This window comes from Drosophila tropicalis, unplaced genomic scaffold (genome assembly GCF_018151085.1).
Source record: "Drosophila tropicalis isolate 14030-0801.00 unplaced genomic scaffold, ASM1815108v1 contig_859, whole genome shotgun sequence".
Lineage (NCBI taxonomy): Eukaryota > Metazoa > Arthropoda > Insecta > Diptera > Drosophilidae > Drosophila > Drosophila tropicalis.
In genome coordinates this window covers 4,371,719-4,477,795 of record NW_027173353.1, presented here as the reverse complement: position 1 = coordinate 4,477,795, position 106,077 = coordinate 4,371,719, and the positions used below count along the sequence as shown (strand labels likewise).

The 106,077-nt window shown below is 36.2% G+C and overlaps 13 protein-coding genes and 1 pseudogene across 19 annotated transcripts; 6 read left to right on the top strand and 8 right to left on the bottom strand.

Moving 5' to 3' along the window:
* Positions 1-20,053: 20,053 nt before the first annotated feature.
* Fmr1 (synaptic functional regulator FMR1) lies at positions 20,054-28,273 on the bottom strand. 2 transcript variants are annotated; one of them, XM_068296106.1, is made up of 12 exons: positions 27,954-28,273; positions 27,075-27,187; positions 26,618-26,999; positions 25,569-25,618; positions 23,472-23,840; positions 23,234-23,399; positions 23,097-23,164; positions 22,662-22,971; positions 22,452-22,583; positions 21,869-22,397; positions 21,219-21,293; positions 20,054-21,160 (listed from the first exon to the last, which is right to left on the bottom strand). In XM_068296106.1, exons 3-12 carry the CDS (start codon positions 26,666-26,668, stop codon positions 20,787-20,789), a joined length of 2,124 nt encoding a protein of 707 aa, XP_068152207.1. In that variant the 5' UTR covers positions 26,669-26,999; positions 27,075-27,187; positions 27,954-28,273; the 3' UTR covers positions 20,054-20,786. The 2 variants fall into 2 exon arrangements, with proteins under 2 accessions (XP_068152207.1, XP_068152208.1); XM_068296107.1 differs by having other exon boundaries at positions 22,671-22,971; positions 27,954-28,272.
* Positions 28,274-30,927: 2,654 nt separating this feature from the next.
* CAH7 (Carbonic anhydrase 7) lies at positions 30,928-38,868 on the top strand. Its single transcript, XM_068296745.1, has 4 exons — positions 30,928-31,198; positions 37,438-37,509; positions 37,971-38,129; positions 38,208-38,868. Exons 1-4 carry the CDS (start codon positions 31,171-31,173, stop codon positions 38,864-38,866), a joined length of 918 nt encoding a protein of 305 aa, XP_068152846.1. The 5' UTR covers positions 30,928-31,170; the 3' UTR covers positions 38,867-38,868.
* A 6,663-nt stretch (positions 38,869-45,531) lies between these two features.
* Positions 45,532-46,565, top strand: TwdlW (TweedleW). Its single transcript, XM_068297187.1, has 2 exons — positions 45,532-45,546; positions 45,630-46,565. Exons 1-2 carry the CDS (start codon positions 45,532-45,534, stop codon positions 46,563-46,565), a joined length of 951 nt encoding a protein of 316 aa, XP_068153288.1.
* Positions 46,566-47,957: 1,392 nt separating this feature from the next.
* LOC137582096 (chymotrypsin-2) lies at positions 47,958-48,804 on the bottom strand. Its single transcript, XM_068296533.1, has 2 exons — positions 48,138-48,804; positions 47,958-48,079 (listed from the first exon to the last, which is right to left on the bottom strand). Exons 1-2 carry the CDS (start codon positions 48,802-48,804, stop codon positions 47,958-47,960), a joined length of 789 nt encoding a protein of 262 aa, XP_068152634.1.
* A 734-nt stretch (positions 48,805-49,538) lies between these two features.
* LOC137582592 (chymotrypsin-1) lies at positions 49,539-50,709 on the bottom strand. The gene has a single exon (XM_068297190.1). It carries the CDS (start codon positions 50,567-50,569, stop codon positions 49,739-49,741), a length of 831 nt encoding a protein of 276 aa, XP_068153291.1. The 5' UTR covers positions 50,570-50,709; the 3' UTR covers positions 49,539-49,738.
* Positions 50,710-51,698: 989 nt separating this feature from the next.
* Positions 51,699-53,272, bottom strand: LOC137582593 (chymotrypsin-2). The gene is made up of 3 exons (XM_068297191.1): positions 53,068-53,272; positions 51,907-52,530; positions 51,699-51,829 (listed from the first exon to the last, which is right to left on the bottom strand). The coding sequence occupies exons 1-3, from the start codon at positions 53,262-53,264 to the stop codon at positions 51,826-51,828; spliced, it is 825 nt and encodes a 274-aa protein (XP_068153292.1). The 5' UTR covers positions 53,265-53,272; the 3' UTR covers positions 51,699-51,825.
* A 172-nt stretch (positions 53,273-53,444) lies between these two features.
* On the bottom strand, positions 53,445-54,494 carry LOC137582591 (chymotrypsin-2). The gene is made up of 2 exons (XM_068297188.1): positions 53,671-54,494; positions 53,445-53,609 (listed from the first exon to the last, which is right to left on the bottom strand). Exons 1-2 carry the CDS (start codon positions 54,463-54,465, stop codon positions 53,538-53,540), a joined length of 867 nt encoding a protein of 288 aa, XP_068153289.1. The 5' UTR covers positions 54,466-54,494; the 3' UTR covers positions 53,445-53,537.
* Positions 54,495-54,988: 494 nt separating this feature from the next.
* LOC137582594 (chymotrypsin-1) lies at positions 54,989-56,013 on the top strand. The gene is made up of 2 exons (XM_068297192.1): positions 54,989-55,777; positions 55,838-56,013. Exons 1-2 carry the CDS (start codon positions 55,044-55,046, stop codon positions 55,908-55,910), a joined length of 807 nt encoding a protein of 268 aa, XP_068153293.1. The 5' UTR covers positions 54,989-55,043; the 3' UTR covers positions 55,911-56,013.
* Positions 56,014-57,400: 1,387 nt separating this feature from the next.
* LOC137582695 (chymotrypsin-2) lies at positions 57,401-58,313 on the top strand. Its single transcript, XM_068297336.1, has one exon. It carries the CDS (start codon positions 57,413-57,415, stop codon positions 58,283-58,285), a length of 873 nt encoding a protein of 290 aa, XP_068153437.1. The 5' UTR covers positions 57,401-57,412; the 3' UTR covers positions 58,286-58,313.
* On the top strand, positions 58,286-61,300 carry LOC137582698 (chymotrypsin-2). Its single transcript, XM_068297339.1, has 2 exons — positions 58,286-58,298; positions 58,372-61,300. Exon 2 carries the CDS (start codon positions 60,450-60,452, stop codon positions 61,275-61,277), a length of 828 nt encoding a protein of 275 aa, XP_068153440.1. The 5' UTR covers positions 58,286-58,298; positions 58,372-60,449; the 3' UTR covers positions 61,278-61,300.
* Positions 58,314-59,230, bottom strand: LOC137582701 (chymotrypsin-2). Its single transcript, XM_068297341.1, has one exon. The coding sequence runs from the start codon at positions 59,171-59,173 to the stop codon at positions 58,382-58,384; it is 792 nt and encodes a 263-aa protein (XP_068153442.1). The 5' UTR covers positions 59,174-59,230; the 3' UTR covers positions 58,314-58,381.
* LOC137582699 (chymotrypsin-2) lies at positions 59,235-60,226 on the bottom strand. Its single transcript, XM_068297340.1, has 2 exons — positions 59,499-60,226; positions 59,235-59,433 (listed from the first exon to the last, which is right to left on the bottom strand). Exons 1-2 carry the CDS (start codon positions 60,219-60,221, stop codon positions 59,338-59,340), a joined length of 819 nt encoding a protein of 272 aa, XP_068153441.1. The 5' UTR covers positions 60,222-60,226; the 3' UTR covers positions 59,235-59,337.
* Positions 61,301-63,404: 2,104 nt separating the features above from the next.
* Positions 63,405-64,353, bottom strand: LOC137582700 (protein lifeguard 1 pseudogene; annotated as a pseudogene).
* Positions 64,354-74,330: 9,977 nt separating this feature from the next.
* Positions 74,331-105,571, top strand: cher (filamin-A). 6 transcript variants are annotated; one of them, XM_068297316.1, is made up of 18 exons: positions 74,331-74,849; positions 76,647-77,013; positions 84,401-84,545; positions 84,623-84,958; positions 85,313-85,327; positions 85,953-86,044; positions 86,114-87,406; positions 87,475-87,861; positions 87,966-88,532; positions 88,829-89,633; positions 89,693-90,145; positions 90,216-90,351; positions 93,922-93,993; positions 94,708-94,798; positions 102,297-102,437; positions 102,501-102,670; positions 102,736-104,767; positions 104,844-105,571. In XM_068297316.1, the coding sequence occupies exons 1-18, from the start codon at positions 74,418-74,420 to the stop codon at positions 105,026-105,028; spliced, it is 7,719 nt and encodes a 2,572-aa protein (XP_068153417.1). In that variant the 5' UTR covers positions 74,331-74,417; the 3' UTR covers positions 105,029-105,571. The 6 variants fall into 6 exon arrangements, with proteins under 6 accessions (XP_068153417.1, XP_068153418.1, XP_068153420.1 ...); XM_068297317.1 differs by lacking the exon at positions 85,313-85,327 and having other exon boundaries at positions 74,332-74,849; XM_068297319.1 differs by lacking the exon at positions 87,966-88,532 and having other exon boundaries at positions 74,340-74,849.
* The last annotated feature ends 506 nt before the right edge of the window (positions 105,572-106,077 follow it).

Sequence of the window (106,077 nt, the reverse complement as noted above, 5' to 3'; positions counted from 1 at the left end):
GCAAATTTCAGTCAATGACGTCATTTACAGGCTCTAACTCATTATATATAGTTGATTAGTTTATTAATAACGTATACGCACTGTAGGCGAGTTATAGCAATAACATTCGAGTTAATATTCAAGCCGTTAATAGATATGCCAACTAAAAAGGATGACTTTTATTGTAACAATTTAACATGTATATCCTTTTATGCTCGCCCGCCCCATTTACTGTCCACTCTGAGCCCTGTTGAGGCCTTAGTTTAAATCATTTTGGTATAATTACTTTTCAAAGCCATTAATGAAGCTAATTTTTGCAGCTGTCAAATTTCACCTTTAAACTTCATTAAAACAATCGCAACAAATGCAACATAATTCACGACTAATACAGTTTATTCTAAAGCTTATAAGTATGTATAAATAAATTATCAAGCTTTAATTTGTTGGCTATATTATTTTCAACATAAATATTTCTTTCTAATCTCGAGTGAAATAAATTTGATTCCATGGGGAGAAATAAGTCGTATCGAATATATTATTGTACAGAAAAAAAACCCATTTTTTCGATTTGTTTAGGTAAATGTGGGGAAATCCCAAATGGAATTTTTTTATAGTTTAATATTGTTTATTTTGTTGTGCCATTCTAAAGTCTTCATATAATTAAAATATTTCAACTATAATTGGTTAAATTACAAATTCATGACATCATCAAACCAATTACGAAAATATTCTTAACTAATTAAGTTGCATTATTTAATTAGCTGTGCTTCTCTACGACTAGGACTAAATCTTTTGTTATATGAATTGTTGAGTATTTCAGTACTTCTTTGAATAAATAGTTAATTTGCCAATTTTAATAAAGGAACAAGAAGCAATAGGTTTAATTTTTAATGAATATTTCTTTATTATTCCTCTAATGTCGATGAAATTTTTGGTATTTTAGGCAATGAATAGAACAATTTCGTATAAAAAAACTTATCTCGGCTTTTAAATTTAATTTAAGGCAAAAAAAGTGAAATATTAATCAATGTTTTTTTGAAATGACTAACACAATTAGATGATGTCATTAAAACTAAAACGTTACCTATTTCTTTGATTAATCTCAATCATAAAAGATATATACAAAACAATTCTTTGTTTATGAAATAAACCAAATTTAAAAGGAGACGTTAATTTAATTTGTACAAGTATTTTCTTTGGCCCGAGGTGTCTTTTTGCCATTTTTTTTTTACTACCTAATTGACTTTTTATATTTCTCTTGTTAAAATGACATATTATTACTTTTTAACACTGAAAAATGTATTCTAAATATAAAATTCAGAAATTTTGAAAATTCGTTTCTAAATTTCTGAATTTTATATTTTGGTTGCTAAGCAAATGCATTTTGCTTATTAGCTTTTATAAATATCTTAAATATTAATGCATTTTCAAAGCAAAAATATTTGCTTTTCTATTTTGTTTAGACTAAAATCTTTTAGTTCAGATTTCTTAATTAAAAACAACGACCGCCGGAATGAAGGCTGCAAGTGTTTTTGTTAAGTGAGGCATGAGGCATTGCCTGATGTTGAAAGTGTGAACAGTTAGTAGGAGAAGGAAAAACCAGGGGAAATACTAATTGCACTTGTTCATTCCGTTATTGTGACTGTTTCTAGTTATTATTGTTTCATATTTGGAAATAGCAAACCTTCCTCAATACATATATATGTAAGTATGTTATCCACAATCGTTTTTATCCCCGACGGAACAACCTTTCACTATTGCTTCAACGGGGTAAAAAGCCACCTACGTCGGGGTTTGAACTCGAACAACAGAATTGTAGATTTTAGTAGGTTTCCACTGAACCACCGACTAGATCTAATACATATGTATGTATTTTAAGTTTAAAAACGCATTAAAATAAGCATTAAAAGTATTTGGCACATAAAATAACAAAAAATTGCAATACATGATGAAATTGGGTTAGCAGAGGGTGAGAAAGGGAAGAGATCATCGTGCTCTTTATATTCAAAGCAGTTAAAGGGAATCTAATTTTAATGGTTTTAAAGACATACAAAAACAGGTGTTCTTCATTGAGGACTTTCCCTAAAGGTGAAAATATTATTCTAATGAAGTCAGCCTTTAGAATTATTAACAAAAAGATTCAAATTCAAATTTTATTAAAAGATTTTGTGGATTCTTTTGTATATATTATAAAACTTAAGCGATCTTGGGTCCACGATTCAAATGTGAATAGTTTATGTTGGTTTTGCATTATATTTGTGCCAATTTTGTGCATTGGAATTTTAAACGGAAATCTTCTTGTTTGTTTGTTTATTTTTAGTGTGGCAAACTGCGTCAGCATGGAAATTTAATTAGCGACAGTTGAGTTGAGCCAGGCGGTTCGTCGTTTGCCTTTTGCACACACCCACAAAAGCCACCACTCTCTGCCCCAGTCCCCCAATCACCAAAAACCAAAAAAAAGGGCTTGCGAATAAATAAAAATAAAGAAGAAAATTGAGTAAACAGCATGTGGCATATAGTACATGCCTCACACACGCGCGCAAAGGGATATAAATCATGCAAGGCTAAAACGAAGCAAGAAGTAAAACATAGGGAAAAATTTTAGTGTTGATTTTTGCATGACGACAGCAAAAAGCAGCATACGAAAGAGACAGCGATATGGAAGTGCACCACTGAACCCACACACTGCAATTTCTGGATGAATCTCATGTGTGTGTGTGTGCGTGTGTGTGTGTGTGTGTGTGTGGAGAGCTGGCAAACAAATATGGCGCAGACCTGCGCACTGAGAGGGCAACTTGAACTTGAAAATGTTTTTGTTCCATTTCTCAAAATGCAGCAACAACAAAAAACCAAACGCTGACAGAGGCAGCAACAGTGCAGTCAGCCGGCAAACTGTTAAAAGGAGAGAGAGAGAGAGCAAGAGAGAGCAAAAAGAGAACAACATAAGAGCAAATGAAAGGCCATTATGATACCAGCAGGTATGTATGGAATTAAAATGTTTTGCACTGTTAGAAAAACAAAAATAAGCAACCGAATAATACAAAATAATCAACTTACATTTCACAACAATAAGAGAACGAAAAGAGAGTCAAACGCCGCGCGCGAGAGGGAGAGAGAGAGAGCGAGTGAACAAGCTTTGCTCTCTGAAAGCTTTTGCGTGGGCGGCTTAAAGCAGCGAAGCTGACGCCAGCCAACTGTTTGCTTTTGTTGTTGCTCTATTTCGGCGTCCAACTGCTGCCAGCTGCTTATATACACACACACACTCACACTCACACAAGCGTTTGTGTGTGAAAAATACTGTTGCATATTTATTTGGGATACAGGATGAGAGGGCCAACCCACCTGTGTGTGGGTTGCAGTTTGTAAGGATGCTGCCTGGCTAACTTCCTTGCTAGCTGAAAGTTATTTAGTGTCGAGCGGGCTCCCGATGAGGTCAGGCCATATAATAAAATAACAAAAAACAAAAGACAAAACAGGAAAATAAACTCAATTCGGAATTCATAAACGTTAAACTGATTATCTTCAGTTCTGAAACATTGATTAAACCAACTCTCTAAAAATAAAAAACAAAAAAAAAACTCTAAAAGCGGAACAAATTTTGACACACAAATTAATTGGCAAGCATATGGAAATAGAAAATTGTGTTAACCAGCCAACTGAATATTACATAAATAGACTTGGGGGGAAAAATGAAGAGAGACGGGTTTTTTGCGCCTTTGCGTATGCATTGTTTTCATTTTTATATGTGTACACTTGACCTTTCCACGCCCATGCACGGTAAAAGTGCGTGGGACTCGCACACACACACACACGCACACACACACAGTCTTAAATATATATATATGTGGCATGAAGAAGGCAGCTGTTGGAACCGAATACTAAATATATGAAAAAGCAATCGAACAAGCAAATAATAAAAGTGAAATGATAAAAGTGAGAAAAAATAATATTAAATATATTTATTTTTTAATAGATATTTCTGAAATTAAAAACATATGTTGATAGAAAAGAGATTTTTAAACACAATTTGTGATGAAATAGTTGAAAAGTTTTTCTAATTGTGAAATTATCAAAATACTAGATAAAAATTGGAAAATTGTGGAAAAAAGCTAAAGCTAGTGCAACCAAAAAAGGACAATAAAAACAATAATGCGAACAATCAACCACAATAAGAAGAAGTCAGCCAGCCGAAAAGAAGAAAAAAAAAAAAATGGTTCATGTCAATGCTAAAAGCTCGGCAAAGCTTTCTGTGTAGATTCCTCTGTGCAACTGCCCCTGGGATACACCCTGTGCTCGCTTTGAATATTGTGCAAACAAGTGAACACAGCTGGTGGTATCCAGTGGCCGTTTTTTGCATCCATGCAACACCAAAGACAAAAATATCCTTCGCCAGGACACGCATCCCAGAAAGGTGAGTCCTAAAAATTTCCATTAATTTTATGCCTTCTTATGTTAAAACCGATTTTCTTTGAAATCTTTATACAAATATCTAAATATTTTCCTTTGCAACTCCAATGTTAAAATATTTGTTTTCTAATTTAATTTTCGTGTTGGTTTATTTATCCATTATTCCATTTTTCCTTAGTCATATAAGCTTCAGTTTTCCTTTTTTTAAAAAAAATTCCCATATTGACAAAAAGAAAATTCAAATATGCTTAAGCAATAAGAAAAACAAAACCCAAAAATCGTTTAAGAAAAATCAGTGAGAAAATCAAACGGAAAAAATTGCATATGATTATTACACATAATTTATATATTCAGCATTTTCTTGTTCTACACACACACACACATTCTCACATATATACCTATTAATAGATTTATATATGATTAAATTATCTTTCAATATTTTCCTTTGCCAATTACAATTTTCAGTTCGATCAAGTTTTGGTTGCCATGCAATTGCTTTACCTACACTCACACACACACACACACACATGCCTCTTTGATAGCTCATCAATAAAGGGGGCGTGTCATGCGCCTCAAATTGCCATGCTCTAAATAATTTTACTTCTTGGCCAAAATGGCCCATAGTAATGAGTGAAATTCATTGTACCAACATCAAGAGAGTGGGGGAGTGGGAGTAGGTGTGGTGGTGGAATGCGGAGGGGGGTGAATCGACAAGTTTAGAAATCTCTCTGGCAAAAACAATTAAACAGATTTTCATGCTGCAAATTGATTTGATTTTAACATTAAACACGCCGTCTTGCGAATCGCGTGAGATGACTGCAGCAATTGCAGCAACACAAACAAAATGAAAAATGAAAACCATTTTCTATTTTCGTTAGCCATTTCGTTGCGCTTCTGGCTTTTTGGCTCACTGACAACGATTCGGGCCAGGCTAAGGCCCGAAACCAGGCAGCTGCAACGGCGGCAGCACCAAAGAATCAGTTTATTGGCTGGCTAGGTATCTCAGGGGTTCTAAATTGTTCTTTGGGTATTCTGGGTGTTTGTTTTTTTTTTCTCGGTTTTCTTTTGTTTTTGCAAAGGCAAAAGGCAATCCGTTGACATTATTTCGACATTTGTTGTTCGCAGTGGCATTGCGGCAACATTTTGTTGTCACTTTCTTGCATTTCGAATGACCGTCAATTATCCTTTGCCGACTGATTTCTTGCAAAGTGTTTTCTGCATAACACTTTTTCATTGTCTGCTTTCTGCCAACAGTTCTGCAGGTTGCGATGAGGTCAAGGAAAATGAAATTGATTTTTTTTTCTCTCGTTTACTCACACACACACACACACAGACTCGTTTATCGATATATACATACATATAGATTTTCAAAGTAGTTTTCTCTCCCTATTATGCAACGATACACACACTGTCATGTTTTTTGGTCAATTTGGCAGTTTGCTAACCAGATTCTAAGACCAATTTGCTTGTTAAATGTGTAAATCAGTTACTATATATACCTAGTATATAAGGTATATGCCTTTGTATGTGTGTATATGTAGGGGTAATTATAACCAACAGCTTTCTGTTCGTGTGCATTGTGGAATACACTAAACAGTTCAGCTGGTGATTCTAACCCGGATGACCTCATGCCAAGTCTGATGATGAAATAAGCTTAGCTAGGCGACTATCCATAAAATTATATACACATCTATCAATATATTAACTATCATTAAATCCAATTAAAAGAGAAAAAAATCTAAAAAAAAATCTTCGCTTTAGCTATTTTTTCCTCCATTGTTTGCTCTAGAAACTCTCAAAGAGTGAACAAAAAAATGCCACTTATGATCATAGGGTGATCTTTATAGAAAATCTATATATACAATAATACTTTTTTGACTTTTTATTCCATCACCACAAAAAAATTATTACTAGATTGAGTTTATTATTAACAAATGGATTGTGAGTAAAGTTTCTCATAAAGTTGTTGCATTTGATTGGTTATAATGATTTCACAATTCAATATCATTATTGGAAACTTTTAAATAATATAAATTATTCTGGAAATTTTATAGAATTCCAAGTCTATCTTCTAATTTAGCACAGGAACTGGGTAAAATGTGTTTTTTGTGGGGGAAAATCGAATTTGGATATGGAAAATCTGAAAGTTTTAAATATAAAAGCAATTAAGAGGTTAAAAACTAGTTTCTTTGAATGTTTCAAATGAAGGAAGTTTGGAATAGTTTCACTTGAAATGGATATTAGTCAATATAGAAACAGAGTGAAACAATCTCAGTTCGTTTCTATATATGAAAATGAAGCTGATCTAAGCGGGTTTTAAAATTAAACAACTTTATTTTATAGGTACATAGAAAATGTAAGTTTAATTAACTAAATAAATTCATTTCAATGAATTTTCGACATTTTTTTTTTTTTGTATCACGATAATGAATTGAGAACGAGAATGTATAGCAAGATTAACAATTTAGATAAAAAAAAAACATTTGTTGGCCTTCAGATTACAAAAACAAAACATAAATGAAAAAAACTTAGTTTTCAATTTAAGTTGACCTTAGAATAGGAAAAATTTGATCGATAATTTCGCATAATTGTGACGGCGCTTTGCCTGAGAGAAACTGTGACACATGGCAAACACACACAGATACACACACACCCACAGAATGGGGAGACACATCACCTTGAACATTTAACGCCCAATGCAAAATGCAACTGACATGAGAAATTTGCAAGAGTGAGATGGCATGAGAGAAATAGAGAGAGCTAGGAAATAGTGTAGGCAAGCGAGAGAGATAGATGGATGCCATAGTTTTAGCGTTTTTTTTGGTGGCATGAGTGAGTGAGTGAGTGAGTGAGGGAACTGCGCTATATTTGCGTCATGTTGAACAACAACAGCAACAACAACTGTTAGAATAGTTAAGTACAGCAACAACAACAACAATTGCATACTGCAAAGCTTCAGTGTCACTTGCTTCCTGCTTCAAAGATTGTACATCTGTGGTTGTGCTTGTGTGTGTGTGTTTGTGTAAGAGTGTTGGCGAGTGGGTGACAGAAAGCTCAATGGCAAAGCTTTTAGGCTCTCTTGCTGCTTATCCACTCTAGCGCTCTCTCTCCCTCTGTGACTGCTTTGCGTGTGACTTTTGTGTGCGCTCGCTTTTGAACGAGCCGAGCAGCTGACAGTTGCGCTTCAGCATTAGACCAAAGTAGTTTGACAGAAGAAAATAGTTTTTCCCCGAGACTCACACGCGAAACGAAATGAAAAGTTGCCGACACACCAGTGACTCAGTGTGTGTGTGTGAGTGAGAGAGTGTGGTGTGTGTGTGTGTGCGTGTGTTGTGGCAGCTGCATTTGCAGCTCGTACAGAAATAAATACTTTAAAATATTTCGCCCTGCATTTAGTATATTTCACCTTTGGGTGTCTTTGCCACAAACCCACATATACACACACACACACACAGTCGGACAACAAACACACTCACACTGACGACAAGTAGTCAAAGCGCGCTGCAAGTTTCATTCACGCCCGCGTGGCCATCAAATAGCAACAACAACAACGTACGATATTTTTTTTTGGTCGGTATCGGTTCGCGTAGCATTCGGCTAAAAAAGAAATTTGGCCTAAAATTGTAACAGTTTTTCCTTTTACAACAACAACAACAACGACAACGAACAAAAGGAAAACAAAAAGAAATGAAAAGAAAACTGCACAATTGCAGTCATGCTGCTGCCTCTCTGCCGCTCTGTTGGCGTCGACCGCGGTTGCTGCTGCTGCAGTTGCTGTTGGCGTTTTGGCATTTGGTTTGGTCTGGCCACAGTCAGTGTTAATTTCCTCATCGAGTTGGCAACACACACCGAAAATTGTGGACGTGGCACAAAAGAAGGCGGCAATGGAGAGTCACCCAAGAAGACGACACTTCAATTGAGAAGACAAAACAACGCATGGATTTTTCTTTATCTGTAACGACCTGCAACATGCTGCAACTTCAGATAAACAGCTGTTCTTCAATCATCTAAAGTGTTCCCTCAACTCTCTGTGTGTGTGTGTGTGTGTGTGTTTGAGTGTGGCTTGTTGGATCTTTTGTGTTAGCTTCTTGGTTGTTGTTGTTGTTACTTCTTTTCGGCTGCAGGTTGCATAAACAATTTTCGTAACATCCAACACATTGCATTGCATTGCATTATAATTTTTTTCTTCTTGCATTATGCAATTGCCACTAAATGTGTGGGGAGAGAAAGAGAAGGAGAAAGAGAGAGAATGTAACGGGGTTCACCCTGTTATTATAATAAACAACTAAACAATGCCCAGAGGCAATGGGAAATTGTTTATTAAATAGGCATCCCCCAGAGTAAATGTAAAGGCTTGATCCACCGGCCCTCTCAATCCAACCCTTACCACCTCTCCTCCCTCTCTTTCATACGCTTTTCCTTTAGTTATCTCTCTCGTTTTTACAAAAATTTAAATTTAGTTTCTTTTTTTTCTGCTGCTGCTGCTGCTGCATTTGTAACCTAAATTTTTAGCTATTTCTCAGTCGCTTTGAGTGTATTTGTGTGCGGGGCAATTCGTATTCATCTTATATAAGATGCAAAAAATAAAAGGCAACAACAACAAAAGTCATACAATGTCATGCACTTTAATTGCCTCAACTAATTACAAACAATTGCAACAACAACAACAACGACAACGACAACGAAATTTAATTTTCAAGTGAAATCTCAATTAAAGCAAAGCTTAAAATAAGCGGCAAAAGTTGAAAGATGAAATATTCAGGCAATTAAACAGACAGAGTGACAAGGAGAGAGAGAGAGAGTGAGAAAGAGATCCAGTCTGTTAAAGGTGAGGGGGGAGAAACGTGTGAGAGATTAGGTTTGTGTCCCACACATGCAACACATTCTCTCTCTCACTCACTCTTATGTACTACATGCTTGACCTTGCCTAGTTTTGCCAATACAAAGACTAAATACTTAGCAATGCATATTGTTGTTGCTTTAAAAATAACCAAGCACACATCCACACACTCTTACAAACACATATGTAGATATGCACCTGCAACTGTGTGTGTGTGTGTGTGTGTGTGAGTTGTAGTGGGCGTTAAATGCCTGTTATGAGGTCGATATTTCGTCTTGTCTGTCAAACTATGTCTCTTTCACACTCACCCATACACATCGCCAACCATCTCTTTCTATGCAAATTTATATGCATGTGTGTGAGTGTGGGAGGATGACTGAAAAATGCATTTGACACACATTTGTATGTATGTGTATATACATTTTGAAATATTTCATGAGGTTTTTGCTTTTTCGCCTTGCTAAAATTCCCTAAAATGATTCATTGATTCATAGACGTAGGCTCTCCTCCTCTCTTGACTTGCAAACGATTATTTTGGATCTTCTCAAGGCCATTTGCCAGGAGAAATGCTGCAAGGCTCGAATTGTGATGTAAGACATTAAAGAATTTCAATAAGGCAAAGTTTTTCCCTTTAAGCCAATCTAAATGAACCTTTTTTTCTAATACAACTCCAAATACATTCCAAGTGTCTTAGAGATTTCTAACCCTCTTGAACTACGCCTCTGAGCATTGATTTGTTAAACCTGTTTTCATAGTTTAAACTTTTTTCTGAACAAAAATTTATGCAAAAGTCGTTCATCATGCTGAATCAATAAATATTTCTTAACAATCTTCTCTCTTTGGGCCATTTGGAGAAGTTTTAAAATTGACGTAATATGCAAATCGCATAAAACTAAAATTAGTTAAAAGTTATTAAGTGATAAATCTATTAATATGGCAAACATAGAATATCTCAAAAAGTTGTCAATTTCTAAGTAATATTCTAAGTAATCGAAAGATAAATGGATATATATATAAATATTTAGGTACATTCAGTCATTTAACGATACAAAACAAGTTTGTTAGACTCTGAAATGAATTTTTTTTTTTTATATATATAAATTTCACTCATTTATACAGAAATTTGTATTTTATGCGTCTGTGTTTGCAGATTGTATAAATAAAATGCTGTTAGCTTTTGTGGAATTTGTACTTTTAATCAACAGCAACAAAAAAACATACAAATATGTATATATATGAAAAAAGTAAAAAGTTGACGACTGATATCACGGCAGTGAAAAAGTACACAGACAAATATATATACTATGACATCATCAACACCATAATCATCATTATTATATGATGGATCATTAGCCATATGCATATATACAAACTGACAACTATATAGTCAGTTCTTTCAACCAACTTACGCATTTAGGGACAGAAACAAAGACAGCCAGACAAAAGATACATATGTTTTCTATATATTTAGTATATTCATTTACTCAACTGATAAGTAGTGTCTGGTCTTCTAGACTTGTGAATTTTTTGTCTATATTCATATGTGTGTATGAATCACGTGTTTCCTTCTCCAGATAAGCAAAATAGACTAGGCAATAGTTTGGAATGTGCTGCTATTTGTATGACCGACTAATATTTCATTAGATTCTTTGGAAATTTCATATCAATCTGTTCGTTTTTACGTTTTTCCTTGGTTTGTTTGAGGTTTTGAATGGCAACCTTCAGCCCGGGCAGCAAGGTCATAGGTACATATGTATATATACAAATGCACGAGTATGTGCAACTGATGCTGCGGCACTTTCAAATGGAGGTCATGCCACACAGCTTATGTCCTTCTTCTCTGGCATACAACAAGAACAAGAACAAATTGGGTCAGTGTTATGACCTAGTTTACACTGTTATTTGGCTTACGATTTTCCCTACCCTCCCTATGGAGGGTTTCATTAGTTTTTCGACAGTTTTTGCCAACCTCTTGGTAATTACTATAAGGAATAAGGATGTTCGTGTCCTAGTCGCGATTGTGCTTTGGCTATTGATTTAATTTTACTATCTCTCTATGGCATATACACAGCGCATCTAGTATAAGCAACCTACATAACTTTGTAGCTATCAGATATTTGTATGCACACACATACATACATACATACATATACACCCATGCCTAGAGGTAGTAGCCTGGCTGCCGCTGTCATTGCAGTTGGTGAGCTTAGCCAAGAAGCCAAAAATAAAAATTCTCTTTGGCTCAAAGCCAAATGCACACAAAATGTGCACACAATAACATGGCTAAGGGGAGGTGAAGGCGAAACTGGGGGGGGGGGGCGAAAATGAACAGCCTAGTGACTCGGGAGGGAGGACGTCAATGGGACGATTGGTTGTGGTTAGATGCCGCAGGGCCGAAATTAAAAGTGAAATGTTGCCATACCAAAAAAGAAAAATACAAGGATACACATATATGTGTGTATGTATGAGTGTATACCGACCATATATACTTGCTGACATTTATTAGTTGGCCCACAAAATTAAGTCAAAAGTACGCTAAAATATAATTCATATATGATAAATGACAATTGTCAAAGATTCTCAGACAATTTATAGCCAAGTTTCATCTTGTTGTCGTTTCTCTCTTGATTTAAAAATCAATGCTCACTTTTGTGTCGTTTTCTTTCCACTTTTTGCCACTTATTACATCATGTTCATAAGACTTTCTCTCTTACACACACACACACACGACAAAATTACACTTTGGATACTACGATAGACTTGCATGAGGTCTTTCAATTTGGGTCAACCTAAGGCCTCCCGATGGGTTGTTGGTTTGTTAGGTTGATGGCTTCATAGGCTGCTCAATGCCTATCGTTTCAGTTATCCTCGTCCTAGTCATGTCTGTTTAAACTTTAACCAGTTCACCAGTTCAGAAAACTGTGTCAAGCCAACTTTATTTGAAATTAAAATTGTTATTAAACTTGTATTGACACATGACAAACATACATATATTTAACTTGTACAAATTTGAACTTATAAAGTTCTTGAAACTAATGAGAACAGTTTGGGTTTTAAAAAGTTCTTTAACTTCTGTTGAATCAGTTTTTCCCACAAGAAATTTGCCGATTTCGTGTTATCAATAGAATTCCATCAATTCCATGGAATTTCCATATAATGTTGACCGACTTTTTATCTCTCGTTCTCTTTTCAATTCTTGCGATAATTCGCTCTATCCCCTTCATACAGACATGCCATATGCTCTTTGATCGTATGTTTTGGCCTATCACGCCTCAAACGCATGACTCAGTGAAAAATATTTTGTATTCTTGTTTGAAATTTTTTTTTTATGTTTCTTTAATTTTAGATGAAGAAAACAGGGGAACGAAAAGAAATATATACATGTGTACATATATAAATTCAGCGAATTCTACGCAACAATTTGTTAATGCTCGTTCGTCATTAGTTTGGATCCGCCTCAGACCAAGTAGGGTCTGGAGGTAATACACACATATGTACATAGTTGCTAAGCAAAAAATAAAAAACCCAGGGCGACCGCCAATAACATCAGCATACAAAACAAAAAATCATTCATGAAAAGTTGAGCTTAGTTGTTGTTGTTGCTTTTAGATGTTGTCTGCAGATAAAAGGCAAACCCAAAAACCAATTCACATGGCGTATAGAAAGATTACGTATACGCAACGTTGCGTGTGCGTAGATAATACTAGTGCGTAGGGTGTGTATGTAGCTTTCTGTGTTTGTGTGTGTGTGTGTGTGTTTTGTGGTCTAGCTGATCATGCGACATGCTAAACGATCGTCTAGATAGAAATCTTTTGTTCTCTTTGTTAGATCACATTGGCAATTTGTAAAGTAATAACTTGATTCAGTTTGGTTTAGCAACTCTTTCAACTTTCAACTTCATTTCCGTTAGCGACAAGCGAAAACTTCTTTGAGAACTTTTTACGACACTTCTGGCAGAAGGCAAAAGGTTCTTTTACCTAGTTACTTATGTACATAGTGACGGCTTTTATGACCCAGATAAAAGTAAAACGTGTTGGTCAACAAATACAGAGAGCCCGCGAACAGAGGGATAGATAAAAGGGGACAGGGAGCAGGGTAAATAGAATGGTGCTAATGAAAAATGTTCAGCATTTGCCTAATGAAATTATAACAGACACACTCTAAGTGCCCGCTCTGCTATGAGTTTGGAGTGGAGCTTAAGTTATGGAATTGGTAGTCAACCTTTTCTTTCTTTCTCAATTTTTACGTTTTTTTTTTTTTTTTTCTAGTTTAGTTTAGTTTAGAAATTTCTGTTACGATTGCCACATCGAGCATATAACCCCATTTAACTCTTCATAAAAATAACAAAATGAAAAATGAATGGAAATGAAAAGAAGAAAAGCACATGGAATACAATTTTGTTGCCACTGCTGTTGTCGTTGTTGTTGTTGTAGAGTTTATATGTTTTTTTAGTTTTCTAGTTAACGCTTTTTAAGCTCATGAGCTAGCTTTTTTTTCTATTTTCTATGTTTTTTTTTTTTGTGTATATGTATGTAACTATATTGATACACCTCTAAACACGCACATGAAAAGAGAAAGAGAGAGAGAGACGACCATAAGCAACTGACATAAATGAACATTAATTTATTTAATTGCCCCACTGCCGCTCTTGTTATTGTAATAGTTTATTATATTTTTCGAAAATTAGAACACCGCTCACACACACACAAACGGCACGCGATTAAATGCCATATTCGAGAGTTTCATAAGTCTACCAAAAGAAAAATAAACTTAAAACCGACTGACAAATTACATTCACATTATAACTAACCAATTGGAGCACAATGCACTAGCTAGTCTAGCCTTTCTAATCAAAAATTGTGTCGAATTAGCTGATGGAGCATTAATCACACCCCAAAAAAAAAAAGCTCAACAACATTACTTTTGGATGATAGGAAATGAATTTTTAAGTTCGAATTGGTTTAATAGATCTCACATCAACTTTCTCTAACAAAACACTTTTTATTTTGTGTTATTATGGTTGAATGTTTTGGTTCGTCTTCTACTTCGATAGGATATCAAGAAAAAAGAGTTGTCAAACTAAATTTGAGTTTCCATCAACTTTTTAAAAGTATATTCAATTTGAATTTTGTATCTCTTCATGTGGAAATTGTTTCAATTTGGTGTCATTGATTGCTTTTTGACCGGTCTTAATAATCGGTTATTCTCTCAATGTTGCGGAAAGTGTTGTTGGCCTCGTTTACCAAATTAAAAGCGTATTTCAATGCATTTTGCCTTTTTATATATATATTGTATATATTTTGTCTGTTTTGTGTTTATGGGCCGCACCTCATAGCAAAAAAAAGCAGCCATGCAAGTCGAAATTGAAGGTTAGATTTGGTTGAGCCTATTTTCCAGATACATAGGTACATATCTATGTATATATCGTATCGGGGGTTCTGTCTTGCTCTAAAAACCACATACAAAACAAGAAGCCAAGTTCCAATGAACATTGTTTTTCTTGAATTCTCTGTGGAATCGTAAATATGTACTTTTATGGGGAAGTTATCAGTTTATAATCCTGTGCTTATCTTATCTAGCATTTGGCCAACGTTGACTTGGCATTTGTATTTGGGGTTAATAATCGGGTGCGTCGAAAAGTGCCTTATGGAGCTTGATTGATGACAATTGGAGGGGGTGGAGGGGCCAAACGCAAGACGTAGATAAAGACGAGGCATAAAGAAAACTTGCGCCTGACATGAATGCGACATACAAACGACTTTTATAACCAATCATCGATCGCTGATCACTGATCACTAAATATCAATCGTTTCACATCGACCTAGTTTTTCACCCCAAAGTTATAATTTGTCTAATTCTTATCACTAAAGCGACGTTGCGCACCTGCTTCTTCTTCTGGTTCACCTGGCACCAGCAATTGAAAGGGGGGTAGAGAGAGAGAGAGAGAGAGAGATATGTGTGGCAACCAGTTCATTGTACTTGTTGCATGTATATTTCCATTTCTGTTTGATATTTCCTACATTTGCCTTGTTGTTGTTGTTCTTCTTCTTCCACTTCTTCTTCTTTCTGTTGTATTTTCTTTTCTGTTCGGTTTTTTATTTTGTTTTGCAACCAACAATAATGAAATACAAAAATAGCCTGGCCAACAAACTACTGCCGCCTGCCACTTGCCAACTTGCCACGCCCACACAACTAGCTGACACGCCGCCTACGCGTCCAACGAACAAAAGAAAACTTAAACAAAAATAAAAAACAAAAAAGTTTAATAAAAAAAATCGATCTATATTTACATAGTTCCTTCAGTTTCGAGTTTAAGAGCAAGCATCCTTTTTGAAGGTTTTGGGCTGCGTGTCAGGAGTGCATTTGCACTGAAAATTTCTAAAAGCTTGTAAATGCACTATCTGGTACGACATTCCAGAACGTACAATCTTCTCGTATGCAAGAAAATGCTGAATAACATAAATAACATGAATCAATCGATCAATAATAAACCTCTATATATATATACATATGTACATGGGTCCATATATATTTAGAGACATGTACTCAAAACATAATGATATGCAATTTTTACGTGTTTAATGTGATTAGTTCTCAACAAAAACTGATTTCAATAATTAAAAACCCTTTAAGTTTAAGTAAGCTAATTCTAAGTTGTATATTGTAACCAAAGAACTTGAATCAAATAAAGAGAAACATATGAATAATAATAATGACAAAAAAAATATATATATTATCAATTTTATAATAATCTATCTGTGGTTTTATTTACACACTTTATCTCAAAGTTCTGGCCCAGCTAAAGGGGAACTTTTGACCTATATTTTCGTTAACTTTCTTAAGAAAGTTCGGGATGGAAAACAATAGAAGGACTAATCTTGTTGGGTATGGAATTCTGGGAGATTAGCTATTAAAATCTTTCATACAATTAATTTCGTTCAGAAATTCACAATTTCTTTACATATTAAAGACGATCCTACGATTACAACAGAAAAAATAACAAAATTTTAATTCTAGTTTTGATCTTTCAAGAATATAAGAAGCAGAATATTTTAGATACCATTCCTAAATCCTTGAAGTTCTAAAGTTTTGTATAGAATCCGATATTGAAAATATCGCCCAATAACAGTCGAAACAGAAATAGAAATTAGCTCTTAATTTATGAAGAAAATCATTCCGATCTTAAAAGTTCTCTATAGATTTTAGGTTGCTAATTTGATCCACAAATTTAAAGAGTTTCACAAAGATCAAGTTTAAATATATCGATATGTCTGGACCAAAATGGAAAGACTTTAACTAACCCTCCAAGACTTAAGAGTTCCTAGATGGAAATATCGATATTTTATTTGATCATTAATTATTTCCAATTGTTGAATCATTTACTAAATTAATTAAAGTTTAAAATTTATTTCCTATAATGTTCAACATTTAATTTATATTATTTGTTAAACTCGTTAGGCCTGCTTAATATAACCGATCGAGTTCTACCAGATTAAAGTATTTGTTAAAGCGGAAATGAAAAATAAATACCGAATAGTAAATAATTTTAATGTTTTAAGATTTTACTCCGGTTGTTTAATGATCTAGACTACATTTTATTTTTTAAATGTGCCCGCCATGCCAAAATGAGCAGTTCGACTGAACCTTAGGACTTCCGGCTCACTTTTTACTGAGACCTTGGCACATCCGGCTCACTTTTCGTTAAAAAAAAGTAGATGGCGCCACTGAAAACGTAACGATTTTATTTAAAATCTATTTTAAATAGCCTGAAAATTACTTTAATATCTAATAATTTATGTCCATTTCAGATGAAAAACAAAAAGTACAAAAATCAACAATGAAAAAGGTAAATTGCAACACATTTTTTTTCCCCTTGAGCATTTAAAATTAAAATTGCTGAAATTTAATGTTTAGTTTTGTGCGGTTTTCTAGAGCAAAGAATTGATTAAACATTCCATTGGCTATGCGCTTTGGCAGTGTGGTTAGCTGGTTGTGTAGCCAATTGAATTGCCAAAACAATAAACCACAGCCACTATCTTCACTGCCGCCGCGACAGGCCATGACAACAATCGGAACAAGCGACAAAATCCAGGTCATAAATGGAGATTAAAGTAAACCTAAGAAAAATATACTTTTGATAGTTAAAATGAGTCTCTTACCAAATAATAGGCATTTAAACCAATTCCAATTAATGATTCACTCTAAATAAATTAAATTTAATCAAGTGCAAGTAAACAAAGCTATTTAATCAGTGGTTCATTTAACCAAGAAGCCAATTAAGTGATAAAGGAAACAACTAAATTTACTTACTACGTTTAAGATCAAATTGATCAGTTGCATGTCTTTTTAATCTGATGTCAAGAATAACTAACTATAGAATTAATTGAAATTCCCAAGTGAAATTAATAACCTTTACTAACCAAATCCCCAGTGGAGTTAATAAATAACTAACCAAATCTTTGATGCATTCATAAATAATTCTACTTACACTTAAGAGTTGCGTCAAACCGGTCTCACACTGACATTAACCTTAATTGAAAGCGGTTTCAGTATGTGACCGGCCTTTTTACATGACTCTTTCAGCATTTAACACCAAAAAAAGCTGACTACCACCGATTTTCAAAATATCCAATCTAACAAGTAACTAAATCTAAGCTAAAGTTTGAAACTATAAACCCAATCTAGTCATCAGTGGCCGTCTTGATGGTAAGCAAAAACTTGTGGATAGAACCCTATACAGAAATTTAATTTATTATCTTTTCCTTATAACATTTGGAAATTTCAGGGTCTAATTAACATTATCTGGATGTCTATGTAGTTAAAATTCAGCCCTTGAGGAATGAAACAAAATATTGAATTAATAAATGCATTTTAACAAACATTTTTAAAAACTTAAAAGGTTTCTTTCTCTCCCGTTCTTAAAGGAAATTCAAGTATTCATTACATATGTACTTCCGAAGTCGGCAGGACTCAGGATTTATCAGTTGCCTGGATCAAAGAAGAATCTCTGCAAATCTGTAGTTCCAATTAAACAAGAACACATTGAAATAAGTAATCTATTGCCGAGTGGAGTCTTAAGTTGAAAACGTACAATCAATGGACATAATGAACCACACAGCTAATGGAAGATTCAACCCTGTAAATGAAAACACGACTTGAACGGAAATTGCTCTGGATCTAAATATAAGAGAAATTGAAAAGGACTATTAAAAATGTGATTCCAGAATGAGTCACGTATGATTAATCGATAAAACTATTCATTTATGATTAAAAAAATAACTCAGAGAAGTAAAATCCGATTAAATGAAGGTGTAACTCAACAGAGAGTGCTTGGCCAGAAACGATGCCAATTATTACTAATTAATAATTAGCAGATTCGTTTGCGATAAGAAATTCTAAGGCTAATGCTAAAGCTGGGCGGAAAATAAAAATAGAATTCCTTAATTTAGCAAATAAAATATCAAAAGAGGTTTTGTATTTTTTTTTAAGTTTTTTGTTTCCGTTTTTCTTGTTTCTTTTGTTTTTGTTTTATGTATACATATAAATTTTAAATTAATAAAATTTACTTGCTATAATTCTATTCTTTATAAGTTCATCTTCATATAAATAATAATTTTAAATCGCACATTGTTTTCCATTTTTTGTTTTACTCATTTAAATTTATATATTATGTTTTAATTTGAATTACTCAACATTATTTTATCGTTAACCCTTTTTTTCTTTTTCTTTTGTTTTCTTTAATAGATTTTATGTATAATGTTAAAAGGTGTTTATTTATATTTATTTTTTGTTTTTGCGTTTCCTACAATTTATTGACACTGTTCTTCAATTGAATGAGAAGATTCCTTTTTTTTTTGTTTTAAGTTGGTTGATTATCGTTTTATTTTGTTGGTGTTTTTGAACGGTTTTTGCTGCATTTTTGTTTTTTTGTAAACTTTTCTTTTGTATTATTACAATATATATGTATACAAACAAATATATATTTTTTTGTTATATTATGCGCTTGGTGTTTTTGAACTAATTTAAATTATTTTAAGTTTTCTATTATATTTGCATTCTGTTACTGATGTTCTTGTTGTTGTTGTTGCTGCTGAAGGCTGTGGCATTATTTTTTTTTATTTTTTTAATGTTTTTTTTTTTTGTTTCTTTGTAATTTTTTAAATAATTTAAGAGTATTTAATAGAAGATACTAATGTTAGTATACGCATGATTTTTACTCGCATAGTTTTTTATTGGGTGTGGTGGGGGGGAGGGCGCAAAAGCAAAAGTGAGAAACAAAAATGAAATATTTGTATTTGCCAGAAATGGATGTGTTTAAATGTGTGGGTGTGTGTGTGTTCGAGCGAGCCTGTTTGATGTGTGTGTGTGTGTGTGTGTGTGATGAGTTAATAATAGTAATAAATACAACATTATACAAAATAAGAGAGGATTTTCCATGTAAATCAAACAAGTTTTTTTTTCGATTTTCTTGTTGCATTTTCCTTTGGCTACTTTTCATTTTCACTTTGCGGCCAAGGAAACTAAACATTTAATAATACAAAAAAAGTAGATTTTAATAAAAATATTAATTAATATATATAATATATATATATAAAAAAAACTGTCTCGACACTTGCATAGTTTGCACGAATTATACACAAAACAAACTAAACTAATCAAAAATTCGTTCATTTATAAAAAAAAAATAAACAAAAATCAAGACCAATAAAGAAAAAAGCAATTATATTGTAATTTTCCTATTCTTCTGTTTGTTCTAAAGTATTTAGAAGCCAAAAAAGGTTTATGAAAGGTTTTAGGTTTTGGATAAATTTGTTAACACATTTGAAATTGTTATTCGCTTCTTGTTCTGTTCTTGTTTTTTTTTGAGGCAAATAATTGCATTTTAATTAAATTTTATACATAATTTTATTTTGATTGTTATTGAAGTGTATGTGTTGATGTACTCGATGTAAGCATATTAAAAGCCTAGGCACAGGCATATATATATAAATAAGGAGGAGGATGTGTTTTCCAATTCCTTTTTGTGTATAATTCGAACGGTCTATCTGTCTCTGTATGTGTGTGTTTGTATATATATTTATATATGAGTGTTTGAGTATGTAGTGTGTATGTGTGTGTGTGTGTTGTTATTGTATGCTTTTACAGTTATTACATATTTCATGTATATTTTTTTATATATTTTTGCGGCTTTCTCTTCTTTTTTGTTTTTAGTTACTGAAATAGTTAATCCAACAATTTGTTTGTTTTGAATGCTGCCGATTCTTCTCTTTTTTGCTGTTGTTGTTGGTGTTACGTTCTTTCATTGATTTTTTTGTGTTATTTTTGTGGTTTTTTTTTTTTTTTTGTTTGTTGTAATGTGGCGGGGCGATATTTAACGATATTAACATTAAAATTTACGTTTGCCTGCTTCAGTTTTGTTTCATTTGTTTGTTTGTTGCAGTGTTGCAAGCAAACTAATTTCTGTTTTTGTTTCTCTCGGGTGTTGTTGTTGATGCTGTCGGTCGAACAATGTTTTCGTGTTGTTGTGTTTAGTTGCATTAATTGCTGTTGCTGCTGGTGTTTAGGAAGTGCCATTGACCAGACCCTCCTTTTTGATGTTCTCCGTCAGCTGCTGCTGCTGACCCGACTGCTGATCTGTGTGGTTGTTGCTACGATTCTTGTTATTGCGTCGCGGTTTCGACTGCTGTTGCGGCGCCTGCTGCTGCTGTGGCAGGGGTGGCGGCTGTTGCAGCTGTTGTGGCCCCGACTGTTGTTGCTGTGGTTTCTCACTATTGCGAACCGCATCCTTTGATTTAATTGCACCGCCAGCATTGTTCGCATTGCCGCTATTCTGTTTTTGGATATCGGTGGCATTCTGTGACGTCTTATTTGTTTGCGCCGGCGGCTGTGGCTGCTGCTGTTGTTGCTTGTTATTATTTAGCAACGCACCATTTGCTAATTAATTTAAATTTAATTAAAATAGGTCCACTTTTGTTGAAATCTTAAAGCTTACTGTTATTGGTGACTCCGTTGTTCTTTTGCCTTCTACGCCTTCTCGAACTGCCCTCGTACGAAGAGTTGCTATCCGCTGTGTTAAAATTAAAAAGTAAGAGAGTTGAATACCTCAATAATTAACTAACTATAATGTGATTAAGTAATCTCCCTTTCTAACTACTTCTGGCTGAATCTGCTGCCTCGCATCTGACTAATAAACAGAGATGTATTGAGTTCGAATTCGGTAAATATTTGGCTAAATGTTCCATAGTTAAATTTTAATAACACTTTTAGGATACTTCTGTTGTCGAAATATTAGCATTGTCAATAAAGGTAAGCATTAGATGGTTTCATCTGCCAATTTTGGCAAAGGAGATTGCGGAGGGCAACAATTTGCCAAAGCCATAAAACTATTATTACAACCAAATAAGTAGAATAAAGTTCTAATTATAATTAAGATAAGTAGTAAAAATGTATAGCCTTTGGAGATTTCAATAAAAAGAAATACAAAAAAATTTCAAACCGTTAAATTTAGTATGAAATAAATTGATTTTGTTTGACTTATCCCTTTTTCTATCTGCCAGTACTCCTTAAGTATCACAAACTATGACCAACAAAATGTCTTTCACTTGGTGGTAAGTATTGAAATTCTTAATTCCTTTCACTTACCTCTTTCCACACTGCTCACTTCACGCGTTTCCCGCATATCCTCATTGTGATTAAGGTGCTGATAGTCCCTGCCATTTTGTTGATCATTGCGTGGAGGTCGACGATTTGAGCCACCGCGTCTGTTGTTGCCACCACCACCTCCATTTCCTCCACCGCCGCCGTTGCCACCGCGATAGTTTCCAACACCGTCGCCGCCACTTCCACGATCACTGTAGCCACGCTGCTGATCGCGCTGATGATCGCCGCGGGAATTGTAGTCATCGTCATCGCGTCGATTGTTTTGATAACGCTGATTTAGACCATTTCCACCGCCACCACCACCACCGCCGCCACCACCACCACGTCCACGACGACCGCGCTGAGCACCGCCACCGCCACGCATAGAGCGAACTGACTCAATGTCGCTGCTGTAGCCGCGCTCAGAACGTCGCGAGACGGGGAAGTTTTGTGTGGAGCCCATTGAGGATTCTTGTATGGCTCGCAGTTGCTGATCGATTTCCAATTTCTCTTGGCGCAGCTTTTCCACTTCCTGGGAGAAACCGAAATTAGTTGAGATTTCTCTTAAGACACCATTATAGCTCACCTTTAGATGGGACAAATGGTATTCCAGCAGCACTTTGGCATTCGCAATGCTCTCAACAGTGCCAATGAACACAAACGGTACATGCGCCAACTCACGCGGTATATTCTGGTCTTGTTCATCATCGCCAGCGATCTGTTGCGTTGATTGGAAATTAAAAAAAATATACATATATACATAAGGAAATATTTTCCTTGAGCGCACAATACTCACAGCACTCACCTTGATTCGAAAGACACCGCTTTTGTCGACAATTTCCTGTATAATGCGACCATTCTTGCCAATCACTTTTCCCACCAATTCACGTGGCACTTGAAAGAACTCCTCGGCATATTCAAGCATTGCGCGTGCACTTTGCACTGATTCTTCAGTTTCGCCGCTAATTTTAAATGTGCATGATTTCTCCTCCAGCTCGATATTGGTGACGCCGACCAGCGTGCGTGCAGCTTGTATATTCGAGCCATGCGAACCAATTGCCAGACCCATGAGATCTTCGCGTACGCGAAATTCCTCAACATAGTTCCTACACAGATAACGAGAGAGAGTATTTAGTTATTCAAATTGTAATGTAATTTTATCACGTCTAATCATAATACTAGGTTTTTTTAGTAGAGTAGAGTAGCTACCATTTGAGGCTTTTCCACTTACCCACGATTCATTAGTTTGGTCGTTTCGAGCTGACGCGCAGCTTCTTCAGTCCTTTTCAAGAGCATAACCTGAAATTTCGAATGACAAACTTCTGTTATTTTGACACTGATTCCGTTAAGAATGACAAATTGATATACCTTTTGTGATAGATTACGAAAATGCATATCCTTGAGCATACTGGCACGTTTCTGAGTGTGCTCCCATTTGGAAATTACAATCAGGGCATCCAGATCGCGACTATAGTTACAAACACCCGCATCAATTCTGTGCTGAAATTCCGTATGTATTCCATCCTTTTGGGCTCTAAAGGACAAAATAAATGCACGAAGTGAAATGACTCTGCAAATTATTTATTTATCCAAGTGTCCAACTCACTCTTCACGCAATTCTTCGGGCACAGGCAGCGTAAACTGATAGAACGACTTCGGTGTTATTGGCGGATTCGGATTTTTGGCTCTCAATCTGCCCAGTTCACAGATTTCAGTATAGGGTGTCTCGAAACCAGTATAGGCCACCGCACAGATATCAGCTTTGAGCATTTTGATAACGGCCACCCACCAGCCGCAGGTTTCGCGCTCATTTGTGCGCGTAAATACCTCAACTTCCATGCCCTCCTCAAAATTGGGTGCTCCAGCTGGCGTTGAACCCGATGGTGATGCTCCTCCCGCCGCTGACGACGCCTCGACAGATCCTTTGGGTGGCAGGCGTACATTGATAAACGGATATTTCAAAACCTCGGGCACACTGCAATATATAACAAACAATGCAATACAATCAAAATGTTTGCTATATTGTAGAAAAAACAAATCTACCGACAGGTGTTTGCCAAAAAAACAATTGCAACTTCTTCTGCTATTGCTGCTTCTACTGAGGCATCTTACATTTGGCTAAATGCCAAGCAAACAAACAACAACAAGTGTGGGGGTGCCGCACAGTGTCCGCGGCATAAGACACAAATCGGAAATGCCATATAGACACACACAAACACACACATACATATTTAAAGAAAGAGAGAGAGGGAGTATAACCAAACACAGTGGACACACATACAGGATGGTCCAACTAATTTTAGACTCAGCTGCCGCTTAGCTCAACTCAAAGAAGAATCTCTAGCATACACATATGAGACATTGTGCCCCCTCTTCACGCCACACCAACAACCATTGGGGATAGAATACCAAATTAAATGAGACCAAAACCAAAACACTAAAAACTTTCGTTCCAAAAATGTCACAAAAATGCAGCAGGCCACAAAACAGCCAAAAGACCACCACCAAAATGAAGAAACTATCTACAAGAAGAATAAAATTAAAATTTTTCTATATTGAACTCATCGAATATTGTATACTTTTCTTTTTTTAGTTTTTTTGTCGAATTGGAAATAATTTGTAATTAAATTTCACTTGATTTAATGAAAATAAATTAATAATAATATCCAGTAAATCTTCTATAAAGATCATTGTTCTTTATCGTTCATGACATCTATCATCAATGCTAAAAATAAGTTATATATGTAAAATACTATACTTTTTACGACATTTAATTTTTTTTTTTTTTTATTGTGGCAGCAATTAAGACCAAACGTCTGATAATTAAAAAATACTAAAATAGCCTGCAACTTTGTCAAACTTGAACTGAATACTAATCAATATTCGAAAAACTATTCAATCTATTGACATCAGTTGCAAATTGATTGAACCAATTGACATGGCCATTTTGAAAAATTGGGAATGAAATGTTTTCTCATTTAGTATTTAAAAATAGTTTCCTTGGATGCTGACCAAGATGGCTAAATGCTGTTGTTGTTGTTGCCGCTGCTGCTACTGCTGCTTAGTGGCATTTGTCGTTCGCACTTGACAGCGCTTTGGCAGGAGCTGGCTACCCCTTGCCCCTCTCCACCGTTAGATAAAAAGAAAAAGCGAAAAGTGTGAAAGAGAGAGTCCGTCAGAAGCATATGTACACAGTTATTGGCTTTGAAAAGCTGTCAGGGTGGAGTGCGACAAGACACTATGTCGTCTTTGGTCAGTGAATCGTCAGTCAGTTAGCTGTTTTGCCTACATATGACGCCACCAAATAGGAGATATGTTAGTGCAGCAGCAGCAGAGAATTTTAACAAATTGCGCCAAATTAACGATAGACAGGCAGACAGAAAGACACACAGACAGACGACAGTCGAGAGCAGAGGCAAAGCATTAATGATGCGTGCCCAGCATCTCTAATTTCTAATTTTGATGCCAAAAAGCAAGAAACAAAAAACGACGAGTCGTCGGCATTTGAGACGTCACTAGGCATACCGAGATTATATTAATTGTTGCAAATTAGTTGGAAAATATGTATACAAAACACTTTACATGTTTTACTTTAAATCAAATTCGCACGTTTTTCCCTTATTCTTATTCTTTTAGCTTTTTTAATTTGTGTGTGTGTGTTTGTGTCTGCTGTTTTGTTTGTTTGTCCCGATAGATAACTTACCCGTCCACATCCACAAAGATGCCATCATCACCGACAGCTGTCACCTGGCCCTGTTGTCGTCGTTGCGGAAGGTGCAGAGCAGAGACCAACCATCACAGAGGGGAAAACGATGGAGAGAGCGAGCGGGGAGAAAATAGAGAAAGAAAGAGAGAAAAATGTGTGTCATTAATGTTGTATGCCTTATAATATTCTTCTTTTTAGCTACATATGTATATATAATTTATTTATTTTTATGATCATTCTAAAAAAAAATAAAAAATAGTAAAAAGAAAACAAAAAAAAAATGGCTCAGAAATTGAGAAATGCATGCAGCAAATGGGATGGGGGACAGACAAGCTATTGAAACCTTATCTAAAAGAAAAACAAATAATTATACGCTATTCAAGCTGATTCATCTGAAAAACATCAATGGAGCAGAGTGTGTTTCGCGAAGTGTCTTAACCCCTCCAACCCCATCACAAATAGCGATCGCCTTAAATTGCAAAAATCATTGAATGTCAACTTGATGCTTATGATATTCTACTTTTAAACAGAGGATGCGTTTCCTGGCGAAACGAAGAAATAAATCTATAGTATTATATAACCGACTACTAGTTAAAGAATGTTAATACAAATACATTATAAAATATGACAATCAAAGCAGTTGTAGATATATGTATGATTCGACATTTCAATTTAAAAATCACTTCTACGGCATAAATCTCAGCGCAATATTTATTGAAATAAAATTGTTTTTACCCGAAAAAGGGGAATCACCTAACCATGACATAAAATGAAGCTAAAAACTGACCAAAGCTACTGACTTTGAGAGTGCTTCTGCTGCTGCCGATGCACCCACACGTACAAGATTGACAGCGCAGTTGCAGCGACGCAGCCCTCTACGCGTGTCTGTGTTTGTGTGTGTGGATGATGTCGAGACTCCACTCAACAAAATGCTGCAGTTATTTATAGAAGAAATAAAGCTAAAATTCACGAAATTAGAACCTGGGGCGGCAGGCAGACAGACAGACAGTAAGACAACGACGCCAATCGCCCGCCCGCCCTCATACCTTATAGTAGGCGCCATTATCAAGTCTAACTTCGACCAACAAATCGTCCATAATGTCCAATGTGCTGGTAAATGTTATCCACTTGATTGATCAGATGAAGCTATTGCAGTTGCAATTCTTGATGTTGTTATGGTTGTGGGCCCCCGCCTGCTTCTTGGACCTTAGCCGCCGCACACTCGTCTCCTGCCGCGTGCTCGTCCTCCTCCTGTGCTTCGTCGTTGTGGGGTATGGTCGTTATCCTTCAAAAGTGTTGTCCAAACAAGCCAAATGCAGTTGAAAGAAAGTTTGCTTTGATTCTCTATAAAATTCACTTTTTCCGTTTTCTAGTTTTCAATATATATTTTTATATATGATGATTGATTGTTGTTGTTGTTGATTTTGCCTTTGGGAATGTGAAAATGATTAGATAAGCTATTGTTTTTTTTTTTTGAAAATTTTTAAAAACTTTTATACTCACAAAATTGAAATAAAGTGAAGTTTTCTCCTGAAGTTAGCCTTGGGTGAAATTCCTTTCGCTGCTGCTGATGCTGCTGCTGCTTACTTTGTAATCAGTCTTTTTGCTTGCTGTTCCTGTCAAGAAGTTGTGAGAAGAAAAATAAATAAATTAATATTTTTTATGTTCTATATTGACAGACAAGAAGAAGAATTCAAATATCAGTTTGAAGTTATTTTGGGCATAAATAAAAAAAAACACACACACACACATATATAAAACGCAGCAGCAACAGCGACGTTTACGTCAGCTGAGGCAGTGACAGCACCGGCTTCTTCTTCTTCTCAATTTTTGTCTTTCTTTCGTATGCCTTGCGAGCAGCGCTCTCTCTTACACACACACACAGGCACAAAAAAAGCAGCGGCCGCCGAAATGTTTTATTCGTTCGTTCACACTGCTGAGCACGCTTTTCCAATAAGAATTCCTCACACACACACACACACAAGCATACTCTGCCGCACCGTCTTACACACATACATACAAACACCCATGATCTGTGTGACAGGCACATGCCGTAGTTTTTTTTTACATATTAAATGTACACACACATTAAAACCATACGTTTTTAAACATATGTAATTCCTATATTAGTTATCCAAATGGATAAATAAGTGATTTGAATTTGAATCGTTTATTATAATTCGTGCCGTAGCCCTTTTTCTTCTTTCAGCTGCACACATATTCAAATTCGCCGCAGTCGCTGCCGCTGCCGGCGCTGCCGCTTTGCAAATTTCATTTTTCTTTTTCGTTTTTTTTTTCGGTTCTTTTCCGAAGATTTTGTGATTTTGGGAACCCATTTTACAACTGCAATAGATGAAATTTTGCAAATATTATTTAACTTACGGCTAACCGGCACTTGACTCCTTGCTCTGATGCACGCAAATCCTTTTAAAATTGGCAATAAACTTTTAGAAAATAAAAATATATCTCGCTCGCAGTGCTGCTTCGATTTGGTTTTCTCGCCGCAGTTTTTTTTTGCCGTAAATGTTTGCCCTCTCGCCGTAAATTTTTGCCGGCGATGACACTCGATAATTGGTTTAATTTAATAATTTTTGTCTTTTTGCTAATAGTGCGATTGCCAAATGCACAGAACGGTAAAAAAAAAAAACAAACAATAAAATTTAACGTATAAAACAAATAACTGAAATAATTCACCGACTAATAGAAAACATTTGACCGGCCGACTGAGATTGAAATATTTGCACTACGACTATTTTCAATTTATTAACAAATTTCATTCCGAACTTTGGTTTTGTTTTTGAATTTATTGAAATTAGGGTTTCTAGAACAATGTAATTTTTAATTTAATGGTTACCTCTAAACAAAATGCTTTAAATAGTCAATTTGTCGATTTGTCAATTTTTTCATGATCTATCGATTACTTTTGACTCGCTATCGATTATTTTTCGATACAAATGAGAACTAATCGATAAAATTCAGGCTGGCTACGTGGCGCCAGTGAGCAAACATTTTAAATTTACCCGCCAAGATTTATTAAATAACGTAAAATTCAATTTAACATCAATTGATGATTGCTCACTTTGCTGTCCGGCAGCCATTCATTTAATTAATTAAATTGTACCATCGATTAGCAAATCAAATCGAAATCACATGTTTATTGCTTTTCAATTGGTGTCTGATTGCCGTTCAATTTTAATTCGCAAAACATTTTGTCTGTCACACGCTGTTTATTTAAATTCTACTCTGGCCCTATTTGTCGCTTAATGTAATTGTAATAATAATTGGGGTCAGCGAGTGTGCACAATTTGTCACATGTGGGACCCCGCCCCGCCGGATTGCGTGCCACTTGGCCAGACCGAAAGAGAGAGAGCGAGAAAGCATTTTGTCATCGCGCTTGTCTATCTATTTGCTTTTCCGGCGGTTAACAAAATGCATTCGCCCCCCTAAAATTGATGCGAATGCCTGATAAAGCACTCAAAAAGGTGCAGCGATTTTCTATTTATAATTCTAGCATTTGATTTGCAATGAACATTTTTAAGTAAACTAAAAGGACCCTATTTCATTTGGCATGCAATTTAGCTATTTGTGCAACAAATTGCAACAATTTCATAGGCCAGCAATTTAATGAAGTCTATTAAACTGAACAAACATTCATTTTGACCATTTTAGAATAGTAACTGAAATTCAAATGTCTCTCTTTTTTGGGGTCTTTCTCACCGGGTGAATCCCCTACCCTTGGCTTTTTAACATACTTGGCACATACTTTGTGGGCAATAAATCTAGAAAGCCACTCGAAATTACATCAAATAAAACATTGCTATAAATAAAGAGATAGGGTCATAAGAGTTTTGTTGACTTTGTGGAGATTTAGTTGACTTCAAATATCATCAGAAATTTTCCCCAACTTGATAAGGTTCAAGACTTACATTAAATATTTAAAAATTGCATATTCAATGAAGCTTTGTTCGGTTTGCTTAACAATATTGATGGAGAATAAAGTAAGTATGTACCTACTTAACTATGTTTACTGAAATTTTTGAATATTTTGTACTTTTGCAAATTTAAAAAGTTGTTATACCCTTGCAGAGGGTGTTATAAAATTGGTTACCAGGTCCGTCCGTCCGTCCATCAGAGCAAATCAACTTCATGCATCCATTTGGAAAGCTATTGGAATGAAACTCGGTATTCGAATTACTTATAATCCAGGTAAAATAATGCATAAAAAGTCCTCGTTTTATTAAGTACCTCTTTAACGTCTTTAAATACTCATTGTTAATATAAATGAATGTCACTATTCGTCATTAGTAGTTGAACTCCATAAAAAACTGGTTTTTATCTAAAATTTCTTTATAATATGTAATTACATATAATGATATTTATGGTTTAATTACTTTCTATGTTTTATGTGAAACCAATTTATTTTATTTATTAGGTGGGTCAAATAAAATATTTCCCGCTAAATTTGTTGATCGAGATCTAATATGATATTCTCCACGTTGCAAGCTGCAATTGACAGCAAAAATCGATTTGCGGCGGAAATGCATTTTGATTTGCTCACTCACTAGCTCTCTGTCTCACTCTTTCTCGCTGTCTCTCTCTCTCTTTTTTGCCACAATAAACGCTGCTGACAGCAGGCAGAGAGGCCAAAAAGGCAGCTGCCGGCTGTGACATTGACTTTTGTTGCAGTTATTGCTGCCCCTTTTTTCTTTTTTTTGGGTTCCACTCACACACAGATTAACTGCCCTTTTTATGATGTTCACAACTGTCGATTATATGCCACGCCCCTTTGCCCAGCAGCCCTACTTACTCTACATAGTTTCGTCTCATGTGGCCGCTATTTGATTCAATTAGCATTTTGTGTATGCTGCTTGCCCCTTGTTAAATGATATGTGGGTGCAACAATTGGTCATTTTCGGTTGATTAAATTATGATTAATTCTCATAATTTTAATAAATTAATGCAAAATGTGCAAACGTAAGCAGAATGAACCAAATTGTGGCCATATCTTCCTGCCATAACCTATATATATTACCTACATATGTACATATATAGTTGACTATGTGAGGGGGTGAGGGGATTAGGGATGCTTAAAAGGGGGATTAGAAATCTTCTCCATTTTGTATCTTTTCATATTTGTTCGGTGGGAGAGCGAAAAACCGACAAAAAATAAATACAAACCTTGCCATAATTCAATTCAATTCGCATTGAGTTAGCTGCTGCCTGTGTGTGTGTGTTCGTGCCAGTATCTGTGGGTGTGTAAGTACGTCCGTGTGTCTGTGTGTGTGTTCGAGTACATGAATTGCTCGGATACCTCGGGGTTCGCTTTTCAGTTCTGTTTTCAGTTGCGTTTGGTTGGTTGTTGGTCACCGCTGCCGCTGACGCCCGTTGCGGTTTCCCATTCCCGTTATAAAAGACGCGTGCCTTGCCACAAACTGTTGGAGTTCTCTCTGAGACTTTGGAAAGTTCCGTGTTCCATTCTTGCCTCCTTCTGCCTAACAAGAAAAATAAAATTCTAAATAAATTCTAAGAATTTTCAAGTGCAAGTGCTAATTGTAAATAAATTTTAAATTAAAAACAAAAAAAAACAAGTGAAATAAAAATGCATTTTCCAATCTTCGTGACATTAGGTAAATTTCTGAATTTTTTTGTTTTTTTAGTTTTACCTGCTCCCATCCAATCCGAGTGCTTGTAAAATTTAAGAAAATTTTTCTAATTGTCGTTGCTATTAATTACAATTATTTTTTAGTTGCGTTGCAATTAAGCCGATCATTTTGCATTGATAAGTGGACAGTGGAAATTAGACAATGGGCTTTGCGATTAAGCTCTAGGCTATAGCAAAAAATTACATGTCGGTCTTCTTTCTACGATATGTATATATGCTAGCTATATTACCTATCTATCTACATATTCTATATGCAATTGTCGTTTCCCACAATGGGATGGAAGTGTGTGATTAGTTGGATGACAGTTCAATTTCAATTGCGGATATTTGCAATAAGTCTTTCAATTCAAATGAAATTTTACCAAATTTTTACAAAGTTTTTATAAAGACAGACGAAACAAAAACAAAATTTTTAATTTTTAGACCAAATTCATGGCCAAAGAAGTTTTTTTATGCTAAAATATAATTTAATGCCAAAAATTTCCGACGTTTTCATCAATTTTCTTATGTTAATCAAATAGAAATGCTAGCAAAGTGAAATACAAATGAACAACATATTTTATTTTGTTTAAAAGCAATTAAATTATGTTTTTTAGTTTTTGTTTTCATTATTTTATTCTTTTGGCAGTCGTTTCAGTTAATAAGTGATTGGCATAACAATAATTAAGTTAACAGGAATCAAACCTAATGTATTCTACTTTAAATATTTTACAATTTGTTTAAATTGAATTCAAAATTTTAAAATATACAAGAAATATTTAGTATTAGAAATCATTTAAAGGCAAATAAAACTAAATAACCAAACTGTAGAGTAGAAAAAAAAAAATAAGTAAAAGAAAATTCTGTTAATCAAATTCATTTAAGGTGTTTTTGTTTTAACTTTTCATATATGTATAATTATTGTAACCTTCAAATATTAAATATATACGAATCAAAAATAGGAATCTCTCTCATAATTTTCGGGTTTTTTGCCTCTATTTAGGCCCAAACAGTGAGTTTTTGAAATGGTCGTGTAATTTTGTCAATGAGTAGTTGACAAATTTTGATATCTTAAGGTTACCACTCCAAAAATTTTTCTAGATTTATTTAAAAACCCAAAACTAATATCTTTCAATTACTTAAAAGCAAACTAGTTGAAGATTTAACAATTTCTGCAACTGATCAAAATGCCGACAAAGACTGTAAAATTGTCTTCATTTCACTTTAAACAAGATTATATAAAATTTTGGTTAATTATTTTAATTAAAATCAGTTTTAAGCTACTTACACGAATGACAAAGTCTCTTTCTTAGTGGCGAACAATTAAAACCAGTTCGGACCACATTTAAACAGCTGAAATTTCTTTTAGTCCCATTACAATTATAAGGCAGTGAGGCTTACTTTTTTTTTTTTTGTTTTGGCTAATTAAGAAACCGCGACACATACATACATACATACACACTTGAAGGCAATCATTGAATCTATGACTACAATAAGCCAACCTATTCAAAGAGTCTACTTAGAACATTTGACAATGAATCATCAAATGATACTCAAACAAATAAATTGATTATTTGTTTGCAAATCCTCTGCAGTCCAATGATAAACCCAAAAACCTCACCGACTGACTCATCCAACGGGTGTATCTAAAATTTTGATAAGGGTCAACCCAAAGTGTAAGGTTATTGGGAAGAACATTGAACTATCTGCCAACTATTCATATCAATTTCAAAGAAAAAACAAGACTTCAAGTGGTCAGGTAATTGTACGTCATGTGGACAAATCTTCAGATAAGGTTCGAATTTTTCGACTGTAATGCATATTAAACGATTAAGTGGCAATTAGTTTTAGTACTTTGGCTATAAAAGTTTATGGATGTCTGAGGGAGATGAGATTAAGTCTAATCGAACACATACTAAAATGCTTGGAAACAGGCGCCATTATCGAATAAAATTGGTCCGATAATAAGACGACTCAGATTAGCAGTGATTTCAAGTGAAGATATATATACTGAAATACTCTTATTCGACATATATGTCAAAACAGCCGATTAAATTACATATAAATAAACTCTTTCGATTCTGTTACGTCAATTGATGATTCCCATTGATGAAAAGGGCAGAGAACATTCTGTTTTTCCAGCCAATCCCCTGACGCAAAGTCAATGAAGCGTCTACTTCAAATACAAAGGAATTGTAATTGTTGATTTTTGGCGTGTGAAATGAAATCGTTCCATTCTTCTGATAAATCCCTTTCCCTCAGAATGCTTCCGTTCTGATTGCAAGTATTTGCATACCACAATCTCAATTACAGTGTAATGAACTGAACTTACATCTTTGTCTGACAACTAAGTCCATCTCTCTCGGTCTCACTATCAGTTTGTTTATTAATTTATATTGTATGCCATTTAACTCCCTTTATTTTCATTTCACTGATATGACGGGCACTTGGAAAGTTGAACGGAAAATTTCTATCATAATCAATCATGATCATCCAAAAAAAGAGAGAAAAAAAATTAAATGAAACTTCATAAAATTAGAAATCATACACCATATAGTCTGCGATTTTGTTATTAATTAATAGCACCTTTTTATTGAAAGGGGGACTTTAGATATTTGCCCCATTATGTCGTTTTTGGGCTGGGTAAACCAACATCAACGCGTCAGCAACAGAATGCCAAAGTCTTCCTCTGATTAGAAGCAGCTAAAGAACAATTTCATTTTTTGCTGACACATTCCTCTCTCACAGTATGGGGGCAAGATAATAGAGAAGATATCAAATATCCGATATAAATGACAGAATATTGAGTTTATTTCAACTGTAAACAATAATAGAAGAGTCCACTTGCAAAAAATTGTCATGGTAAATCAAAAAGTTATAGCTAAAACTAAAAACTATTCAAGTTCATATTAGAAAACAGATTGTAGAAACTTGTTTATATCTTGGAGAACAGAAACTGAAGATTATAATCTTCTCCAAATTTCAATTTAAGTAGTCTTAAATAAGATAGATTGAAAATTTGCACTTGAATCAATTTAAAGTCCTCTTAAAAATAAAGATAAATATTTTCCTTTTATTATAGGATAATAAATTTGAAAGAAAAGAACGTATAATAAATTTAATAATTGGATAAACCCAACCCACAATTTATGGAGGCTCGCCTCACGATATTTGAAGTATCCATATAGTATATATTCATGTGATCCGCATTGTGCTGGCATTTTATCTTACCTCTCTGCTATAAGCAATTGACAATTTCAAATCAAATGTGGCTCACTCCCGAAATGTTCTCCTTTTATCAGTGTAATATGGCCTATTGTAAAAATCTTCATAAAGTTCAATATGGAAAAGAACTGAGTATCCCATAGCAAGTTAGTTAAATAAACGCATGTCTGAGAATCTGGTTGGTATCTGCGGGGTGTGTGGATGGAGGGGCGGGGCGGGGGCAATGGCAACAGTGATTTGACAGAAAAATGAAACAACTCAATTCGACATTATCTCGCCTGCTGTGCAATGCAAAATAATAAATTGAATTAAAGCTGACATGGCCAAAAATGCAATGCCAAAAAAACAGACACAACAGACATTATATGTTAAGTATATTCCAACTACACATAAACAGATATATGTATGTGTGTGTGTGTGTATAACAAGAATTTCACTATATGTCCAGCGATGCATTTCATTTTTCAAGTGCAATTTCGATTGCTTGTTTTGTGCCATTTTTCACATGATTATCCCAATTTTGTTTAACATGCTGTTAACTATTTTTTACGCAGATTAAAGGGAATAGTATTGAACAGTTTATACAGTTTTTTTTTTGTACTATGTTCTTTTTATTTGTTTTTCTCTTAAATTAAATAAACTTTACATGCAAACACTTAATTGCAGTTTAAATTGTTGCTCGACATTTGTTGCATGTGATTGCCATTATACAAAGTCGCATCGCTTTTGCAAATAGTTCAAGTTGATGAAAGCGGAAAATAATCAAAACTTGTAATCATTTAAGTGGTTTAGACAACACTCGAAAGATCTTTTGTTTGCCAATCTTATCTGATCGCTTTATATATTTACAATTTGACATAATAATTATAGAAATATATATACATTTAAAATATCATTATCACAATGAGTCAGTTTCTTACAAAGGTAATACCCTAATTAAAAGGGTATTAGAGAAATGGCAAAAGGACTTAGCTTCTATGTGCCAACAACTCGCTAAGAATTATAACCTAGGTAGGATAAAAGAGAACCTTTTACTGTAGACAGAGATAACTGGTACATAATACACAGAAAATGTCTTAAGTAAAGAGGACGAGAAAATAAGGACATACCTACATATACATTATGAGGAAAGTTAAACTTGAAAGGAGTTAAGTAATTTTGATGGTTTTTCAAATAGATACAAAGGTTTAGTAGACTTTAATATCATTCATAAGGTAAACTTGCCCCTTTAGGTATGCAATGGGCTCGAAAAGCAATTATTGTTTTTGAAAAATGTATAACTTTTTAGATGCCTTGTAACTTAGAAATTGTCCATTAACATTTTTTGCATCGAGGATTAGTTCTTATTTACAGGACATTCAAAAACTACTTAAAATGTCTTAAAAGACAAATTATTTGACTGTTTATTGCATACTTCAGGGAGCGAAATTCCCTTATTTTACTTACCCATTTCAGTTTTGATCTTTGTTTGAGTTGGAATTCAAAGTCAAAGCATTTTTAACCCCAAACTACGCCTATATTCTATTCTAAGTATATATATTATGATCGATTTTATGTGTGTTAGGTACTTACTTTAATATAGTGTATAAAACTTAAAATTAAAGTAACTACCTAACATAAATAGATTCAAACGTAATGCTTAACTTTTTAAAACACATCATGCTCAGGTTTATTTTTTATGGGTCTATGATTAAAAATTCGAAATGTCTATAGTTGATTAAATAATCAAAAAAAAAAAATTACGCCAAATAGATAGACAAAAATAGATTCGGTCTTGTGATTAATTTTCTATTGACATTAACCAAGTATTTAGTATAAGTCATAATCAGTTTCATCATTTATAATTAAACAAAAGCGAAATATCATATTAATAATAAATGATTGAATGTCTTTTTAATCAAAATGGAAAAATTCAATTCCAATTTTTTTTTTACACAAATGGAAATTCTTGATTAGATTTTCAAGTATCGAAAAACAACAACAACAACAACACATAAAAACTCATTAAACTAGACAAGGAAAAGTACATACAATTTTGGTAAATAAGCCAACATTTAGTCATGATCATAAATTAAATCATTTTGATTTTATAGTCGATTCCCTTAAAAAATTGAGAAAATTTAATTGCTCCCTACGTCAGCTGATCATGATTTTTCCTACATTCTTATGCCAAAAAGGCATTCCGTACATTTAGTACAAGTATTTTTTTGTCTTAAATTTTCCAAATTTCCTCAGCTGTTGTCGTCATTTTCTTTGCTCATAAATAAACGCTAAAGTTTAACTAAGCAAGAGAAAAACAAATGAGAGTCTACATATATTCTATGTGGTGTGGCTTTTTATGTGCCACTTTTATGAGCACTTTTAATGTTGATTTGACCATTTTGATTGCAAATTAAAGAGTTATGTTGATATTTCAGTATTTTTTAAATGCTTCACCCTATAAAAAAAAAACAACAACAAAACGAATTAAAACAATGTCAGAGGCATATTTAGTTGATATGTTGATCTGTGGCTGTCAAAATGCTTTTAGTCCAGTGGCAAATATGATTCTCTCACGTTTATTGGTTAGCCAAATGATTTTCTCTGCACATATGTTGCTATATGTATGTTTTCTTCTTCTTTGTCTTTGCTCTTGGCGACATCATAAATTTCCTGATTATTTTTAGCTAACAAGAGTCAAGTGCAAGGTGCTGCTATGGGGCTATTGACGTTGCCAAATAAGAAACCCATAAGAAGAGACGTATACACAAAACATTGTGTAGTTGTCTTGGCCCACTGACGGACTAACTGAACGACCGACAGACAGACATACATACAATTCCTCTCTTCCTCTTCTTCTTCTTGTGACTGTTTTCTTTTTTGGCCTTTTTGCATTTAATGGCAACTGTTGTTTTGCACTCTCTCAGTTTATATCTTAATAAACAGATAAAAAAAAACAAATTAATGCATAATAAATACCAAATTGCATATATTTAATTTCTTTTTTATTCTTAATTGCAGCCTGCTGCCTTTTGGCCCTGACTTCGGCCAATGAATGGGGCTATCCGGACTTGGACAGCAATCCGAATGAACGTAAGTGCGAAACTAATCGGTAAACTGCCTCTCATTGTGACCATTAAAGTTCATTTGCTAAAATTAGTTAATCAACGCCAACGACTAACTACGGATATACTTATATACTATGTATGTACAGATGTTCAACTGTCCGAGCAATATTTTTCCTAAATTGTGCCAAATTGTTGTGTATGCAAATACTTGAAACTTGGAATAGTGTAGACAGATCATTGGACAAATGATAAAACTACTGACCCAGCAAAATGTTCTTAGAGCACGCTCTCGAAATTCCGAGTATTCAATTCGAATTGAATTACGTTGAACATGAAATTGTGTTAAATAAATTACAGATTTATGTTTATTATTAATAAAACAATAGTCCCAAAATCTAAAGCATCTGAAAATTTTAAAGAATAATCAGACCCTCAACTATTCTATATTCCATATTTAAGTTTTGATTTCTTTTCCTCCAATTTTAGCTTTTCCCAAGTGGGGCGGTTTGTGTGATACGGGTAAAAAACAGAGCCCAATTAACCTAAATAGAAAGGGTTCGCTTAAAGGCATATTTGAAGAATTGAAATTTGAGAACTATGATGAGCATCAGAGTGCCTTACAAATGGTCAACAATGGCCACTCAAGTAAGTTAGAGCATATGAAAATGATACCCAATTGCCGGTTGGCTAATTTATGTATTTATTCTCTCAACTTCTCCACAGTTCAAATGTCGGGATTTGATCACGATCTGACTCTTAATGGCGGAGCCTTGTTGAGTGATTTTGTGGTGGAACAAATTCATCTGCATTGGTGGTCAGAGCATACAATAAATGATGAGCGTTATCCCTTGGAGGCTCACATAGTGCATCGCAATAAGATCTATCCGAATATAACTATGGCTGCCAACTTTCCTGATGGCATTGTGGTGATCGGAGTGCTCTATCATATGTCGAGTGTTGCGAATGAAGCAATCGGCAGCATTGTGAAAAGTTTGGGGGCTGTAAAGAGCTATGATAATATCAATCAGCCAACTAAGGTGGCTGACAGTTTGTCGGTGAATGATTTGATACCCAGAGTGTCGTCTTATTTCACCTATGGCGGTTCATTGACCACACCCACATGTGCCGAGGCTGTGACTTGGATTGTGTTGGCCGAATCATTCCCTGTTACAGAGGCTCAGGTTAATCAATTCAAGGAAATTGAATATGAAGAGGGCAAACAATTGCATAACAACTATCGCGAATTGCAGCGAGAGAATAGTCGTGCCGTTGTGCTGGTCGAGCAGCCAGATGCCAATCGTTCAGGAGCCGCAGGATTAGCAGGACTTAGTACACTGATGATGCTGCCAATACTGCTTCTGACCCGCAAAATTCTAAACTAAAAGGAATACAGGAATACACACACACAGCCATGCGGTTATACCAAAGAGTTTGCACTGAGTTTCTATTTAGTGTAGCATACAACGAATTTTTTTAATTTTTAATTCATGGAGAGCAAAAAACAAAAAAAAAAAAAACCAGACAATTTATACTCATTATTTATACATACAAAACATTTGTAATACAAGTGAAGGAAATCATAAATCAACTAGTCAATTTGTGTAAAATTCAACGAATGTGCCTTAAAGCTCACCTACACACATACACATACACACACAAAATATACATATGTACATTATAATTATCGTAATAAAAAAGAGAAAAGAAAAAAAAAACACAATAACTATTTGCCAAGCATTCTTTTAGCATTAACACGTTTGCGGTAACCAAGGCGTATACTTAACTTAAAAGTGCTGGGCCGACCAACGACAATGCGCGCTCGCCTTATTTCCGTTGAAAGTTCAAATTGACCAAACAACCTCCCCTCAAGTCCCAAGTATATTTCAATTTACAATCCACATTCATAAAAACAATAATATATCCAAAAATAAACGGTGAACCACAACCATATTCTGCATATAATCATCATCACCCGAGTTCGTATTGGTCACATTTTGATTCCCTGTATAAACTTAATAAACTGCCCAATTTTATGGCTCTATACCTCTATATAGTTCTAAAAAATCACTGATAAGCATTAGAGTCAACTGACCAACTGGTCAACTGAACTGATAATGATAATTGATATTGATATTGGACAGTCATTAAGAAACTTTATATCAAGTTTATAGCTCACTCTATATGTTTGGCAGTTTGATTTCTTTCTTTCACTTCTTGGACTCTTAATTATCAACGTCATCATCGTCAACGCCTTGGATGGGGCCATTTATGGAACTAAATGGACATATCGAGAATGTGCCTGACCAGTTGAGTTATTTGATTGATGATAGTAAAATGGCATTTTTAAATGCTTTGCAAGTAAACATGTTAATCAATTTATTGTTCTCTGCAAATACAATTGTAAATTGCCATTTTGTTTATTCTAGTCAAATTCGAAATGCACTTAAATTTGTTTGAGTGTTTTCTGTAACATATCTATGGCCTTTTGCCAAATGAATTGGTATTAAAAATCATAAACAAATGTTGTTTTTATATATCAACATATGTAAGTCTCTAGCTATCAATATACAGATCAAATGGAAGTATTTTTTTCCTCAACGAAAGTTGAAAGTCATGTGGTCATTCACTAAAACGGATAGTCACTTCGATTCCAGTGAGTCAATTGCTTAAATTTTAAGATAATTAGTCAAACATTTTATAGCAAACTCATTCATTAATACAAGAATAATAATAATGTGTGACGAATTTCCAAAATTTTATGAGACATTTTAAGATTTTGTTATAAATAGTAAAGCTATGACTGTACAGCCAAAAGTTTTTTCCCAACATATACTTATTAAGGCAAATCTTTTTTTTTTTTTATAGTGTGTGCACAGTGTAATCCCAACGCGACACTTTGAAATGTTAGTCAAATAAACACTCACTTATGATGAGAAGTGTTAAGTTTCAAGTATTATGTAATGGAAAACCCTTAAAGCCAATAACTTTAAAGAACAACCTTTCTTTTCACCTTTATGACGTTATTGTGATAAGATAAAGTAGTTTGATTTTGTAAATCTTTGTACTATCATTATGGACTTTGTGCTTTCACCACATGAAGGTAAAACATCATTTTCTAAATTAATTCGCAATGTTCTCAGTCGTTTTATCTGTTGTTATAGAAAAGTATTTTTAAAATCTTTGAATGTATCGGCAAATCGAAGCTTATCAATTTCAAGGTGCCAAAATCCCTTAGTGTGTATATAAAGTACCAAACCTGTCGATTATTTTAGCATTTAAAAGATAGACAATAAAAGTTTTGCATAGAAATTTGTATGGCAAGAAGGCATTTTAAATTATGTACTTTTAAATTGGCAAATTGACCCAATTCTAAAATTTATGTATACTTTTTGGCTTTTCTTTTGTCTTTGGGCAAACCATTTGCATACTTGTAGGCTGGATATTAAACGAAAACTATTTACTCTTATACATTCTGGGGAACAGAAATTGCTCTTTATAGAAACCGTACCAACAAAATAAATTGATAAAAACCAAGCAACTTTGTTTGTCAAGCTCTGCAATTTAGAGAGAAATAACAAAAAGGGTTTAAGCTTTTTTATTTGTGTAAAATGAATAAATATAAAAAATATGGTAGATTGCAGATCTAAATATAAAAGGGTCGTCGAATCAAATTTTAAACAGAATTCATTAACAGAATTCCATTAGCTGAAAAGTTAACATATTTGAATCAACAGAAATCTGTTAATCATGGCAAGCTTTTCGGCATTTTATTATATTCAATTATTTATTGCATACTTCTCAGTCACTACTATAAAAATAAATAACTAGGCTTGATATCATTATTCAATTTTTCATCATTAAAACAGTAGAAATTCCATTAATTAAAGACTAATTAATAATTGAATGTTAGAATATTTAGTTTTAAAAGCCTTTAGGAACTAAAAAATTTGCTATTTTTGTGAGATGACATTCTATATTGTTGGACCTAACCAGGTAAAAAGTATTGAATGGATCCAAGACAGTTTTTTTTCAATTTCAATAATGAAATTGAGCCATCAGGCATGACTAGTGAAAGCTAATAAATAAGTAAGATTCAACAGGAATGGGTGATGATCATAATATATATCTATATATATATAGACTGGCTGAAGCATAATGATTATTATGATCTCTGATTGGAACCAACATTTGTATTTGGTTTTAAAACTTTAATCAGTCGACTTAAAGTCATCTATTAACAGACACCCACTAAATAATGAACATTCTGTATTTTTATAATAATTTCTTCATAACTAAAAAGGAAAACTTTATTTATTTATAGCTTGTCTTGCATTTGAAATCTTTACAAATTATTTTGCGGGGTAAACTTCATGGTTTAAACTATATCATTTGCATTTCGGTTGTAAGAAAAAGTTTTGTCAAGGTTTTGTGGTTTTAACTTGTTAATTATAGATAGATTCGATGCGTCAGCTTTTTGGCTATTATAAGCAACTGTTAAATGCATCGTTTATAATAGATACTTAAACATATATACACACCGTATTTGAATCTATTATCGATATGAATTCATTTATCATAACTATTTTTGTCTTCATGTTCAAACTGTCAGCTTAAATCTGACAAACACAAAGACTATTTCGTTCCACATGGTTATTAGATGCTTTGACCCAACAATTTCTGGATTTGGCCAAATCTATTGTTAAGGTTTTGGCAAAGACAATGTGTCAGTCTTAGTAAGCCGTGCTATTATTAAAATAATTAATATTCAAATCGTTTTTAGACCAATAATCAAAAATGCATTAATAATTGGCTAGTAGGCCTCTTTTTTTCTATCTCTCTCTCTCTCTCTCGCTCTCCACCTGCTAGACAATGACCCAATGTCAAAATCCAAATCAAAATCTTGTGGTGTGAAGCGTTGGCCACACAATAAATTAAAATAATATAAAATGTATTTCTCAAAGTGATTTCGAAAAATCATAATCATATATCTGTATGTGTCTGTCTGTCAGGTGAACACATTCACTTTTAACCCATCTCTCGGCAAACTGAATTGCCTTAGAATACTCTTGCAAAAAAAGGTTACACTCATATGGTTGATAACTTTGCAAAATAAACACAGAGAATAAGAAAGAGGGAATGAAGATAAAGGAAAGAAAGAAAGTTAAAAATCGCTAGGGAAAGATCTTGTAGGTCTGGACCTTTGATCCACTATACTATAGTGTATAAAAACTTCGGCATTTACCTAGTTAATATGAAAGCCTGATTTATATTTAACTTAGAAAGAAATATGTTTAAAATTTAGCAACTAATTTGATTAGCATAAACTGTGCCAAAAAAGAGAAGGAAATTGTATGCAATATTTGCCAGTTTTGGAATTTCATTTTTCACCTTTTGTTTTTGTTTTGTTTAATTTATAATTAATTAAATAATTATTTGGTTTCGCATTTCAAATGGACATTAGTCGTACATTTCTTTGACAAGTCTTTGCATTTTTAATGCACTCACATAAACAAATTATTCATGCAAATCGCCAACGAAAACGGAACGGACAAAAGTTTAACACATTTTCATTAAAGTCATTTCTTCGCATTGGTTTTCGTCATGGGCCACGAAATTGGCGTGAGAAAGTGAGAAACCTGTTTGGAGAGCTTGATGGAGGGTCACATCTCGGGCCAACATTTCATTTTGAAGGTTATCCATGATTTGTAGACAAAAATCTTAGCCATAATGAGATGCATTTGCAGTGCATCATTATTCTTGCTCAAGTTGCCAAAAAGGAAGTTGGAGAGGTATGAAGAAAAACTTACGAAAAACTTTTTGTGTGGGAAGTTTTGTTGCATCGACAAGTGAGGGGAAATTACTTGGTTATCTACTTGGTACACATTCATCTAATCTTCTTCAACTTAAAAGGCAACCCAATTAGTTTTATCAACTAATTCCATATGCATCCAGAGGGCCCTTTCATTTCATTTCTTTGCTGGATTATGACAACTCATTTCCGTTTTGAACTTTTTATGATTTAATTTCGAACCATAATGAGATCGTCAACACAAAATAGATATGCTGTTGATCCAAATGCGATAACTGAATCAACTCATCCCTAAACAAAAACCGAATACTTTCAAATGTATTAAGTGATTTGCCTTCACTTTTTTAGTTTCATATCGCAATAGTTTAATGGTTTCAACTTGAAGCGACCAGCCATGGTTTCAATTTGGCACATTCAAAGTTGACAATATTCGAACGCCCAATATTTACGCCCAAGTCAAAAGAGCAAACACAAAAAACCTAGACCTTGGCCATCCCAACAAACTTATATGTAGTAGTTCCCATTTTCAATTTACATTTTTCATTTTTATAGTTGACGATCCGAACAATACAATGGGCTAGGAGACAAAAGTGCATACTTAATAAATACATTTTTGTAACCTCGCCTATATCTCATCAATAGACTTATATATATATATATATATATATATATACTTGCTATTTACATATATAGTATATCAATGTGTATCATTCAACCTGACTGCAAAAATATTATATAGAAATACATATATCTCGTATTGTTTGCCATTTTGGTTCACTATTATAGTTTTGTTTTTTTTTTTTGACACTTTTTAAACAAAAGAAAAAGAAAAACCAATTAAAAAATGCATAGTTTTGAATTATGAGATGTTTGGTAAAATGTTATTAATTAATTTATAAACAAAACAAAACATAAGTAAAATCAAAAACAATTTGAAGCAACATCAAGTCGTGCTTCAAAATACTCTAAAGAGATTTAAAAAATATGTTTTTTTCTTAAATTTTCTAATTTTACTTCTTAGACAAAATACTAATCTCGATTGTCCTGATTACCAATTATAATAAATGGCAACTAACTAAGTTAAATCTGCTATTATGTGAACAAAGTTTAACTAAAGTTTCAATCAGTTAATGCCTTTTTAATTATTATTTTTCTTGAGTTAGCTTTAACTAAAAGGTTTCGCAAACTAAAGTAACTCATACGCAGGGTGTGACAGAGAATGTTGTAATGCCAAGGATTCTTATTAAAATCATGACGATTTATACAGATGGAGTTGATCATTTTGAAGAAGGATTAATCTATATAAATACAATCAAGAAAATTAATTCTTAATCAGTTTTGTTTCTGACTCTCGAAGGTTAAATGTAAATATATTAGGTAGGTACTTTAGAAATATTTTTGTTACCATTTTATTATTTTCAAAAATAATACTTTCAAATATTTACAGAAGAACTAAATGTAGTAGAGACTAAATAGATGCTAAGATGCTTCTATTAAGTGAATTGATTCTAGTTCTAGGAAACTCATAAGTATTAGAAAGATCTCTCTCTATAAAAGATGCAACTGTCTTTAATGTAATTATAAAGTAACTTTATATAATTATGAGGAAATTCAAGTGATAATCTAATTTCAAGTCTAAATACTTAATGAAATTCACTCTCAAAGTTAACAAGCTTGGTTAATTCTAGTAAAAGAGCTGAAACTGAAAACTTCAGAAGTTTATCTTGAAAATATTTAAAATATAAACAAATATACTTACTTTCGCTTTTGTGGTTTAAACGTAGTTTAAGCATATGCATTTAGCCACCTCTTTCAACAAAAAAACACACACGAATGGGTTACATTTTCGTATTGGCCATTGTTAGGTCAAATCGAAAAACTAACAAAAGTTCATCTTCAGGCATAACAAAAGGCCACTTCCAACTTGCCACCCAACACTTATTGTATTTCTCCCATATTCGTCATCATGCATAACAAATTTGTTTTATTCTCTTTAGTTTTTGTTGTTGTTGTTTTATGGCCCAGCAAAACTGTTGCAACTATTTGTGTGGTGGTTGCTGCTGCTGTTTTATTATTTGTTTCCGATTATAAACTAGTTGGTGGGTCAAAATTTTCATATAAAAAGCTTGACCATCTCTTGGGCCATCATCACAAACAGACAAACCGAACACAAGTAAGGAGAACGACTAGCAAAAGGCAGCTAAACTAACTAGCCAAGTTAACAAACCAAGCAACAGCATGAAGATATTTGTGGTGCGTGGATTATCAATGTGGATTAAAGACAAACCAAAAAAAATGAGGATTATCAGTGATTAAAAAACTATTTATTATTACAGACAATTGTGATGGGCGCAATAGCGCTGGTTCAGGCCGACATAAGTCTCACCCAGGGAGGCTATAACTACAACCGGGTGTCGCAACAGCAACAGCAGGTGCCGCAGCTTCATCCACCAGTGGTGGCACATTTGTTGAATCAACAACTCCAGCAGCAGCAGCAACAATTAGCATCTCACCCTGTATTGCCACCTGTGCCTTTGCCTTACCTTCCTCCAGCTGGCCAATATCAACAACAGAGCCTGAATCAACCACGACCCACCATTGCCTCTGCTGCATTCCCAATGCCCGCTAACTTTCCGATTAACTTCCAAACTGCTCCCCTTCAGCACCAGCATCGCCGTGCACGTCCTCGTGTCAGAATTCCCAAGAAGCCAATTGTAACCAAGAATTTCTTCATTCACTCCGCTCCCGAGGAATCCGACGATGAAGTGCAGGATGAGTTGGCCCAGCTTGCTTCGCAGCCACGCAATCATTACAATGTTCTCTTTGTCAAGACTCCAGCACAGACGAATCGCGCTGCTGCCTTGAACTTGGCCAAGACACTGAAACAGGAGAAGACTGTGGTATATGTGCTGGCCAAGAAGACTACAGCTTCTGATTTGCAAGATGCCATTGCCGAGGCGCCACAGCATATCAACAAGCCGGAGGTGTTCTTCATTAAATACCGCACACCTGAGGAAGCCATCAATGCCCAGCGACAGATTCAATCGCAATACGATACTTTGGGAGGCACTTCTACCATTACGGATGAGGGTGTGGCACCAATTACCTCAGTGGTTGGTTCCCTCGATGCTCCCGAAGAGGATGAAGAAGTCGAGCAGCAGCAGCAGCAGCAACAGCAACAACAACATCAGATCACCGATGGCCATTTCGACGAGAATGTAGGAGGCTCGGGAGGCATTGCCAATCACTATTTGCCCGCCAATCAGTTTTAAATATTCTTCATAGCTCGCCACATTAACAAAATTTTAGTTAGTTAGCTGTCATAACACACACACACACACACACCAAACCACACCACAAACCACTTCCCTTCCCTTTCCTTCCCATGCGTTATCTAAGTCTTTAAGTGTTTTTGCATTAGATTTTAAGTTTTACAAAAAAAACAAAAGAAAAGAAATAACTACAAACTGAAATCTTTTATATATATTTTCATTTACTTATACTGGAAAATCGAAAAAGTGAGCGGTAAAACCTTTGTGAATGAGGCATCTACTGCAGCCAATCGTTTTAGTTCGTATGAAATCAAAAAAGAAAGATATTCTCGATGCCACATAGGGTATGCCATCGTTACAGCCAGGGCCAAAGCTAGTGAGGCCAACTAACTTGTTTCTATAGACCAACGGAGCACCCGATTCATGATTGCAATAGTTCGTACTATTGGCCACCATCAAACACAAATGGCCAACGTCAATTGGATTGCGAACATTTTTGCTGTATGCCAAAAAGCAATTATGATGCGACATAATATTCATATGGACAGTTCGCTTCTTTAACTGACTCCCCGAGGACTTCGATTCGCTCCAGCCAAAAGTGGACATCATCACGCTAGTATTTTCTATTAGAAAACCCACTTTGCATTCAATCAACTTGATTTTTTTGGTGAAGTGAATATTTTTCGTGGTGTGTATTAAAGCTATGTCATTGGCCTTCTTCGGTTTATCGTGATGCGGATGCATTAATATGTATTCTATATGATAGACATTAGTATGGTCTGTCTTTTTCAGATCATTTGAACCCAGCACAAGACGGTATTTGTTGACATCACCAAATTTTACGCACTGCGCTGTGGTCACAATGAAATTTTTCGATATGATGGCTCCGCTGCATAAATGTCTTCTACTGGGCGATTGTATGGACACTTGCCAGGGTGCCAACTCCGAGCTGTCATGGCCAAGACTCGACTTTAGACTTAGCCCACATAGAATAAACAGATAAATATTCATCGAATTTATCTTTGCTTGTTAACACGGTGAAACATCACTTACAACTATTTCAGAGCTCTACCAGCTGAACGAATGCATTTGGTATACCCTATTATATATTTGCGATCCCTATGACACGGATTTTCCATGCATTGGACAATGTATTGAACTAAATTGGATAAATTATTGTGAGCTCGTATTCCCTATCTTTTCATAAAGTCACCTTTCTTATTTTACTTTTATTTCTGAAAGAAGACTTCAGTTCATATTAATATATTGCATTTGGGGAGAAAGGACATTTATTGATTTTAAATAGTTTTCAAAGGATATTGTAAGCTTGCCACAAGGTAAAAGGTTTCTTTGGCGTCCGCTAAAGTACTCTACTATGAGGAATGTTCTTCTTTAGCAATGTCCATTATTTCCCTTCATCATATCCTCCTCATCCTCATCCTCTGCGGAAGTCTCATCTACACTCAAATGAGTGCGTATAAAGTCGTGATAGTATGAAATAGAGGCATGAGCATCTAAAAATTGTTTAATTAATAAAAGATACAACAAATTATAGCAAATTAGTAGTCATACCTGGATATCCTTTGGCACAAGGTAAACCCCAATTGACCAAAGCCACCAGTTTGCCATCGTGGACCAATGGGCCACCAGAATCGCCATGACAGGCTCCCCTGCCCTTGTCATTAAAGGTGCAAACATGTCCAATATCAACCCGACTGCTATTATCATGGGCAGCACGACACTGTTCGAAGGACACATAAGTCACCTCCAAGCTCTGAAGGCGTGAGGGCACTTCACCACCCAACGATAGAGTGCCCCAACCAGTTAGCAATAGCTTGGAACCTGGTACCAATGGCTCATGATCCAACTCGACCTTTTGGGTGGCATTGTCAAAAACAATTGAATCATTCAGATGCAACAGAGCAATGTCATTACGAAATTTTCTTGGCGCATAATTGCAATGCTCAACAATTTTGTCGGGATAGTAAAACTTTGAACTATTCTGATTTAGAATTTGGCTTCCGGTTAAAACACGAAAATCACTTGCTTTCCTGCCTCGTGTACAATGAGCGGCAGTGACAATCCAACGCTCATCGATAATCGCTCCACCACAAGAATGTTGGCCGCTTTTGGAGCCTTGCAGTGAGATTTGGTAGGGTGCCACTCCCATGGCGGCTTCTTCGCCGCCCACAATACGATTATTTGTATACTGGGGAGGATACAAAACCGGCAAATCCATTTCCGCCAAGGATAACGTTAGAATTGAAAGCAATGACACAAGCAACATCATGATTCTGATTTCTACAACTGAAACATGGATTGCCTTTGAAATGGTTCTTATAGTCAACATTTTGTTTTGATTTTGTACGCGAATCACGTTCTTACTGAATACCCAGCTGAGTGCTTGCATATTCATTAAGGTCTTTTAAGTTTTAAGAGCCATTTAATGGGTGCCCAGCTACCAGAAGTAGGTCAAGCAAGTACACATAAGAAAGCAAGCTTAGTAAGCTCAGCTCAAGATCTAGGGTATTTATGGTGTTTTTTGGTTTACTTCTTTCTAGATTTGCTTATCTCACCTGATAACTTGCTTGGGAAGGAGTTTCCATTTCAATTTAAACTTTGACCATTTCAGTTTGGCTAATCATTTGGGCTAGCGCCTCTTGAGTTCTATCTCATACTTTTACTTTTGCTACCGATGACTTCCACAATTTATTTGTAATATTGACTTATCATTTGTTTGTTGGCTGTTTCTAGACTACTCACTGGAATACAGAGGTGATTCATTGGAACTAATTATCAACTACCACTTCATAACTAATCAATCATACTTCGACATAACGGACTAATCTAAGCAGATTTAAGTGTTCGCGGGGGAATCTTTTTTAAGGAATAAACCCAACATAAACACTCAAAATTTGCTGGGAATTGAATCGAATCGAAACGAAGTCCTAAATACAAACAAGGTGATAAAAGTTTGCTTAAATTCTTTATGTTTTTGTTCATAAATATTTTACAACTAGACAGAAATAGGTGTATGATAAAATTTATAGTCTAATTTGATCGACTTGCAACCGCCTTTATATGGCAATTGATATATAGTATATATCGATAGATATACTTTTTTTTTGTTCAGTATGGCTTTTGGACCCCATGGGGTGATGAGGTATCCTGGCTTAACAGGCTGTTCCCTGAGCCGTCATCATTTCCTTGATCCAATCTTCGTAATATGCAACACTGGCAAACACATCTGGATAGCCAATGGCGCAGGCTTCGCCCCAGTTGACCACGCCGACCAGAGTGCCAGCTTCATCGACAAGGGGACCACCAGAATCACCATGACAAGATCCTTCACCCTCTTGGGTGAAAGTGCAGATATGTCCCTCGCCAAGCCAGTTAGCGTTGCGCACTGTAGACTCACATCTGGAGTGAGTGATGGAGGAAAGTTCGATTTTCTGCAATTGCGTGGCATAACGACCCCAGGTCTTTGTACTGCCCCATCCAGTGAGGGTGAGCTTATCGCCTGCACTCGGGAGACTGCCCTTGCTGGCCAATTTGATGGGCTGGGTGACTGAATCGTAGACAATTGGCTTGGCTGTGTGAATCAGGGCAATATCATTATGATAGGCTGGTTTATCGTGGCCACAATGGATTTTGGCTGCATCCACCAGATACTCAGCTCCTGGCTTGGTGTAGTCATTGCTGCCAGTCACAATTTTCAGATACTGTATTGGCCACTCCATGCAATGGGCAGCTGTGAGGATCCACTGGTCACCAATGATGCTGCCACCGCAGACATGTTCGCCAAAGGTACTCATAATGGACACCTGATATGGAGCAAAGGCCACTGGGGCATCCACTCCACCGATAATTCTCGTCTCGGGCTTGACAGTTCCCAAATGATGTTGCAATTGCTTGCGGCGTTGAATTTTTCCAATTCCGCGACCTTCACACTGGATTAATATACCAGCACTAAACAGGATACTTATTAAGATAAGAGAATTCATTTTGTCTATCCTCTTTGAACTTTTCCCTAATGACTACGTTGTGTTTGCTTTGCTTTCCAAATTAAATTTGCTTAGTTTTCGTCACTCAGACTGCCTTTTATAAAGGCTTTGCAAATTTTTTTGCCTTATCATGTCATGAATTTCTTTGAATACGGTTAAGATAAGGGCCACCACAATTCGGGGGAAGCTTTTGATAGTGACACCATAATTAACCAGAACACATTGTGGTAGTAGCCAGCTGATAACTAACGATAGACAGAGCCCGAACACACGCCAGAGGCGAGAATTACTCATACGTAACGTGGGAGAACTTTGAACGGTAGTCTCCCAGTTAAAGATCTGCAGACATTTGATAATGGTAATTGGTAATTCCACCCATGCCAATGGAACTTTACTCAGTGTACTCAATTAAATTCGAAATAATGAAATATGGATTTGCTTTTCTTCGAAATCCAAAGAAGTTTGTATGCTCTTACATCGTAAAACTTATTCTTCTATCATATAATTAACTAACAAGTCAATATCGAAAGCTTTTATAATTCCAATACTTTATTGGGCTTTAGTTTATTGCATAAAAAAGATAGCCTACACTTGTTAGAGCGAATAAATCATCTAACCATTTCATATTACCCAATTTGTTTTTAGAGTATTTCGTAAAAACAAAAAATTAAAGAACAACTTTCATTTTAACCACTTGCTAATCAGACTCGGTTACAAACAACTCAGAGATATCATCGCCCAGACGTCTGGGTTAATAATATTGATCAATATATTGACCCGTTTAATCCAAGTCCATAATAAAAAATGGGAATTTTTAAAAATTATTGGAACCATTAATTAATTAATTGCAAATTGTCGGACACAGTTCCAGTGAGAGGAAGTGGGTCATTTCGAAAGGGAAATCGGAGTTGGAAAACGAAATTTTATCAGTTCTCATAAGGATAAATATTTTCATTGGGAGAGGAAATTTCCTCTTAAGGATACGCCACTGTTGGGTAAGACAGTAGCCTAAATAAACATAAATAATGATTAGGCGCCTACATACCTCGGCCCGCTCCTGTGCTAATTATCTAAATACTTAGATATCACGTTTTCCACAAAAGCCATGCCAAACATTAAGACGCCAAGATAATGAAATTATTAGTCTAATTTTTCGATTGAAAGAAGTTCAAATTACAAAAACTTATCTATCAATTATGTTTTGATTGACCGAATGATGAAATTGTTTTTGAAAAACATGCTCACACTATGTAATCTCACCTGTCCAATGGAAATTATGAAAGAGAAAAAGAATGACATGAAAAAGATGAGGTCTTCTTTATCGATTTATTGCTTACTTAATGTTACAACCATTGATGGTGGCATAAATCCAATCGTAGAAGTACGGAATGTTAGCAAACACATCGGGAAAACCATAGCCACAGGGAACACCCCAGTTACCCAGACCAACCAATCTGCCCTTGCTGTCGACTATAGGACTTCCAGCATCACCATGGCAGGCGCCAGCTCCAACTCTGGCAACAGCACAAATATGTCCATTAGCTAGATCTTGAGTGCCACCGAAAGTGGCATTACAACTCTCTCTAGGCACATAGGTCATTTCCAATTGCTGCAGCTCCCACTCCATGTCGCCACCAATTGTCGTGGTACCCCAACCTGTTACCGTTAACTTCTCACCAGCCACCAGCTCCTCCAATCCGGCCAGGGTGATATTCTGTGTAACATCATCATAGGCAATCAGTGTTTTCAGTTTTATCAAGGCAATGTCATTGTGGTAAAGAGGTTGATCGAACTGACAATGAGTAACAATATCTTCTACATCATAAATCCAGCCTGCTCCGCCCCAATCGTTGTAGGTGGTAGTAACCACCATGATATTGCTCTTACGGAGACCAGCCAGACAACTTGCTGCCGTTGCTACCCATTGGTCGGCGATGATCGCACCGCTGCAGAAGTGATTTCTGCAAACAAAATGTTATTTATTTTTAATTACTTCAAAATGATTCGAAGAGAGCTATTCATACAGAAAAATCTTTCATTCATTTTGTTTTAACCACTGCACGAATTATAATTTAAATATAATATTTAAATCCATTAAATATTAAAATCAGAATCACAAATCACAGAAGAATAATAATCTTAAATGATTTTATTTTTAAGAAAAAAAAGCACTTGAGAATGAAAATATTTTGTAAGACTTCTTTGAAAACCAAATGACCAACTAGACTTAAATCCAAAACGTTTCTTTGGTTTATAGATCATTGTACGATATTAGATTAACAAAAATGTCCTTTAAAATAATTTAAAATCGAACAAGTATTATAAAAGTTAATATAAAGAAGTGGCTCTACATAAGTTAAACCATCGTTTCCTTAAAAACTTTAGAGAGATTCACTGGTTCACATTAATATTTTCCTTAATTCTTTTGCAATCTTTAAACTATCTTATTGGTAATTTAAAAATTTGTAAAACTTCAATTGATGTGACTATCTTATTACCCGTAGCTGTTCTGCAAGGAGACTTGATATGGTGCGGTGGCAACATCAGCGGTATCTCCACCCACAATTCGAGAACTGAAACGAGAAGCGGTGGCAGATGCAGGCAAGGCGCGTCTTCGAAGTGTTGCTTGAGTTAAGGATACCGACAAGAGGATAAGAAATCCAAGTAAACGGACTATTCCGATTTGGCAAGACATTATGCACGACAAGTTGAAAGTGGACTGATTTGAGGGTGAATCAAGTATACAGAAACTAAACTGATATATACGATATAAGAGTGGATACGATATACGATATCTGTGGAGGGCCATAAATATATCATTCTAATGACCATAGACTTTGCTAGGGCAATATCAATCACATTGAAAAACCTGAAGTGCTTGCCTCATAAATCCAAAAATTTTTATATATTTATTAAATCAGCACTACAAATCGAATAATTGATAATGTTGGCCAATGTCTGGGCATGACTAGGCACTGCCGCAGCCATTGATTGTGGTACGAATCCAATCACTGTAGAAGGCAGCTCGAGCATAGACGTCCTGAAAAAGAAATGAAAATGATTAAGCCTTATCAATTTCATTTATTTGATGGGATAGTTACCGGTCTTCCATAGCCACAGGGAACACCCCAATTGCCAAAGCCAACAACGCGATTCTGCTCATCAATCAAGGGTCCGCCAGCATCTCCATGACAAGCTCCGGTGCCAGCATTCAGTTTTACACAAACATGACCATAATCAACGTCCTCGGTATCACCCAAATCCGCTCGACACTGTTCCACTGGCAAGTAGGTGCCTTCGGCTTGCTGCAAGTAACGCTCATAAGTTCCAGTGGATGACGAACTACCCCAGCCAGCAAATTTCAGCTTATCACCCTCTTGCAGCTCATCGATATCAGCCAGAGTAGCATTTGCAATGTAATCATCAAACTCGAATTCTCCATAGATATGGATCAGGGCAATGTCATTGTGATAGAGCGGATTATCGAAATTACAATGGACATGAATGGCATCCGCATTGTAGTAGACGGCAGTGTAGTCCCACCAGTCCACAGTGCCGACCACAACCAGAACGTTTCGTGGTCTCAAACCGGAAACACAGCTGGCGGCAGTGATAACCCAATTCTCACTAATTATGACTCCGGAACAAAAGTGAAATGAATAGATATTCTGCAGGGTCACAATCCATGGCCATTCTCCCAAGGCAGCTGTTGTGCCACCAACCACACGACCCTGTGGCCCTTTTTTGGCCGTCATCTCATCCTCAGTGGGTCTCCGTTTGTTGAGAGCCGCCAAACCGGGCAACTGCTCATCACCACGCATGCGCAATGCATCTGTTGGGATGAGGAAGACTAACCCAATGGTCAGCAGAATTGTCGATCTGCACAAAGTTCTCATTGTTTCGATACTGATTTTCCTATGGTTGACCAACTTAAAATTACAGTTCTTAGTTGGCTCGTTATCAATCTTGCTTGTTTGGTTGGTTGGCTGGTTGGTCAAGCTGGATAACAGAGGCTACTAATATTTTATGGGTGTATGACGATAAGTACTCGCATTTCATTTGGTCGAGGCATTCATTTCGCCTTGCAGACACAGGCATTGTGAGCTGCTCAGCCTGTTGGAACCGTGCATTTATAGGCAACTGAGATTTCTTAATGGCTAGGTGCCCAGTCACCTTGTTGTGGATAAGTTTATGGTGCGCCCCTCCAATAAAGTGTCAAAGTGCCGCATATTAGTTTGGTTTTATCCTGAGAATTCATAAAGATAGCGCAGGGCATATAAAGATTGAGAGTGAGTGACCAGGAAAAGTACCGTGCGATAGCCATTGGGCAAAGCCCAGGGGAATGTGATATAATTGGTTTATATGGAATGCATATAAAAACGCCAAGTTGGGCCATTTAAATTTCCATTGCTGGTCATTAATTCGACGGTGTCTGTCCGTCGGTCGTCGTGTCGCCTCTCGTCTGTCCTCTATCATGCCTCGCCGTGGCATTATTTGGTGTCTAATTGTATTGTCTTTGGTGCTGGGCATTTTCATTGACGTCACACGGGCCAAGCGAGTGAATCGTAAACTGTCCGACAATCGCATTGTGGGTGGCCAAGAAGCGGAGGAAGGGGCAGCTCCATATCAGGTTTCGATACAAACGGCTTGGAGAACACATTTCTGCGGTGGCGTCATTTTATCTGATCGTTGGATTCTCACAGCCGGCCACTGTGCTAAGGATTTCAATATCGCTGACGTACGAGTGGCCGTGGGAACCAATGATCGCCTGAGTCCTGGCCAATTGCTATTTCCGGATGAAATTCGTGTCCATTGTATGTACGATGTGCCAGCTATATATAACAATGACATCGGCTTAATCCATTTAAATGAATCTATCATATTTAATGAGCGAACACAAATTGTGGAACTAAGCCATCAAGAGCCGCCTGCAGGCGCCACAGTTACCCTGACTGGGTGGGGAGCTCCGGAACTCAATTGGCCGACTATGGAACGATTGCAGACCATCAATTTGACTATTATCGATCACGAAGAGTGTCGCGAGGCTTGGGATTACCATGAGGGCATCGATATTGGCCATCTGTGCACATTGACGCGCGATGGCGAAGGCGCCTGTTCGGGCGACTCAGGAGGACCTTTAATGTGGGAGGGCAAACTAGTCGGTCTGGTCAACTGGGGACGCCCTTGTGGTGTGGGCATGCCAGATATGTAAGTTAATTAATTTTTTAATTAAGATCCATTTTGATCTAAAATTCATTCCTATTTCAGGTACGCAAATACTATTTACTACCGTGATTGGATTAGACGCACATTGAAAGAGTGCAACAATCGTGTGAATTAGGAGAGACAAGGATTAAATTTAGGCTTAAATTATCATGTAATCCATAACTGATTGTAAATAAATTCTTATAAAATCGAGATAATAATTTCCGATAAGAATTCAATTACTCAGCACAACGCATACTTTGCACTGGTCATTGCTTGGGTTTTTATTCGGGCAATTAATGTTTTTTACGATCCTATTTTGAAATAGATGTTTAAATTGGCCAAAAACATAAAGCATTAAAAAAGACTAGGGCTGATATATCATCATTTTTGATCGTTTTTGATTTGTTCCCTTTAAATATGAAATAGTATGGGATATATGTATCTACCTCAATATACGTATCTTTATTTCTATATCTTAGCTGACAGAATTTCTTATCTTTAATTTATCTAATACTTTTCCTTTTAATATCAGTTGAATGGCATTGAAAAGAAAACACAAAGAAAGAGAGAAAAATACTTTAAAAAGTAGTGAAAAAAATAAATAAAATCTTTCCTAAAACTTCTAAAATAATAGGACTAATCAATGATTAGTTGATTCAAATGTAAACTAAATAAAACTAACTAAATATAGTGCCTAAAAAAATTAATCTTTTATCAGCTTTTAAATGAAAAATTGATTTAAAAATAAAGGCAATTCTATGCTTTTTTATATATGCTATATTTGCATATAGTTTGCGTTTAAATATGATGTTTTAATATAATTTTAGAGACATCTGAAGTATGGATAGTTATCAAAATTAGCAGCGGATTCTTTTACTAATAAGGTGATTACCAAATCGGAAAAATCTGCTATGTAGGTTGTCATTAGGCTTTCCTATGTTTAATTAGCTTTCTTCTAATTAAGATAAAAATTAAACTAGTCCAGGTTTGGATCTTATTTTGAAATGTATCAAGTCTAATAAACTTGATTAATCTTTGAAGAAGATTATGTTATAGGTAGCTTCTTTATGCTTTTTGAGTTGAGTAGGTTATCTGTATTGGTATATCAACACTCTTTTTCATTTGCACAGTAAACAAAAGATACATATAAAATCCCAACTAAGATCTCGCAATTGCGATGCTTCAAGCACAAATGAAAGATGAAACCAGGATATGTTATCATAATAATGTTAAATTTTTGGTCTTACCAAAGTAAATCTTCAGTTTCATATCCAAGAATCGATATTAATTTTGATTTGTTTTGCTAAATTGCATCATCAAATTTTTGGATTTTTTGTCTTTCTGCTGCCCTGGAATCCACTATATTTATGTATGTAGGAATGTTTTTCTATCGGACTCCGCTGGCGTCTTGGTCTCCGGTCATATCCATTGGTGTTTTCCGGGCAATTGACTGTCACAAAATCGTAATCAGAGCACGTCTATATCAGTTTATGATTTAGATATCAACTTGACGGACTGCAATGTTGCGGATTTACGATATTCACTTACGATATTGCAATGATTTTTTTATGTATAAAAGGAAAATCACGATATCTAGATACATTTAATATCGAAAGTATCGTGTATATTGTCAGAATGCTGTCGCTCTCATTGACGGCAACTTTCTGCCTACTTCTCCTGTTGGTCAACTCCCAGCCTGGAGTCTCAAAACGTCTAGGACCTGAGCTTAGCCCAGAAAAGAAGGAACAATTTGCTGGTTCATTGAGCTCTGCCTCGAGTCGCGTTATTGGTGGCACAGATGCCGTGGATGGTGAGGCTCCATATCAAGTTTCGCTACAGGGTACTCTCTACAATGATCACATGTGCGGTGGGGCAATCATCAATAAGGATTGGGTCCTAACCGCCGCCCATTGTGTGTACGGCTACAATCCACCCTATCTGCAAGTGGCAACGGGATCTATACGTTGGGCTCAACCAGAAGCCAGGTATCAAGTGAAGGAATATTATGTACACTGCAATTACAATTTTCCCAATTATCACAATGATATTGCATTGATTCATCTGAACGAGTCGATTGTGTTCAATGAGTATACACAGCCAGCTCCCTTGCCCACGGAACCGCTCGTCGATGGTGCAGAATTGGTACTCACCGGCTGGGGTTCAACGGAGCTCTGGGGTGATACCCCCGATGTACTGCAAAGGGCCAACCTCACGTATGTTGAGTACAATAGATGTCAGGAAATAATGGGTGGCGATGACAACAACGGTATTTGCCACATTTGCACGCTAACAGACGAAGGCAGAGGCGCGTGCCATGGGGATTCTGGTGGGCCGCTTACATGGCAGGGTATCTTGGTGGGCCTGGTGAACTGGGGTTATCCCTGTGCGATTGGCTATCCAGATAGCTTTGCTTCGGTGTATTTCAATAAGGATTGGATTTCCCGTGTTACGTCGGGAACTTGCGATTCCACCTGCCATTGCTATGCCAGCAATTATCCCTCCCTATGATGACAAATAAATGGTAATACGATAAGTATTTAATCTTTGATTTTTGCTTTTTTATTGTATCCAGAACTAGAATAGTTAGTTTACAGCTCTTGTGGCCTACGTGGAACATTTGCTATTACCACTGATGACACTGCGTATCCAATCCAAGTAGTAATAGACATTGGCCTGCACATCGGGCAATCCTTGTCCGCAAGGACGACCCCAATTAACCAAACCAACCAGACAGCTGTTACTTACTAAAGGACCACCAGAGTCACCATGGCAGGCACCTTCGCCTGCCTCCGAGAATGTGCAAATGTGGCCTACACCCATGCTGGTGGTCTGGTTAAAGATTTCTTTGCACTCGTCCAGACGCACAAAGCCCAAGGCTAACTCTTGCAGATCTTCCTGGGGCCTACCGTAGGGTTCTTCAGCACCCCAGCCTGTAAGTACGATCTCGTCGCCTTCACGGACTGGTCTTCTGGGCAAATCAATTGGTTGCGTAAGCTCATTGAAGGTTATATTTTCGGTGAGCTTAAGTAGGGCAATATCGTTATGCATATAGGGTTGATCGTACATGCAATGTAGATGTATTTCAGAGGTTTGGTAGACAGCTCCCGGCTCAGCATAGCGATTTGTTCCTGTCACCACATTAATCTGAGCTGGCACATAGATCTCCACACAATGGCCGGCTGTAATTACCCACCGCTCATTTATAATGGCTCCACCACAACTGTGGGAGCCCACAACCTGCTGAAGTGAGACTTGATAGGGTGCAGAACCTATTGCTGCATCTTGTCCACCAATGATACGGCTTGAAGGCGCTTCATATGATTGCAGTGGACCCAGGACTCGTTTGCCCTGGGAGAGGTGGAGGATCGCCAGTAGACAAATGTAAAGAAATTTCATCTTTCTCAGCTAAAATGTGACTTGTATGAATGGTCACTGACTAATGACTGAATGATAATCATTTTTAATTGAACAAAAGTTTATTGAAAATATCGATTATGGGTAAATGATAAGGTAAACTTTATCAGGAGCAGTTTATAATATCATTCGATAGCCAATCAATCCTACCTTTCGGTAATGTGATAACTGCCACATTTAACATTTCCGCTGATAACACTACGTATCCAATCTAAGTAAAAATAGGCACCGGCATGCGCATCCTAGAGCAGAAAAAGGATATGCATATTGGTTGATTATTAATTTCAAGGAATGTCTAAGCACTTACGGGAACGCCGGTACCACAGGGCCAACCCCAGTTGACTAAGCCCACTAGCTGGTTATTGCTGATCAAGGGTCCACCCGAATCACCATGGCACGCTCCTTCGCCCTCCTTAGAGAATGTACAAATATGACCCACATCGCAATCCTCTGGATTACTCAATAACATCTGGCACCTGTCATGTGGCACATAACTTAAATAAAGAACTTGAAGATCGATGGGTGAACTGCCCCACAAAACAGTGGAGCCCCATCCAGTTAGGATAACTTCAGCTCCCGGCAACATGGGTTCAGTCGGTAAAGCAATTGGCTGAGTACGTTCATTCCACTCTATTGGTTCCGTCAAAACCAGCATAGCAATGTCATTGTGATACAGCGGCACATCGTATCTGCAATGTACATATATAGTCTGGATAAAATGCCTGGCTCCTGGTCGATTGTATTGATTGGTACCGGTTACAACCACCATCATTGCCGGATCAGCACCATCGACACAATGCCCGGCTGTGAGTACATGTTTCTGTCCAATAATGGCACCACCACAGGAGTGAGCTCCATTCAGGCCCTGCAGCGATATTTGATATGGGGCGAAACCTTCCTCGGCCACTTGACCACCAACTATACGCTGATCCTTATTGAAATTCCCAATTGTTGAGTTTTTAATACGTATGGCCAGGCTACAGGAGCTGCAGGCCAAAAGCAGCAGAAGCAGAAGCAGCTGGGAAGTCATTTTGTTTCAACACTTGTTTAGCTAATGAACCAATGGTTTTGCCCAAATGGATATTGGATGTCCAGTAATGGGGCTTTTATTGCAGTCAGATAAAGATCCAGTTTATTGGCAAATTTAATGCGATAGCCGTGGTCAAATTTCCCCATAAATTTGACCAGGCAGGTACACTTAACGATATGAATCGAGGCACGGAAAATCCAATTGCCAGTCTTTGTTTGGATATCAGTCATGATATTACGTTGTAGAAGAATCGGAATTCAAACTATTGTCCTGATACTGGCGGCTTTCGCACCACTATATTCGCATAGTGCAAGTTCGGATAACCTTCAGTTCATAGTTGGTGGCCAGAATGCTGATGAGGGCGACGCTCCCTACCAGATCTCATTGCAGACATTGCTGGGACGGCATCTGTGTGGCGGGGCCATCATCTCGGATCGTTGGCTTCTCACAGCTGCCCACTGTGTAAGTGGTTATCCTGCAGATCGTCTTCAAGTGGTCGCTGGAACATTGCAATATGCGATACCAGGAGCTATCTACTATCCCGAGTCCATTTACCTGCACTGCAACTACGACACGCCCAAGTATCACAATGATATAGCTCTGCTGCGAGTGAATCAGACCATTGTCTATGATGCTCTTACCCAGCCAGTCAACTTACCCATCGAACCATGGGCCGCGACAGGAGCACAACTCCTTTTCACAGGATGGGGCACACAATCAATATCGGGCAGTACTCCAGCCCGATTACAACGTGTCCAGCAGCAATATATCACCACTCAGACTTGTAGGTCTCTTCTATCCGACTACGAAGATGTCGAGCTGGGTCCTTGCCATGTCTGTGCATATCGACAATTAAATATTGGCGCCTGTCACGGAGACTCCGGCGGACCTCTTGTCCACGAGGGCATCCTGGTGGGCTTACTCAACTTCTTTGTACCCTGTGCCCAGGGCGTGCCAGATGTTTTCATGAATGTCATGTACTACAGAGATTGGATAAGGCGGGTTATGAGTGGCAATGCGAAATGTACTCAAGTCCAAGAACAAATTATTGGTTAAATAAAAATGTTAAAATACTCAAATTGCATAGTTTAGCTTGAATTACACACTATAAAAATTTAACTACTTTCATAAACTGATTGGACATATCAGAGAAATTCACTGTGGGTCAGATATTTTATTGGCCTTACTCATTTCTAATAGTAGAAGAAGAATTTATGGTTACTGATAAAAATCAATCATTTCATGATTACTTTAATAGTTGATCAAGTAATTTTATCATATTTAAACAGATACAAATTGAAGATAGGGAAATTTGGATAAAATGTTGACAGATTCTAGTGTTTTGTTTTCTGATTTACTTATAATCGTAGTCGTAAATTATTAGTTTGAGATTGGACTAAGTTTTATCTTAATTGTATTAACTTGCAAGTTTCTGAGCTATTATTTTTGTATTTACAAATAGAAAGATAAAATAAAAGATTGGTAAAACTTAATCATATGTTTGTATAGAGACATACAAATTAGTTAACAAATTAGCAAAGCAAAATGTTGACTTTATTAAATATTATTGTAGATTTGCTTCTATTACTACGTTGGTACAATGGTTCAATTGGCTGTCTTTAAGACAGTGTCAAAAGAGAATGAAACACCTGTTTTGCCATGTTATACTATCAAATTAGTTGTTTGTGTTAAACAATTACCCTTTGATTTGAGAAGGTAAATATTTTGTTTAACTTTTTATAATAAACACAATGAGGGAACTGGAAGATCATACAAATCGGGTTCCCGTCGCACCAATCATCATGACAATCCAATAAATTGGTTAGTTTACAATATAAAAAACAGCTTTGGCCATTGGCCAAAATAATTGATTGTAGATAACCTGAGTCACAATTTCTTGGTGTTTTTTTTTTTTTGTGGCTTTCTTATTTATGTCAATGACATGGATGGGTGTCCGTCCTCTTTGGCCACACGTGTCGATGCTCTAATTAGAATTAGGTAGACATCCAATGAGCAGTTCCCATTCGATCAGACAAGATCTCTTAGTCATATTCTCAGTGGTTGCTGTCAAAAAGACGAAATACTGTTCGAAAGACGTCTCGTCTCTCACACATCTATGGGGGCATGGAAATTCTGAAATATTTTTTGAATTTCAAAGAATTTTCTCGCTCTGTTTTTATTCAGCTATCTGCGCTCATACAGTGTGCGTTTTTGTGTGTGTTTATATATGTATATAGATGGTATCTTGGCATTTTCGAAAAAGTTTTTCAGTTGCTGCATTGACTTGGACGTGTGCGGATCTTTTTCGTTCGTTCGTTTGCATTTTGTGTGGAATACGCGTCGTATACGCATTATTTGCTACATATACATACATACATGTAGACGCGTGTGTCATACATACATATATGAAATAGAAATTTTCGCAACAACTAAAATAAAGAAAATTTTGCCATATTAAAAGTTAATATGCTAAAGTATGTGAGAAAGAAAATTTAACCTAATAAAGGCAATTGCGCCACAGAAATTCGACAAAATATTGAAGATACTAAGCAAAGAAATTGTGATGAATAATACAGGCCAAATCTTGCCATGAGTGTCTCCTTATATATGAACATACGAAAAGAAAATATATATAAACACATATACAGTCAAGTGTATATTCTGTGCAAACATATGGACAAGAAAACTGAAAATATTTCATGTGTCTAAATTGAATTTGGCTTTTATTCTTCGTTCGTGCTCTTGTCCCTTGTACAGAATTATGAGATATTCTTCTCTTGTTATTTTTCGTTTTCTTTGGTTTTGAAAAATTGCGTACAAAGCGTACAAATATTTTTAGTATAACTGACTCAAAATTGATGGTCCTGATTGGCCCCATAAGATAACGCGTGTTGAAAAGCATTATTGCTGGAGTGTCTGCCATTAATTGAATCACATGTGAGAACGTAAAATGAATTGGTTGCTGAAGTCCTCATCAGGCGCCAGATGTTTGCATCATTAGTGATCTTTATTTAGAACTACAACATATTTTGACGATGCAAACTATCAAGCACCTGAGACACATATTTAAGGCCAAATTACACAATTTTAGCTTGTATTAACGATAACATCGTAAAGAACAGTTTCTTCTACATCGGTTTCTAGGGAAATTCTTTCTGTAGTTGAATAATAGTTGCATAAAGTAATTTATTAAGAGCATTAATTGAGTATAATGTGATTTGTGCAACAATTCTCTATGATACTTATTCAGAACTACCAAGTATAGTGAGAATATCCATAAATATGTTAACAACGTCCAGATACAGATTCAAAGCCGCAAAAATATATTCTTCTGGACTTATTGAATACTTGTGCTTTCCACCCATCATTAGTTGAGTATCATAGATCAAATAAGCAGAGAACAGCAATGCACTAAGTGAGGCATAAATCAATGTGGATAATTTGGTATTTATAAAGATGGCCACAATGCCAAAGATTATCAATATAACTAAGCAGCAGAGTAGTATGCCTCCCGATGCAGTGAAATCATATTTAGTTTGCAAGGCAAACAGTGTCAATGCCAGGCAAACGATTGCAGTTATGCCCACAGCCAACAGGACCTCGTTTGGCCCATATCGGCAGGCAGATACTCCCATCAGGAATGATTGCGCCATGGTATATACGCTTAAGAATATGAAATTAGTTGGTGTCTCACGTCGCAAATTTTCACAACATATCAAAGCCAGCATGGTAATAAGCGTTATAATCAGGGCAAGCCAGAAGATCCAGAAATTGTGAATCACATACTCTTTCACATTGTCATTGAGCACAAACAGTGAAACAACTCCAAAGGTGGCCACCAATTGTCCCAACAAAATAAGATACACTTTGCGTAGGAAACCATGCCGAATGCTCTGATTGTTAAAGGACAAATTCTTGGGCTGATTGCTCGAATCGTTCTCTATATCACCGCCGTAGGATCTATAATCGGTTGATCCCAAAGCTGATAATGGGATACAATTATTATTACGACCATTAGCCGCCACGCCATATTCCATCGGCTGACTATTTAATTCCATTGCGAGCTATATTAATATTTTTTTAAATAGACGACTAAAATATAGAAATTTACTGAATAATCTGACTCTGACTAAAACTAGAGCAACTTTAACAATTAAAAGTTGGCGTAAAATCCAAAGTGTGTTGTGTTTTTAGTTTTTAGGGCATGAAATCGGCTACACTCAGCTGTTCCCATTTTATCCATTTTGCGTACCATTGTAGGATAGTCATATCACTTTCGAGTAGAACGATTTACTTACCCAATATGAGCATAATTACTATAGAAATCATTATTATGTAATCACAATGCAATAATAATTAGTTATCGCATGGGAAAAAGAATAAACCATTTAAAAAACGCTTTTACCGAATACCGACAAACAAATTTCGCTATGCAGCGTTAAAAACTAAAGTGTGCCCTTTAAGTTTCACCTTGTTTTATAGGCGCAGCACATGATATGAGAGGGAGATTGACTAGGAATGATAGTCTCTCCAAGCCACTCACTTTTTCTGACTATCACTCTCTCACTTAGTCACTGAGCACAATATTTTTCAGTGCCAATTGTCTAATACTAACAAAAGGTTCTTTCTGGGCACTTAACTGATCTTTTCTCAACTAAAACAACTCATAAATGTTATAAGTAAACCTGACTAGATATACCAAATTTGATTTGACTGCGTTTAAAGGTCACCTGTTCTTGAGAAATGTTGGTTAAAATGTACTAATTATCATCATCATAACAAAGAATTTTCTAAATTCATTAAAAACTCCGAAAATGAGAGACTAGAAAGACCAGATGACTGAAGCAGGCAATTTTATTAAAAGTGTCCTTTGTAGGGTATTAACAACGCTTTATTGGAGGCTAAAATAGGCTCTTCCAGTTGTAATATTTTCCTTTGTATGATGCTTTTGTTGTAGGCGCTGCTGTTGTTATTTCCGTTTCCGCTGACGAAGAAGTCATAGATGTTAATCCAGTGGTTTCCAATGAGTGTAATGAATACGATTGTGCTACTGCAGCAAGTACTATTACGCACAAAAGAACAATGTGCGTCTTCATCCTAAAATACTTTAATTATAATGACTGCCTTTTTAAGCATAACTTCTGCTTATATAGAAATTTTTGGCAAAAACTGACACAAATGTCACCAAGTTTGTGCAAAAATCATAACACAAAACACTTGTGCACGCGGAACTTTTGTATTTAAATAACCTCGCATGTTTTCATCTTATTCCATCTATTTATAATCTTAGGATACACTTTGTCTAGAGTCTAGACCAGCAACACAGTTTATTTGTTTGTGTGTTTGCCTTACTTTTATTATATTTAACTCCATTCTAAATGTTGTTTAATGTTTGTAAAAGAGAACATCACAAAATCCATTGGGAACAGAAGAGAACAAAATGTTTTAAAGCAAGATAAAAACTCTTTAATTTGTGACATATTGTGAGCTATCTTCAATGTAGTTAAACTTTTTATACACTTTCCCATATTAAATACTTTAAATAAAAGCGGCACAAATTGGAAATCTAAATATCTAATAGAACGTATGTATATATTTTTTCAGCTTTAAGACCGCAAGGACTGCAGGGATCATTATTGTTTCCTCCGCATGGTAGCTTTGGTGGTGCTTGTCCACAAGGACCAACATTATTTCCTCCGCATGGTGGTGCGGCAGTTGATGTTGCTACTATTGCTCCTGTTGTTGTTGTGTCAGCTTCTGCTGAAGTCGTTGCTTCTGTTACTGCTACCGTGTCTCCAATAACAGTCCAGCCAAACTCAAAATCACTAGAATAGCCTTCATCTTGAACTCTTGCCAATACTCTAATTATTTCTTCAGAAACTTCATCATTTTATACCGCTTAAGATTTTTGCATATTGACACAAATGTGTATTAGGTTTTCTTATTTAGCCAAACATTCATTTGAATAGGAAATCATAAAACAATAACCCACTTGTGCAATTATTTGAATTCATAAAGCAAAACTTTCCATTAGACGAAAGGTTATAAAAAAAGTTTTTAATAACAAATGGAGTAAAGACACACACCACAAAGAAATCTAATAAAATAACATAAAAAATCAGTTCGTGTAGGCTTCGAAAGGATGGTCACAGGATGTCATTTCAGGATGTCTAACATATTTAGTTTCAGTTTGTTTTTTAAGTCTAACAAGCTTTGAGCAGTGTCGGATTGTTTTCTTTACTTTTACCTCCTTAGTTTTCAATAAACTACAGATATGTGTATATATCCTGAAATCACTTAGTCAATGACTTTGAAGTGTCTATAATTAATTTTAATATTATTTAGTTATCAAGAAAATTGGCAATTGTTTTTCGTTCAAATGACTAAAGGCAAACGATTCAATAATCAGTTGATTGGCCGAGAACACATCTCAATTGCTAGAACTGATCTAAAAATGTATTGCCCCACTGGAAGGGATTACTTAATCGACACATTTAACATAAAACCCTTTGAGTTCAGGAAATCATTTGCTTTATTCGAATGTTTGGCTAGAAATAAGAATTTCTAATAAAAGAAGTATAATTTTTGGCCACAAGGATTAGCACCACATAAGGGTTTTGGTGGTCCACAGGGGCCTCCTCCGCATGGTGGCTTAGGTGCGCAAGGACCTACATTGTTTCCTCCACATGGTGGTGTAGCAGTTGTTGTTGATGTTGTTGTGGGTTCTGATGTTGTTGTTGTGGGACCTGATGTTGTTGTTGTCCAACCTGATGTTCCCGAAGTTCCAGTCGTTGTCGTGGCCCCAAAAATACCAACAATTAGTCCTGCTAAGCACAAAAGAGCCAGGGAAGTCTGCATCATGAATTCGTGCAATTATAATAATCATTTCTTGCAAATCACCATTCTTTTATACTAATCGCGAGCAAATTACGCATATTGACACAAATGTTTTATCACTCTTTTTATACCCTTGCAAAAGGGGTATATTACTTTTGGTCAGAAGTGTGCAACGTATAGAAGGAAGCATATAAAGTATATATATTCCCGATCAGCACGACGAGACGAGCTCAAATAGCCATGTCCTTCCGTGCGTCGCTTCCATACAAACGGCAAGGTGACAAACAGTGACTTTTCTCAATAACTTCGTAATTTTCTTCGGACACATTACACTTTTTCACAACAATTTTCCACTTTGACGGCTATGGGTAAGGAAAGAGTAACAAAAAAAAACTTGCTAGGGTATACAAACTTTGACGCGGTCGAAGTTAGCCCCGCCCATCTGGTTTGTCTAATGATTTCAAATTTAAGAAAAAATCATGAAAGAAAACACCTGTGCAAATTATTTTATTGGTATACCAAGCATCCAGAATTGAAAATTGTTTCCCCAAAGCAGACCATTCACTTGAGATATTTAACATGTACAGGACCAGTCCTTTCCATTCGTATTTTCCCTTTAAAGCTTCTTCCTTTGAGAAAATAAATCATAAAGAAAACAAATTTTGTATTGTTTAGATTGTCTAACGTATACGTAATCACTGTTATCTAAAATTGACTTTCACTGCTAGGCTAATAAGTACTTTTTATCGGCAAAAACCCCGGGCTAAACGTTTAACAGTTTCCACTGCATGAACTTGCAGAACCGATTCGGCTGAATTGCTATAGAGATGGCCAAGAATTTCTATGCAGTATGGAACAATTTCAAATGGTTATTTTCTTTGGAGAAGGATAAACCGAAGTCGACGCGATAAATAACTTATTTTTTTATTCTCTTATTAATCATATAACTTTGAGTGTTCAGAAAACAAAACTAAAACGTGACGTAGGCTCCGTAATCTTACTAAAGAAGGATAACATTTTTAAGGCAGCAGCAAACATCAACAAATATTTAAAGCCAAACAACGATATCTTCTTGCTAATCCGGGAATGTCATATATTTTATTGAGGGAAATTGTACCATATTTTTACCAATTCGACTGATTTACCCACGGTCAGGGCTTTATTTTGACTCCTATTACATATTCATCCGAAAATATATTAAATAAATAAAGCAAGCTTGAGATTAAGCTTTATTTTTTATTGGAAATAAAAATTTCTAATAAAACTACCACCACATAGGGGTTTTAGCACGTCCGCAGGGAACACCTCCACAGGGTTGTGGTGCAGCAGTTGTCGTTGATGTTGTTGTTGTTGTTGCTGTTCCTGATGTTCCTGGTGTGGCTTCTGTTAATGGTGCCAGACCTGTTGTTGCCGTTGCTCCGAAAACACTTGCAACCAGAACGATGATGAGAACGAAATGAGTTTGAAACTTCTGGGCCTAGTTTTGACCAACTCTGATTCATGGAAATACATTAAGTCTAATGTCTACTTACCACTTACTTGAATAGATATCGACTCATAGCTTCAACAGAAAGAATCCCAATATAATCCCAATCAGTCAGACCTTTGACTCTCACACTTTTAGCACTCTGCTAACATCTGAGATTTTTGAATTGGAAGCTGAGTGGTTTTACAATTTTATTTTATTTTGGCTTTGCTAATTTTTAGTAAAAGAAGTATAATTTCCTGCCACAAGGATTAGGACCTATGCAAGGTGGCTTTGGTAGAACAGGTCCGCAAGGACTAACACATGGTGGTGAAAATGGGGCAGTTGTAGTTGTTGTGGCTGATGATGATGTTGTTGTTGATTCTATAACGATTGGTCCCGAAGTTGCCGACGCTGATTGTCCCAAAATACCAGAAAGAACTCCTGTTATGCACAAAAGAACGAGGATTGCTTTCATCTTGAATTCTTTCAACTATAATGGTTGCTTCTTTTAAAAAACCATCAATTTATATACTGACAGACAAGATTTGCATATTGACACAAATGTGTTTATTATTTTGTCTAACATTATCTTCACAAGAACAAAACACAACAGCTGTGCAATTATTTTATTGTTCTTTTATTAATCTCATAATTTTGATTGTTAATGGAAAAATGTTTTAGTCTTTATTAGACAATTAGACGCCATTTTTAATTTGATAGAGGATTTGAAGAAATTTATAAAATAATAATTCAACAGAAGGATACATAAGTTACTCTGAATCTCAGATCTCTTAGTTCTCAGGGAAAGCCAGCATTGACACTGCAAAAGATTGAATAAAATTTGTTACAACTCAAATCCTTTCAAGATCAAGTTCAACTTCAAAATATACGTTTTTGTATTCACAGGGGGGAATCGAACAATATCAAAGCCATTCAGACCAGATTACAGGGATTATTGAATAAACAAGTCAAACTAGATTATTAGCTTTATTTTCGATTAAAAATAAGAATTTCTAATAAAAGAAGTATAATTTTTGTCCACAAGGATTAGCACCACATAAGGGTTTTGGTGGTCCACAAGGGCCTCCTCCGCATGGTGGCTTAGGTGCGCAAGGACCTACATTGTTTCCTCCACATGGTGGTGCAGCAGTTGTTGTTGTTGTTGTTGTAGTTGTGGTTGATGATGTTGTTGTTGTTCCTGACGATGATTGTCCAATAACACCAGCAATGAATCCTGCTAAGCACAAAAAAGCAATTGAAGCTTTCATCTTGAATTGTTGCAATTTTTATGATTTCCTGCTGAGAAACTCCCTTCTTATATACTACCCACCAGAAAATTAGGCATATTGACACAAATGTATAATTACTTTGTTCCAAGACACTTGTGCAATTATTCTGAACTCAGTAAATTAACTTGAGAAACCAACAAAGAAGTGGTTCTGGGAATTAAATTCTCTTGACTGACGTAATAAGAGAGACAAGCCATTCCGCTCACCTAAATCAGGAGCACAGAGAACTCCTCCAATGTTTGTATGCATATTGGACTGGACAGAAAGATACTGATTATATAATGATATAAAAAGACAATTTTTTAATTCAATTCATTTACATTGCATTATTTATAAAAGAAGTATAATTTTTTGCCACCACAGTTTCCGCCGAAAAGTTTCCTCCGCATGGTGGTGGTGATGTGGTAGTCGTTGTTGTTGTTGTTGATGATGATGATGTCGCTCCAAAAACACCGGCAAGAAGTCCCACAAAGCACAAAAGAACGAGGGCAACCTTCATCTTGGTTTATTGTAATTGTAATGATTGTCTTTGGAGAAATTTCATCCTTTTATACAAAAATCAATCAAATTCCCTAAATTGACACAAGTTTATTACTTAATTTTCTTATTGTGACAAATCTTGCACGTGTGTTGTTAGAAAGTTTGTTTAATTTGAATTAAACATTACTTCTTAAAGTTTCCTATGCTAATTTGAAAGCCAAAAGTAAATATTTGGTTTATCTATGAAGTAAATTAAGATATACATAAAACCCCGCCCTTTTTAACTATGTTCTTATGTACATATATTTTTGAGCCATGATATGTGTAGCTGATATTTGTCCCGCACAGTCCAGATTCGAATAAAAACTTTAAAATTTAAATTAACGTAGTTTCGACTCAATTTACTCAGCTGAATTAAGATTTTTTCAAGCTATTTATAATTTTCTATAATTTTCTTTATTAATGAGAAGAAATTATGCAAACTTTTGGTTTTCCGCTTTGTTTAGATCCCGCTGAGTTATTGTTAATTGTTGAAACATTTTTCAATATACGCAAACATTTTCATAGACATATAAATAGAAGCATATCTACACATAAACATTGTCTAAGAAAACTAAGTCTACACGTGAAAATTTCTTTCATGGTACACAATGTGAAAACAGCTGTTTAAAAAAAGTCATAAAAAGTAGCAAGAAAAATTTTTAAGAAATATAAATAAAATGTATTTAAGAAGCGCACACGCGTAACATTTGAAATAAAAGTTTAGCAAAACGACAAAATAAATATTGAATAGAATTTTTTAGAATTTTATGTTAACTTTCCACTTTTGGCTCAAATGTAAATGTAAAAACTGATTGTCAAATGGCAACACAGGTAAATAGGAATAGATTTTTTAATTACCTCATTTAAAAGGTCTAATTCGGCTTTTATTTATTCTCTGACTGTTTATTTAGAGAATTAGTTATATGAAAATTCGACGAGTTTCTCGACCCGGCAAATAAAATTGGAGAATTTATGAAAGCGTCTAATAATGAAGGGGAAAACTTAGTCATCCTTTGATATGCAAAATTTTACGCTTTATAAATTTCTTGATTTCATATTTTTATGAAGTCTCTCTAATGCTGTTGCCGCTGCTTGTCTTTCAATTTTGTTTTTTATTTTTCGTTGTTGTCCGATCCACTGAGTTGGCCTGTCTATTCGGCGTATTTCAAGAGCAAATTGTGTGAAATATGTTGCCAACGGGGCGGATGAGTCATGCGGCGAGGGAACACGGAATGGTTGGAAATGTGCATATGTACTTGAGGCGACCCCGTCAACCAAATGCAATTGCCAAACAAATGAACCATTGGTAGACACTTTTCATTTGTGGCTAACAATAATAGACAAAAAAAAAAAGAATTCTATAATTAAAACTACAACAACCAAATCAGCTGCGTGCAAATATCACAATTTGTGTGTTTGTATGTGTATTTTCGACGATGGGGAGAACAGTGGAGAGGAAAAGAGACTAAAACCTGCCAAACAGAGTCAAGAGTATGCTAAGACGTCAGCGTCGTCAAGCAATACCAAAAAGAAAAAAAATGAGCAACTCAATGTGAATCCTAAAAGCGAATAAATATTGAACAAATTATGTATTGAAGATGCTGGTGCACACCTCTGAGCAATGAAATAGAAGCGCATGATAGATGGTTTTAAAGGTTTTTCAATATTTAATATATAATATTTATTATGTTTGTAAGTAAATTATCTAAAATGTTGTTTCTGAACATTATTTTAAATGGACTCGATCAATTTAGATCAAACAGAAAATAAATAATGGAAAATTCAGAGAATTAAATTGGCAATAAACTTTACATCTATAATTTACAAAAAATCGACAGTTCTAATAATTATTAGAAATAATGCAAAATAAGTTTAATCCCTTTGTCCGTTAGTTAGTGAAGCACCTCACAATTGCAGATCGACTTGAAGGACGTAAGGCCGATTTACGGGTAATATTCTTTAAGATTTGACTAAATTTGGTACCAACAATGCCACTTGCTTGATGCACTTCCAGGTTAAAAAACACACCATAGTAAACACTATAAGCCCTTGGAATAGGTGTACCTATTCCGATATCCTCCGCTGTAGAAATTCTTGCAAAAAAAAAAAAAAAAAAAATACAAATAATAATAAAGAAATTGAGCGAAAAGCTGCGCGCGTTTCGCTGCATAAAAACTTTGAGCAAGCAGGCGCAGCCAACTCAGTCGAGTTGAAATATTGTCGCGGTCAAAAACATTCTTATTGCAACGACGACAAGACGACTACAGTGACGACAACAATAACTAAAAGTGGACAGAACATATTGCAACGCGTGAGCGATCAGATTGAAACGGAACGGAATATATGAACGATTTGTGCAAAATATTTGAAAATATTTAAAATTTGTTTATTTCGAATTGTGTCGAGAACAAAAAAAAAAAGTGCAAGCCCCCCACAACTGGCATTGTGTAATTAGTTAGGGGCACCTCAAGTGATTGATTAATCAGTATTATTTAACTGAAACTATTTCCATTTCAAAACATTCAAACAAAAAAATCAACAATTACCATGGCTACCAAAAAAGTGAGTTTCAGTTTGCAAATTGCAATGGTTGAAGTAATCTAGTTTATGTCATAGCATTCCCTATTCCGTCATATTCAAGAACAAATGTGTAAAAACAAAAAAAAATATTGGAGGACATATGGTTTTCATTACCTTTGCATTAAAACCAAAATATTTTGTCAAATTATTTTTAGATGCAAACGCAGCCAATTTTCATTTCACATTGGGTTTTTGTGTAAATGTTGTGTATAATTTTAGTTTGCAAATAAATTAAAATTAATTAAAATGGAAGCAAAAATTTATTTAGCATTTCATTAGGTGCTCTATGAATCATACATAGCTAGAGAGATCCACAAGGCAAAGCAAGGCAAGTGGCGCCTCACGTTCTCGTCGTCGTCACCATTTTTGGTTACATTTTTACAATTTACAATATTTCCATATTTGGATTGAGAAAATACATGATTCGTTTGCCTAAATCGGGGTGGGGGTCAACCGTATACTCCCTTGTGGAATGTTTCGAAGGATTTGCTCTGAATTTTAATTTCATTATCGATCATCGTTGATCAGGGGCTTCCAAATTTTCAACTCATTTGGCTCTAAACAAACAGATTCTTACCATATTGAGAAGGTCGTCTGAGTCTGTCAGCCTCATTTGTTTCGGTCATTCAGAGATGTCGTTGTTCATTTATGTCTGCCTTTCGAATTGGCAATTTCGAGGGCCCGTGCGATGGAGGAGGGAAAGCATTAAAAAAAAATAAAGCCATTTGCCAAAAACCTGCAAAATTGGCAAATATTTGACTACATTTTATTGGTTTTAGATCAGATGTGTACGAAGTTAAGTGCATGAATCATTTTACTTGATTGCTGGGGATATAATGGATTAAAAACTAAAATTTTAATACATTCCTACGAACATAAAAGGAAATAGAAGATTGCTTGAAGTAAATTTTTAAGTTCTTATCACAAAAATGGGTGTGAGAGGATGTTGGATCAGCGGCAACGACAAATGGTCCCTAAAATACTTTCCTTCCCGGGCTAAAAATTGTCAATTTAAGTCGAATTGGAGAAGATTTTTGTTGTCAAAATATCTTGATATACAACACACACTAAACCATCGATTAATTATTCTAAAAGTTATATTAAATTTAATATTAAATAGCGATGAGTGTACAATTCATGATTCGCTTATCAGAATTTTAATGATTCAAGCGGTTTCGTCATTTATTTTTACAAGTTTTTGGAATAATATAAATTTCTGGAATGTGGCATACTTTGCGGCGCCCGGCGTCAGTCAGTAATTGAAAGTTATGAGTAATAAATATATTAAAATAGCAAATTCATTTTACGTTCTCACTGTGAAAACTTAAGAACATGTTTCAATAAGTTTATTATTTTTCCAATAGTTTACTTCGGAAACTCCGAAAAACAATATCTTGATCGTTCATCTACTCCAAGAAGCAAAGCGAATTCATTAAGAAAGCTAAGCGAATTCAGTTAAATATCTAAGCGAATTCTGGCAACAAGCTAAGCGATTTCAAAATGGCAAAGCGAATTCAACAGTGCGCCGGCGAAATCATGGCAGAGAAAAGTAACGGTCGATCGGGCAACCACGACGACGCGGACGGAATAACTCCAAAACATAATACCGCGATCGCTAGAAATCAACACGTTAACGGCGCGGGTGACTTAGTGCAAAATAGTTATACAAACGGCCAAACATCGCAAGCGACCATATATCTTAACCATAGTAATAACAATCACAGAGGCCAATATAACCACCAACAACAACTGGGCAACAGTAAGCTGCCCAATAATAATAATAGTCCGCCAAATTCCGCCAACGCGTGTGTTTACAACAATAACAACAACAACAACAACAGCCACAGTGATCAGAATTTCAGCAATTTAAGTTTCTACGCACAACAACCGAAAGCGTCAACAAACACCGGCGACGTTTTCTATCATCAACAGGTGTGTCCTCCTACCCCGCCCCCGCCCCCGTTCATCGTCTACGTTGTCTTTTAATTGTTGCATTTCACATTGCGTTTTGTCGCTGCCGGCATTTCGCAATTAATGAAAATGTTAATGAACTTCACACGCTGCGCACTCAGCCTGAGCCCTAAGCGGACGCAGAGGCAGAAGCAGACCTGTCGCCTAGTTTGCCAACAACTTTAATTTCTTTTTGTGGCCCTTTTTCTGGCCGAGTGACAGCGAAGCGAAAGAATTGTGAAACGTGCGGAGGGAAAGGGAAAGAAAGACGCGACTTCGTCTCTCATACTCTATTTATGTTTGTTTTGTTACTAAAACCACACGCAGACACCGAAGAAGAAGAAGAAAAAAGAAGTTCTCTGGCACGCAAAAGTTGTCTGCATCAAAATAAACCCTTTCAACTAGTTGGCATATTTTGAATTATTACTTGCATTCTTTTTTTCACTCATACGAATTTTTTAATTAGTTTTCTTTAAAAAATTTCAAAGAGGATCATTAAATGTACATATACATATAATCTCATTGACAGAGGAGAAGTTTCACAAAAAGAGTATCAAAGTCTTCGGTTGTTATTAAATTGGCTTTAATTCTTGATTGCGACTTTTGTGCGTGTGTGTGAAGAGTGGACTGTCCGTTCAAGTTGATATTTGGATTGTCTGTGTGTGTGTGCGAAGAGAGTGTGTGTGCCTTGATTAAACTGGACTAAGTTGGCGTCTTCAGTGGACACGGACCACACCTTTCCTTACTTTGTTACAAATCCATTTCGATAGGCCTTGCAGCAGCAAAGCTGACAGTTTTTATACCCTTGCAGAGGGTATTATAAAATTGGTCAGATGTTTGTAACGCACAGAAGGAGACGTTTCCGACCCCATAAAGTATATATATTCTTGATCAGCATGAGAAGCTAAGTCGATATAGCCATGTCCGTCTGTCCGTCTGTCCGTCGGTGCGTACGCGTTTTACTCAGCCATCTTAAGAGCTATCGGGATGAAATTTTTTTGGGAGCTTTTTTTTACCCGGGTGAGATAAAGTATGAAAATCTTTGGGATCGGACTACTATATCATATAGCTCTGGAACAAAAATTTTTGCAAAAATTGGAGTATCCCCATGAAATTTACCAATATAATAGAATTTGATATAAAATCTCAGATCCCAAAATTTGACCCTGATCGGATAAATAGAACACAAGTTACAGTCTATATAAATCGGTTCAATCGCTGCCGGCAGCTCTGCTTGCTGCCTACTACGTCATCATCAAATCAACAGAGCACATGCATACACACACAGACGCAACGCTACATAAACTGTATGTGTATGCGTGCGTTGCTTTGCTTAGGGAATGAGGGAAGAAGAAGAACAAATTGTACATAGTATGAAGAGTAAAATTGTTTTGTTTGTATATTAATGAATTGAGTTGCAGAAAACAAATTTTGAACATGTGAAATTATTATTGTCAAGGACTGCAAGGGTATATAAACTTCGGCATAGCCGAATTTAACTTCTTTGATATTTTTTTCTCCTTTTTGCATAACAGTTAAGTGGTTTTTGAGGTATCAACCTACACACACACACACGCACACAAATGCATTTCATCCTACCACGCCCATTATAGGAATACACTTTCAAATTAGGGTATATTATTCATTTCAACCACTGTAAAATCAATCGAACAGAAGCCCAGGCGAGGGCATCAAAACTGCGGCCAAGCCGAAGTTAGGAAAGCAATTTCATTGCCAATACTGTGTGAGCTAACTTGTTCTAAACCCCTTCCCCCACAGCCCAACGAATATTATCCACAGCAGCAGCTCCAAAATCAACAGCAGTTGCCGGATCAATACGACGAGAATTTTGACGAAGACATGGAAGCTGAACGTGATCTTGCCGAGGATGCGCAATGGAAGAAAATCCAACAGAATACCTTTACACGTTGGGCCAACGAGCATCTAAAGACCATCGATCGTTCCATAAATAATTTGGAAACCGATCTATCTGATGGCCTTAGATTGATTGCCCTTGTTGAGGTTTTGTCGCAGAAACGTTTGCCCAAACATAATAAACGACCAACATTCCGTAGCCAGAAATTGGAAAATGTTTCAGTGGCCTTGAAATTCCTCCAGGATGAGGGCATCAAAATTGTTAATATTGGTGAGTTAATCCAATCATTTTTTTTTTTTTCTTGTTTCACATTCTAAGAACTGACAATTTGGGTTGGGTCTACCAGAAAATATGATAATGGTTAAGATGGGTTAAAGTATGGGAACTTGAAAAGTTTGTGCGGTTAAGCCGCATTATGACTCACTATCTTTAGCAGAACATTACGTGAATCATTTAACAATTTGCACTACTCAATTTTGCATACCAAATAGATATCTATTGAAAGAATTGTCTTGCCTTTTGTATTGGTTAAATGATGGCCAAGCGCCACCAAGGAGAGAGAGAAGTCGTCTTCCATTGCATTCCAAGCAAGCCCAGATCACAGATGGCAAATAAATGTTATTTCAATTGTACTCAATGATAAAATGATGTCATGCTTATGACTCTTGTTCAATGAGATTTTTACTTTCATTTATATTTATATATAGGTATATTATGCATAATTTAAAATCGCAACAATAATTTGCAATAGGAACTCGTACCTGCAACACCTGACATCACATGAATTTGTTGTGATGTCAGAGAATCTGCTAAAAAACAAAACCGAAACAAAAACAAAAAGCCAACTTCTGCTAATGAATTTGATAGCAAAAAATATCAGCCAAGCGTGGACAATTTTTTTGAAGGTTTTTATTTCATTAGATAGAGTAGAGAAATACCCCTTATACGGTTTCCGTTCCCGATCCATGCCTTAGCCATGGAATAGAATCAGTGTTCTATTGCACCGATAACATGCTAATTTGCATTGATTAAACTAAATGAACATGTGATACTAATAATATTTTAAATGACTCATTGCCAGTGACCAATCTCAAGTTCGGACGGTCATTGAGACAAAGTGTAATATTTCAAGCTAGTCTAGTGAATTTGTGTGTCTTGATTGACTCTTTCAAGTGACGCAATTGATAAGGTGTCCCGCTTTAGTTTTTTAGTGGGACTTTTGTTATCACTCAGAAGGCAGATAAGAGAGGGAAAGAAAGATGGATTGTTCAGTAGAACTTTACTATATACAAACAAACATACATAAAAACAAATACAAAAACAAAATACTCATTTGTCAATAATTCGACAGCTTTGTCAATAATGTTTAAGGTATACCCTACATCTGTATGTATACATTGTATATTGTATATATTATATGTCTTGAACCACATTTGTTTGTTAACATAAATTCCATTACTTTGTTAATAAACTTTTTTGCTTATGGCATTACCTTTTTTTGCCTTGAACCAACGTCTATTGGCTTATCAGTATTCAATACAATAACTTTCGCTTTGGTTTGGCTAACAAAATGTCATTAACCATTGACCGTTTGGCGAGATAAGAAAGTCATATCTCACTTTTATACAATTTTGGCAACATTTGCTAGAGGTATTTTCTTGGGTAATTTATGAGTTTTAAAACGCACCCAATTTCTTTCTAAATTGTGCAAATTTAGTTTGCAAAAATTCAATACAATGATTATGTCTAATTAATTTAACGACTTGTTGACAAAAAGAAAAAAACGCACCTCTTCCTGTCTGACGAAAACGAATTGATGTGTATATAAATGCGTTTTGGATCAAAAATGTATAGCGAAAGCTCACAAATTTAAAGAGAAAATAGTATTTTTTTCTTACTTTTTTCGATCGAAATGAGAAACTTGTTTTGCCGGCAGAGTTTCCACGATATTGTATACATATAAGAGTACCTACATATGTATGTGTGTATGTATTATAATCCACTGTTATAATTCCAAGGGCGTAGTTTGATTCTGTTCATTTCTAAATGTATGTATGCAGGTGGGGTGGTAAAGGAAAGAGTAGACACATCTACCATTTGGCACCAATTCCCAATTCAATTCTCACCTGTTGAGAACTTTGTGTTCACTTTTATTAGAGCATAACGGCCCTGGCGCCAGTGGCATTCAACAGTCCATTGATGTCGCTCTTCAAGTGGTTTATGTTTTGCGTATTTTGCATATTTGCTTAACTGAATAGATTCTCAATCACTGCACAGCTTTATTGAAGTGGTTATTGTGCCCTAGAGAAAATTAGTTAAGGGGATACAAAGTTTGATTTCATTACAGCCTTTTGGGGAATTTCAAAATCATAGGAACAAGTCTGTACAATCGTTTGGAAGATTATTACATCAATAGACATTAAGCAACTTTGTGAATATTTCTTCATTTTATTTTTAGAATATGATTATTATTTTTAAGAGTTTTTACAAGGACATTTAGAAGTTTGATGAAAATAGTAGATTTTTTGTTCAAAATGACGCCCAAAAGTTGAATTTTACTTGCAAACATTTGAAGAGTTCTTTTATAACTTGAATATTGTGGGCATTATAAAGTCAGATGAAAGACTATATCCTATTCCAATCATACATATGGTGTAATGGATATATGATAGACTGTTAATCGGGTCTCAATATATTGCATAACGTTTGACAATCTATTAATAACTTACTTTCTATTTTGCCCCATCAGAATTGATTTTTAATTAATTAATTAACAACTTAATTGTTATTTCGAAATATGTATCTTCAATCATCTTAATTTGATGTACCACAAAATAGATGTAGATACAGATAGATGAACGTTTGTACATACATATGTATGTTTGATGTAGAAATTGCTTTTTGCTACGCCCATGTTCAAAAATTTATTTCTTAGTTATTTCCTTTGCTTTGTGTCGATCTGTTGTTTTTTTTTATATTATTTTTTTTTTGTTGGGTCTTTTGTGCTGTCAATTGAATTAGCGCGAATTCGTATGAAATTGGTTGGTTTTTTTTTTTTTTTTTTTTTTTTTGAGCGACAAACCGAAATTTTGTCTACAACTTGCGTTTTGCGTTCTCAGCCGGCTTTCTGTAGATTACCATGTCCCTGGACTCGGCGTATCTACAAATGTTTGCGCTAAAAGATCTACAAAAACAAATAATAATAATAAAAAAAAACCACAATAAAATGCAAAATAAAGTAACAAAATTAAAAGTACGAAAACAGAGTGGAACAGAACCCTCTAATATACACAAACACGCACACATTCATACATGTGTTGTAGGAATGTTTGTTTGGACGAATGTGTATGTGTTCAGATAAAAGTCGTTCAGTTGACTCAATGACATCATCATCTCCGGCTTTTGCCTGAGTTTTACTTGGCGTCCACGCTAAACTTCAAAATATAACTTTAGGCTCCCTAAACATTTGCTTCAGGGTCTCACAGAGTCGGACGATTGTGACTTCAGTGAGAAAAACTTTGGTGGCGGCGTTAATGGTTTTATATAGACAAAAACCAATTTGTCACAGTCAATTGATTGCTATTGATGATGACGACAACAACGCAACACTGCAACCCAAAAGGGGCGACAATCAAAGCTCAAAAAAAACCATATTGATAAAAATCATTCAAAATAAAAGAAGAAATGAACAATCAAAATGTACATAATTCATATAATTGAGACTTCTTTATGTGTCATTTGACCCAGTTTTTAATGTTCAAACATTGGCTTGTTAATAATATTACTAAATAAAAGAAATGATTAACTGTCAATGGAGATAAATTGTTTCTAGAAGTATTTTATGAGTCACCTGGAGACCAAGTATTTAAGAAATAAAAGAAAACTCAATCGAAAAGTACATAATTTATATATCTTTATGAATTCAATTGACACAGTTTTGAATGTTTTCTCATTGTCCGGTAAATATTTTTTTAGATAAAAGAATAAATGGGAATGTTAACTCTTTAAAAGTGATAAATTTGTTTCTAGAAGTATTTATTGAGTTGATCAATCCCTTAAACAGATGAATCACCTAAGGCGACTAAATATAAATATAAAAAATAAATAATATTCATTTCTCATTATCGGCGAATTTCCGTTGACTTTGTGTTTTTTTTTTTTTTGCTTCATTTTGATGAATACCTGAGAAACCGTGTTTTGATGTTTCAATGCAGTCAGCACGTATTTAATGGTTACCGATGTTGGTCATCTATGACGCCATCAATTGGTCATAGTCGTCATGGCTATGACTATGTTTTTTTTGTTTTTGTTGTTGATTATATTAACCCGCACGATTAAAAATAGAAATGATCGAGGGAATGAAAAACCACTCAACATTGAAATCTAGTCAAAATGATAAGATTAAGCTCTATTATTGCAATACCACTTGGCATTATATTTCTATTTTGACTTGGCATTGTAGACATTTATTCAAATTAGCAGCCATGGACCGTTAGTTTAGAGAAAGAGAGAAGAAAAGACCCGTCTCAATTAACCCCAAACAAGTGAAAAATTACACACTTTGAGTGAATGACACCATAATGTGGGGCAGCAAAAGCAAGGCAACAAAACAAACGTTTCCCACATCAAAATCTGTCCAAAAAAAATGGAACTAAATAGCTTATGACAAATATGTATACCCTGTAGCACGTTTCAGGCTCAACTTTCTCAGGTAATCCCATAACAATCCTATTTGTGGCCAAGCTGGCACCATTTGATGTTGAGATGCTGTAAATGTGGCCCTCTGCTTCTAATTTAATTAGCCACGCAACAGTTAGATGAGGCTTTTGCACCATAGAAGACTGCATGATTAGCCTCAGCCGCCGTCACCGCCACCGCTTAGTCGAGAAACCGTGTGGAAAACTGGTTTTTCCGTTTGGAAAAATTTCTTCTTGGCCTAGACATGGCATTTTATCGCTTATGTATATATGTATGTATGTATGTCTCTGCCGGCTTTGGCTCTGGCTCTGGCTTTGGCTTTGACGTGATCTTGGTCTTTTGGTATGCGCGTGCCGCTCAAAGAACGTGTCTGGCAACAATTGACCCAGACCCAGCCGGTTGGCGGCCATGTACATACGCGCCTCAGAATCTTGGTTGCAGTCTCAGCAATTTGTCCCCTCCATCTTCCTTCCGTTCGCTGCAGCATTCGCATTCTCCTTCTTCTGCTATTATCATCATCATCATTCGCTTTGACTCAGTTTATTTGAAAATTAAATACTTCTTCTGTGTTGCGCTTAACATCATAATTCTTGGAGTCAGCTAGATAGAGAAAGACCAAAGAGATTGTTGTAATGGCAGCATATAAATCATGCCAAGTCATCATTCCACCAATTCGAATCAAATGCCATGCCACATAAATATGCACACCATATAAGAACGAGTTCTTTATGTTTAAACCATAAAAATTATCATTTGAAAAGTTTAACAACTATGCAATTATGATTTGTATCAAAATGAGATCTTCTGACTTATAAGCAAAACGAAATATCGCAGATTCCTTCTATTATAATTATGGCAAAAATGCAAGAAACCTTTTTAAAAGTTTAAATAAACTTTATCTTACCAAAAGGTTCTGGACTCTTACTCTGCTAATCTTATCTTGAAACAATTTTTGGCTGCCCTGAGATTCACATAATATTGATAAGCTTAATGTTTGCTTTTCTAGATTTTTATAAAATGACTAATATGTTTTTTTTATAGGAATTTGTTTTTCTCATGGAATTAAATTTAGGTTTCCCACTGATAAATATCTTGGGTTATTCATTTTCCCCCTGCACATTAATGCATATGTATGGGATCCCTTTTTTATTTTCCTCCTCAACTTGGAGGAGGAGTGGTTTGTTGGTGGAGTTTTCTGCCTAGTTAATATGCATTATCTTTTGTTCTCTCTCTTCCTCTTTTTGTCTATGGCTCCATCGCATCGTCTATTAGCATATTTCTAGATAATTTACACAACATTTTCTTCTTGTTCGCATTGCTGTGCCAAAAACAAACTTTGGCGGAGTTGACAACCTGTTCCCAGTTCAAGTTTGTCGAGATTGGCACGATGTTGGCTGCCTGCCTTGCCTAATTAGCCAAATCATTTCAACGCTATTTCTATTTATTTATACATAACTACAAACAAACAAACAGACAACACATATACACTTCTCTATATGCCGTTTTAATTGCTGCTTTCTTTTGACTGGGAGTGGATTGATGGAGAGATGGCTAAATCTATTTGTATTGAATGTATTTTTAATAAATATGTCAAGTGGCTGAGCATACTGATTGCCCACTTAATTCATTTGTCATCTCTTGGCATGATGGCATATAAAAATTTTTCCAAATCGAGGCAAATGTGCATTGAATATGGCTATGAAAAAAGTGGCCTAAGTGGGGCCTGTCAGTTAATAAGCCGGTTTCCAATTCCAAAACCAAACAATGCCAACTTGCATATGTACATAGAAGAAGCATGTTCATATTTTCTTTCTCCTTTTTATTTTTTTGTATTGTTTTGTTTTGTTTTGCGGGTGTTAAACGATTCATAGTGAGGTTGGTTGGGGGCATCAGCAAATGGTTTAACGCCTCGTTGCACAGCATAAATATTCTCTACTAGGAACTTTTCTCTCTCTCTCATTCTCTTCACATAGAATCTTATGTAGAAATCGACGAAATACTATACCAGTTAGTAAAATATTTAGTTCGCGCGAAGCTAAGGAGGAGAGTATTTCTTTATAATTTATATTCTCGATTAGCATCAACAAATGGCAGTCAGCGGGAACGAAAAGGGTTTCCCGCTCTACCATAAACCAGGTAGTAAATGTTTGTTAACTAGATTGTCGTCACCGAAAAGCACATAGAATATTTAATTACAATTGAAAAGCCGCCAACCTTTTGCACAGTTTGTGCAAACTTTCCCTGAAAATGTATTTTCAATTTGCTGGAATTTCATTGTTGTTGCCATGGTTCAATGAGTGCCAAATGTAAGAGAGGTGCGACAATAGTCGAATGATAAGCGTTAGCATAGTTGAGAACAGCCTTTCACTTTGTCAATGCTTATCAGAATCAAAGTTCAATAAACTCATACATGCAAACAAAACAAAAAAAGACCGTTAAGTTTAGTTAAGCGATAGCGATTTGATTCACAATTGATTAGCATAACAAAAAGATGAATCTTTTATTGACCGAATCTTTCTGGTCGGCTGTGTTCAAGTTTAAGGTCGTCCGGTTGGTTGGCAAGTTAATCGCGTGTGAGCGATGCTCTCGGCCCTGAACTTGACCAGGAGACAAGAAGTTGTTGTAACAGTTAACAGACATTTTTGTACATAATTGGCAGCTTGTCGCTGCAACTGGTTTTTAATGGCAAGTGTTGTCATTGACAGATCTCTGGACTGCCGTTGCCTGCCATTTGCCATTGCTGTTTAGTTGCAGATGCAGATGCTGATGCAGGCAGCAAGTTGTTATGGCAATTAATAGATACATTAACTATGTATATGACGATGGTAACGGTGTATGATCTTCATCTTCATCTTTTGAGCCTTTCGAGCTTCTGGCTTGGCATGAATCTTTTCCGAATTGCATTCTGGTTTGACAACAATTTTAGCAAGTAACATGAAACGATTTACGACTTTTACAGATTCGTCGGACATTGTGGACTGTAAGCTGAAACTGATACTGGGTCTGATATGGACACTTATTCTCCACTATTCGATATCGATGCCCATGTGGGATGGTGAGGATGAGAAGCAATTGAATGGCTCGGGTCCGACACCTAAACAGCGGTAAGTGAACCTTTTCTCGTTTTATTTCGGGCTGCAGCAGAAAACTTTCATTTTTTTTTTTTGCTTTTTTCTTGCAGTCTACTCAACTGGATACATACTAGAATACCCGATATGCCCATAAATAACTTTACTAATGACTGGACTACTGGCAAGGCTGTGGGTGCTTTAGTTGATGCCTGCGCCCCGGGTCTCTGTCCCGACTGGGAGCTCTGGGATCCCAAAGATGCTGTGCAAAATGCATCTGAGGCCATGGGTTTGGCTGATGATTGGCTTAATGTACGCCAGTTGATAAAGCCCGAGGAACTGGTCAATCCCAATGTAGACGAGCAATCCATGATGACCTATTTGTCGCAATATCCAAACTCGAAGCTCAAGACTGGAGCTCCATTGCGTCCCAAGACTAATCCAAATAGGTGAGTCTCTTGCAATTATTTTGTTTGGAACATAAATTTTGAATTTGTGTGAATGTATGTACATATATACCTTTAGTCCTTTTTCCGTCTAATACCATTCAATGGATATTCGAATTGAAATTCATATTTCTAATTTTTTCTATCTCCTCTCTGTCCTTTCTATCTCTCTCTCTCTCTATCTCTCTGTTATTATCGGTTTCTTTTTGTACACCTTTAATTTATTGGATATTAATTGTTTTCTCTCTTTTTTGTTCTCCCTTCTTTCCTGCTCCTGCTCTCACATAAATTTATGCCCAAAACAAAAAAAAAAAAAAAAAAATTCCTTATTAAAATTGTCTGAAATGCAAAACTCAGCATTCCTCCGCCGCGGTAAGTTCGGCATGCCCCGACTCTTCGCTCGTTGCTTTTGAATATTTCTTTTCGTTTCTGATTTCTGACAGCCGTTTCGTTTTTTGCCTACTTTTTATCGGCTGGTTTATTTTTTATTATTACTCTTTGTTCTTGTTCTTGACAACTTTTTATTTGTATATTTTTTGTATATATATGTATGTTTTAACGCGCTTCGCATTTTGTTTCAACTTTGTTTTTGGATTTAAATGTTCTACCAGTTTGCTATAAATGTATTTCGTATTTTGCCTTAAGCTAAGCAGCGTATCTAATGGATACTTTAACGTTTAACAGGGCTCACTTGTGATTTGCTTGCTGCTAACAAGAATACGCATTGATTTCAAATTGCTCGTTACGTTTGGATGTTTTTTTTAGTTGCAGTTCAGAGTTAAAAGACTCTAACCAGCCTGCTGTTTTGTTTTTAATACGTTTCTATTTTTGGAAATTTTTAACTGCAAACTGTTTGAATTTAACAAAAAAGTATAGCCTACTCTTAGATGCTGTTTAGACTAAGCTGCAATATGTTGCTGCATACTTCTAGGCTACTGATATATTTTTCTGATTATTGTACTAAATCAATTTACTTCTTTTGTTTTTCTATGTTTAGAGTACGTGCCTATGGACCTGGAATTGAACCCATTGGACCTGTGGTTGGGGCACCAGCCAACTTCACCGTCGAAACTTTCTCCGCTGGCAAAGGTAAGTCCATATAAGAAACATAATTAAAGGATTCCGAGTTAATCCATGTAATTGTACATTTTCGTGTAGGTGTTGTCGATGTTGAGATCGAAGGACCAAACGGAGAGATCGAGAAAGCTGATGTGCGCTTCAATCAAGACAAGAATCTCACATATACCGTCTCCTATATACCCAAGGCTGAGGGTCAGCATAAGGTAACCGTTAAGTTTTCGGGTCGCGATATTCCGAAAAGTCCGTTCCCTGTGAAAGTCGAGGGACATGCCGGGGATGCATCTAAGGTTCAGGTTACTGGTCCTGGCATTCACCCAACTGGTGTGACCATCAAGAAACCAACCTTCTTTGACATCCTCACCAAGGATGCTGGACGCGGTGTACCCGAGGTGATAATCATTGATCCTGCTAATCACAAAACTTCCGTGGCGGCCAAAGTGCGCCAGTTGGAGAATGATACTTGGCGCTGCGAATATGTCACCGCTCTGCAGGGCTTGCATTCGGTTAATGTGTTCTATGCGGGCACACCAATACCGAACAGTCCGTTCCCCGTGAAGGTTGCCCCATTGTCAGATGCACGCAAAGTGCGCGCCTCTGGCCGTGGTCTGCAAGCAACGGGCGTTCGGGTTGGAGATGATGCTGACTTTAAGATTTACACAGAGGGAGCCGGCGAGGGTTTACCGGAGGTGCGTGTTATTGGACCCGGTGGCATGAACCAAAACGTTATGCAATCTAAGATCGATGGTCATACGTATCAGTGCCAGTATTATCCCACCAAGGAGGGACGATATGTAGTCATGGTTACTTTTGGTGGCCAGGAAGTGCCGAAATCACCCTTCGAGGTGAAAGTTGGTCCCAAGAAGGAGTCTTCCATTGTGGCATATGGTCCAGGATTGAGTAGTGGTGTCATTGGATATCCTGCTGCCTTTGTAGTAGAGACCAATGGTGAGACAGGTGCCCTCGGATTTACCGTGGCTGGTCCCTCGCAAGCAGAGATCGAGTGTCATGATAACGGTGATGGCTCCGCTCTGGTCAAGTATCATCCAACTGCTGTGGGAGAATATGCCGTTCACATTCTATGCGATAACGAGGATATACCCAAGTCACCGTTTATTGCTCAGATATTGCCGCGCACCGATTTCCATCCAGAGTTGGTCAAGGCCAGTGGTCCTGGTCTCGAAAAGAATGGAGTTACAAACAATCAACCCACCAGCTTCGATGTTGATACCAGCAAGGCGGGTAATGCTCCATTGGATGTCGTTGTCCAGGATGTCTATGGCACAAAGATCCCAGTGCAGCTGAAAAACAATCCCGATGGCACCAAGAAGGTCACCTACACGCCAACCACCGGTGTGCCACACACTGTAGAAGGTTAGTTACATGAATGTTTATCCAAGAATCTCTGAATGTTTATATATGTATTATTTAATTTATTTCAGTCAACTACGGCGGAGTATCTACACCAAATTCTCCTCACCGCATCTATGTTGGAGTGCCCGTAGATGCATCCAAGGTCCAAGCATTTGGTCCATGGCTGCAACCTGGTGTACGTCCCAATGTGCCCACACATTTCAATGTGGATGCTCGTGATGCCGGCGAGGCTGAATTGAAGGTGAAGGTAATTCACGAAGAAACCAAAATCGATGTTCCCTGCCGCATCATCGACAACGAAGACAGTACCTATTCGGTTGAGGTTATTCCACCCACGAAAGGAGCATATACCACAACCATGACATATGGCGGACAACGTGTGCCCCTCGGCCAGAAGGTGGTTGTCGAGCAAACAGTGGATGTCTCTAAGATCAAGGTCGATGGACTTGAGCCGAGTAAGTTGATATGCATAAGATGACGTAAAATTGAATCTCCATCTCTAGCACTCCAAGTTTATCACGGTCTAAGTCCAAGTCATTTCATTCACTTCATTCACAAGCCGCGCCCCTAAACAGTTTGCAGCAGTTCCGTATCATCACCCATGGTCTACCTAAAGCGGACTTGGCAGTGACTATCACAAGTCCTTCGGGTAATCGGATCAAGGCACACATTATACCAACAGCGGAGGGTTTCCTTGTTAACTTTACGCCCACCCAGTTGGGAGAGTATTTGCTGAGCATTTGTTTCGGCGGCACACCCATTACGCCGCGTCCGTTCCGCCTGCAATGTCTGACTGGCAGTGATTCTAACAAAGTCCATGCCTTTGGGCCTGGACTAGAGCGCGGTATTGTGGGTCAGCCGGCAGAGTTTATGATCGATACGAGAGGTGCCGGACAAGGTGGCTTAGGTGTCACAGTTGAAGGGCCCTGCGAGGCGGCTATCAATTGCCGCGACAACGGTGATGGCACCTGCAATGTGGCCTATCTGCCCACCGAAGCTGGCGATTATACAGTCAATATAACGTTTAATGAGCGCCACATCAATGGCTCACCATTCCAGCCCATCATTATGCCAGTGCCGAATCTGAAGAACACGCGAGTCAGCGGCATTGGCATACAGCCCCACGGTGAGAGGCTATAACCAGGAGTCAAATTACAATTGCAGTTCCGGCCACCTCTAATCTAACGCCTACGCTACTCACCCAATTGGCTGCAGCGCCTGCCTCTACTCCTTCTTTGCGTTATTTTTGTTGTTGCCGTTGTTCATGTTTATGATGTTCTTGTCCTTATTGTTATGAACTAAACCCATTTAATGATACACTAATTGCATCTTATTTATTCTCGTTGATGTTTCTTTTCCTACACTTACAAAATGAAAAAGAAATCTGATCCTGATTATTTTTTCTTTGTCTCCTCCTCTTAGGTGTTATCATGAATGCTGCAACTGATTTTATGGTAGACATGAGCAAGGTGGGCAGCAACATTGAATCGGGAAAACTATCCTGTGCCATTTTCGATCCAATGGGTCATGTGCTGCCTAGTAAGATTGTCCAAGGACCCACTGATGACATTTTCCGCATTATGTATACTCCATTTGAGGCTGGACGTCATACCATTGAGCTTATGTATGACAATATACCAGTTCCGGGCTCGCCGTTTGTGGTGAATGTTAAGAGCGGCTGTGATCCAGCACGCTGCAAGGCCTATGGACCGGGTTTGGAGAAGGGCCTGACCAATCAGAAGAACAAATTTACCGTCGAGACCAAAGGTGCTGGTAATGGCGGTCTCTCGTTGGCCATCGAAGGCCCATCAGAAGCCAAAATGACCTGCACGGATAATCGCGATGGCAGCTGTGATGTTGATTATTTGGCCACAGATCCGGGAGAGTATGATATAACCATTCGCTTTGCGGAGAAGCATATACCCGGCTCTCCCTTCCGAGTGGTCGTGGAAGAGACTGTCGATCCCAGCAAGGTAAAGGTCTATGGGCCAGGCATCGAGCATGGACAGGTGCGCGAAAGTGTGCCTACCTATTTCAATGTGGATGTAGGCGAGGCTGGTCCTGGCCGCATTGCCGTTAAATTGACCAATTCAGAGGGCATACCTGTGGATAATCTGCGTGTGGAGGACAAGGGTGATTGCATTTATGCCGTGCACTATGTGCCACCCAAAGCTGGTTCAGTGCTAACCTGCCAAGTGAAATTTGCCGATGTTGAGGTGCCATGCAGGTAAGTTCTTTTAACTTTGTCATGCCATTAGTTGTCATAATGTTTTGCTTTTCGTTCAGTCCATTCGTGATGACCGTCTTCCCTAAATCTGAGGCCACTAAGGTCAAGGTCAAGGGTGTAAATGAGAAAAAGAAGACACCAGCTTCGCTGCCAGCTGAATTTGAGATTGATACCAAACAAGCGGGTCAGGCTGACATCAATGTGGCCATTAAGAACCCCAAGGGCAAAGCCATGCAGCCACGCCTCGAAGAAGTGTCCAGCGGTACTTATGTAGTATCTTTTGTGCCCGATGAATGCGGCACATATCAGTGCAGCATCAAATATGGTGACAAGGAGATTGAGGGCTCTCCCTTCAAACTCGAAGCATTCCCCACCGGCGAGGCCAAGAAATGTAAGCTTGTTGAGCAGGCACCCAAAATTCTACCCTCGGGCAGTCAATCCCATCTCAAAGTTGATGCACGTGAGGCGGGCGATGGTGCAGTAACCTGCAAGATCACCAACAAGGCTGGCAGGTAAGAATCATCCACAGCATCGCCATCGATTGTGGAAAACCATAACAATTCAATTCTCTCCACTTTGCAGCGAAATTGTGGGCATTGATGTGATTGAGAAGGATGGATTCTTCGACATACTTTATGCTCTGAATGATCCTGGCGACTACGACATCAATGTTAAATTCGGTGGCAAGGATATACCGAATGGTAGCTTCTCCATTAAGGTAGCCTGAACTAAACATTTAAACCAAAAACTCACAGCCAAAACATGAAATTCAATCTCTAGTCACAAATCTAGTCACTAAATGGGAATTGTTGAAAATTAGCAATTATTAAGTAATATTACAAACATTTACCATATATATATACATATATATGTATATATAAATTTATTTATATATTTAAGAGTTTAGCATCAAGTCCATTGTCATATTGCGTTTTGTTTTTCTTTTTTGTGCGTATCATTTCAAAGTCTTCTTCCTTTTTTTTCTTCCACTTGAATTGTTTGACATTTGTATATATGTTTATACAACAAACAATATGCATATATAATAATCAAATACAAATCGACACGCAAACAATTTATCATTTCGATTAAAACAAAGTATACAATTTAAGTGCAACATTGTAAAACATGATAGAAATACAAACAATCAAATTCATAGATATCAAAAATAATAAAAATTGAAATACCCAACAAAAATATCAACTTTTAAGATGTAAAAAGATTGAAAACTCTCTCTCTCTCTCGTTCTCTCTTTCTCTATATAAAGAAATTGATTTAAAATTTTGTAATCTAATTGCATGTAATTATATTTCGTTATCAAAATTATTTCAAATCAAAATCAAAAAATGCTCTGCTATGCTTAAATTGCGCTTTGTTTTACATTTTATGCATTGTTTTAATGCTTAATTTATTATTGTAGATTTATAAGTTGTTTGTGTGTGTGTTTTTGTGTTTGCATTAGACTCGAATTCGATACGAACGCACTTAACACAGATAGTAAAAAAAACAAAAAAAAAAAAAACCTATTTACTGCATTTGTAGTTAAAAAGCAACCAACTGAAATGATACACAGTATTGGTTTAGCCCAAAACTATGCTTAAGCACATAATTCTATACAATTACGAAAAGCAAAACCCATATTATTGTAATATCTAATAATTGCTAATTTTAACAACAATTTTCCTAACACCAGTTAAAGCCAAGCCGTATACTTTGCACTAAAAACCAAATTGTTCTTACAGCCAAGGGGGTAAGACCTATAAGCATACATACATGTGTATGTACCTATATATTTATGATGTATACATATATTTGTAGAATTGTCAGTAAGTTCACGTGCCGCACACAATGTTGACAGCATGAGAAATGAAATGTCATTAATATAGTGTCAAAAATCATAAGACTTTCGGTTGGTCCTCTACATCGAAAGGCGGCAACAACAATGCACATCACTCAATTCTGATTGAAACAACTTGAAATCTGCGCCGGGCATAATGCCCAAAATGAAAATTCAACCGTTTTGTTTCTGCAGCTGCGTTCACATGGACGTAGACGTGATAATTCCAAGGGGAAGCTCCAAAATCTGTGTTTAATTGTATATTATTAAATGCATTTCGAGTAGTTAATAATTTCTATTCTCTCTGGAATTCTATATAATCTATCCTTTTGCATGCCATAAATAGTCTAACTATGCCCTTGTTTTATGTCAAGTGTTTGTTCGATACTTGGATAGTCAAGATTAATTGAGTTGTCTGTGTGTTGTATGTTTCTGCTTAAAAAATTTTGTGTTTAACAGATTTGCACAATTAGCTAGCTGTGAAATTAATTTCTGTGTCTTTTTTGTAAAGGGAAAACTTTGTTTTTCTGCCATCTTTTGGCATTAACAACTTCATTATATGCTCGGTTGGTCTACGTGATGGCCAGCACATTTCTCATATTTCCCTTCTTTTAGTCTTTGTTTTTTTTAGGATATTGAAAACTATTTTTAGTACCGTTTACCAAACCCCATGCAAGTAGTTTTACTTTTTAACAATAGAAAACTTAGTATTGTTCAGTTAATTACTGAAAGATTACCTTTAATCTAATACAACAATTTAAGAGGAGTCATTCAAGAATAGTAAATTATTTTGATTATTTTTTCTTAGATAAAAAAAGTAGCATGTGTAATTGAATAGAACATAAATTAACACGTTGTATATTGTTTTTCATTTCTCAGATGACATTTTGTTGTATCTATTCATATTCTATATGCTAAATATAAATTGCAGTTCACACTCTTGGGCAACGGTTAGCGCCTCAGGAACATTTTATGAAGGAATTTTGAAATTTCATTATTGCTGTCCGTCCCATCCATATGCAAACAGAATTAGAAACTTATAAAAACAAAAAAACAAAATCTTATACATACATACATTGTAGATATATATATATACGACCGATATACCTATTTGATCTGTTTATATGTATGTATAGGCCATGTAAACGCTGATGACAACAACCCACGCTGATTCAGCATGTGTTGTTGTTGCTGCTGATATTGCCTCTTGCAGGTTGCAACAAAATCAAATACATATACATACATACATACATATATAAACGACATACTGCATATGAGAATGAACGCAAAATTCGCAAGTAATTAAAAATAAGAAAATGAAATTATAAAAATGGCGCAAAATGGTGTATGTGTGTGGTGTGCGTGTGTGTGTTTGTACTGCTGCTTAGATGAAGCACAAATAGTCATCGCTCTAGTAGCTAGTCGATCTAGTCGTCGTCCACAACTGACCAATACTTAGTCACAAATTGTCCTGTGTCGTTGCCGTTGCCGTTGTCGTTGTCGTTGCCGTTGTCGCTGGTATCGTTGTTTGATCGTGATCGAAAATTTCGGTGAATTGAGTGCATTGAGAGGTGGATTTCGATTTGATTTTGATTTTATGACGTCTGATGCATGTTGTACATGATGTTGTATAAACATCGACTGTCAATATGGCATCTCACATTGATCTAGTACATATATGAAACGACAACTGTCGCTCGATTCGATTCGATTTCTATATTTTTCCACATATATTCCATTTCTACATATAGTTTTTTTCCCCTTTTTGCTGGCCAATTGATTGGCCTGGCCTAGTGGTAGAGATTCGATTCGTGTACCTCTTCTTATTAATAGCTTGAAATATTTTATAGCAATTTGTATCTTTGGCTGTTTTTCTTTCTTTTGGTCGATTTTGGCCACGGATATGGCACGAATTGGCATTCATTATAAAGTGCTTATGTAACAGCTGCAATTGTGGAAATTCTTTCCGCGTCAATCAATCCCATTTCCTCTCCAATTCCGTTTATGTACCATCTACACCTACATTTACGATATTCTGTATCTGTGTCTGCGTGTGTATTGATTGTTGTTCATTATTTTTTTGTTTCACACTTCGAAATTTAGTTCTTCCCTTGTTTTTCTTTTATTTTTTTTTTTTGCCTAAATCAATCAATACATCAAGTTTTTATAATAAGCAGAGTCCATAGTAAAGGCCACACATATCACCACAATGGACGATGCGGCAGTTGTACAATATTGTGGAATATATAGTTTATGTATATATAGTTTAATTTTTTTTTGTTTTTCACAAGTGCAAAGTATACGCGGAAAGATGTAGAACTTCACTCGTTAGTGCCCTTGTCTACCGACTGGATGATCATGTGCTATTACCGCACAAATTTTCATCTTTATTGAAATTTTGACTTACACATTTAGGAATTTTCATTTTCATTATTTTCATTGACCTTTCAGGCTGTCGAAAGCATCGAACAATACGAATACGTCGAAGAGCATTCAACAAAGGTGATTAAGCAAACAACTCAGGTAAGATTTGCCAATTGCATTCGATTGCCAATATTAGATATTCCCAATATAATATTTTGAATATATTCAAAGTAAAGTGTAGACAATTGAAGCGTATTGAATTACTTAACAAAAAGTGACATTCAGAGTGCTGAAAGTGAAAAGTTTTTAGTCTTTTGTATAATATTTTTGTACTTACATTGACAAAACACTATGGAAATAGAACATTTACTTTTAAAGCATATTGGACTACTGCCAATTTGATTAATAATGATCAGTTTTATTAGAAAAAATTAGCAATACATATTTTTATTAGTAGTTATAGACAAACTTTTGTTTTAGAAATTTGCCTTTGATTATGTATAAACAAGTTTTATGTTTCTTTACCACTTTTTCGTGGCATTTTGAGAATGCTTTTGTAAAGGTCCATCAAAGCAAAGTAAGTCGTCAGAAACTTATATTAAAAACCATAAAATAAACAAATGTCTGACAGGCGGACATTTTCATTACGATTGTTATTCATTTAAGTTTGTTTTTAGACATTGAAATGATCAACAACTCTTTTACGATGACATTTATATGCAGCTTTTCAAGATTTAGTACTGAACTACAGGTTAACTTTACGTTTATAGGGTAAAATGTTTATATTTGGTCCACAAAACATTTCTAGTTAGTTCTTTAAAGACTTTTTTGGTGATTTGTTCCATAATTTTTAATATTATTTATTGTTTCTAGAGCGAACTTGTTAACGGAAAGTCTGAAATCACATATCGTAGTGTTGCCTTTGAGAAATTGCCACTCCCCACAACAGGCGGTAACGTTACAGGTAAGCGAAATGTATTATTTAATTAAATCAAATGTCCGAAATTTTATTTGTTTAATCTAGACAACATTTATGCGCAATTTAAGCTGGCAAATCTAGTGCAACAAAAATGTCAGCACAGTGGCCATTGTCAGAAACTTTTTGGCCACAAAAACACACATATACATTCTGCATGTGTGTGTGTGCGAGTCTTTTTGTCTTTTCATGCTGAGGTGTCGTAAATTTGAAGAATATTTAAATTTAAATATTTTGTGAAAATACGGCTCATGTTAGATGGGATGCAGAGACATCATGGACATGTGTGGCCAATGCACGGACGGACTGGCGACATGATGGACAGACAGATAGACAGCTGATGGCTTATCACAGGCTAATCGTTGACAGTCCGACATCTTAATTATGACAATGGCACTGCAGTGACTAGGCAGGAGAGGCAATTTTCGGTTAATTTCTTGTGAGGTCCATACACGATGATTTGCTTTGCTGTGAAAGTCACATATTTTCACATATTTCAGAATGAATTTTCTTTTGTTTTCCGTTCATTGACTGTGTGTGCATTGCCTGCACGCTTACACTTTTACTTTCCTTTGATTTTTGGTGGCCAGCGGGGAAAAGTAATTGGGTATTTAAATTTCAAATACGTGTGTTAATTATCGAAATTTATGTGGTTATGTGTTTTGGAGGTTGTTGACGGAATTTACGACTCGCAAAACTGTTTGCTTGCCTATAATTTCAATTTTGAAATTTCTTCAACATGATTAATGCGATTTTTCGCCCCAGTAGATCTCGATGGTTGTCGCTCTGCGAGTATGTGTGTGTGTGTATTTGGGTGTGTTTGTGTTCTTATAGAATTTTAAAATCAATAAATAAATTTGCACTTTATTCAGTACAAGAGATATTCGATTCAATGTTTCACGCTTCCATGACATTTTCAAACATTTTTTCAAAAAGAAAAAAAAACAAATGTTGAGGTCTGTTCCGTTTGAGTCTGCCCATGAGGTCTGGTGGTCCTCCTCGACTCATCATTAAGATCACACAGTGCGCCACGTATCATTTGAGGTTTGGTGCAGTTTTCTCTCTTTTGGATATTTGCCTTACCAATATGTCGGCTTTTTCTTTCATTCTTTTATTTTTTTTGAAAGAGGGGCGGTTTATTTGGTTAAATGTCGTCTAGTTTGTGGGATCATTCGGTTTTTATGGTCCGCTCCATTTCGTTTGAAGATGGTTTATTGTAAATGAATCGTTTGTTTAAATGTTCAAGTGGCTTTTGAGTACTAAGTATTTCTGAGATGTTTGTCGATACATTGATTTTTCGTTTAGTCAATTCGATGGAAGGTTGTTTATGAAAATGCACTTTTCTTAACTATTGATGAATTGACTTATTAATTAGTTATCAGTTATTACCATAATAACTTATTTAGGTTAAAATAAATTAGAATCTATTTATTCATTTAACCCAATAAATCAATCTCAATTCATTTTAAAATAGTTGTTAACCGTTTTTTAATCCTTTTATGTTATTTCAAAGCATAGATCAACTTAATATAGTTCGCTTTCTGTTAGATTAAACATAATTATTGTGTTTAATGTCTAGCCAATTGGTACAAACATTCAATTTTTAAAATTGCTTTTTGTTTTATGTCTATTCGATGTATATTTTTGAAAATTATGATTCATATTCAATTTGTATTAATAGTGAATTTTGGGCACTTTGATTGATTTTCGCCAATTGCTTACAGTAATGTCGCATTTATTAGGTACAGCAGACAAAATTGATTTCCAATTGACAAATTCGATTACATAAGCAATACGAAAAATGTATATATACTATAGCGACACTTGTTAAATCTATTAATTTCTCTTAATATACACACACGGATATAGGGAAATGATTAACGCATTTTTGGCATACCAGAATATGTTCATTAAACATCTATATGAATTTTATAGTTCAATTTTTTATTTCGCTTTCACGTCAATAAAAAAAAAAAAAAAGCGAAAAACTTTATTTAAATTTGTCTCTGCAGATTTGTACATACATATATATTTATACATATATATATCTACAGATTTTATTTTTAAAACATTTCCCGCCAGTTTAATGGTAAAATATTAATAAATTTTATGTCGTCTTTGCTGCAATAAGTAATAAATTTTATTTCTATGATCTGAGCTCCAAAGAATGCAAATACATTTCGAGTTCGAAATTCAAAATTCGAAAAAGAAAAGCAACCTCTGTTAAGGCAAATGGCCAATGATTATAGATCAATGATTATGTTAACAGTCAGACACACACACACACACAAACATATACCGAATTATATATGTATCTATACAAAATGTTGAATGTCCATAGGAAATATTTCCAATTTTCTATCTATTTCATCTTTTATAATTTTATTCATTGGTTCTTTTGCGCCATAGCAGCAGCAGCAGCAGTAGCGGAGCAGAGCAGCGGCGGCCATATTTTTCGAAAATCCGCAAAACACCAACACTGTTTGTATGTGTGTGTGTGTGTATGATTGAGTTTGATTGCGATTGTCCGTGTGTGTGTGTGTGTGGTCGATCAATGCTGCTAACAGCGCTGCTGCTGCTCAGCCACTGCGCCATCGTGATAGACGCAGACGCATCTTTGTGGTAGAAGGAGGAACTGGCTGGTTTTTTCATATTTTGGCCTTAATTTCGATTTGGAACTGTCTCTGTTCACTTGAAATCGGGACGTGGAAACGCGTAGACCTACAAAACGTCGCTAGCAATTAAAAACGTTCGCCCAAAAAAAAAAAAGAAGAAAAATACCAGAAATACAAGAAATTAGAAGAGCAAATTATCGAATCGAATCGAAAAAAAAGCAAAATTAATAGCAGCAACAAAAAAAAAAAAAAAAAAACAGAAGAGAAAAATTAAAGCCAAATGACATATAATTTTAAGACCATAATAATCCGATCAAGTGCTTCGATGAGATTTTAGCTTGTGTGTTCATCAAAAGAAAGGACTATTGTTCTTTATTTGTAGCGCAGGAAACAACGCAAAAGACATTAATTTTAATAAGCAAATATTTATTATAATCTACTAGATATTACATAACGGTTTCTAACTTTGATTCTCAGAGTGTGAGTGTGACGATAAATTGCATATTTATCCTTGTGTGTTTCACTTCTTAATTGTAATCTTAGTCCTTAGCTTAAACAGCAAGGATATGCGTTAAAACGTGTCACTAAAAATTTCAAAAAAAAAAAAAATTTTAACCCCATCTAAAATTTGACCCGAAAAGTGCGCATATCCTTGCTGTTTGCATGTGAGTGTCCTTTGTAATCTTGTCGATATTATTGACAAAATTCAATGTTCGCTGTTTCAATTAAATTATTCTAAATTTTAAGTGTCTTTATTTCACAAATTCTATCGAAACGCGTCAATTTAAATAAAACCAAAAACAAAAACAACAAAAATCGTAAACGAAAATTTTAAAACGAACAAAATCAAACGAACAATAATACCAAAATGCACTTCAGTTGGTTATCAGAGAAAACACCAGCACCACCAGCCACCTGGGCGGATCATTCATATTACTTTCGACCGCAATTCTATAAAGTGACCGTCTCTGAGAGGGATCACGTTGAGCGTACAAACGTCTACTTCAATGAGACCATCATACCAGAGAATCAAGGATTAAATGGTTCTGATTTTATGCCATTAAATTTTAAATCATCGTTTGCAATTGTAACACATCAAGGTAAAACAAAAACCAAAAAAAAAAAACAACTGTCTCTTAAAGATTAGCATCATTTTCTTTTTGGAACCTATTTTCCTGGCCACAGGAAGACTAACGGTTGATAATGAGAGAAATGCTTTCAATTCTTGATACTTTGCCAAGCGAAATGACGTCCACGATATTGTCGTTCAAATTGCCTGTGCGCCTGCCTCCTGACTAAAACCAAAAGAATGTTTCATTTGTGTTAATGACAAAAATGACACCAAAAATTTTCAATTCAATTCACTTGCCAGCTTAAATCAAGCAAGAGAGAGCAACTGTTGGGGGGAAAGTGAAATGCTTCTCCTTCTTCTAACGACAACGGCGGCGCTTGGCCCACACAGACGGATGAGCAATTTTTTTTTTTGAATTATTACCCCAAAAGACTCTCCAATGTGTCTTGTCATCTGTGTCTCCTGCCTGCTACGTTTGCATACAAAGGGGGAGAGGGGCCGGTGCCGGGGCCCCTCTGTGTGTGTTTGTAGTTTTGCAAATTATTCTCTATGATTTATTATCATAAAATGCAACAAAGCGAAAAATTTGTATGGCTTTTGCAGCGAATATGTTTCAATGGACTTAGAATTCTATGCAGTGCGATGATAGTTTACACTCTCTAACAAGTTGTTGAAAAATACACAACCCTTTCTTTAAATCGTTTCAAATCCAAAATGATTGAAGTTCTCTTTACACTTTTGAAAAGTAATATTCACATTTTTACATAGCTTTGCAATTCTAAGTATAGAAAGTCTTTTAGCTTTTTTCCAAGACATCCTTTTGTATGTGTATATATGTAGATTTAGAAACTTAGACTTTAGACTCCATTATTTATTCTTTTAGTTGTTTGAAATCATTGTTTTATGCTGTGCAGTGTTTGATTTTGTTGGCTATGGGCAAATGGCAAAGTTTCACAAATATATCGAAAACATATATCCCATCGTTGGGTCTGCCTATAACAGCCAGAGAGTCATTAAATCTTTCATTTGTATTGCCAGCGTCCATTAGATGCCAAAGATGCCAGCGTCGCAGCCATTTGCCATGCTTCAATAGCCAACGCTGGCAGGTAATCTTGGCCACGCAGCGGGTGGATAGGGAACATCAGAACAGGGGCCGTGAAGGGAGGGGGGGGTCAGCATTGAGCATTGAGGGTGGTGGACAAAACGACGACGGACAGCAGCAAATGTTTAAACATAAATAATCATCAAATTTTTGTTTCATTCTGTCATCTGAATAGATATAAAGTTATATATTTTTTTCGCATTTTTTGGCAGACATCATTTTTAGTTTTTAAATTCCCCATATTTTGTTGTTATTTTTTGCTGTTGCTGCTGGCTTCTATCAAATGCACGCACTCAATATAATATTTTATCATTTATTTGCAAAGTTCTTATGAAAGTTTTCCTTTTCATTCGAATTGAGAACACTGAACAGCTGAAGGAAATGTCTACTGAGCAGATTTCAATGTGAATATATTTTATATATTATAATAGGTATGTGTGGAAAGGAAAGCAATTTGATTGTACCAATATGCCCCAGATAGAAGTGACTCTAACCCTTCTCCTGCCACTCTTCTGTGTGGTGGGGGAGGCATCTTCATCATCATGGTCATCATTATCTCTTTTTATGATATGTTTGCTCTTAATTGTTCTTATGCTTAGCCCATAAGTTGGCAATAAATTGTGCAAAACGTTCAACTTGGCACTCTGTCCATTGTCTTTGTTTGAAGTGGATGATTTGGTTTTTTTTTTTTTTGAAAATATTTGAAAATTGTCTAAACATTTGGACACAGTCAGAGCCACGCGACAGCACGCTACACGCTTTTCTCTGATTTATCTCTGTTTACCTCCTTCTTTTTTGTTGTTCTAAGTAGCTATATACAAAGTATTCTTTGCCTTCTGATGGATCAAACTGTAAAGCTTATTATTTTATTTAATATATGAATGTGTATGTATGTACATATGTACGTATGTTTGTTCCAGAAATAGAATTTGGCTTGAAATTTATGATTTATTTGACATGCGATTTTATGGTGTGAACATTTGGAGAAACTAAATGTTCATTTAATAAAATGGAAATTTATGCTAATGTGACTTGTCTGACTATAATTAACTGTTTAATTTTGGCACAAACATTATATATATTATATATACATACATATATTCCAAATGAATCACTCGAAGGAACTAGCTAGAGATAAGTGGCATGGAAGGAAAGAGTAGAACCTTTAGCATTGTTTACTAATCTTCGAGCCCTTTTAATCTAAATCTGGTGACAACTTATCCACATTTATGTCTCATCTCTTCAGTGAAAAATATCTTGAATATTTACCTATTTATTCACATTTTTATTGCTTTCTAGATATATGTATGTATGTCAGGGGCGTATTAAAAGCCTAGTAGGTGGGGGGCCTCTAAAATCGAAGATTCCCCATCTAAAGTCGCAGTAAATGCAGTTTGTTTTTCGGGCGCCATCCACTCAGAATTCAACTCTGTTCAGATCTGACTATATGCACATATTAAAGCTAAAAATACGTTTGCCGAATATCATAAAAATGTATAAATAAAAAAAACATATCGGGCACGTGCTAAAGTTTGTCCCCCTTAGATATATTAGACTCCAGCATCTGTCCACAGATATTGACTAAATACTCATGCATTTTTCTCTATATACAAGCTAGGGGGAAATCAGTAAATAGTGGGAACCATATAGTCATCTATGTATGTATATATTCTTGATTTTTCTCTATATAACATAAAAAACTTGGTGTCCTATATTTGACCTCAAAGTATCATTCGGGAATGATGTTTTAGTTTCTTGTTTTTCTTCATTTTGTTTTTGTTTTTGTTTTTTTGGATCTTTCTTTTTTGATGGCGTGGGAAAGTATAAAAGCAATTGTAGGCGTTGTGGGAAATTTCTTACTTTGGACAGACGAAAGTTTAACAGGCACTCAGTTGCTGGGAAGCATTCGTTGTGCATAGAAGTGAACTTGGACACTGGCTCCAAACAAAAACAAATCAAAATAATATCAAGGACTCTTTTGAAAGGACATTAAGAAAGAAAGATAACCGTATCCGTGTGCGTGTGTGTGTGTGGTGTGAGAACGTGTCAGATTTTATAAAAATATTTATATAGGTAAACGAATTAAAATTTGCTGCTGCTCGTGTGATAATTAAGTGGATCTACATATTTATATACCCCAAATAGAGGGTCGCTATAGCATTTCATTTCGCAGTCCTTTTTTTTTGAATTTGAATATTTATTGGAGAATTTTTATAATTTTCTAGTTTTTTCACATTCTTAGCAGTTCCGAGTGCAAAAAAAAGATCGAAAAAACATATGGTCCAATTAATTTACTTTGTTTTGACACAAATATATGATCAGTGCCTGAAGTTTTCTTTCAAAGATACCAAAATAGATTGGTTATTAAAAAAACAAAAAAAAAAGGCATGCAGAAGCCAGAAAAAAACCACCGAACATAAAAATTAAATTATGATTTCTTTTAAAAAATAATTGACAAATGTTTCACCCACACAGAAAGAAACTGTGTTGATTTCCGATTTTGAGGAATGTTTTCTCGGTTGGGTGACATAAGACAGTGTAATAAATGAGCATGGACACACCCCATTTCATGTGATTGAACTGATTATATATATATCAACATATATGTATATACTTTTGGCGGGGGGTTATGTCGAATATATTGTAAACTGTACCTAAATTAAACGCCATCTATTATTCATCTGTCCCGCCCCACAGCTGAAGTCAGAATGCCAAGCGGTAAGATAGACAAACCAGTTATTCAGGACAATCGTGATGGTACCGTGTCGGTGAAGTATGATCCACGCGAGGAGGGCTCTCACGAGTTGGTGGTTAAATACAACGGCGAACCCGTCCAGGGTAAGTGAAAATATTTTCGAAAAACAAAATGAAAGGACTACTAAAATCGAGGATTTCTTTTAGGATCACCCTTCAAATTCCATGTGGATTCCATCACCTCGGGCTATGTGACAGCCTATGGACCAGGTTTGACGCATGGCGTCACTGGTGAACCTGCCAATTTTACCATCTCAACCAAGGGAGCTAGCGCCGGAGGCCTGACCATGGCCGTTGAGGGACCCAGCAAAGCTGAGGTAAGAATTTTAATCATAATCATCGCGAACGAAGTCTCGGATTAACAAAGGGCTTTCCTATTTAGATCAACTACCATGACAACAAGGACGGAACTGTGTCGGTACAATATCTGCCAACGGCACCTGGTGAATATCAGGTTTCGGTGCGTTTCGGTGATAGGCACATTAAGGGCTCCCCATACTTTGCCAAGATCACTGGTGAGGGTCGTAAGCGTAATCAGATTTCTGTGGGCTCCTGCTCTGAGGTGCAAATGCCCGGTGACATTACGGATGATGATCTCCGTGCTCTTAATGCCTCCATTCAGGCACCTAGCGGTTTGGAGGAGCCATGCTTCCTGAAGCGCATGCCCACTGGCAACATTGGCATTTCATTCACTCCCCGTGAGATCGGCGAGCATTTGGTGTCTGTGAAGCGTATGGGCAAGCACATCAACAACTCCCCCTTCAAGGTCACCGTCTGCGAACGCGAAGTGGGCGATGCCAAGAAGGTTAAGGTATCTGGAGCCGGACTTAAGGAGGGCCAGACCCATGCCGATAACATCTTCTCTGTGGATACCCGTAATGCCGGATTCGGTGGTCTCTCCGTTTCCATTGAGGGTCCCAGCAAGGCCGAGATTCAGTGTACCGATAAGGACGATGGCACTCTGAACATCTCCTACAAACCCACCGAACCGGGTTACTACATTGTCAATTTGAAGTTCGCTGATCACCATGTCGAAGGATCGCCCTTCACCGTGAAAGTAGCCGGCGAGGGAAGCAATCGCAAGCGCGAGAAGATTCAACGTGAGCGCGATGCCGTGCCCATTACGGAGATTGGCAGCCAGTGCAAGTTGACTTTCAAGATGCCAGGCATCACATCCTTTGATTTGGCCGCCTGTGTGACGTCGCCAAGCAATGTGACTGAAGATGCTGAGATTCAGGAAGTCGAGGATGGCCTCTACTCGGTGCACTTTGTGCCCAAAGAACTGGGTGTGCACACTGTTTCCGTGCGTTACTCTGAGATGCATATTCCCGGCTCACCCTTCCAGTTCACCGTGGGTCCACTGCGTGACTCTGGTAGCCATTTGGTGAAGGCTGGCGGCTCTGGTCTGGAGCGCGGCGTTGTCGGTGAGGCAGCAGAGTTTAATGTCTGGACACGCGAGGCTGGCGGCGGTTCATTGGCCATTTCCGTGGAAGGCCCCAGCAAGGCTGACATTGAGTTCAAGGATCGCAAGGACGGCAGTTGCGATGTGTCCTACAAGGTCTCCGAACCAGGAGAGTATCGTGTAGGCCTAAAATTCAATGACCGTCACATCCCCGACTCGCCATTCAAGGTCTACGTCTCCCCGGACGCTGGTGATGCTCATAAGCTGGAGGTACAGCAATTCCCCCAGGGCAACATCCAGGCCGATGCTCCGTATCAGTTCATGGTGCGCAAGAATGGAGCTAAGGGCGATTTGGATGCTAAAATCGTGGCCCCCTCAGGTACCGATGACGATTGCTTCATTCAGAATATCGACAGTGAGATGACCTCGGTTCGTTTCTATCCACGTGAGAACGGCATTCATGCCATTCATGTCAAGTTCAACGGCGTCCATATTCCCGACTCGCCATTCAGAATCAAGGTCGGCAAGGATGTGGCCGACCCAGCCGCTGTCCATGCCACTGGCAATGGCCTCGATGATGTCAAGACCGGCCACAAACATGATTTTATCATCAATACCTGCAATGCTGGTGTCGGCACACTCGCTGTATCCATCGATGGCCCATCCAAGGTGGCCATGGATTGCACTGAGGTCGAGGAAGGCTACAAGGTGCGCTACACTCCCCTGTTGCCTGGAGAGCATTACATTACGGTTAAGTACAACAACATGCACATTGTGGGATCGCCATTCAAGGTGCAAGCCACCGGAGAAAAGCTGGCCGATGAAGGTGCCCAGGAGACATCCACAGTGATTGTGGAGACTGTGCGGAAGATCGCCAAGGGAGGCAAAAATACCGGAGTACATCTGCCTACTTTCAAATCGGATTCCAGCAAGGTGGAGTCCAAGGGCATGGGTCTGAAGAAGGCCTACATTGGCAAGCAAAACCAGTTTACCATCTGTGCCACCGATGCAGGTGAGTGTTGGCCCCACCCCCCTCCCCCATTAGCAACTCTATTTAATATTTAACGCATTTCTATTTGAATTTTAAGGCAACAACATCCTGTACGTTGGCATGTATGGACCAAAGGGACCCTGCGAGGAGCTCCATGTCAAGCATGCTGGCCACAACAACTACAATGTCCATTATGTGGTACGCGATCGCGGCCAATACGTGCTCCTTATCAAATGGGGCGAAGAGCATGTACCCGGCTCCCCATTCCAGATCGATGTCTAGATGTAGCCGGTGCATACATATCATCTATATGAAGTATATATATATTTGTGCTGCATATACTTATATATTTCTATATACATATATGGGCGCTTCATTATTGTGTAAACCATATGTTCCAGGGTCAAATTTCGCGTATGTCTCTTTAGTTCTTCTTTTTTGCATAATTCTTTTTGTTTTAACTTTTTTTAAGGTAAGAGTCTCTTTTTTTGTTATTTTTGTACATAAAACAAAATGGAAAAGATGAAAATTTTGTTTGCGCCATTTTCATATTATAATTTATCGTTTTGTTTTGCTCGTCTATACTTAAACTAAATTAAAATTTAACTGTTGAGTCAATCAATCGATTTTGAAAATGAATTATTGTTCGATACAATTTAAGCACCACAATGCAAATTAAATCTCTTAAACAATTATTTAATACTTAAGCAAACTAATGAAGGAAAGATGATGATTATTATGATTATGATGTATTATGTTTTTTATTATCACTATCGTATCGACATGTAATTTAAATGAAACGAAATAAACTAAAATTTACAAAAACTTCTTTGCAGTTTATCTTAATACAAATAAGTAAATAATAGCTTGTTTTTTTTTTAAGCGGTTCTAAACTGCAATAACTAATTGGATATGATGAAATGAAAGACGTTTAATTAGAGCGAATTTCTTAATTTGGCCTAAGAAAAAACCATTAATGAACTCCGAAGCACCAATAAACCAGTTGCTTCTCCGATCAATTCAGAACAAATGATTGGCTTACAACAACTCAACAAACAACTGAGCCAGATCCAGATCCAAAAGCAAATCTCAAAGAAATCGGTATAATGAAATATTGGGAGTAAGAAGCACTATCTAATATAGAAACATACCTTTTTCATCGGATCATTTTGTACCTACATATGTAAAGAGATTTTTTAAATCTAGGTTATTTTTAATACCTGCGCATAAATCTCATCTTTGGGTTTAGTTTTTATGATAAGTTCCACTTTATGGCTGCAGAACATATTATAATCCTTACGGAATTTGGCCAGGTGAACATGGAACATGGA

What these genes read in the sequence shown, in the direction of transcription:
- LOC137582695 (XM_068297336.1), top strand. Translation starts at nt 57,413, where the DNA reads ATGCTGTCGCTCTCATTGACGGCAACTTTCTGCCTACTTCTCCTGTTG.
- LOC137582699 (XM_068297340.1), bottom strand. Translation starts at nt 60,221, where the DNA reads ATGACTTCCCAGCTGCTTCTGCTTCTGCTGCTTTTGGCCTGCAGCTCC. An exon ending in CCTGTGGTACCGGCGTTCCC is followed by an intron (nt 59,434 to 59,498) that starts GTAAGTGCTTAG and finishes TTTCTGCTCTAG; the next exon opens with GATGCGCATGCCGGTGCCTA.
- LOC137582592 (XM_068297190.1), bottom strand. Translation starts at nt 50,569, where the DNA reads ATGAATTCTCTTATCTTAATAAGTATCCTGTTTAGTGCTGGTATATTA.
- LOC137582096 (XM_068296533.1), bottom strand. Translation starts at nt 48,804, where the DNA reads ATGGATTTGCCGGTTTTGTATCCTCCCCAGTATACAAATAATCGTATT. An exon ending in TTGTGCCAAAGGATATCCAG is followed by an intron (nt 48,080 to 48,137) that starts GTATGACTACTA and finishes AACAATTTTTAG; the next exon opens with ATGCTCATGCCTCTATTTCA.
- LOC137582701 (XM_068297341.1), bottom strand. Translation starts at nt 59,173, where the DNA reads ATGAAATTTCTTTACATTTGTCTACTGGCGATCCTCCACCTCTCCCAG.
- LOC137582591 (XM_068297188.1), bottom strand. Translation starts at nt 54,465, where the DNA reads ATGAGAACTTTGTGCAGATCGACAATTCTGCTGACCATTGGGTTAGTC. An exon ending in CCTGTGGCTATGGAAGACCG is followed by an intron (nt 53,610 to 53,670) that starts GTAACTATCCCA and finishes TTTCTTTTTCAG; the next exon opens with GACGTCTATGCTCGAGCTGC.
- LOC137582593 (XM_068297191.1), bottom strand. Translation starts at nt 53,264, where the DNA reads ATGTCTTGCCAAATCGGAATAGTCCGTTTACTTGGATTTCTTATCCTC. An exon ending in TCCTTGCAGAACAGCTACGG is followed by an intron (nt 52,531 to 53,067) that starts GTAATAAGATAG and finishes TTTTGTTTGCAG; the next exon opens with AAATCACTTCTGCAGCGGTG.
- Fmr1 (XM_068296106.1), bottom strand. Translation starts at nt 26,668, where the DNA reads ATGGACGATTTGTTGGTCGAAGTTAGACTTGATAATGGCGCCTACTAT. An exon ending in ACCAAACTAATGAATCGTGG is followed by an intron (nt 22,972 to 23,096) that starts GTAAGTGGAAAA and finishes TTATCTGTGTAG; the next exon opens with GAACTATGTTGAGGAATTTC. An exon ending in ACCATTTGTCCCATCTAAAG is followed by an intron (nt 22,398 to 22,451) that starts GTGAGCTATAAT and finishes GGTTTCTCCCAG; the next exon opens with GAAGTGGAAAAGCTGCGCCA.
- LOC137582698 (XM_068297339.1), top strand. Translation starts at nt 60,450, where the DNA reads ATGATATTACGTTGTAGAAGAATCGGAATTCAAACTATTGTCCTGATA.
- CAH7 (XM_068296745.1), top strand. Translation starts at nt 31,171, where the DNA reads ATGCATTTTCCAATCTTCGTGACATTAG. An exon ending in TCCAATCTTCGTGACATTAG is followed by an intron (nt 31,199 to 37,437) that starts GTAAATTTCTGA and finishes TCTTAATTGCAG; the next exon opens with CCTGCTGCCTTTTGGCCCTG. An exon ending in GGACAGCAATCCGAATGAAC is followed by an intron (nt 37,510 to 37,970) that starts GTAAGTGCGAAA and finishes CTCCAATTTTAG; the next exon opens with CTTTTCCCAAGTGGGGCGGT.
- cher (XM_068297316.1), top strand. Translation starts at nt 74,418, where the DNA reads ATGGCAAAGCGAATTCAACAGTGCGCCGGCGAAATCATGGCAGAGAAA. An exon ending in CATTGGCATACAGCCCCACG is followed by an intron (nt 88,533 to 88,828) that starts GTGAGAGGCTAT and finishes TCCTCCTCTTAG; the next exon opens with GTGTTATCATGAATGCTGCA. An exon ending in AGGGACCCAGCAAAGCTGAG is followed by an intron (nt 102,671 to 102,735) that starts GTAAGAATTTTA and finishes TTTCCTATTTAG; the next exon opens with ATCAACTACCATGACAACAA.
- LOC137582594 (XM_068297192.1), top strand. Translation starts at nt 55,044, where the DNA reads ATGCCTCGCCGTGGCATTATTTGGTGTCTAATTGTATTGTCTTTGGTG. An exon ending in GGTGTGGGCATGCCAGATAT is followed by an intron (nt 55,778 to 55,837) that starts GTAAGTTAATTA and finishes TTCCTATTTCAG; the next exon opens with GTACGCAAATACTATTTACT.